This window comes from Capricornis sumatraensis, chromosome 18, assembly GCF_032405125.1.
Source record: "Capricornis sumatraensis isolate serow.1 chromosome 18, serow.2, whole genome shotgun sequence".
NCBI lineage: Eukaryota > Metazoa > Chordata > Mammalia > Artiodactyla > Bovidae > Capricornis > Capricornis sumatraensis.
Window position 1 is genome coordinate 25,388,009 of NC_091086.1, and position 144,179 is coordinate 25,532,187.

Below are 144,179 nucleotides of genomic sequence, written 5' to 3' on the forward strand. Positions count from 1 at the left end.
CTTAAAGTATCTTGTAGCAGAAAACAAAGACACCATTTCAAAACTAATGGGGACATATGGAAACCATACAACAGCTGGTTTCAAAAAGACAATGACAGTAATGGATCATAATTCATTAAATAAACAAAGAATCCATGAGTCCATAATTAAATCACTCTGTGGAGGTGGAACCCAGGCATCAGGAGTTTTTGAAGCTCCTCAGGTGATTCCAGTGTTCAGACAAGCTTGAGAACTGCTGCTGTAAGAAGTCTGTCCTTGGAGAAATATGATTAGGTAAGGAATAAGTGCTGGCGACGGAATGAAACACCAACACTGCAGAGTGGTTTGAATCTTTGTATTTTAACACTTGCTTCTTACAGCTGCTTTACTTTATATCTTTTGTACAACAATCTACAGGGCAAGTTGCCAAACACCATAATTCAGAGACTATACAGTGCGCAGGCGCAGGGCGAGATAACCTTTACCTTGACTTATTTACTGCAGCTAAGACTTTGTTTTGGGGAACTTCCTTATCAACTTAGAATCCATTTTGTCCCTGGGTCTGTTCCTTTTGAGGAATCAGAGAAACATCCTTGTGTGCAAGAAATGTTCTTTTCCCACGGGAACAAACAGAGGATTCTTAGCTGAACATCTCATTTGCAAGAATGTTCAGCCCTGGTTGAGAGTCTCGTTTGCAAGTACTTCTCAACCTTCCTTATATCTAGTTCCCTACACTGGGCAGAACATCTCGTTTGCAAGAATGTTCAGCCCTGGTTGAGAGTCTCATTTGCAAGCACTTCTCAACCTTCCTTATACCTTGCTCCCTACAAATAAGTATTCAGTGTCAACGTTAGTCAGGGAATGCCCCCCACATTGAAGGTCAGGAACAGTGGCGGTAAGGAGATACCCCTCGTCCAAGGTAAGGAACAGCAGCTGTGCTTTGCTGGAGTAGCCATGAAGAAATATCCCAGGCCAAGGTAAGAGAAACCCAAGTAAGATGGTAAGTGTTGCAAGAGGGCATCAGAGGGCAGACACACTGAAACCATACTCACAGAAAACTAGTCAATCTAATCACACTAGGACCATAGCCTTGTCTAACTCAATGAAACACAGCCATGCCTGCAGGGCAACCCAAGACGGGCAGGTCACGGTGGAGAGGTCTGACAGAATGCGGTCCACTGGAGAAGGGAATGGCAAGCTACTACAGTATTCTTGCCTTGAGAACCCCATGAACAATATGAAAAGGCAAAATGATAGGATACCAAAAGAGGAACTCCCCAGGTCATTAGGTGCCCAATATGCTACTGGAGATCAGTGGAGAAATAACTCCAGAAAGAATGCCGGGATGGAGCCAAAGCAAAAACAATACCCAGTTGTGGACGTGACTGGTGATAGAAGCAAGGTCCGATGCTGTAAAGAGCAATATTGCATAGGAACCTGGAATGTCAGGTCCATGAATCAAGGCAAATTGGAAGTGGTCAAACAAGAGATGGCAAGGGTGAACGTCGACATTCTAGGAATCAGCGAACTAAAATGGACTAGAATGGGTGAATTTAACTCAGATGACCATTACATCTACTACTGCAGGCAGGAACCCCTCAGAAGAAATGGAGTAGCCATCATGGTCAACAAAAGAGTCTGAAATGCAGTACTTAGATGCAATCCCAAAAAAGACAAAATGATCTCTGTTCATCTCCAAGGCAAACCATTCAATATCACAGTTATCCAAGTCTATGCCCCAACCAGTAACGCTGAAGAAACTGAAGTTGAACGGTTTTATGAAGACCTACAAGACCTTTTAGAACTAACACCCAAAAAAGATGTCCTTTTCATTATAGGGGACTGGAATGCAAAAGTAGGAAGTCAAGAAACACCTGGAGTAACAGGCAAATTTGGCCTTGGAATGCAGAATGAAGCAGGGCAAAGACTAATAGAGTTTTGCCAAGAAAATGCACTGGTCATAGCAAACACCCTCTTCCAACAACACAACAGAAGACTCTACACATGGACATCACCAGATGGTCAACACAGAAATCAGATTGATTATATTCTTTGCAGCCAAGATGGAGAAGCTCTATACAGTCAACAAAAACAAGACCGGGAGCTGACTGCAGCTCAGATCATGAACTCCTTATTGCCAAATTCAGACTGAAATTGAAGAAAGTAGGGAAAACTGCTAGACCATTCAGGTATGACCTAAATCAAATCCCTTATGACTATACAGTGGAAGTGAGAAATAGATTTAAGGGTCTAGATCTGATAGATAGAGTGCCTGGTGAATATGGAATGAGGTTCGTGGCATGGTACAGGAGACAGGGATCAAAACCATCCCCATGGAAAAGAAATGCAAAAAAGCAAAATGGCTGTCTGGGGAGGCCTTACAAATAGCTGTGAAAAGAAGAGAAGCAAAAAGCAAAGGAGAAAAGGAAAGATATAGGCATCTAAATGCAGAGTTCCAAAGAATAGCAAGAAGAGACAAGAAAGCCTTCTTCAGCAATCAATGCAAAGAAATAGAGGAAAACAAGAGAATGGGAAAGACTAGAGATCTCTTCAAGAAAATTAGAGATACCAAGGGAACATTTCATGCAAAGATGGGCTCAATAAAGGACAGAAATAGTATGGACCTAACAGAAGCAGAAGATATTAAGAAGAGGTGGCAAGAATACACAGAAGAACTGTACAAAAAAGATCTTCACGACCCAGATAATCATGATGATGTGATCACTAATCTAGAGCCAGACATCTTGGAATGTGAAGTCAAGTGGGCTTTAGAAAGCATCACTACGAACAAAGCTAGTGGAGGTGATGGAATTCCAGGAGAGCTGTTTCAAATCCTGAATGATGATGCTGTGAAAGTGCTGCACTCAATATGCCAGCACATTTGGAAAACTCAGCAGTGGCCACAGGACTGGAAAAGGTCAGTTTTCATTCCACTTCCAAAGAAAGGCAATTCTAAAGAATGCTCAAACTACCGCACAGTTGCACTCATCTCACATGCTAGTAAAGTAATGCTCAAAATTCTCCAAGCCAGACTTCAGCAATATGTGAACCCTGAACTTCCTGATGTTCAAGCTGGTTTTAGAAAAGGCAGAGGAACCAGAGGTCAAATTGCCAACATCCGCTGGATCATGGAAAAAGCAAGAGAGTTCCAGAAAAGCATCTATTTCTGCTTTATTGACTATGCCAAAGCCTTTGACTGTGTGGATCACAATAAACTGTGGAAAATTCTGAAAGAGATGGGAATACCAGACCACCTGCCTAGACCACCTGCCTCTTGAAAAACCTATATGCAGGTCAGGAAGCAACAGTTAGAACTGGACATGGAACAACAGACTGGTTCCAAATAGGAAAAGGAGTACATCAAGGCTGTATATTGTCACCCTGCTTATTTAACTTATATGCAGAGTACATCATGAGAAGCGGTGGACTGGAAGAAACACAAGCTGGAATCAAGATTGCCGGGAGAAATATCAATAACCTCAGATATGCAGATGACACCACCCTTATGGCAGAAAGTGAAGAGAAGCTAAAAAGCCTCTTGATGAAAGTGAAAGGGGAGAGTGAAAAAGTTGGCTTAAAGCTCCACATTCAGAAAACGAAGATCATGGCATCTGGTCCCATCACTTCATGGGAAATAGATGGGGAAACAGTGGAAACAGTGTCAGACTTTATTTTTCTGGGCTCCGAAAGCACTGCAGATGGTGACTGCAGCCATGAAATTAAAAGACGCTTACTCCTTGGAAGAAAAGTTATGAGCAACCTAGATAGTATATTCAAAAGCAGAAACATTACTTTGCTGACTAAGGTCAGTCTAGTCAAGGCTATGGTTTTTCCTGTGGTCATGTATGGCTGTGAGAGTTGGACTGTGAAGAAGGCTGAGAGACGAAGAATTGATGCGTTTGAACTGTGGTGCTGGAGAAGATTCTTGAGGGTCCCTTGGACTGCAAGGAGATCCAACCAGTCCATTCTGAAGGAGATCAACCCTGGGATTTCTTTGGAAGGAATGATGCTAAAGCTGAAACTCCAGTACTTTGGAGACCTCATGTGAAGAGTTGACTCATTGGAAAAGACTCTGATGCTGGGAGAGATTGGGGGCAGGAGGAGAAAGGGACGACCCAGGATGAGATGGGTGGATGGCATCACAGACTTGACGGACGTGAGTCTGAGTGAACTCCGGGAGATGGTGATGGACTGGGAGGCCTGGCATGCTGCGATTCATGGGTTCGCAAAGAGTCGGACACGACTGAGCGACTGAACTGAACTGAACTGAACTATCACCCCAAGGTTGTGATAGGATGCAAGCTCAGAAGGAGCAAAAGCTCCTGTTACTGCTGCTGCTAAGTCGCTTCAGTCGTGTCTGACTCTGTGCAACCCCATAGACAGCAGCCCGCCAGGCTCCCCCGTCCCTGGGATTCTCCAGGCAAGTACACTGGAGTGGGTTGCCATTTCCCTCTCCAATGCATGAAAGTGAAAAGTGAAAGTGAAGTTGCTCAGTCGTGTCCGACTCTTAGCAACCCCATGGACTGCAGTCCACCAGGTTCCTCCATCCATGGGATTCTCCAGGCAAGAGGGCTTCAGAAAATAAAGATCGAAAGCCCCTCCTCACAGCCATTCAGCTCCTGCCCAACTGTAGTGTCTGTCCTTGGCCACAGTATTCCAGAACTTTCTTATTAGTTCTAGTAGCTATTTTATGGCCCTCCTAGAATTTTCACCATAGGTTATCAAGTTGTCTGTAAGTAAAGATGGTTTTACTCTCTAAGTCATGGTCCCCAACCTCAATGAGTTCTCAATCTAAGGTGAAAAAACTTACATACATATAATAATTATAATACAATTAAGCAGAGCCATACAGATAACAGTGAAATTATTAAGAAGGAAATATCTGGAGTAAGTTGAAGTTATCAGAAAGGCAGCTAAAAAACTGAGAGAATTATTAAGAACAACAACAAAAAAGTGATGGACAAAGAAAGGACTGCTGAATTATCCAAAATGATTGCAGTGACTTGTTAGATGAAATGCTTCTTGGCATTTTACCTAGAAAGACCCAGCTACTGTTGGGGAAATGCTACTTAAGTCTCTTGTATTAAAGCTGACTTTGGAAATTAAACAACAAAGCCATACATCTTCTGTTCCATTGATTTGTATCTATCCATTCAACAGTGTCACAAGCTCTTGTTTCTATGTACATAATAAACCTCTTTCCACTTGTTAAAAAAAGAAAAAAGATGGTTTTATTTATTTTATTTTTCAGTTTGGATGCTTTTTCCTTTTCTTCCCTCATTGTGCTAGCTAGAACCTCCAGCACAGTGTTGGATAGAAATGGTGAGAGCAGATATCTTTGTCTTGTTCCTGATCTTAGAGAGCAAGTATTCAGTCTTTGATCAGGTATGACATTACCTGAGGATTTTCATAGATTGTTATTAAGTTCAGGAAGCTCCCTTGTATTCTCTAGTTCGTTGAGAGCTTTTTTTTAAAAAATTTTTATTTTTACTTTATTTTGCTTTACAATACTGTATTGGTTTTGCCATACATTGACATGAATCAGCCACGCGTGTACATGAGTTCCCAACCCTGAACACCCCTCCCACCTCCCACCCCATATCATCTCTCTGGATCATCCCTGTGCACCAGCCCCAAGAATTATGTATCCTGTATTGAACATAGACTGGCGATTCGTTTCTTACCTGATAGTATACGTTTCAATGCCATTCTCCCAAATCATCCCACCTTCTCCCTCTTCCACAGAATCTAAAAGTCCGTTCTATACATCTGTGTCTCTTTTGCTGTCTCGCATAGAGGGTTATCATTACCATCTTTCTAAATTCCATATATATGTGTTAGTATACTGTATTGGTGTTTTTCTTTCTGGCTTACTTCACTCTGTATAATAGACTTCAGTTTCATCCACCTCATTAGAACTGATTCAAATGTATTCTTTTTAATGGCTGAGTAAAACTCCATTGTGTATATGTACCACATAGCCAGGACATGGAAACAACCTAGATGTCCATCAGCAGATGAATGGATGAGAGCTTTTTTAAAAAAATCAGAAATGGATATTGTCAAACACTTTTTCAATTTTTTCTTTTCCTTTATCTTAAATAAACCCTTTTAAAAATAGAAATCACACACATAACAAGAGTAGAGAGAACAGGAATAAAGAACTCTCATGCACTCATTACCCAGCTTGTTAGAAATGGAAATTTTCAGGCCCCAGGAAAGTTCTACAGAATTAGGAGCTTTTGGGGGTTAGACACAGTAATCTGCATTTTCACAAGTCCTCCAGGTGATTCTGATCCATGCCTTTAAGGACTGAGTCTTTTAAAAGACAACTATCATACAATACAGTTTTAAACTCTAATTCTTGATTATCTTCAAATATCTGTTCAATATTCCATCTTCCAATTGTCCCACAATTGTATTTAAACATTTTTAGTTAAAAATAAATTTTTTAAGTAGGTTGAATTATGATCTAAATAACACCCACATGCTGTGATTAGTTTCATTTGTCTCAGATGTCTTATGGGTTCTCCCTCTACTCTCTACCTACCTCCTTCCTTATAATTGCAAATAGCTGGTCACTCACAGATTCTCCCATGTTCCAAATATTACCAGTTGCAACCCCACACCTCATTATTTTTCCATCCTCTGCATTTCCTGAAAATCAGTAACTGCATCGTAGAAAATGAGGTATGGTCAGGTTCAGTTTCAATTTGGGGGGCAAGAATCCTTAGCAGATGAAGCTGTGGTCCTTATCACTAAAACTTGGTTCTAACTATTTGCCCTGCAGCTCTGTAGCTATTCCAGGTTCTGCCTCAAACCTCCTGTCTCATTTTACCTCCTCTGTTCCCATCTCCTTGGGCTCTGTACTTTTCCAGGCTCAGTTGAGAAATCTGACTCTCCTTACGACCTTTGTCTAACATGCCTTTAGGATGCTATTTCTGATAACTTTATCATCATGCAAAGATGAACACGTAAGAAGCATTTTTTCCTAGAATGCTGCCCAGGTCCTCTGGCAGGGCCCAACTCCAGACCTCAGCTGGTCTGATGGAGAGAATCAGATAATAATGGCATACCTGTGTTGACTCCTCTGGTCTCCTATACCCCAAAGAAGCTACTTTCAGGAGAGGAGTTAGCCTGGCATCTGTGTTTTAAATGTCTCCAGGGTTCTGGTATGTAGATGAGCTAGAGGTCACTTCACAGGGAACCTGAGGGGCTTCTCTCCTTTCTCATTCCTCACTGGAGCTGAAATCAAAGCACTGCCCTGTCGTTAATTCCAGGAGCCACCCAATTAGAGAGTTTTCAGATACAGCTAAAGAAGGAAATGTAGTCGAGAGGGTTTGAGTGTCTAGAAGGCCTCTCTTTAATTTTAAATGAAAGGGGAAAACCCACAAAAATTCACAAATCGTATATCCGGTCAAGCTGTAAACTAAATGCTGTGTGCCTTTGTCCACTAAATAAAATCCTTTTGTCTCCTTCCCCTCCACTTTTTATAGTTGGCTTTTGAGTTACAGTGTAGGTGGACTAAATTCCTGGATATTTGTGAGTTAGCTCTTATTCCCCCTTTAGCTTTGGGGTAAAGTCCTTGTTTCTTTTTTTCTTACACAGTAGAAGATCTACACCAGTTATATTTAGGCAGGTAGAGGCTGGAGGTCGGCTTCGGTTCTAGTTATGTTTTGTTTCTTGATCAGAGTGCTGGTTACAAGGATGTGGTCAGTTAGTGAAAATTCCCCAAGCCCTATACAGGTTATGTCCATGTGTTATAACCCAGTAAAAACTTGAAAGAAAGAAAGGCAAAAGATCTGTGTTGGAAATCAACAAAAGAAAACCATAAAATATAAAGAAGTCATCAAAACAAAACGAAAGAGAAGTCATCAATAAGGATGAAATGCTTAAAATAACTCTTTTCTTTTTTATTCAAGCCAGTTTCAGTCACTTGGCTCTGAAAGAAAATAAGAGTGGCAGTGTTGTAGGCAAACACAATAACCACTGCTGCCTTTGTTACTCCTTCAAGACAGCCCAATACAGACAGACACCCTGCCCCAAGCGCAGCTCACAGACCTTCCTTGTTCCCCAACTGCTTCTGCCTCCCAACTCATTTTCATTCTGCTCTGGCTTGGTGCTGCCGACCACTGTCCCACTTCTGCCTCTCTGGGCTCTTGCGTTTGTTTGTAGTGCATGGGCCTTGGCTTCCAGGACCCTCTGCTGCCCAGAGGGTCTTACCTCTGCCCCAGGCACCTTACTAACTACAAGATGGGGGGCCTTGCAGCAGTGCTTTCTAAAAGTTCTGCACATGCTTGTCCTCCTCTACCTTTTTTTTTCCTTTTTGTAAATTGAATTCTTTAGGGCTATACTAAGTATCTTTGCTATTTCAGGGAACATTTGTGATGAACCTTTTAAAAGTGCAGATCATTTTATCCTACCTTTAGATTTTTCTTAAAACTGAGCTTAGGGGCTATAAACTCCAATACTTTGGCCACCTGATGTGAAAAACTGACTCATTTGAAAAGCCCCCGATGCTGGGAAAGATTGAAGGTGAGAGAAGGGGACAACAGAGAATGAGATGGTTGGATGGCATCACTGACTCGATGGACATGAGTTTGAGTAAGCTCCAGGAGTTGGTGATGAACAGGGAAGCCGGGTGTGCTGCAGTCCATGGGGTCACAAGGAGTCTAACACGATTGAGCGACTGAACTGAACTGAACTGAACTGGGGACTATGGGAGTCAGACAACTGATGTACCGTACCGATACTGGAATTTAACATTTCACTATTTGTTTGCTACCTGAAAGTTCAATCACAGGTAATGATTGTAATTCTGCTGAGGTGAAAACTTGAATCTTGAGCCTTTGACAGTGAAATAGAGGGGAAAATCTTGGATGGAAGCCCAGAGTTCAAGCTTCTAGGGAGGGAACCAAGAGATAGGTGAGTGAAAGTGAAGTCACTCAGTCATGTCTGACTCTTTGTGACCATGGATTTTCCAGGCAAGAGTGCTGGAGTGGATTGCCATTTCCTTCTCCAGGGGATCTTCCTGACCCAGGAATCAAACCTGGGTCTCCCGCATTGCAGGCAGATGCTTTACTGTCTGAGCCACCAGGGAAGCCCCTGTTAGGCAGGTAGAATAGAGAAAAGGAGTCCAAAATGGCGGTGGCTAAAAGACAAAGAAGGGAAAAGCCCGCGAAAATAGAACAAAAGAAGGTCCAAGGACCGGAGTGAGGACCTCAGGTAAAACAAACAACACTCCTGGCTGGCCCAATTTACATAGGACAGGCCCAGGGAGAGAGAAACATATAAAAAGAGGCGCCAAAGCCAGCTCTCTCTCTCCCGCGCGCTAGGCGCACTTCTCTTCACGTCTTTGGATCGACGTGCCCTCTCACCTCAGAGATGGATTTTCCTGCCATCTTCTAAATAAAATAGAGCTGTAACATGGTCCTTTCAAAACCTGAGAGCTATAACACGGTCTATCTAAGACCCAAGAGCTGTGACACGCCGAGGGGGCTTTAATGTCTGTCACTCCAAATCTTTGTTGTGACGAGACAAAGAACCAAGGAACATACACTTGGTGACAGGATAATTCCCTAATTGAGCTAGCATTGGCTCAGGGCAGGCTGAGGAATCTCAGAAGACGAAATGCCAGGAGTGGGCAGATAAGCCTTCACTCAGAGGTGAAGCAGCAGGTTTGTGGGTCAGAGAAACTACTCAGTCAGGGTAGTAAGCTAAAGGGCTGAGATGGGATAGTGAGGGCCTCTGTTCTCTCTATATTCTTCCTTCCTCAAAGTCCTCATTTATCTACAGGGCTTCAATTTCCCCAACTCTGCTCTCCCCTGTTGATCTAATATTTTCAACCATGGGTCATTTCTATTTGGAAGTTTCACTATACAGACTGCTGCTGCTGCTGCTGCTAAGTTGCTTCAGTTGTGTCTGACTCTGTGCGACCCCGTAGACCGCAGCCCACCAGGTTCCTCCGTCCCTGGGATTCTCCAGGCAAGAACATTGGAGTGGGTTGCCATTTCCTTCTCCAGTGCATGAAAGTGAAAGTGAAGTCGCTCAGTCGTGTCCGACCCTCAGCGACCCCATGGACTGCAGCCTTCCAGGCTCTTCCATCCATGGGATTTTCCAGGCAAGAGTACTGGAGTGGGATGCCACTGCCTTCTCCCTATACAGGCTACATACCCAAATTCCAGCTTTTGGCCTTTATGAAGAATAGGTCCACTGACTTGAGTAATTCTGAAATACAAGGATAGCATAATATTGTCCCCATAAGATACACAAACACAAACAGTAGAGAATATCAAGGTCATATTGAACAGAAACTCCTAGGGGTTGACTGGACTTATATTCAAGCTGGATGACATTCTCTTGCACACTAGCCTCTAAGGTGGGAGTTTTAAAGTTCTGCCTCATCAAAATTAGAAATATATACATGGATCTTTGCAGCTGCTGATAGAGTCAAAACCATCAAGCACCTATGCAATCTAGGTACCTAGGATTTTAAACAAGCTACCTTGGAGATTCTCACCTCCAGGATCTTCCTCCTTTAATTCATCCTATGTTCCTTGGACAAACCAATGTCTATTAAAAATTTTTTTTCCCATCAGTATACTTTCCTGGATTTAGAGAATTATACTTAGCTATAGCAAAAGACATTCCAGACATTCCATGCCTATGACATTCCAGAAACTGAACTTGTGTGCAATTGTAAGAATGCATTCAGCTAGATCCTTGCTAAAGATTTTCAGGTGCTAACTCCAGACTCTAATGGTGTGATTGTGAGGTGGCAGGAAATGTGTGTGCATGTGTGTGTGTGTTTATGCATGTGACTATAATACAAGGCATGGGGTATGGATTGTATCTTCCCAGATTCAAAAGGGAGAAACAAATATGGATAATCCTTTTACAGTAAGAACTAACAGAGTAGTAGTTTCAGAAGTAAGCTGTATAGGTTACATTGAAAATAGAAAAGTTAGCTATTGTATTGTAGAGTACATACATATAAGAAATACACTTGTAGATATAATGAACTGAATTGACCTTTAGGAGATAAATAACCGTTTGAAGGTTAGTTTCATTGCTCATTCATTTATTCATTCAACAAATATTTGTGGAATGTCATTATGTGACAAGCACTGTGCCAATCATATTTATTTACCTTTCCTACTAGTGTGTTGCTACAGTATCCCTAACTGCTTTTCCTGCTTCCACGCCACACCTGCACCTATTCCAGTGTGTTATCTACACAATGGCAGGGTGATGCTTTAAAAACCCTGTTTAAGATCTTGACACATTCAAAACTTTCTAATATATTTTCAAAAATTCAGAGTAAAATCCAAATCCTATAGCCCATAATGTAGCCTCAAAAGCCCCCTTTCCATTCTGTATCCAGCCGCATATCCTTCTCTTTCCCTTCACTCATTCCTCCTCAGTAGCACCAGTACCCTTCCCATATTCCCTGGACCTGGCAAGTATGTGTCCATCTCAGGCTTTCACGTGGGTGTTACTCCACCGTCTTGGGAGGTCTTTCTTTGGACAGCTACCCCTCTATATCTCTCAGATTTTCTAACCTGATGTCACTTCATCAGAGAGACGTTTCCTGATCACCTAAGCCAAAATAGCATCTACTCACTTTACCATCTTCTCTTTCTCCTTCTACTTTTCTTCCCAGAACTCAATTACTACCTGATACATTAAATACATTTCATGTATTATAGTGGGCTTTTCATCCCGTCCTCCACTAGGATGTCAGCTTTTGGAAACAAGAACTTTGTTTTACCTCCTGTAGCATTTCAGTGATTGAAACAGTGCCTGGCACATAGTTAGTATTTGGACATATTTGTTTAAATGAATAAACGAATGAATAAATATAAATCCTCTATTTCTCTGGGGCATTTATTTTCAAAATGCTGAAATAAAAATATTATTCAACGGTTTCAAAGAAATAGTGTGGTTTTATGTTTTCCATATATTTTTATCCTTTCTTTTTCACCATACCCAAAAGAACATGATGTTCCTGTAGGTGAATAAGGTTAACACAAGCTTTGGGGGAAGATTTCCTAATAGAACAGTGACAGTATAGGCCTATAAGCATGGAAATCAAGTCACTGATGTGACAATTTTAAGAACCTTGGTAAATAGCACTAATTGCCTAAATGGCAACAAATACAACTGAAGATAGCTACAGTACAATCCGAAAGGCTCAAGTTGAATGTAAGCACTGACCTGGGTTTCAACAGAGGAGTTCTTTCGAAATGACCCATCCAGCTGGCTGGGAGACCTTTCAGGCAGCAGCAGGCCTGCATGTAGCAGTCAGGAATTCCTGGGGCATTCTTCCAAACACAGCCTCCAAACCCACAAAACACCTGAGGCCTATGTTGCTTTTGCTCCACAGCTTGGAATTTCTTAATGTCAGTGACAAGTCAGGTGCGAAGTCAGCATATCAACTTAGACCTGAATGGTGAGGTGCAGCTGGTCTTACAAAGCGCTGGGGCAAGAAAATTCTCAGCAGGGGAATGGTGCAGAGACCATGAGGTTTGAATGGAAAGAGGACCATTGTGCCTGGAACATAGTCAGAAAAGTAGAAAGCAATTTAGGGCAGAGAGCAGGTGAGAAATCTCCCAGTTGATGACGCTGAAAGACTGGCAGATAATCAGTCTTTATGTAGTTTGAATTTAAACTACATTTACCAGGACCTTGGACTTATATATATTTACAAACACTGTGGCCTTTTATACATAGATCATTGGGAGATATATCTTTCCAGAAAAAGGAACTATCTTGTCTTTTGCTCATGATGGACTCTCAGGAAAATGCTCCAGAAGCAGGGCATGATGTTTTGTATCAGATCCCAAGTCCACTGCTGTGGCAACTGATGACAGTTTCCAGATAGACAAGGCCCTGAAATCCTTTTTTCCTTCTGTCTCTTGTGCCCCATTGGTGTCCCTTCTACGGAGGCTTCCTAAATGGACCTAATGGTTAATAATTCTCCTGCTAATGCAGGTAGTTGTAAGAAATGTGGGTTCAATTCTCGGGTTGGGAAGATCCCCTGGATGAGGGCATGGTAATCCACTCTAGTATTCTTGCCTGGAGAAACCCATGGGCAGAGGAGCCTGGTGGGCTACAGTCCTTAGGGTCACAGAGTGGGACACTACTGAAGCGACTTAGCGCGCTCTACGGAGTTTAGAAGTCCAAAAAACCCTACCAAATTCAGATAAGATTGGAAGTAAAAAAGTATCTTTATTGCTTTTTTTTTCTGATTACAAAAGTAATAAATATGTACTGTTTTAGGAATTTTGGGGGTTTTCTAAAATACAGCTAATACATATCTAATGCAGGAAATGGAAGAAAGGTATTAATAGAGCATGGGCGTCTGATCCCTGCCTTGTCTCTTTTTCATTGTATCTCATCCAGAATGATCGCTGAGGGGACCAGATTTGAACTTTGAACTCGAGTGGTAGGTAGAGAATGACCTCAATCGTCCCTTTGAACAGCTGAAAATCAGATCATCAAGTCCTAGGGGGAAAATCCTGATAAACAAAAAACACCTCACAGCCCTGCGGCACAGGACTGAAAATTTCAGTCAGATTCAAATAAACAAAGAACTCAAGTTCCAGGGAAAGAGTACGTCACCAAAAGAACAACACAGGAAGCTGAATGGGGCTCTTCTCCAGCTCTTTATTGTTCTTTCACGCTGTCGACACTCCCTGTGGGCAAGTGCTCTTATCTAGTTTTCACACGTCCCTCCACTTGAAGAGGCTGTCCACTCGCTCCCTTTCACTACCCACTTCTCCCAATCTTAGCCGCAAACGCTAGGTTCAACCGCGCACTTGAAAGGGTGTACAGGGATTTGTCTATCCAGCCTAGCCGGGTTTCGGTCTCTGAAATACACAAGTTCAGAGCGACCCCTCTGCGGAGACACCTTGCGTGCGCGCAGGCTGGGCAGGCGTGGGCACTGAGTCGTACAGCGTCGGCTTCAAGCTTGTGGTTCGCTCCGCCGCTGGAGGTTCGGGAGGAGCCGCCCACCGCCCCCTCCTTGAGGCTCCGACAGCCCCGCCCCGCAGTTCCCGTCACGTGCCGCCGCGCCGCCCAATCAGCGCCTGCAGCGCGTGGGCTCGGGATTCAAACTGCGGCGCCTGGGACTCTCCGGGATCGGCGCTGGTCGCCGCCGTGGCGTGCGGGCCCATGGAGCACCGCATCGTGGGGCCCGGGCCATACCGGGCCACCAAGCTGGTGAGTGTGCGTGCGGGGGTCTGGGCGAAGCGAGCCCCCGGCCTGCGGGCCGACCGCTGGCTCGTCAGTCCTCGCTTCTCCAGAGCTAGTCGGGCCGAGTTCTGGAGGCAGCGCTTGTTTCTGCTTGTGAGGCCAAATTTTAGATGATGCCTAAAGAAAGGCTAGCTCGGCCGCGGGCCCGGCCCGCCGAGGGTGGGCGCAGCTTGGATGCCGAGACGGTGGCTGGGTTCTCGCCAGTGAACTGCGACTCCGGGTTTAAAGCGCCCGGAAGAGCACGACGGCACCCTACTCCCCTTTCCTGGTCCTCCGGAACCCTACGTCCCCCGCCGGGAGAGGAAAGACGCAGTCAGTCCGTCACTTTCGGGCCACCCGCCGCCCGTTACGGGCAGGGCGTGTCATCCTGAGTGTCACTTGTGGTGACACTTGAGGCTCTTTGCAACGGTGCCCTAAACAGAGGTGGCTCTCTCTGGCCACGTTTCCGGCTCCTGATGTTTCTTTTTCTATCAGCACTCACCTAAATGAAGGGGAAAGGTGGGGTGGGACGGATGATTTGAAAGAGTCTTTACAGCTTCCCTGGTGGCTCAGACGGTAAAGCGTCTGCCTGCAATGCGGGAGGCCCGAGTTCGATCCCTGGGTTGGAAAGATCCCCTGGAGCAGGAAATGGCAACCCACTCCAGTACTCTTGCCTGGAAAATCCCATGGACGGAGGAGCCTGGTGGGCTCCAGCGGACACAACTGAGCGACTTAACTTTCTTTCAGACCCCAGTGGTCCAGGGTACTGCTTTTTTTTTTTTTCCTGGGAGAAGAGCGTTGATAATGAGTTCTGAGGCATACTTGATTTCTTTGTGACCTGAGGCAAGTGATCTTAGCGATTTCATAATGGAGTAAGTGGAGATAATTTGGTAATGTCCAGGGTAGGTTTGGAAGAAAAGTTATGACCAACCAAGATAGCATATTCAAAAGCAGATACATTACTTTGCCGACTAAGGTCTGTCTAGTCAAGGCTATGGGTGGTCATGTATGGATGTGAGAGTTGGACTGCGAAGAAGGCTGAGCGCCGAAGAATTGATGCGTTTGAACTGTGGTGTTGGAGAAGACTCTTGAGAGTCCCTTGGACTGTAAGGAGATCCAACCAATCCATTCTGAAGGAGATCAACCCTGGGATTTTTTTGGAAGGAATGATGCTAAAGCTGAAACTCCAATACTTTGGCCACCTCATGCGAACAGTTGACTCATTGGAAAAGACTCTGATGTTGGGAGGGGTTGGGGGCAGGAGGAGAAGGGGATGACAGAGGATGAGATGGCTGGATGGCATCACTGACTCGATGGACGTGAGTCTGAGTGAACTCCGGGAGTTGGTGATGGACAGGGAGGCCTGGCATGCTGCGATTCATGGGGTCTCAAAGAGTTGGACACGACTGAGTGACTGAACTGAGGGTCGGTTTTAGACGACTTTTTATGAAAGCTTAAAGGTGATTTGGGAGGAAGAGACTGCACTCCTTGGTCTGTTATCACTTCTGGCCACAGCTAACTTGAGATTTAGACTTATTGTTTCTGGTACCCCTAAGGGATATCCAGGAAAAGATAAGAGGATGGAAAAAGTTACTGCCCTCATTTTTGCCAATAATCCACTTCAGACTCCCATAAAAGGAAAGTGAAAGTGAAGTCCCCCCCCCCCCCCCGTCTGTCAGACTCTTTGCGACCCCATGGACTAGTAGCCTACCAGGCTCCTCCCTCCATCGTATTCTCCAGGCAAGAGTACTGGAGTGGGTTGCCATTTCCTTCTCCAGGGGATCTTCCCGACCCAGGGATCGAACCTGGGTCTCCCGCATTCCAGGCAGATACTTTAACCTCTGAGCACTCACTGGGGAAGCCCCATAATGATTTTTTAAAAATTTATTAAGTTTTTAATTGAAGGATGATTGCTTTACAGAATTTTATTGTTTTCTGTGAAACATTGACATGAATCAGCCATAGGTATACATATGACCCACAATGATTTATTCATTAAAAAAATTCATATAAATTTAGGTTTTCCTTTGGGCTCTGAGATCCAACTAGTCCATTCTAATGGAGATCAGCCCTGGGTGTTCTTTGGAAGGAATGATGCTAAAGCTGAAACTCCAGTACTTTGGCCACGTCATGCAAAGAGTTGACTCATTGGAAAAGACTCTGATGCCTGGAGGGATTGGGGGCAGGAGGAAAAGGGGACGACCGAGGATGAGATGGCTGGATGGCATCACAGACTCGATGGACGTGAGTCTGAGTGAACTCTGGGAGTTGGTGATGGACAGGGAGGCCTGGTGTGCTGCGATTCATGGGGTTGCAGAGTCGGACGCGACTGAACTGAACTGAGTCTCTAAGAGTTAATGGATGCTGGTAGGGGACAAGTAGAGTTTTTTTTAAATAGTGTTTTCTTATCAAGTTCCATTTCACAGTGCCTCTACAACTTGAAACCATCCGGGGTCAAGGCTATTGGTCGGTCTATTTTTAGGGATGAGATACAGATTGTGCTTTATCAGGGACATTCAAAAACTTGACTCTCTTTGGGACTGCCCTGGCTGTCCCGTGGTTAAGACGTTTCCTTCCAATGCAGGGGCTGTGGGTTTGATCCCTGGTCAGGGAGCTAAGAGCACACATGCCTTAGGTGCCCCCCAATCCCTCACCCCCCCTCAAAAAAAAAGGGAAAAAGAACAACACTCTACACTCTCCAAACAAAAAAACATAAAGCAGAATCAACATTGTGACAAATTCAATAAAGACTTTAAAAATGGCCCACATCAAAAAAAAATCTTAACAAAACAAAAAAGCTTACTCTCTTTTGTGGAGGGAAAGTAATATTCTCATACTTCAGAAAGAGAAGAGGACCACAGTGGATGAGATGGTTGACTGGCATCACAGATTGGATGGACATGAACTTGGGCAAACTCCCAGAGATGGTGAGGGACAGGGAAGCCTGGTGTGCTGCAGTCCATGTGACTTGGCGGCTGAACAACAGCTGCCAATTTATTCACTGCACAGGGGAAACAGAGATGCTGGATCTTGGGGTGACTTGTTCACATTCCTCTAGCTTTAGACTAAAAAATAAATTACATAATTGAAACTTTTAAAATCTCATATTCACAGAATTGTATGAAGTAACTCTATAGATGGAGCCTGCCTATGTGAAAGACATTCTTGATTCTGAGTCACATTAAAGTATTATCAAAAGAATTTATGAAGAAAAGTACTCTGTTCTTCAGAAGTTTTCAGTTCCCAAGAAGCGATTTTCAAGGCACATTTAGCCAAGACTGATCAAGTTAAACAGGAAACTAAATTATGTGAATAATTAAAGAAAACACCTCAGTTTCACCAGAATTTGCTAAGTATCAATCAGTTCTTGACTTTATTCTGTTTGAGAATCTTGAACTTAAACTCAGATTTTTGAAAATGCAGAAAATGATAGGCTTTTTTTGTTTTTAAGTGAGAATTCCTGATTTATTGGTGATCTCTGTAGTCATTATAGGTACTTCTGCCCCCCCCCCCCCATTGTAAAATCTCTAAGTGTTATCAGCTTTTATCAGTTAAATCAGTTAGCCCTCTTTCTCTGCCTCAGCTCTACTCACCTCCCTGGTTCCCAGTTTACCATTTCCGTCTTCTCCCACCATCACACTCAACCTAATCTTCAGAAAAGCTTGGGAAAAACCTAGTGGTATACAGTGAGCGGGCCTTTGCTTCCTCCTTTCATGGTTCACTATACTTTCTCAAACCATGTACAGCTCCATTTTCTAAGGTACCAAAGTCTTATCTGAAAATAACATTTTATGGACTAGGTAAATTTCTATGCCCAAAATCAAATGACAGACTCTGTAAGTCAATTAATGGTGAATATGGAAGCTAATTAGCAACTTACTCATCTTCACTGAAATAACTTTCATTTTTGTAATCCATGTATTAAGTAGTTCTATAAACATTAGTTAACAAGAAATGAGAAAGAAAATTGATTTTTCTGAAAACAGTATAAATCTACCAGTCCTTTCTTTGAGCTTAATTCTGAGTTGTCTGTATCTTTTGACATAACAGGTAAACTTTAAGACTTACAGGCGTCATTGAATCTGAGAGTTTGAATGGGGTCTAAAGATCCCAGTTCTCTCATTTTGTTGTTATTGTTTAGTCGCCAACCCCATAGACTGCAACATGCTGGGGTCCCTTGTCCTTCACTGTCTCCTGGAGTTTGATGCAATATTGTTCTTTACAGCATTGGACTTTACTTTCACCATCAGACACATCCACAACTGAGCATCGTTTCTGCTTTGGCCCAGCACTTTCATTCTTTCTTGAGCTATTAGTAATTGCCCCCTGCTCTTCCCCTGGGGGACACCTTCTGACCTGGGAGAGCTCCTCTTCTGGGTCATATCTTTTGTCTTTTTTTGTACTGTTCATGGGGTTTTTGCGGCAAGAATACTGGAGTGATTTGCCATCCCTTCCTCCAGGGGACCATGTTTTGTCAGAACTCTTCACTTTGACCTGTCTGTCTTGGATGGCCTTGCACAGCATGGCTCGTAGCTTCATTGAGTAAAGAAAGCCCCTTCGCCACAACAAGGCTGTGATCTGTGAAGGGGACTCTCATTTTATTTAGGCTTAAAGTGGTGAACTGACATGGTCAAGTTCACACTTCCAGTGTGTGGCAGGTACACCTATATCTAGCACTTGTTTGTCTCTGAAGTCCCTGGCCAGTGCTGTATTATAACTCCACTATCATAATATTTTTGATTCTAAGAAGTAAAGAAATGGAATAATGTTCAAGAGAAAAAAATAGGAAGCACATTTCAATACTCAGAAAACCAAGATCATGGCATGCGGTCCCATCACTTCATGGCAAATAGATGGGGAAACAATAAAAACAGTGAGAGACATTATTTTCTTGGGCTCCAAAATCACTGCAGATGGTGGCTGCAGCCATGAAATTAAAAGACGCTTACTCCTTGGAAGAAAAGCTGTGACCAACTTAGACAGCATATTAAAAAGCAGAGACATTACTTTGCCAACAAAGGTCTGTCTAGTGAAAGCTATGGTTTTTCCAGTAGTCATGTATGGATGTGAGAGTTGGACTGTAAAGAAAGCTGAGTGCTGAAGAATTGATGCTTTTGAATTGTGGTGTTGGAGAAGACTCTTGAGAGTCCCTTGGACTGCAAGGAGATCAAACCAGTCCATCCTAAAGAAAATCAGTCCTGAATATTCATTGGAAGGACTGATACTGAAACTCCAATACTTTGGCTACCTGATGCAAAGAACTGACTCATTGGAAAAGACCCTGTTGCTGGGAAGGATTGGAGAAGGCAATGGCACCCCCCTCCAGTACTCTTGCCTGGAGAATCCCATGGACGGAGAAACCTGGTAGGCTGCAGCCCATGGGGTTGCTAGGAGTCGGACACGACTGAGTGACTTCCCTTTCACTTTTCACTTTCATGCATTGGAGAAGGAAATGGCAACCCACTCCAGTGTTCTTGCCTGGAGAATCCCAGGGACGGGGGAGACTGGTGGGCTGCTGTCTATGGGGTCGCACAGAGTCGGACATTACTGAAGAGACTTAGCAGCAGCAGCAGCTGGGAAAGATTGAAGGTGGGAGGAGAAGGGGACAACAGAGGATGAGATGGTTGGACGGCATCACTGACTTGATGGACAGGAGTTTGAGTAAGCTCTGGGAGTTGGTGATGGAGAGGGAAGCCTGGTGTGCTGCAGTCCGTGGAGTCACAAAGAGTTGGACATGACTGAGTGACTGAACTGACTGACTTCAACACTCAGTGTTGTGTTTTGTAATTTGACTCATGTTGTGAAGTGAAAACAGTTATCAATGACATTTTATCTGTTATTCATCTATGTTACTGCCTGTAGCAGTAGTTTGTTTATTCTCATTACCTTACAGTATTCTGTTTGATGAATTTGTTTATTCTTATGTTGATGGACATTTGGGTTGTTTTTAATCTATTAAGTAAGAATAGTGCCATTTTGAACAGTGTGGCTTTTGGTTATCATACTTCTGCTGAATATGTATACACACTTAAGAATGGAATTTGTGGGTTATACAGTGTGCATATAGTTTCTGGTTGCTCCACGTTCTGATTGGCACCTGGTATTGCCCGTCTTTTTCCTTTTAGTCATTCTGTAGGCATGTATATTGTTGCATTGGGGATTTATTGCATTTCACTGCTAATTGATGAGATTGAACATCTCTGCATATACTATGGTAAATTTGGAGATTCTTTTATGTGAAGTGCCTGTTTAAGTGTTTTTTTCATTTTTCTATTGAATGCCCTTTCTTGAGTTGAATTTTTCATTTTGTCTTAGAAATTCTGGTTATATGTTATCTTACTCTACAGATTGCATTGTTTTTGTGTGTGGTTTTAAGAGTTTAAAAAAAAGTTTAAATCTGGACCAACTTAATTTGAAGCATGGCTTATCACAGTGTCAAATGAAGTAGAAAGATTGATATGCAGAGGGCATAAAGATGTTTGAATTTGGTCAGGAGGAAGACATGATTGAGAATCAGAGTAGAATTAAATTGCATGAAGTTAAGGTGGTTTAATAAAAATAGACAAAGGGAAAGCCCAGTTGGATGTTTGTGTGTTGAGTACCTGCTGTGTGTTTGCGGTGCCCTGCGCCGCACGTCCAGGGAGCATGCGTGAATAGACCCGACCTGGGCCCTTGACGCACCTGGTGCTGTGTACTCAGGAATGGTTACTGTGCTTGCGAGAGGCTATCTATCAAATGGAGAACAGAAATGGCCCACAGGTGCGGAGGTGATCGGCAGCGGAGAGTATAAAGAGAAACTCGGAAGAAGAGAAAAACAAGGTTACAGTGTTGGGCAAAATAAAAAGAATATGTTGGGGTTAGAACTATCGTTGAAAGAAAAAGGAAGAACTGATTTCAGTAGGAAGGTAGGTAAAAACTAAGGTTCAGAGTCTGTAAATTAATAGACTTGAAAGAGGAGCATGAAAGAAGAGAGAATGGTTGTAAGAGTAAGACTGAGTTTTTGGAGCTTGCAGGACTGGTGGGATGACAGGGGTCCTAAGGAAATAGAGTAATTATGTAGGAAGAACATCACATGTGAACATTTCATTTAATTTCGGGATGACTGATAATGGCGTGGATATCTAGATTAAAAAAAATTTTTTTTTCTTTTTTAAATTTGGCTGCATCATGTGGCATGTGAAATCTTAGTTCCCTGACCATGGATCAAACCCCTGGCCCCTGTATTGGAAGCTTGCTTGTATTGGAATAGGAAAGTATTGTGCAGAATTTTTAAACGTGCTTTGACCAGGCACTATATAAGGTTACCTTAGCATTTAAAGGTCGTAAATAGAAAAAAAAAACTTTGACTGCTTCTGTTATTAAGGCAGTCTTTTAAATGGAAAAACAGCATTCGTTGTCCTAAATATTTGGGATGCAGTAAGCTTTTAAAAAATTCACTAAATGCTTTCCTTTGTTTTTGCCCCAAGTGGAATGAAACAGTTGAACTTTTTCGCGCCAAGATGCCATTACGGAAACATCGCTGTCGTTTCAAAAGTTACGAGCATTGCTTCACAGCGACCGAAGCTGTGGATTGGCTACATGAGCTGCTGAGGTGCAGCCAAAACTTTGGCCCTGAAGTGACCCGCAAACAAACGGTCCAGCTGCTAAAAAAATTCCTGAAGAACCACGTTATTGAAGACATCAAGGGGAAATGGGGCCAGGAAGACTTCGAGGACAACCGTCACTTGTACAGGTAACGGCATGTCAGCCCTGATGGGGAGGAGCACGGGGAGCACGCATGGATCTGGTCAGTCTGATGAAATTCCTCCTGTGAGAGAACTTGCCTTGTCCCCAGGAGGGATGCTTGTACTTGCGATTTATTGGGTGGAGAACTGCATCTGTTGCTATGAGAAAACTGATTGTGCTTGTTCTTGGCTTCATAGAGCACCCGTAAGTAGTCTTTTGTTGCAGTGGCTTTCAGTAATGGAACCTTTTCGTGCCTTCCATAACCTGGAAGGATGGCTATCGTAGCAGAGTGCCTGTCCTGGGGAATCTGAAAGGGTGGAACAGTAGCTCTGGCTTGCACCTTTCTGAGCAACGGGAGGGTGTGTGTTTAGGGGGTTGGTGGCAGAGGCGTCTGATCTGCAAGTAGAGCTCAGGCTTATCATGAAGAATGGTGCTGGAATTCCCCCATGTCTCAGATTAACTCTGCAGTGCATGGCTGCTCCCCGCCACGTTTCAGTGCTCTTCTGTGATTGCTTACTTACTATGTGATAATCGGAGGGCAAGGATGTCCCTCTGTTGACACTGCCCTTCTTTCTCATTGCACACTAGGCTGGTTTATTCCTGGAGGTGGAAAGGGCCTGCCTGAGATTCAGGGAGTGGGGGAATACTTAAAGAAGAATGAAAAGAGGAATCGTTGAGTTATCTACATAGAGGGCTACCAGAACACCATGAACCTGTGAGGGATTAAAGGAAGAAATGAAGATGACGAGCCTTTAATATTTGCTGTTGTTTACTCCAACAGAAGAATAAGGAATGGTCTTATAGCACTTCAGCGAGGCATTTCGGGGCCACTGGGACACCTGGCTTTGAGCAGAGAAAACGTGACTGTTCCCTACCTGAGTCATGTCTTTGATTCCTTTGGGACTAGCTGCTGAGGAAGGCTGTGGAGTAAGTGGAGGGTGGTCAGCAGCACTCAGGCTAACACCAGACAGTGGTGTATGTTTAACATCTAACTTCCTCATGGAATTTCATCAGCAATCTCCTCTTCCAGGCATCAGGATTGTCAGCTGGGCAATTATTTGTCTCTCCATTTGGCAGTTATTTCTGGCTTGGCTGATCCAACTTTTAATTAGAATCTTGGGTGGTATCAGCCTGTTCTGAGACCATAGTGCTTATTAGTATCAGGCAGTGGAGACTCTAGCCCTGGTTCCACATGACACACTTCATTGGGAATGCTTAAGTGATTGTTTCTCTTGGGAAGCTATAATTGCTTGTACCCCATCAAGAGGTAGCTCACACTTCTAGAAGGTTGTCTGGAGGAGTAACTTAGAGTCTGCTTTATTGTGACCTTATATTGGGTACCGTCCAGTGAGTCCCCTGAGGCTTTCAGAGATGCCAGGTGAGTAAAATAGGAGCCTGTTCTAGGAGCCAGTCCCCCAGTAGTGACTGTCAGAGCATGTTTCACCTCAGTATGAAGACTTAATCATTTGTCCTTTAAAAAATAAAGTGCACAGATAGATTACATTCAACCATGAAATAATGATTTTTTTTTACCCAGTTTCTCTTATAAAATACTTGTGAGTTGTAAAGGGTGTAGTACCTCTTTCATTATTTACCACTTGAAGACGCATAGCTTTCCGTTTTTCTAGTGTTAAGTCCTGTACGTTAACAACTGGTGTTTGATGTTCTCAGATTAATCAGGGGTGAAGTCTATTTAGACATTCAACGGTTTGTTAAGGGACCCATGCCCTGAGTTGAGAGTCAGCTCACTCAGAAGTGCAGAGGTGCCTGTCGGCATGAGGCAGCTTCCAGGACTGAGCATACAGCTCGGGATGGCATGCTGGCTCGCCAGTGCCCTGGGGAGGACTGGGGACAGGCTGCCCTCCCTGCTCAGTGCCCACCTGCTCCTTGTGGTTGAATAGTACCACTGCCAAACCACAGTAAGAGCCCTTGAGGGACATCAGGAGCTTGAGGCATATTAGATTTGAAAAATAGGTGGAGACTCTATAAGGTAAATGCCTACAATGCTTTGTGGAGGAGGAGCCTCTGTAAATAGTGTCAAAGTTGGAATGGGCAGCTCAGAGTTCTTGCTGGAAAGAAAGGAACTAGCGTTGTGGAGTGCCTGTGATGGACCAGAGTCACTGCATAGTCATCATTTACCTCAGCACCTGCAGATGTCTCTTATCTAATCTTAAAAATAAGGAAATTATGAGACCAAAGGTACCAACTTGTCCACAGTCACTCAGGTGGCAGTAAAAGAGAATTTGAACTGAGGGCTCTGCGTCTGAGGCCTGTGTTCTTGCGGTGTGCCAGACTGCCTCGTTTCCACAGCATGAGGTTGACTAGCTTGTTAACTAATTTAAGGACTGAATGAGAAAACAGACAGAATAGGAAACAAAGAAATAGTTGGCGTAGTCAACATGTGTTCGTATATTCACAGAATTCCAGCAATGTGTTAAGTACTATGTAATACATACTGAATGATCAACTGTGTTCTCAAATAGAGGAGGTAAGGTAAACACAATCAGCTGAAATACTTATGTAAATATAGGGATGGGTGGTTGCCTGGGCCTGGGTTACAGAAAGGCATAGTTAGACAAAGCGACATGAAATATAAAGACTCTTAGAGTATTTTTTGAAGACAGAAATTACACACACACACAGGAGAATTTTATAACAGAAATGAAGAGTTATGTTTTTATTTTGTAGAGTATTAAATCTTATAACTAGTTTAAAATGTATTTGTGTGATTGCATTCACATGTGTTAACTATGATTTTATTTTTCAAGAATCTAAGAATTAAATATCAGTTCAGTTCAGTTCAGTTGCTCAGTCGTGTCCGACTCTTTGCGACCCCATGAATCGCAGTACACCAGGCCTCCCTGTCCATCACCAACTCCCGGAGTTCACTCAGACTCACGTCCATCGAGTCAGTGATGCCATCCAGCCATCTCATCCTCGGTCGTCCCCTTCTCCTCCTGCCCACATTCCCTCCCAGCATCAGTTTTTTCCAGTGAGTCAACTGTTCACATGAGGAGGCCAAAGTACTGGAGTTTCAGCTTTAGCATCATTCCTTCCAAAGAAATCCCAGGGCTGATCTCCTTCAGAATGGACTGGTTGGATCTCCTTGCAGTATAGGAAATAGGATATAGTGAATTTTTGTATGTTAAAAAGAAAAATAAGGTCCTAATATGAGAATGTCCCTAACAATCAGAGATGTTACAGAGAAAGGTCCAGAGCTATTTACTGAACCACTTCTTTGCTCTTGGTAACACGATGACTAGAAAGAGTGGCTAGATTTGCTACCAGTGAAGACAGTTACATCATAGTCATTGGGGTCATCATAGGGTCATCATCGTCCAGCCAGACGGATGCTATCATCTGTGTCTAACCAAGCTTTGTGGCCCTCGACTTCAGATTAAGAGAACCTGCACTACCTTGTATTTTTCTGAGAAATTTCAGTTTATGTAGCAGTTTCTCTTTTTGATCTCATTTGATCTTCATGACAACCCTGTGAAGTAGACAGAGTGGATATTTCATCCTCAGAGAACGAGACACTTGTCTCTCTGAAACATCTAAACAGAACACCAGGAAATTCCATGCTGATCCCTGAATCGCCCATTTATGTATGTGAACAGATATTTATGTGAGATTATTTGAACCTAATGCCAACAAAGGTCCATCTAGTCAAAGCTGTGGTTTTTCCAGCAGTCATGTATGGATGTGAGAGTTGGACCTTAAAGAAGGCTGAGCATCAAAGAACTGATGCTTTTGAACTGTGGTGTTGGAGAAGACTCTTGAGAGTCCCTTGGACTGCGGGGAGATCAAACCTGTAAATCCTAAAGGATATCAGTCTTGAATATTCATTGGAAGGACTGATACTGAAGCGCCAATACTTTGGCCACCTGATGCTAAAAACTGACTCCTTAGAAAAGACCCTGATGCTGGGAAAGATTGAAGGCAGGATGAGAAGGGGACGACAGAGAATGAGATGGTTGGATGACATCACCGACCTGATGGACATGGGTGTGGGTGTACTCCAGGAGTAGGTGATGGACGGGGAGGCCTGGCGTGCTGCAGTCCATGGGGTCGCAAAGAGTCAGACAAGACTGAGCGACTGAACTGAATGTAGTGGATTATATAAAAATAGAAGTGTATACTGTGATCATTGCTTGTTTGGACTATCTAATAAGGAGAGCGTTTGGTCTGTTTTAGATTTTTAGCAGGATAGGTCCTTGATCTGGAGGCTCCCCCTGGCCCTTGCCCTGCTCTCATTACCAGTGCCAGCTCTGGAATGCAGTTGTAACTGGATGCTCATGATTTACAGAAAGGAATTCACTAGTTCCAGTGCAGTGTGTGTGAGCTAATGTGTTGTTGTTTAGTTGTTAAGTCGTGTCTGACTCTGCGACCCCATGGTCTATAGCCCACCAGGCTTCTCTGTCAGTGGGATTTCCCAGGCAAAAATATGGGAGTGGGTTGCCATTTCCTTCAGGGGATCTGCCTGACTCAGGGATTGGATCCTCGTCTCCTGCATTGGCAGGCAGTTCTTTACCACAGAGCCACCGGGGAAGCTCTGATCTAATGTGTAGTGCCGGGGTCCAGCCCAGGTGGATCCAGGGAATTTGAAGCGGGGACGGAGTCGGCGAGGAGAGACTTATTTATTAAAGATATAAAGAGATTAGGAAAGAATAGTGTAGTAGGAAAATTAGTGGAGAAAAGAGGCTGAATAACTTGGTTTACGTGGAGAACCAATAAAACTCCAAGATAAGGAGTTTGCACCACCTACCCGTAGGCCACAGGTGTCTCTCCAGTCTCCCGAAGGAGTGGAGACACAAAGTGCCCCGCGCGCCCCCCGCCCGCCCCCTGTTCAGATCTTAGAAGCCCAGGCAAAATTAGTAGGCTTGGCGAGCCTCCGCGCTCCAGATGGGAATTCAGCCTGAAAACGGAGAAAAGAATGACATGGGGGAGCCAAGCATTGGTGCCAGACCCACAATTTTATTTTCAAAAGAAGCTTATATAGCCCAAGTTGTACATAAAGAAATGGAATATGCAGAGTTATGCAGGGGCAGCAGTGCTGACCCTTATTGAGACCAGGCTTTCTTTTTGCATACCTTCCCATATACAGAAGGTCTTAGGTGGTTTTACATCATCTTCTGGCCTGTTAACATTTTTATGGCTCTTTTCCTAGATAAATGTTTATCAACCAGAAAACCCATTTTCCCTTGAAGTGTTTTTTCTTAATCTGCATCACCCTCAAAGTACTAAGTAAAGTTACATTCCTGTAGAACAAATGTGCAGTGGGTTATAACAAAGAAAGTACTTAACTCAAAGATCTAATGTTGCTAATGCCAGGGCTACTACCTGTTTTTTCTATATACCAACTATATCTACAAATAAAAGATATGAAAACTTGGCAGCAAGTATTGGCTCAACAAATGAAACCCTTAATCAGTCCTATTCTAATGATTTTGACTCCTTGGAAGCCCCTACATTCCTAGGATGTTTTAAGCTTCCCGGTCAGGAGGCCGCAAACAATCACATGCGCAGCTTTAAGAGTCCAGACACACCTGTCAGGCAGGCTAGAAAGCCATCAGAGGGGTTTTTGGATTGAAACACTATTATTATGCCCAGGAGACTTATTATCTAAAAGCTCTAAATTAACTTTTTCTAGAAAAAGGTGGTGGGGGGACAGCCCCCCTGTTAATGTCAGAAGAGTAGGTGGAAAGCATAACACAGTAAAGCAGGCAGACTCTGGTTTTGGGGGTAGATGCTCGAGAAAATACAGGGGGGACCCCTGAGGCCTGATCCCACCTTTGCATTTTGTCAGGCCCCCTTCCTCATGACCTTTGCCACGGGCGGGATTCCCCATGCTGGCCCCCGGCAGTGTAGGGAACCATTTTCTTTTTATTCTACTTTCGTCCCTCTGTCTCTTTATGTGTATCATCTCATGTTCCCAATTCTTTCCCCTTTTCTTTTCTTCTACTTAGTTTCTCCTTTTCTTTCTGTCTTTTCCCCTTATATTTGCTTTTTTTTTTTTTCCTGGCGTATTTCCAACATGTTTATTTTAATTTGAACCTAAAATTTGTCATGTAGATTTTGTCAGCTTTCTTGAATATAAGTTTCACAGTTCTTAATTAAAAAAACAGGAATCATGCTACGTACTTTCAAAACTTACCCTATAAACCACAGTAATGAAGACTGGTATTGGTGAAGGGGTAGATGGATGCTTGGATCAGTGGAACAAAATCTAGTCCAGAAACACACTTAAGAATATGGCCAATTGACTTTTGATGAAGATGTAAAAGCTCCTTTAAAGGAAGAGATCAGTCTTTTTGTCAAATGATGGTGGAAGAATTGGAATGCAACTGTGCTCACCACTATACCACCGGCAGTCACAACATTGGAACAATTAAACATCTGTTTGTCTACGTGCAAAAAAATGAAGCTCCACCTAAATCTCATTTTTTTATACAAAAATTCATTCAAAGTGAATTATAGATTTCAGTGTAAAACTGAAAATTTTAGAAAAACAGGAGAAAATCTTTATATCCAAGGGTCAGACAAGGAGCTTTTAGACATGACATCAAACACATGATTTATAAAAGCAAAAACATGATAAATTGGATTTCATCAAAATTAAAGACTTTTGCTGTGTGAAAGGCGCTAGTGAGTCGATGAGAAGACTAGTGACTGTTGGGGAGAAAATATTTGTAAACCACGTGTAAGTGGACTAATATCAAGAATATATAAAAGATTTGCAAAACTCAACTGTGAAAAAACAACACAAAAAATAGATTTGGAAGGACACTTCATCATTAGAGCACTAGGGAAATGCAGATTAAAACCCTGGTGAGATACCTCTATATATCTAGTAGAATGGCTAAAATAAGAATGCTGATAATGCCAGAATCTAGTGAGGGTGCAGAGCAATTGGAAATCTCATTCACTGATGGTGGGAAGTCTAGGTTGGTAAACACTTTGAAAAACAAAGTCACTTTGGAAAACAATTTTTCAGTGTCTTTTCAAATTAGACATGTATTAGTTATGTATGACTCCATATTCTGCTCCAGAGCATTTACCCTAGAGAAATGAAAACTTATGTTCACACAAAAACTTGCATGTGAATGTTTATGGCTGCTCCATTAACTCAACTGTTCCTCCGTGGGTGAATGGATAAACACTGAACATCGGTCTGGAATGCTGCTGTGTACATTGGGTGCAGTGAGCGGTGTGACTAGACAGTCCGAGCAGGAGAGAGGTTCTTTGGTGAATGACGGAAATGTTTCCTAATTGGGATGGTGGTTACACAAGTGTCTGTTGATAGAGCAGTGTACACATAGACACACACAATGGAAAAACTGATCAATTTTGCTATATGCTAATAACATTTTTCTTAAATTTTGGAGATTTGAAAAGTTTTTATTTGTACCTCTAGTGAAAGAAATCCAAATGCTCCTGTGTTCCTGGAAAAAAGTCTTCATTGTTACCATATGGACAGAGGAGCCTGGCGGGCTACATTGCTTGGTGTCACTAAAGAGTCCGACATGACACGACTTAGTGACTTAAACAACAGCGTCTTTTGAAGGGGCAGATAAGAACTTCAAGTTAATGGACTGTTGGCTCCCTCTAGTGGACACCTTTTGTTCTTACAGTAAATTTCAAAATTGTGATTGTGATTTTGTTGTTCTTTTCTTTTTATTCATTTCCTCAAGTCTTGTGTTCTTACCCTGTGATGGCTAGATAAATTTTGTACCCTTCCTATGCATCAGTTTTTTTCATCTATAAAATGACAGGACTGGGACTAGTTCTTAAAACATGTATTTATTTTGGCTGTACTGGTCACTGTTGCTGTGCACAGGCTTTCTTTGGTTGCAGTGAGTGGAGGCTACTCCCGTTTCAGTGCGTGGGATTCTCATTGCTGTGGCTTCTCTTGTTGCGGAGTGTGGACTCTTGGGTACACAGGCTTCAGTAGTTGGCACACGGACTTGGCTGCCCCACAGCATGTGGGATCTTCCCAGTGTGTGTGCGTGTGTGCTCAGTGGTGTCCAGCTCTTTTGCAGCCTCATGGACTGTAGCATGCCAGGCTTCTCTGTCCATTGGATTTCCCGCAAGAATACTAGAGTGGGTAGCCATTTCTTAGTCCAGGGGATCTTCCTGGTTCAGGGATCGAACCCGCATCTCCTGCATTGGCAGGCAGATTCTTTATCAGCTGTGCAACCAGGGAAGGTGATCTTCCCGGGCCAGGGATCAAACCGATGTTCCTTGCATTGCAAGGCAGATTCTTAATCACTGGATCATCAGGGAAGCCCCTGAACTAGATCTTTAAGGTCTTTTCCCGTTCTAAACATTCATCATTCCAAATATTGAGTACTTATCACAGGGGTTTTCCAAGGCTTAGGTGATGAAGAAGGTAAGAAATAAATACGATACTCTTTTCCTCCTCAGTTTTGCAGTCTCTCTTAAGAGAAAGTATATATGTATGAAAAAGATCAGTGGCAGAACCAAGGCAGTATTGAGTTTGACCAAAATAAGAGGCACTGCATTGACAGTCCTTGGGTTAACATAGCTATTTTGTTTGACTAGCATTATGTTTTCAGTCATTGAAAAATTTTTTCTCATTTTTATTTTTCAATTTTGTGAAGGTAATGCATTCCTGTGTTTCAAAATTTACAAAGTACTGAAGAGTATATTCGAGGAGGGTGTGGTAACCCACTCCAGTATTCTTGCCTGGAGAATCCCATGGACAGAATCCCATGGACAGAGGAACCTGGTGGGCTAGTCCATGGGATCACAGAGAGTCGGACACAACTGAAGTGACTGAGCACAGCACAGAGTATATTCAGTGAAAATCTCCCTTCTACTTTGCTTCCCCAAGGTGGGGTTCAAGCCTTGAACTTGCATTGAATCTTTGTTATTTTTATTATTTATTCTACAGTTGTGTTGGTTTTTTTATACGCTAAATTACAGTTTGACCCGGATGTTCAGTTCAGTTCAGTTGCTCAGTTTTGTCCGACTCTTTGTGATCTCATGGACTGCAGTATGCCATGGACAGGCTTCCCTGTCCATCACCAGCTCCCAGAGCTTGCTCAGACTCATGTCCATCGAATCTGTGATGTTGTCTAACCATCTCATCCTCTGTCATTCCCTTCTCCTCCTGCCTTCAATCTTTCCCAGCATCAGGGTCTTTTCCAATGAGTCATTTCTTTTGCATCAGATGGCCAAAGTATTGGATCTTTAACATCAGTCCTTCCAGTGAATATTCAGGACTGATTTCCTTTAGGATTGACTGGTTTGATCTCATTGCAGTCCAAGGGACTCTCAAGAGTCTTCTTCAACACCACAATTCAAAAGCATCTGTTCTTCAGCGCTCAGCTTTCTATATAGTCCAACTCTGACATCTATATATGACTGCTGGAAAAACCATAGGTTTGATTAGATGGACCTTTGTTGGCAAAGTAATATGCTTTTTAATATGCTGTCTAGGTTGGTCATAGCTTTTCTTCCAAGGAGCAAGCTGCAGTCACCATCTGCAGTGATTTTGGAGCCCAAGAAAATAGAGTCTGTCACTGTTTCCATGGTTTCTCCATCTATTTGCCATGGAATGATGGGACTGGATGCCATGATTTTAATTTTTTGAATGTTGAGTTTTAAGCCAGCTTTTTAACTTTCCTCTTTCACTTTCATCTAGAGGCTCTTTATTTTCTCTTTACTTTCTGTCAAAAGCGTGGTTCATCTGTGTATCTGAGGTTACTGATATTTCTCCTGGCAATCTTGATTCCAGCTTGTGGTTCATCCAGTCCAGCATTTTGCATGATGCACTCTGCGTATAAGTTAAATAAGCAGGGTGACAATATACAGCCTTGACGTACTCCTTTCCCAATTTGGAACCAGTCCGTTGTTCCATGTCCAGTTCTAACTGTTGCTTCTTGACCTGCATACAGATTTCTCAGGAGGTAAGTCAGGTGTCTGGTATCCCTATCTCTTGAAGAATTTTCCACACTGTGTTGTGATCAACACAGTCAAAGTTTTCGGCATAATCAATAAAGCAGGAGTAGATGTTTTTCTGGAACTCTCTTGCTTTTTTGATGATGCAGCGGATGTTGGCAATTTGATCTCTGGTTCTCTGCCTTTTCTAAAACCACCTTGAACATCTGAAAGTTCACAGTTCATATACTGTTGCAGCCTGGCTTGGAGAATTTTGAGCATAACTTTGCTGGTGTGTGAGACAAGTATAATCATGTGGTAGTTTGAACATTCTTTGGCATTGCCTTTCTTTGGGATTAGAATGAAAACTGACCTTTGCCAGTCCTGTGGCCACTGCTGAGTTTTCCAGATTTGCTGGCATATTGAGTGCAGCACTTTCACAGCATCATCTTCAGGATTTGAAATAGCTCAACTGGAATCCTATCACCCCCACTAGCTTTGTTTGTAGTGATGCTTCCTAAAGCCCTCTTGACTTCCCATTCCAGGATGTCTGGCTCTAGGTGAGTGATCACACCATCATGGTTATCTGGGTCATGAAGATCCTTTTTGTATTTTTCTTTCTGTGTATTGTTGCCACCTTTTTAAAAATGTCTTCTGCTTCTGTTAGGTCCATACCATTTCTGTCCTTTATTGTGCCCATCTTTGCATGAAATGTTCCTTTGGTATCTCTAATTTTCTTGAAGAGATCTTTAGTCTTTCTCATTCTGTTGCTTTCCTCTATTTCTTTGCACTGATCATTGAGGAAGGCTTTCTTATCTTTCCTTGCTATTCTTTGCAACTCTGCATTCAAATGGGTATCATCTTTCCTTTTTTCCTTTGCCTTTACCTTCTCTTCTTTTCTCAGCTCTTTGTAAGCCTTCCTCAGACAACCATTTTGCCTTTTTGCATTTCTTTTTCTTGGGGATGGTCTTGATCCCTGCCTCCTGTACAGGGTCATAAACCTCCGTCCATAAAAGTTCTTCGGGCACTCTGTATATTAGATCTAATCTCTTGAATCTGTTTGTCACTTCCACTGTATAATAGTAAGGGATTTGATTTAGGTCATACCTGAATGGTCTAGTGGTTTTCTCTACTTTCTTCAAGTCTGAATTTGGCAATAAGGAGTTCATGATCTGAGCCACAGTCAGCTCCCAGTCTTGTTTTTGCTGACTGTATAGGTCTTCTCCATCTTTGGTTGCAAAGAATGTAATCAACCTGACCATCTGGTGATGTCCATGTGTAGAGTCTTCTCTTGTGTTGTTGAAAGAGGGTGTTTGCTATGCCCAGCATGTTCTCTTGGCAAAAAATCCTTTGCCCTGCTTCATTTTGTACTCCAAGGCCAAATTTGCCTGTTACTCCATGTATCTCTTGACTTCCTACTTTTGCATTCCAATCCCTTGTGATGAAAAGGACATCTTTTTTGGGTGTTAGTTCTAGAAGGTCTTGTTGGTCCTCTTAGAACCGTTCAGTTTCAGCTTCTTCAGCATTACTGGTTGGGGCATAGACTTGGATTACCGTGATATTGAATGGTTTGCCTTGGAAACAAACAGAGATCATTTTGTTGTTTTTGATATTGCACCCAAATACTGTATTTAGGACTCTTTTGTTGACTATGTTGGCTATTCCATTTCTTCCAAGGGATTCTTGCCCACAGTAGTAGATATAATGGTCATCTGAATTAAATTCACCCATTCCAGTCCAGTTTAGTTCACTGATTGCTGTTTGACTAGTTCTAATTTACCTTGTTTCATGGACTAACATTCCAGGCTCCTGTGCAGTATTACTCTTTGCATTGGACTTTATCTCCATCACCAGTCATGTCCACGACTGGGTGGTGTTTTTGCTTTGGCTCTGCCTCTTCATTCTTTCCGGAGTTATTTCTTCACTCTTCTCCAGTAGCGTATTGGGCACCTACCTATGATCTGTCAGTATCATGTCTTGCCTTTTCCTACTGTTCATGGGGTTCTCAAGGCAAGAATACTGAAGTGGTTTGCCATTCCCTTCTCCAGTGGACCACATTTTGTCAGAACTCGCCACTATGACCTGTCCATCTTGGGTGACCCTACATGGCATGGCTCATAGTTTCATTGAGTTAGACAAGGCATATTCAGTGAAAATCTTCCCTTCTGCTTTGCATCCCCAAGGTGGGGTTCAAGCCTTGAACTTGCATTGACTCTTTCTTATTTTTATTATTTATTCTGAAGTTGTGTTGGCTTTTTATACCCTAAATTCCAGTTTGACTTGGATGAGAAGAAGTTAAATAACTTTCAAATGCGCAATAGCAGTAGAGGGGGAAGAGCAGATTAGAAAATACTGTTTCTTTTTTCCATATAAAAACTTTAGCAAAAAAATACAGAGAAGTCATAATGTTAACCATAGCTATTTCTGGATAGAGGGTTTAAAGACAACACAAATTATTTTCTCTCTTCTTAATATTACTCATAGAATGTATATTGCTTTTATTTTCAGTTTTTTAAATCATAGCAATAAAACAGGGATAAATCCTATTGTGTGAAAGTTTACAATGACATTTGTTGAGTCGCTAAGTCATGCCTGAGTCTTTGCAACCCCATGGACCCCAGCATGCCAGGCTTCCCTGTCACTCATCTCCCAGATCTTGGTCAATCTCATGTCCATTGAGTTGATGATGTCATCCAGCGATCTCCTCCTCTATCATCACCTTCTCCTCCTGCCCTCAGTCTTTCCGAGCATCAAGGACAGAATGAATTCTTTTTGGCACCCCTGCTCCACACCGTTATCCCACTTGCTTCTGTGGACTAAGAAAGCCTCCTGCCATTGTCAGTAAACAGAGGATGTTGCAGCCATTGAGACTCAGGATGAGAAAGCAGAGGATGCTGGTCCCAGGTAGCTGAGGTGCATATCAGAGGAGTGAGTTCCATAAGCCCAGACTCTTGCATCTTCCCATATACATAAAAGTGCTAAGTTCATTAACTTGAGATATGTGATTCTCTTTAATTAACATGAATCTTTCATCATTTTCACTATCTGGACTTTGTCACAAAATTCCTATATCTTGGCTTTCCTCTAACCTCTTTGGAGCAGTCTCTCAGAATAGTCTCTGAGAGATATGGTTTTAGCTGACAAGAGTAAAAATTCATCCAGAAGAGAAAAGGCACGAAAGTAGCCAAAAAATCTTGGACAGGACTTTTTGCTTTATCAGAAACTAAAATGGCATGGGGCTGAACAGTGTGATAATAGACCTGGAATAAATAAATGTGGAACTGAATAGAGTAGAGAAAAAGACAGACTCTCCACCCAGTTGCCTTTGCCACAGGCACCTAATATTATTAGCTTCTTTCAGCACAGGAAGAGTTTGTGAGCCAATCAGTGTGGATGGAAGTTGTGCAGCCTCTTAGAATACTGAGTGGAGGACATCTGTCTGGATCCTGAGAATGGGGTAGGGTCTGGATGATCAGATGGGAAAGGGAGTGGGGCTGGGTATTACAGGAGACAGGGATGGTCGTCAGGTATGCCTAAGGCAGCTTTACTGGGAGAAGAGGGAAGAAGGAGTTTTATTAATAGGAAATCATAAGGCTAAATTTGGTGATGTTTCTTAAACACCTGTCTGTGGCGTTGGTGTTTATGTAAAAGGAAAAAGTAGCCAAGGCCCATGCTTTGAGTAGAAATGAAGTCTGTGTTCTAGAATAGAGTTAATTGAATAGGAGAAGGCAACAGCACCCCACTCCAGTACTCTTGCCTGGAAAATCCCATGGATGGAGAGCCTGGTAGGCTGCAGTCCATGGGGTCGCTGAGGGTCGGACACGACTGAGCGACTTCACTTTCCCTTTTCACTTTCATGCATTGGAGAAGGAAATGGCAACCCACTCCAGTGTTCTTGCCTGGAGAATCCCAGCGACGGGGGAGCTTGGTGGGCTGCCGTCTATGGGGTTGCAGAGTCGGACACGACTGAAGCGACTTAGCAGCAGCAGTAGCAGTAATAGAATAGTTAAGGCAGAGACACTGGTGAGGTTTTCAGGTAACTGTGGTGGGGGAGGGTGTTGCCCAGATGAGAATGTCAGCCATGGGGTTGAAAGGGAAGGAAGGACCCTTATTTTATAGCCAAATTCCAAGCGAGCCCCTAACTGCTCTGTAGACCTTCAGGCTTGCTGGAAGTCTGATACTTTTTAAACGTGTTATCCATTAGTCTAAAATCGTTTTTATTTAGAATCTTTGTGAATATTTAACATTTTCTTTTACTGATGACGGGAATGTAACAAAAGTCTTTTTCAAGGCAACCGTCAATCCATCATACCTTGTAGTTCTTCAAACACCTACAGTGTTCATTGGGGGGGGTCTGAGTCTTTGGAATGGCTTTGTTCCTGTTTCCGGTCTCAAGGGCTCTGGGGCCTCGGGTACTGGATGAGCATCTCAGGGTGTCTGTCCCTGTGCCTCCCACGTGGGTCAAGAATGAACGTCCAGGTTGTGGTGTCATAGTTGGGGAGCAATGATGGGAAAATATGCAGTAGGCATTTGACTTTCTTTTGCTGCCGCACATTCTAAACTCCTTTTTTATTTTGCGGGAGATCTTGTCTGTGGGAGCTTTGGTGGGAGACAGGCCCCCCCCTCCCCCCGCCCCTCCCCCCCCAACCCTAGTGGAAGCCTAGGTGGGTGAGATGCTCTCTCCCAGCCCCTGAGTGGTTGGCATGCAGGCATGCCACCTGCCCTTGGTAGTTGGTGTGTTTTTGCTAGGACTTTAGACAGCTTAGAATTTCTTGAGATGGCGGTGGTAGCTGCGGGAGCAAGGACAAGCCACCATGGTGCTAGTGGCGCCTTTCACACTCACCTGTCACTTGTGGTTCCTATTGTGTGTGCTGGGGGACTTTCTTTTCTCCCTTGTCCTAGCTTTTTAAATTTTTAAAATTTTCTGATCCCAGTTTTCCAGACTCAAACTGATACAAGCAGTGCCTATGGAAGTGACAAAACTGGGGCAGCTTTCTGGGCCTAGGAAATAGTGCCATACTTTCCGTGTGCCTCAGAGCCCAGCACTGGATCAGACTGACCCGAAGCCACCAGAGACTTGGGCACAGAGCTCAGGATCCCTGCGGCACAGTTGCAGAGCCTACTAAGAATGATGGTTACGCGTGGCCCGAGGGCTGAGAGTTCTGTATCAGTCTTGCTTAGTCTGAGGTTACATTATCACTGCCATCTTTGGATGTAAAAGATGCCAGCAGGGTGTGTGACACAGAAGGTTGAACTGGCTTGTTCTAACTCATAAAAGGCAACTCCTGGTAACTGATAAACTTTTGTTTTGTAATGTCCTTTTTTAGGCTTTTGGTGATTAACTCATGCAAATTTTAAATTTGTGATTTATTTTTCTATCTTGGGCCTTCATTTTTGGTCATAGCTACATGTTCCCTGTCAGGTTACTTTATATCCCTTCCCTTTATATTTGTTTGTTTTATCCACTTGGTCTTCATGGACTTGCTCTTGAAGTTTTTTCTTTTTAAATCCTTGCCCAGATTTCTTTTCTATGAATTTATGATGCCTCGTTATTATCATTAATAGGGAATGATGTGTCATTAGTAGGGAATGGAGCAGTGGAATCTAGAAAAATCAAAGGTGCTCAGCTCACTGAATGCTCCCATTTCAGATGGGGAGAAAGCTCTTTTCAGGCAGAGAAGGTAGATTGAATAGTAGTTCTCAATACAGTTGACCTTGAGACAAAATAGAGTTGACCCTTGAACAACATAGGGGTTAGGCGTGCAGACCTCCTGCACAGTCCAAAATCTGAGTCTAACTTTTGATTCCCCCTCTACCTGTCCCCCCCAAATTTAAGTACTGAGAACCTACTGTTGACTGGAAGCCTTATTGAACTGTCAGTTAACACATATGTTGTATGTTATGTATCATACTCTGTATTTTTACAATGAAATAAGTTAAAACAAAATGGTAAGAAAATCTTAAGGAAGAAAAAATGCATTTATAGTATGAAACTATATTTATAGGTTATATTCATTCTTTTTTTAAAAGATTCTACATGTACATGAAAACAAACATTATTTGTCTTTCTCTGTTAGACTTATTTTGCTAAGCATAATACCCTCCAGATCCAACCATGCTGTTGTAGATGGCAACATTTAATTTTTAATGACTGGATAATATTCCACTGTATGTGTGTATATATATGTGTGTATACACACACACACCACATCTTTTTTATCCATTCATCTGTTGATGGACGCTTAGGTTGCTTCCATGTTTTGTCTGTTATAAATGATGCTGCTATGAGATGGTTGGATGGCATCACTGACTCAATGGACATGAGTATGAGCAAACTCCTGGAAATGGTGAAGGACAGGGAAGCCTGGAGTGCTGCAGTTCATGAGATTGCAAAGAGTTGGACAGGACTGAGCAACACTGTGAACATTGGGGTACATGTATCTTCCTTTTTAAAACATTTATTTATCAGGCTGCCTTGGGTCTTAGTTGCTGCATGTGGGGTTTTTGTTGTGTCATGCAGCATCTTCTGTTTGTGGCACACAGGCTTTCTAATTGTGGTGCTCAGGCTTCATTGCTCCATGGCATGTGGGATCGTAGTTCTCTGCTGCTGCTGCTAAGTCACTTCAGTCGTGTCCGACTCTGTGTGACCCCATAGATGGCAGCCCACCAGGCTTCCCGGTCCCTGGGATTCTCCAGGAAAGAACGCTGGAGTGGGTTGCCATTTCCTTCTCCAGTGGATGAAAGTGAAAAGTGAAAGTGAAGTCGCTCAGTCGTGTCCGAGTCTTAGCGACCCCATGGACTGCAGCCCACCAGGCTCCTCCATCCATGGATTTTCCAGGCAAGAGTACTGCAGTGGGGTGCCATTGCCTTCTCCTTTAGTTCGCTGACCAGGGATCAAACCCATATCCCCTGCATTGCAAAGTGGATTCTTAACCACTAGACCACCGGGAAAGTCCCCATATGTCGTCTTGAATTGGTGTTTTTATTTTCTTCAGAGATATGCCCAGGAGTGGAATTACTCGGTCATTTGGTAGTTCTAGTTTGTTTTTTGAGGACCCTCCGTACTGTTTTCTGTAGTGGCTATACCAATTTACATTCCCACCAGTAGTGTGTAGGGTTCACTTTTCTCCACATCCTCAATAACATTTGTGTTTATATTTATAATTTTTATTATATTTATAGCATTTATATTTGTTGCCTTTTTGACAGTAGCCATTTTGACAGGTGTGAGATGATAATCTGACTGTGGTTTTGATTTGCATCACCCTGATGATTAGCAGAGTTGAACATCTTTTCATGTGCCTGTTGTTTATAAAACTCCTAGGAGAAGGCGATGGCACCCCACTCCAGTACTCTTGCCTGGAAAATCCACGGACGGAGGAGCCTGGTGGGCTGCAGTCCATGGTGTCGCTAAGAGTCGGACACGACTGAGCGACTTCACTTTCACTTTTTACTTTCATGCATTGGAGAAGGCAATGGCAACCCATTCCAGTGTTCTTGCCTGGAGAATCCCAGGGACGGGGAAGCCTGGTGGGCTGCCATCTCTGGGGTCGCACAGAGTTGGACACGACTGAAGCGACTTAGCAGCAGCTGCAGAAGAAACCATAGGCAGTATACTCTTTGACATGTCTTAGCAATAGTTTTTTTTGTTTTTTGGAATCTGTCTCCTGAGGCAAGGAAAACAGAATAAAAAATAAACAAATAAAATCTAATTAAACTTGAGAGCTTTTGTCCAGCAAAGGAAGCCATTGATAAAATGAAGACATCCAACTGAATGGGAGAAAATATTTGCAAATAATATGTATGACAAAGGGTTAATACTCCAACTATATAAACAACTCTTACAACTCAATATCAAAAAAAAAAACCTGTTTAAAAAATAGGCAGAAGACCTGAAAAGCCATTTTTCCGAAGAAGACATACTTATGGACTGTATTTATTGATACTGTTAGTTGATGCTGTCTGTCAGCACCTCAATCAATATTGTCTTATATGATACAAAACACTGTAGATGTTATATATATATATCACTAACAATAGATACTAAAAATGAAGAGATAATATGAAAAAGAAATTAAATTTTATTTAATTTTATTTACAGGTATAACAGTTCATACTGATTCTTTGTGACCTCATGGACCATAGCCTGCCAGGTTCCTCTGTCCATGGGATTTTCCAGGCAAGAATACTGGAGTGGGTTGCCATTCCCTTTTCCAGGGGATCTTCCCAGCCCAGGGAAGATCTGAGCTACAAGTGCTTCACTAAAAAATCCGCCTGCAATGTGGAGACCTGGGTTTGATCTCTGGGTTGGGAAGATCCCCTGGAGAAGGGAACGGCTACCCACTCTAGTATTCTTGCCTGGAGAATCCCATGGACAGAGGAGCCTGGCAGGCTACAGTCCATGAACACGACTGAGTGACTTTCACTTGTGATTCATGCATTGATATCAAAGAAGTAACAGTATGATTGCTCCACAGTAGCCTACACTATACACTAATGAATGAATTCTTACAAAATTTTTATGGTGTGCAGTATTAAAGTCATATCCATAATACAGTATTAGAAACACTGTTATATTTAAGGAAAAAAAGAGCTGGTTACCTGTGATGATACACTGATATTTTCTCCAAATACAAGAGAGATACCGCATACTGTACAATAATATAATTCTTTGAAAGCAAAAGTAATGAAATAGTTTATTGTTAGTTTTATATTAGTTATTTAATTATTTGCATTATTTACATTATTAGTTTTATATTGGGAGAAGGCAGTGGCACCCCACTCCAGTACTCTTGCCTGGAAAATCCCATGGATGGAGGAGCCTGGTGGGCTGTAGTCCATGGGGTCATTGGAAGTTGGACACAACTGAGCAACTTCACTTTCACTTTTCATTTTCATGCATTGGAGAAGGAAATGGCAACCCACTCCAGTGTTCTTGCCTGGAGAATCCCAGGGACAGGGGAACCTGGTCGGCTGCTGTCTATGGGGTTGCACAGAGTCGGACACGACTGAAGCAACTTAGCAGCAGCAGCAGCAGTTTTATATTAATAATATAAAATAATGTAAATATATATTTAGTATAAATATAAACAAACATAGTATATTATATAAATATATTATAGAATTATATGTTATATAATATAAATATAAACAACATAAAATATTATATTTAATAATATATAGTGATAATTATTCATTTACATTATTAGTTTTATATTAAATATCACTCATCTTATACCTGTCTAAGGATAGGCTATCCACTTCAATACAAGTCTTACACAAGATGTTCTACAGGTGAATGTTTAGGTGACGATGAGAATGATGTCTCACTAGATTTTCACATGGAGATAAGCTTATTAGCTGTAAGGTATAACGATCACTTACTATGCATTAAGTCGCAGTGGATCATCATAAAGGCCTTCATCCTTGTCTTCACAGTGAGTAGGCTGGAGAGGAGGAAGGCGGGAGGGGTTGGTCTTGCTGTCTCGGTGGCAGAGGCGGGAGAGGAGAGGAGGTGGTGGGAGGGGAGGCAGGAGAGGCAGGCACACCTGGTGAACTTGACAGAATGTGTCATAATTTCTGACTTCTTTTTTTGCCTTTTCATTTGTCTAAAAATGTCTCTGTATCATGTCAGTCGTTCTGGTTTAATGCTACAGGCTTTAGTTTCAGTGCCTGTATCATAGATGGGTCCATGTAGTGAAAGAAGTCAGAAGCAGTCTTGAGTAACTGAAATCCTTTGGCACTGCTGCTTCTGTATCTTCTTCCTTATCATCTGGCACAGGTTAGGGAGCATCTGTCTCCATCAAGTTGTCTTCTGTTAATTCTTCTAGTGTGACGTCTGTTAGCTCTTGAATTTCTCCAAGATCCATATCTTGAACCCCTCGCCCTCCGCCTTTTTTTCATATCCACAATATTTTTCATGATTTCCTTGATTGGCTCTGTTGTAAATTCCGTGAAGTCATGTACAACATCTCGACATACTTTTTCTTTAGCAGGAACTTACTGTTTCAGATTTGAGAGCTTTCAGAGCTTTTACCATAACAATAATGGTATCAGTGGTGTAATCTTTCCAGACTTTCATGACGTTCTGTCAGGGTTCTCTTCCATAGTGTGACAATCCTTTCTATAGAATATCTTGTGTAAATTAGCCTTAAAGGCCCTAATGACCCCCTGATATACAGGCTGAATTAGAGACGTATTTGAGGGTAAGTAGATCACTTTGACGGAGAAGGCAATGGCACCCCACTCCAGTACTCTTGCCTGGAAAATACCATGGACGGAGGAGCCTGGTGCTGCAGTCCCTGGGGTCACTGCAGTCCCTGGGGTCGCTGCGAGCTGGACACGACTGAGTGTCTTCGCTTTCACTTTTCACTTTCATCATTGGAGAGGGAAATGGCAACCCACTCCAGTGTTCTTGCCTGGAGAATCCCAGGGACGGGGGAGCCTGTTGGGCTGCTGTCTATGGGGTTGCACAGAGTCGGACACGACTGAAGTGACTTAGCAGTAGCACTTTGACGTCTTCAGTGTTGAACTCATGGGGTTCTGGGTGGCCAGGAGCCTTGTCCAGTATCAGAAGAACTTTAAAAGGCAGTCCCTTACTGGCAAAATATTTCCAGGGACAAAGCACCAATGGAACTGGTCCAGAAAAGGGGTTCTTGTTGACCAGGCCTTCTTGTAAAACCAGAAGACTGGCAACTGATGTTTAGTTTTCCCTTCAAGGCTCAGAGGTTAGCAGCTTTATAGACAAGGGCAGTCCCGATTGTAAGCTCTACCATGTTTCCACACAACAGTAGAGTTAACCTGACCCTCCCTGCCTTAATCCTGGTGCTCCCGTGTCTTCCTTATTAATAAATGCCCTTTGTAGCATTCCCCACCCCCTCAACCCCAAATAATATAGACACTGTCATCTGTATTAAAAACCTGTTAAGGCACATATCTGAGTTTCTCCTCAGTGATCTTCTTAATGGTGTTGGGGAATTCACCGGCTGCTTCTTGGCAGCAGAAGCTGCTTGTCCTGTTATCTCTGCATTGTTGTTAAGCCAAACTTTCTCTGAAATTACCAAACCATTCTTTGCTGGCCTTAAATTCTCTGATTTTAGATCCTTCACCTTTCTTTTGCTTTAAGTTGTCCAAACAATGATTTTGCTTTTTCTCAAATCATATTAGAATCTATACATCTTTCTTATAGCAATCCTGCACCTACATAAAAGCTACATTTTCAATATTAAAAAAAAAAGGTATTTCTCAAAAAGTGCAGTGTTTTTGCACCTGCTGGCTTATTAGTGTCAGCAGCAGCTTCACGAATTTCTTTTTTTCCCTTTTTTTTTTTTTCTTAAAGCAATGATCCTTACACTGGATTCATTTATCTTGAGCAACCACACCTTCAGACCTCAATCTCTATGGTACATAGCAAGCAGTTTAACTGTTTCTTGTCATATCATGACTTTTCTCTGCTTTTTAGGCAGCACTTCCAGGATCACTGGCAGCATTTTGTATGGGTCCCATGGTGTTACACAAGGTTTATGGCACCAGACATGATAAAAAAAATACATGAGAACTGTGAGAGATCACTTTTTACTTTGAAACACAATTTGTTGGAGATACGAGCTGCTCACGTGGAGATGGTCAGTCACAGAGCATTGTAAGCAGATACTGGGAGCATGAGCTCACTGTAATGGCAACAGGATGTGACTACAAATTGCTACGGTAGTACAGTGTGTACACGGTTTTGTATAGTTTTAATATTGCATTTTTATGTTGGTTAGCTTTTTCTCAACTGCAAATAGTACCATGTACAGTCTCTGAGTTTGTGTGTAAATTTTGATTAATTTTAACTTTTTATAGTAGATTCGTGTTTATTTTACAGTGGTAAATGATAAAATAGACTAGTCTCTACATATGGTTTATGCATTCAGGACACTCCCTAACTTTTTCCTCTTAATTTTTTTGATAGTTCTAGGCTACATGGTTCATCTGTGAGTTTTTTTCAAATTGTTGCAAATCTCCAAAAAATTTCCACTATGTTTATTGAAAACAATCTGCTTGCAAGTGGACCCACACACTTGAAACCTGTGTTGTTCAAGTGATATCGATCATGTGGGCATCAATCAGTTCTTCTCAGTTAATCCTAAAACTAACTTTCTGAGAAGAGTGTGAATTTGCCTCGACACACAGGTCGTTCATTGCGCCTGCGTACTCAGTAGTGTCTGCCTCTTTGCCCCCGCCATGCGATGCCTCCAGGCTTCTTTTTCCATGAGATTTTTCAAGCAAGAATATTGGAGTGGGTTGCCATTTCCTCCTCCAGGGGATTTTCAGACCCAGGGACCAAACCCGAGTCTTCTGTGTCTCCTGCCTTGGCAGGTAGATTCTTTACCACTGAGCCACCTGGGAAGCCTGTAGGTTATAAGACTAGGTTTACAGACGTCATGGAAACATGCCTGATACACAGCATGCACTTAGATTGTTTGAATTGATTTGGAGGTATCACACAGAAAGGAGTGCACATTAATAGGAGATTCTGTTAGTTCAGGTCCTCCAAGAAGAGAAGGATTCACCAGGAAGGCAGTGGATATGCAGACATCATAATGCCAGGGTTGAGGGGAAGCACCTGGGAAAGATAAAAGAAAGGAAAGAGTAGATAAGGAACAAGGGCCAAGCCCACAGGGTACATTTCTGAAAAGGTCTTGGTCTTGGCCCGGCTGAGAGGAAGCCCTTGGGCAAGTGTTACCTGCTGGGGGAGTCTTGTGTCTTCCGGTGGGAGACTGACCTGGCTCCAGTGTCCGCACTGTGCTCACTGACATACTAGAAGCATCCTGGGGGAAGCCTGAGAGGTGCGACAGCTAGAGGCCGGAGGCTGTCCTGGAGGCTGCTGCTCTCGGAGGGGTGTGAGCTGTGCTTCTCCGTGTCCGGGCACCATCCTTTCTTGTGCCGCACAGATTGGCTCTTGAGCGCCTTTTTCTTTCTGAGGCAAAATCTAGGAGATGGAAATTACATTCTGCTGGAAGAGTACATTCTGCTGCTGTAGCTCATGGTCTCAGGGCTGAGACTGGTGCAGATTCTCTCCCTTCTCCACTCTCTGTGGTCGATTCCCCCACCCTCAGCTGTCACATTGGCAGACTTGGGTGGCTTACCTAGAAGTGTGACCTGGAAGTTCATTCTGAGAATCTAGACCCTTGGTAACCATTCGCTTCTCAGGCGTGATGTTTGTGTACGTTCCTGTTCACAGTGCAGGGGAGGAGGGGAGCACGAGGTGCCCGGGGGTATTCATTCGTTCCTGCCCCCAGGGTAAGAGCAGCCATGCTTCCTTCTGCTGGTCAGGATCAATTACTCCTGCTACGATAAGGGGTTCCTCTTTTCTGCTGCTCCCTGCCAGATCCTGGCAGGAGAACTTCTCTTTGGAGGATGGGGCTTCTAACTGCAGAGCTCAGGGTCCTAGGGATGAGAAACACAAAGTCCCCCAGTGGGTCATGGGAAAGATGGTAAGCAGGGCTGTTCCTGCTTCCACCGCTTGGTCCCGGGCAGGTATTCATGTGTGTATTGGGCCCAGCACTGTATAGAGCCCTCTGATGTAACTTGCACATATTCCATCGTTCTGTATGTCCACCTTGTCTCCAGTACCATGCTGTCTCCATTAGAGTAGGTTTCTAATGAATCTTGAATTCAGATGGTGTCCTCTGACTTTTCTTTTTTTTGAGTTGTTTTGGCTGTTCTAATTCTTCTGCCTTTTCATATACATTTTAGAATCAAATTGTTTATTTCTGGAAAAATTTCTTTTGAGATTTTGGAATGAAATTGTGTGGAATCTGTAGGTCACTTTGGGGGTTTTTGAGAACAAAATTGAGTCTTCCAAATCACCATGGTATATCTCTCAGTTTATTTAGGTTTTAAATCTCTCAGCAGTGTTTATAGCTTTAAATATACAGACTGCACAAATTTTGTTAGATTTAGATCTAAGTAGTTCATTTTTTTGTGCTGTTATAAATAGTGGTAGTTTCCCCTGTAGAAAACTTGTGCATTTATTTTTTTACCATCAATATTTAATATATTTTATTCTGTTGTAAATAGAATTTATTTTCTAAATAGTTATTGCTAATCTAAATCAAGAATTTCTTTCAGATCAGATCATGTCTCTCCCCTCCTTAAGAATACTTACTTGATCGTTTACTTATGGTGGAATCTTTATTTCTACAGAATACGGAATAATCTCTGAGCTTATAGTTCAGAGTTCCTTCGTGTATCAAGTAACTTTTTCCAGCTTCATCTCTCCTGGAATTCTCTAGGCCAGAATAGTAGAGTGGGTAACCTTTCCCTTTTCCAGCGGATCTTCCCAACCCAGGGATTGAATCTAGGTCTCCCACATTGCAGGCGGATTCTTTACCAACTGAGCTATCAGGGAAGTCCGTCTCTCTCCTTCTCCTTCCTTCAAATACTTTTAGTTCCTGCTACACATTTAAGCAGAATTGTGGGAGGTAATCATTGGCAGTTTTTCAGCCTTTAAGTGATACAGGACTATATGCTGTTATTGGGCTCAAAAAATATGTTGAATGGGTTTATAGAGCGTAGCGAAACCCAGCAAAATACTGTAAACTTGCCTAACCTACGGGTTTCTGGGACTCAGCAGTCTCAGAGCGATCAGCTCTGTAATAATCACTCCTGGGCTGGCTTCTTTATACAAAGGCTTCAGGCTACTAAGGCAGAGAGTAAAAGCTGGGGATGCTGCAGATTTCTGCAGATGCTAAAGGAAAATTTTTAGCATGTATTGTGGAAAGGACTTTAAGTTATTCCATCCCGTCATTTATGAATCAGATTTATAAAGATTTATAAATTGTTTTCCTTAGTGTTCAGATGCCCTGGAATGTTGATTGATTGATTAGGTAATAAATTCTATTTTATTTAGAGTATGTTTGTCAAAGGATAGTAATTTGGGTATGGATTATTATTCAGTTGCTTTTTTCCAACTAGTATTTGGCGACTGAGGCAGCAGTAGGAGACCCGGGTTGCTTAGTTGGATGAATAGCTGTGGTTAGCTCCTTTTCTTGCCTCAGAGTTTCCAGTGTACAGATGTGGAGTTTGTGCTAGATCATTTCTAGGGGGACTTTATAATTTTGGAATCCATGCTTATCTTGGGATTAAATTTGTAGTTTGTATTTTATTGTTTATTTTTTGACCCTGCTGTACAGGGATCCCAGCTCCGCAACCAGGGATCAAGCCCAGGCTGTTGGCAGCGAAATCGAGGAATCCCAACCACTTGACTGCCAGGGAATTCCTTATAGTTTTTAAAATAAAGGCAAATGTTGCCCATTAGAAAGTGAAGGTGTTAGTTGCTCACTTGTGTCCAACTCTTTGTGACCCCATGGAGTGTAGCCTCCTGGGCTGTTATCTCCATGGAATTCTCCAGGCAAGAATTATAGAGTGGGTAACCATGCCCTTCTCCAGGGGATCTTTCCAGGGCATGTAACCCAAGTCTCCTGAATTGTGTGCAGATTCTTTACTGTCTGAGCCACAATGGGAGCCCCCCTACTAGGGAGAGGTCTGCTCTATTTGAATGTCCTCAATTTTGAGAAATACATTTTTCATGCAAGAGTGTATAAACTATATTTTAACAATTTATATAGGAATAATAAAGCAAACACCTATTACCCACAGTTTCTTCTCTGGAGAGGTCCTCAATATCCCGACGTCTGCATTAATCACTTGCTTGCTTATTCTTTTAACACTTAGGTTTGTCTCCTTAAATACTATTTTTGTTACCGAAACACTTTTCTTTGTTTTGGACTTTATATTAAAGATAACAAAGAGTGTGTGTTCTCTGACTTGTTCTTTTGTTTTTCATGGTTTTTGAGATTCCTCCATATTGGTATACTTAATTACAGTTCTTGGAATTTCCTCAGCTGTATTATATGTTCTCTTATATCAGTATACTCTCTATAATCTGTCTTTTTCTCCTGTCAGTGGAGGTTTGGGTCACTTTGAGTTTTTGCTTTTATAAACAGTGCTGCCGTGAACATCCGTGGATATGCATCCTTGTGTATGTGTGAGTGTACCTTTAGGGTACTCGGAGCTACTGAGCAGTGGGATGGATTAGTGTACAGGATATGTCTGTGTTCATGTGTGCCAGTTCAGCTTTACTAGGCCATGCTAATTGTTTTCCATAGTGAATGTGCTAATCTTTATTTCAGTGAAAGTGAAAGTCGCTCAGTCATGTCCGACTTCTTGTGACCCCATGATACAGTCCATGAAATTCTCTAGGCCAGAATATTGGAGTGGGTAGCCTTTCCCTTTTCCAGGGGATCTTCCCAACCCAGGGATCAAACCCCAGTCTCCTTCGTTGCAGGTGGATACTTTACCAGCTGAGCCACAAGGGAAGCCCAAGAATACTGGAGTGGGTAGCCTATCCACTTCTCCAGCAGATCTTCCTGACCCAGGAATTGAACTGGCGTCTCCTGCATTGCAGGCGGATTCTTTACCAACTGAGCTGTCAGGGAAGCCCTTTATTTCAGTAGCAGGAAATAATTTGTTATTGACTGAGTTTAGCTTTTGCAGATCTGTTAAGAGTGAAATGATACTTTATTGTGATGTTATTTTGAATTTCCTTAATTACTAATGAGATTGTGCTTGTGCTTGCACTCAGTCTGTTCAGTCGTGTCTAACTCTTTCTGACCCTATGGACCATAGCCCGCCAGGCTCCTGTGTCCGTGGGATTCTCAGTGTCATTTTTTTTATTGAATTATAGTTGATTTATGATCTTGTATTAGTATCAGATGTACAACAACAAAGTGATTTGGTTTCATATATATAAATATATATTCGGAGAAGGCAATGGCACCCCACTCCAGTACTCCTACATGGACGGAGGAGCCTGGTAGACTGCAGTCCATGGGGTTGCGAAGAGTCGGACAATGACTGAGTGACTTCACTTTCACTTTTTACTTTTATGCATTGGAGAAGGAAATGGCAACCCATCCAGTGTTCTTGCCTGGAGAATCCCAGGGACGGGGAAGCCTGGTGGGCTGCCATCTATGGGGTCACACAGAGTCGGACACGACTGAAGCGACTTAGCAGCAGCATATATATATATATATATATATATATATATATATGTTAATTCTTTTCCGTTATTATTTCAAGATATTGAACGTAGTTCCTTGTGGTATATAGTAAATCTTGTTATCTATTTTATATATGGTAGTATGTATTTGTTACCCCCACACTTCTAATTTATCCCCCACTCCATGTTTATTTATTGTTCCTGATTCTATACCTGGAAATGCCTGCTTCATGTCTTTTGTCTTCCCAATAGGATTTTGTTTTTTTCTCATAAATCCTTAGCAGTTTAAAATAATGTATTCTGGATATGAATCCTTTGTCAGTTATATAGATTACAAAATCTACCCCTTTTTATTTTTTCACCTTATGGTGTCTTGATGAACAGAAAAATTTTTAATTGTGATGTGAATGAATGCATCAGGCTTTTTCTTTGTACCCTGTGGTTTTTATATCTTGCTTAAAAAGAATTCCTTTATTGCCCAAGGTCCGAGAGATGTTGCCTTATATTGTGTGCTAAAGTTTTCTCTTTTGGCTGTGCTAGGTCTTTGCTGTGGCCTGCGGGCTTCTCCAGTTGTGATGTGAGGGCTTCAGAGTGTGCAGGTTCAGTAGTCTTAGTTCCCCAACTAGGGATCGAACCCACATCCCCTGCACTGGAAGGTAAATTCTTAACCACTGGACTACCAGGGAAGCCCCAGTGCCCTGAATTTTATGGTTTTGCCCATGATTCTTATTCATAGTGTAAATTTGGGGTTATTCTGGTTTTCCATTGTTGAAAAACAGTTTATCCCAAACTTTAGTGGCTGCAAGCAACCATTTTATTTAGCTCATGATTTTTGTGTCAAGAATTTAGAAAGAGCTCAGCTGGCGGTATGCCCCTTATCCGCAAGGCATTAGTTGGGCTAGAAAATTCACTTCCAAGATGGGTCCTTTCTCTGCTCACAAATGTGGTGCCTTCATGCATCTTGGCTCCTTTCTCTTTCTACATGAGCTTTTATCCTCTGGGGCATCTCCGTATGGGTTATGCTTCTTGCAGCATGATGGGCTTTGGGTAGTTGCTATTCTTTTGTGATTGTTGACTTCTAAGAGGTGTATTCCAAGAATGAGCATCCCAAGAGCTAGTCTTTAAAATAGGCAAGAAGAGGAAACTGCCATGCAGCTAAGATTTATGCCTGGAGTTCGTGGCGTCACTTCTGTCTGTTCTGTTTGTTAAAAGAATCATGGGGCTCACTCACATTCAAAGGCGTAGAGAAAAATAACCTCCTCCTGTTGATGGAGAGTGTCAAAGCCACACTGTGGAAGAAGCATAAAGAATGGGAGATATTATTGTGGTCATTTTTGAAAAATACAGTCTGACCACAACAACATTTATTTTGAAACTACATTCACCCCCTTCGTTAAAACTCACAATTTATTTTTTTATGGCATCACATTTAGCAATTAGTAACCCGTAAGTCAACAAAGGTCCGTCTAGTCAAGGCTATGGTTTTTCCATTAGTCATGTATGGATGTGAGAGTTGTACTATAAAGAAAGCCGAGCGCCGAAGAATTGATGCTTTTGAACTGTGGTGTTGGAGAACACTCTTCAGAGTCCCTTGGACTGCAAGAAGATCCAGTCAGTCCATCCTAAAGGAGATCAGTCCTGGATGTTCATTGGAAGGACTGATGCTGAAACTGAAACTCCAATACTTTGGCCACCTGATGTGAAGAGTTGACTCATTAGAAAAGACCCTGATGCTTGGAAAGATTGAAGGCAGGAGAAGGGGATGACAGAGGATGAGATGGTTGGATGGACATGAGTTTGAGTAAGCTCCGGGAGTTGGTGATGGACAGGGAAGCCTGGCGTGCTGCAGTCCATGGGATCTCAAAGAGTTGGACATGACTGAGCGACTGAACGGAACTGAACCCATAGGTAGCACTTATGTACTTGAAACTTGTCTGCTATTCCTTGATTAGGTCACAGTTTTGCCTCCTCGATTCTGTGTGGTTCCTGGCTTACCCTTGTACTCTTAGCTCTAAATTCTGAGTCATTTTGGTCCATGATTGCAGTGGAATAGCTTTCTAAGTTGCTTCCTGCTTGTAAAAGCTTGAGATTCTTAGTTGTTTTTTTTTTTAATTGTTTAGTCCAAATGAATGTGCTGCTGGTGAATTTAAAGTTCTTTCTTTGTCTCAAAAGAATTTGGAGATAAAACAGGGAGGTTAAGCAAGTAAAGTGAGTTTATTTACGCAAGGACCTGCTCTCAGAGGGAGAGCAAGCAGACAGGCACGGAGCTGCTGCCCTAGGTTTCTTTGGCAAGTTGTTTATGAGGGGCATACAAATGAAGGGGTGGAATATTTACTGGGGAAGGAGGGATTTGGGGGTTGTATTCCTTGATTTTCATCCCAGCTCCATCTTCCCAAGGGGAGGAGTGCTTTTGTCCTTATTTAGTTTACCTGGTGGCTTAGAAGTGTAGAATCTGCCTGCATTGCAGGAGACCTAGGGTTGATCCCTGGGTTGGGAAGATCCCCTAGAGAAGGAAATGGCAACCCACTCCAGTGTTCTTGCTTGGAGAAGTCCATGGGCAGAAGAGCCTGGTGGCCTGTAGTCCAGAGTCGCAAAGAGTCGGACACAGCTGAGCGACTAACACTGACTTTTCACTTCAGCTTAGATCGGGGGTGTCATCGCATTGCTGCACAATGGGAACTTCTTATCTGTGAGTCTGCTTTTATTGTGACGGGAACATAATGAGCAACAGGCTATGTTTGGACTCAGGAGATTCCCATCTTTCCACACATTTCTTTGTCTGCTTCCAGGACACTTAATGACCCAAAATATGTGGTTTCCTGTCAGTTTGAAGGTTCCTGCTTTTCTCTGGCTGCCCATGGGCACCTGCTGTTTCTAAGGTGTATGATTTCCTGCCAGCTGTCCTCTGTCCCCGTTTCTCTGCTCATACCTAGCTACCTGCCTATTGAAACCGATGGTGATTCTGTTAGTACTATTTCTGTGAATCTTATTGTGCTTCAATCCATTAGACAGAAGTCACATTCATAAATCTCTTTGAGATAGGCTCTATTCTGTTATTAAGTCTGCTGGGGTGCAACGCTCTTAAGATTCCTAAAGTGCTGCTTTATAAGGCACTGCCCTAAATCTTTCTGAGGTTATAGCAAAAGTTTTATAGCCACACACTTGTGATTGCTCCAAGACAATTATTTATACTAGAAACAGCTTGAATTTGATATTTGTTGTAAGGCCATTTTTACTTTGAGAACCTTTTGCTGGGAGCGATTAGGGGTGGAAATACCTTTACTTTTGAATCATCAAGTCATGACTCCTTTATAGTTCCTGTAAATTCTGCTTAAAAGCTAAAAAGTTCCTTCTCTAGTTTATCTTTCTCTGTCTAAATCTTGTTATCAAGGCTAAAAGAAATAAGTTGGCACTTTCACTATTCATCCTGGAAGACTCCTTAGCCAGGCCTACCTTTTGTATTTACTTTGTTACTGAAAGTGCCAGTTGTAACTGAACTTTATGTAACTGTGTAACACAGGCCTTTCTCCATCTTCCAGTAACAACCTTGTTGTTGTTTTTTCCGTCGTCGTTTTTCCAGCCTTCACTAACATGTGTCTCTGAGACCCTTTAGGCCTCCACTCACTCCCTGGCCCTGATGCCACAATTTCTGTTGGCTATCTGTTGTTGTTTAATAAAGCTATGCCCAAACTTAGTGCTTAAAACAATCATTGTAATTTTTATGTAATTTTGTGGGTTTTAGGAAGGGGTTAGCTGGACATCAGCTGGTACTGCTGAGGCCCATCCACAAGCTTGGAACTTCTGTGCTCCTTGACCTCACTTTCTTTTCGTGCAAACTCTCACCTTCTCAGGCCGCTTCCCTGTCGCTTAGGCATCTCACAGGGTAATGGGCTGGGCTCAGGGTGGTTGCATTTCTTACATGATGAATGGTTTCCAAGAGAGTTTTGCAAGAGTGAGTGATAAGCACGAGTTCCAAGGGGCAGGAAGAAAAGTTTCAGGCCGCTGAAAGGCTAGTGCCTAGAACTGCGGCTATCACTTCTGCCGTCTTCTTTTTTATCAAAGTAATTAGAGACGGCTCACCCTAACTCAAATCGACTCTCCTTCTTGTTAGGGAAGTGGCAGGATCACACTGCAGAAGCGCATGTAGGTGGGAGGTAATGATGCGAAACATCTTTGGAGCTTATGTTGGCCACAGGGGTGCAGCCTCACTGTTCCCAAATGGATACCAATTGGATCAGAGTTCTTTTATTGAACAGTTGGTTCTCTTTCATTGATATGTAATGTCTGTTCTGTGACAAATAAACACATGTGTATTTGTTTTAGATTGCCTTTTGGCACTCTTGATTTTCACCTGGGGGTTATTTTGCAGGGGATAATACTGTCATACTTGGGAGAAGGTGCTACTAGCATCTAGTGAATAGAAGCCAGGCTTACTGCTGAGCATCATACAATGTACAGAACTGCCTCCCGCAGCAAAGAATCATCCAGCCCCAAATGTCAATAATGCTGAAGTTGAGAAATCATGGTCCATACCACCAGTATTGTCCTACCATATTATCTTAATTAGCTTAAAGTTGGTAGAGTAAGTCACCTCACTTTGCTTTTCATCTTTAAGAATGAATGTCTTAGTTATGTTTGGCCATTTGTGTATCCATATAAATTTTAGAATCAGTTTATCCTATGTCATGAAAAACCTTATATTTTGGTTGGAATTTCATTATAACTATGTATCTTCATAAGGAGCTGGGATTTTATGATATTGAATCCTCTTATTCACTAATATGATATTTCTGTCAATTTAATTCTTTGATACCTTTTAATAAAATATAATTTTCTTATTAAAACATTTGCAAATCTTTTGTGCAAGGTTTACTCTCTTGGCCAGTTAGCTGCGAGGCTTATAATAAGTTGTGTTCCTCTTTTGGGCCTTAATTTCCCTAAGTGAAAAATGTGACATTTGATTAGATCATCTCTAACAGGTTTTCAAGCCCCAGATGACAAGATTAAAATGTTAGAAATTAAAAACTTTGAATACACAAAATACACGTAGTCCACTAGAGGGAGCTCTTCTGCACTTTGTCTCTTGCCAGATTGCCAGTCAGGTATGAAGGTAACTGCATCAGCTACTGATGTTAATAGCGGCAGATGTTGTAACCCAGACCTCATCTTGTCAGGGCAGGGGGAAGAAGGTGGCTCCCTGGTATCTCTTTGGTCACAGTTCTCCACATAAGAAAGGTTGCCTTGGTCCAGGGAAGATATCATTTTTTTTTCTGAGTGTGGAAAGACAAGCAACATATTTTGAACCTAGGAGGAAATGTATGGATAATCCAATTTAATTCCTTTATTTAAAAGTGAAAAAGCTATGATTTAGAGATACTCACTTTCAAAAGGACAAACAGACAATTTGTGAGAGAGCCAAGGCTGGAACTCAAATTCATACTTCTCACACTATAGTGAGGGAATGGAGAAAAGAAGTAAGCAGTGGATTTGAGTGATGGAATGGGAGTAAGGATTATGTTTAATTTTTAAAGGACTGAGAGGTGGGTGGTCTGTAAATTCCCTTGAATTATTATATGTATGTCAGGGCTTCCCAGGTGGCACCAGTGGTCAAGAACCCTCCTGCCAATGCAGGAGATGTAAGAGATAGGGTTTTGATCCCTAGGTTGAAAAGATCCCCTTGAGGAGGGCATGGCAATGCACTCCAGTATTCTTGCCTGGAGAATCCCATGGACAGAGGAGCCTGGCAGGCTACAGCCCATTGGGTTGCAAAGAGTTGGGGCACTACTGAAGCGACTTAGCATGCATGCACGCATATGTATATGAATGTGAGAGTTTGTGTGTGTTTGTCTGCACGTGTGTGCACACACTTGCTATATTTTGGATGTGATTGTTGGCTTCTGAGAAATAGGATTGGACTGTGGTAAGCTAGCCTTTACTTACAAAGCAGAATAACTTTCAACAGTTTTAGAGATTCATTTAATTTATAATTTGTAATCATTTGGAAATACCTGCCTTGGTAACTTGATTACCAAAATTTAAGCTTTCAGTTTATTTATCTTTAGTTTGATTTAATGATTTCCAGATCTCATTTTTTTCCTTACTCAAAACTGACTTTTCAAATAAAATGCGGTTTTTGGATGTTCTTTTCAGAAGATGGAACTCAACTGCTCTCTGTTAGTCATCCTTTTTGAAGTCTATTGTGACTGTTTTTGAAATGTTTCTCCATAGTACTCTTATTATTTATAATTCTTCTGGTTTACCTTGATAGAGACTTTCCTTGCAAACTGTAGACATTTAAAATTTCCTTATTTCTACGGTTGCCTTATGAATAGTATCTTTATGTTTTATTTGGATTGCTTGTTTATGGATATCATGGACAAGATTTTAAGCCTTTAGTTTGGCTTACATAAATAAAAAATAAAAATAGAAGTCTTTACCTATTGATTTCTATGTCAGCTTTTAAGAACTAGAGTTCTTATGTTAATTTTTCAGTGCAGTACAATATATCCTTCTCTAGCAAGCTAACAGAAAAAGATGCTCCGAGAACAATATGTATTTAATTGCCTCTGTTGTTTATCAGGTATGCCCTAGACCAGTTTAAAGAGAGTCAGATTGTATTTAGACTTCTATGTATTTGTCCATGGAGTGATGATACCTAGGGTGGATAAAAGCAGAGAAGGGGTATAAATGGCAGAATAAGGATACTGGGACCTGGAGGAGGGCAAGGCAACCCACTCCAATATTCTTGACTGGAGAATCCCCAAGGACAGAGGAGCCTGGCAGGCTGCAGTCTGAGGGGTCTCAGAAGGTTGGACTGAGAGACTAAGGACAGCACAAGGATACTGGGAAGCTTTCTGTCTCCTCCAAGATGAAATTTGAGACTGTAGCTTCAATCTCAGTGTGAGGTGTTAGATATTCAAGGAAAGGAGGGTTAATCTTTATTAGAAGTAGTTATGAAAATAAATGTTAGGCCAAGTGGTTTTTGTTCTAGTGTTCATCTCCTCAGCAGGTGTTGCTTAAGTTTTATCTGTCAGTAATTTCAACCTGCATGTGTGCTTAGTCGTCCACTCATGTCCATCTCGTTGCGACCTCGTGGACTGTAGCTTGTAGGCTCCTCTGTTCATGGGGATTCTCCAGGCAAGAATACTGGAGTGGGTTGCCATGCCCTCCTCTCGGGGATCTTCCCAACCCAGGGACTGAGCCCATGTCTCCCACACTGCAGGCAGATTCTTTACCACCTGAGCTACCAGGGAAACTTACTTGCATACTTACCAGCTAAAAATTTCAGCTGGAGTAAGATGGCAGTAAGGGTTTTGAGCTGGGTGAAAGAAATGACTTTCTTTCTAGGGTTAGGGTTCCATTAAAAACATCCTTAATCATGAAAATCAAGTGACCGACCAAGGTTTATTTATTTAAAAATGCGTCACATGTTTGACACATCTCCTGTTTTTTCTTCATAAAGGTGATTTGATGGACATAATGGATGAACGTTTTTAAAAAATCATATATTTTGGGTACAGTTAGATGTGTGTAATGATTTAAGCATGAATGATTATCCAAAGTTTGGAATTATATAAATTCTCAAGGGTACAAGAAGTGGGGATTACTGTTAAAATATCTGTGTTTCCCACTGACTGCAGTAATAGAAATTTTCTTCTTGGTTTTTAGATTTCCTCCTTCTTCTCCTCTGAAGCCTTATCCAAAGAGGCCCCCATATCAAAAGGATGTTATTAAATTTCCAAAATGGGATGATCCCCCACCAGGCACTTCACAAGAGAACATCCCGGTGAGGCCACTTGTGATGGTAAGTGCCATTATGTGGACCAGCAGCGGGAGAGCTAGAAAAAGTCTGTGAACCATTAGGCTTAGTCCAGTTTCTTTTGTTGGTCCCTTGGAAGTAGTGGTGTGAAAGCACTTTAAAACAAGATCTTAGCTGTCAGTAGCTGAGAGACGAGTAGCACAAGAAGATTGGCTTTTGCAGTTTTTCACTCTTGCCCATTGACACTTTGACCGAATAGGTGGTAGCCGTTTTCATACATTTAGACTGAGCAGGTTTCTCATAAAACTCCCTTATAATTTCCTTTTCTTTTCTATTCTGTAATTTCCTCAATTCCTTTTTTGTCTCCTTTTCCTGAACTTTGTTAGAATTATTACCAGTTGAAAGTGTGAAGGTTGGGACATGGAGAATTGTGGAGCGAGCTCTGATAATATGAACAAAGAAACCTAAGCACACTGTAGAAGAAACTGTGTTTTTGGGGGAGTACTTTTCTCTTGAAATATCCCCAATAGAAAACTACTAAGATTGAGATAATGCTAAAAAATAAAATGTAGACAAAAACTTCTATAGGCAATTTTTTTTAAGAATTATACTAACAACCATGTTTTAAGTTAATTTAGTCTTATAGGACTAGATGTCCAGTTCCTACATGTGCAGAGGTGTGTTGTAAACATTTTTAGGCAATGAGATTGAATGTGATTATATTGTATCTCAGTTTGGACAGAATAATTAAGCAGCTTAGCCTTTATCAGAAATAATTCAGGAGTGAGACCAGTGTCAGAAATGGGGACTCCCTATGGACGTACAGATTTGTCAGGGACAGTGATGAATGTAGTTTTAATTATGCTGGATGATAAAGGTAGGTGATATTATATGGAAATGTCTAATAGGCAGATGGAGGTAATGGGCCTGGAAGTTGGATGAGAGGTCATATTTGAAAGTCATTAATTCATTCATTCAACGAACACTTATTGAGTGTTTGCTGTGTGCCATGCACTGTGCCAGGTTCTACAGATGCAGTTAAATGTGATACAGTTTTTCCTCTAGAAGAGCTCATACAGTGGTAGGTGATTAGGAAACAGTGGGACTGCTCTGAAAGAGTGAGCACAAAGGGTATTTGAGGATCATTTAATTCATTACTAATGAGGAGAAGTTAATTAAGCTCTAGCTGATAGTTTCTGTGCTTGAGAAAATTAAAATATAAGCTCCATGAAATAGGTTAATTTTTTTAAAAAACATTTGTATTTAAACACCTAACATGACCCCAGTCGGTAGAGTGGTTACTCAGCAGATGTTTTTTCATTTTAAGATCATCTAGTGGTGTTTGTACAAAACAGGTAGAACCCCATATTAAACTAATGTGTATATATATCATCAATATGATAACTTTGCTTTTCTGTTCTTTCTGGTTCTGTGAACCTCTAGGAAGACCAGCTGCTCATTAGTCACTTTCATGCACCAACGAAGAAGACAGTGTCTTCTCTCTTCTCTCATCTGTTTTCAGTTTCTCATTTTCAGCAATCCTGAAGTCATCTGCCAGTGACTCTGATCCATCCCCTATCCCCCCCATAGCTTGTCATGTCCCTGATTATCTGTGTATTTCTGATAACCTTGCTCTTGTCTTTTCTTGCCTTAACCTTAAATTAAGTGGTGGAGGTTTGAGCTCCTCACTTGTTCCAGCTCCTCTAATGCTTGGGCTCTGCTTCTTGTGAAATGGCAGAGTAGGGTCTGTTTCCTCAGTTGGGCCTCAATGCAGTCGTTAGACTGATGATGTTAGTAGTCAACAGAGAAACAGTCCATCTTTCTTAAAGGACTTGGGTTCGTCTTCCTTTTTTTTATCTTACTTTCCCTCTTTCTATCCCTGCCTCCACTTTCCTTGTTGTTTTGTGTTTGTTCTGTCCTGTCCTCTCTTGCCCAGCCATTATATAAAATAAGATGAAGTGCAGCAAATAAAACAGTTTCTTGTGTTTACTGACAGGCAGCAGGTAGAGAGTGAGCTCTGGAGACAGACTGCTGGGTTTGAATCTTGGTTTTTCGTTTATTAGCTATGCAAGCTTGTTTCTCTGTTTCATTTGCTGTGTCTGTGTCTAAGTTTTCTTTTTGGTGAGAGTGGGATGATAACACCCCCCTGGGGTAAGATGGTTATAAGACTCAAGTGACGTCATATCTATAGTGTGTTTACAAGGATGCCTGACACACAGGCTTTGGAAAACTGTTAATTGCTATTGCTGTTATTAATAGAGTTGTTCATAGAGACAAAAGAAAAAAATTACTCATAATATCATCCAGAGAGAATTAATATTAACTCTTTTATTTTTTTCCTATGCATTTTTTAAAATGTTGTCATATTTGCAATATGGCCCCAGGTCCAGCCCCTCACGGGGCCTGCTAGAAGGGAAGGTTGGCCATGCCACCCGGTGCTGGGATGTGGCCCATCTGGTTGTCCAAAGACACACTGCGCTGCCGCAGGTGGTGGAAAATCATGAGGTTCTGCTGGGGCAGGAGGCCCAGGAGGGAGCCCTGTGGGGAGCGCATGGCGGGGGGCTGGCTGTAGACCTTACCCCCCATGGCCTGCTGCTTCATCAGCATGAAATTCTCTTGGTTATGAGGCTTTGTGGGGGTAGGGGGGACATGACCCCCTAGTACAGGCTTTGGGATACCATGCCCTGCTGTGGGGGCACACCTGTCCTGCCCAGCAAGGATATCTATCTGTCTGAGGTGGCACGTAGACATGTTGAGCTCCCACTGCTATGCATGTCTTTAGCACTGTAATGAGACCATGCTGTGCTGTTTTGGTTGCCTATATTCTTCACTTAGAACAGTGTATGTGTCCATTTTTTTTATGTTATTAAACATTCAGTATCATTTTTAATATCTGCCTCTTGTCTGTAAAGTACTATAGTTTATCCAGTCCTTAACGGTTAGATATGTGTTATACCATGTTTTCAACTTTTTCGTTCTATGTGTAAACAATTTAATTAGCAGTATCTGTACAGATAAATAATTGAATGTTTGTTTAAGATAACTTTTGGAAGTGAATTTGCTAGGCAAATGCAACAACTGACACTCCTACCTTCAAAAGAGAACACCTAATTTAGATAGTTTAAAAAAAGTACAAATCTGCATGATCTTCAAGTTTCTTTTGCAATTCAGTAGTTCTCAAAAGCAAACCCCAAGCCATATCAAAGAACAGCTCTCCAATCTTTTATAAAAAAGCACTTTTAGATGACTTCTTACATGTTTTGCCTTTAAAAGTTCAAATGTTCCTCTCTGTGATTACCAAAAGGGAGTTTTAAGACTTCTGTCTAGTAGCCTAAATGTGAGAAGGGAGATGCTAAGAATATTGAAGTGTTAAAGCAGTGTGAGTTTGAGGGGTTAAATTACTTAACCTCTTTGGCCTTTAGTTTTTCTTCCTGGTCATATCCAGATGTCCTTATAGAGCTCTTGTTTTTCCTGCCTTCTTCAGATGTTTAAGATCTCAGGACTGCTATCTAACATTGTATTTACTTGATCTTTTCTTTCTTTTTTTTTTCTAAAGAGTTCTTGAAAGTAATAGACTTTAATGTTATTGTAAGCAGGCACTTAATTTGAATAGTGTGTGAATTTGGATTGATATTCCTCAAGTTAATTTTGAATTAATGAAATTTCATCACTGCTACTTCACTGGTTAGTTGGCACTCCCACAGGAGAAAATAGCTAATGTCATGCTTATTGCTGTAGTTCTTTGGCAATTCTTTACTATTCATTTATGATATGATCTGATCTTTACAAGTTATGCTTTATTACTCTGTAGTCCATGCAAAGAAAGTTAGTTTATATTTAAAATGATTATTTAAATCAAGTTACGTTTTTATAAAATCATACCACTGTCTACTGAAATGTTTGTTCTCTCTTTCTGTCTTTCCCCGCTACCCTCACCCCCAATTAGAATCCTGAGATGTGGTATAAGCGTCACAGTATTGCTATTGGAGAGGTGCCGGCTTGCCGTCTTGTCCACCGCAGACAGCTGACAGAGGCCAATGTAGAAGAGATCTGGAAGTCGATGACATTATCATAGTACGTGCATGTGCTATTAATGAGAACTTTAATATTGTTTTTTTTTTTTTCTGTTTTGCTTCTCTGCTACTCTCTGCATACTTAATTTTCTGAAACTGTATAAAAATCTCAACTTTTGAGTGCGTTATTTGTACCTATCCTGCCTAGCAAGCAGACCTTAACTGAATTCAGGAAATTTTCTATTATTATTTATATACTAATTAAAAATAGAGCTTTAAAAGTTCTTTTCTTTTTTTCTTTTGCCCACATGACCAAAAATATCTATTGGCTAAATATTTTTATTTTTAAAAATTTAACTGTAGTTGATTTAAAATATTGTGTTAGTTTCAGGTGTACAACTTCAGATTCTTTTCCATTATCACTTCAGTTCAGTTCAGTTGCTCAGTCGTGTCTGACTCTTTGCGACCCCATGAACCGCAGCACGCCAGGCCTCCCTGTCCATCACCAACTGCCAGAGTCTGCCCAAACCCATGTCCATTGAGTCGGTGAAGCCAACCAACCATCTCATCCTGTGTTGTCCACTTCTCCTCCTGCCCTCAATCTTTCCCAGCATCGGGGTCTTTTCCAATGAGTCAGCTCTTCACATCAGGTGGCCAAAGTATTGCAGTTTCAGCTTCAACATCAGTCCTTCCAATGAACACCCAGTTTTAGCTTCAGCATCAGTCCTTCCAATGAACACTCCTTTAGGATGGACTGGTTGGATCTCCTTGTAGTCCAAGGGACTCTCAAGAGTCTTCTCCGACACCACAGGTCAAAAGCATCAGTTCTTCGGTGCTCAGCTTTCTTTATAGTCCAACTTTCAGGTCCGTATATGACTACTGGAAAAACCATAGCCTTGACTAGATGGACCTTTGTTGACAAAGTGATGTCTCTACTTTTGAATATGTTGTCTAGGTTGGTCATAACTTTCCTTTCAAGGACTAATCGTCTTTTAATTTCATGGCTGCAGTCACCATCTGCAGTGATTTTGGAGCCCCCAAAAATAAAGTCAGCCACTGTTTCCTTTGTTTCCCCATCTATTTGCCATGAAGTGATGGGACTAGATGCCATGATCTTCGTTTTCTGAATGTTGAGCTTTAAGCCAACTTTTTCACTCTCCTCTTTCACTTTCATCAAGAGGCTCTTTAGTTCTTCTTCACTTTCTGCCATAAGGATGGTGTTATCTGCATATCTGAGGTTATTGATATTTCTCCCGGCAATCTTGATTCCAGCTTGTGCTTCCTCCAGCCCAGCATTTCTCATGATGTACTCTGCATAGAACTTAAATAAGCAGTCTGACAATATACTGCCTTGACATACTCCTATTTGGAACCAGTCTGTTGTTCCATGTCCAGTTCGAACTGTTGCTTCCTGACCTGCATATAGGTTTCTCAAGAGGCAGGTCAGGTGGTCTGGTATTCCCATCTCTTTCAGAATTTTCCACAGTATATTGTGATCCACACAGTCAAAGGCTTTGGCATAGTCAATAAAGCAGAAATAGATGTTTTTCTGGAACTCTCTTGCTTTTTCGATGAGTCAGCGGATGTTGGCAATTTGATCTCTGGTTCCTCTGCCTTTCCTAAAACCAGCTTGAACATCTGGGAGTTCATGGTTCACATATTGCTGAAGCCTGGCTTGGAGAATTTTGAGCATTACTTTACTTGCGTGTGAAAGTGAAAGTGAAGTCGCTCAGTTGTGTCCGACTCTTTGTGACCCAGTGGACTGTAGCCCACCAGGCTCCTCCATCCATGGGATTCTCCGAGCAAGAATACTGGAGTGGGTTGCCATTTCTTCCCAACCTAGGAATCGAACCCAGGTCTCCCGCATTATGGGCAGATGCTTTAACCTCTGAACCACCAGAGATTTGCGCAGTTGTGCAGTAGTTTGAGCATTCTTTGGCATTGCCTTTCTTTGGGATTGAAATGAAAACTGACCTTTTCCAGTCCTGTGCCCAGGACTGGAGTTTTCCAAATTGACTGCTGAGTTTTCCAAATTGGCTGACATATTGAATGCAGCACTTTCACAGCATCATCTTTTACTATCTGAAATAGCTCCACTGGAATTCCATCACCTCCACTAGCTTTGTTTGTAGTGATGCTTCCTAAGGCCCACTTGACTTCACATTCCAGGATGTCTGGCTCTAGATGAGTGTGAGTGATCACGCCATCGTGATTGTCTCAGTTGTGATGATATTTTTTGTACCGTTCTGTGTGTTCTTGCCACCTCTTCTTAATATCTTCTGCTTCTGTTAGGTGCATGCCACTTCTGTGTTTTACTGAGCCCATCTTTGCATGAAATGTTCCCTTGGTATCTCTAACTTTCTGGAAGTTACCTTTATACTTTGGTAACCATAAGTTTGTTTCTGTGTCTGTGAGTCTATTTCTGTTTTGCAAATAAGTTGATTTGTATTTTTTAGATTCCACATGTAAGTGATATCATATAATTATTTTTCTCTGTCTCACTTCTCTTAGTGTAATGGTGTATAGGTCTGTCCATGTTGCTGCAAATGTCTGTATTTTATTCTTCCTTATGGCTGAGTAAATTTCCCTTGAGTATATGTACCACGTCCTTATCCATTCATGTGTCGATGGACACTTAGGTTACTTCCATGTCTTGGCTATTGTAAATATTGCTGCAGTGAACCTTGGGGTGTGTATATCTTTTTGAACTCGAGTTTTCATCTATTCTGGATATAAGCCCAGGAGTGGGATTGCTGGATCATATGGTAACTATTTTCAGTTTTTTAAGGAACTTACACCCTGTTTTCCATAGTGACTGCACCAATTTACATTCCCATTTACAGTAGAGGAAAGTTCCCTTTTCTCCGCACCCTCCATAGCATTTATTATTTGTAGACTTTGTGATGATGGTCATTCTGACTAGTGTGAGGTGGTGACTTGTTATGATTTGCATTTCTCTAATAATTAGTTTTGTAAAGTTTTTAAACTTTTTAGTTACACTGAAATCTTAAGCTTAATGAAATATATAATGGAAAATTTGGTCTTCTAGATATATGGTATATACTAGGTAACTAAATGATTATACAGTAAAAGTGAGAAATAGATTTAAGGGACTAGATCTGATAGATAGAGTGCCTGATGAACTATGGACAGAGGTTTGTGACATTGTACAGGAGACAGGGATCAAGACCATCCCCGTGGAAAAGAAATGCAAAAAAGCAAAATGACGGTCTGGGGAGGCCTTACAAATAGCTGTGAAAAGAAGAGAGGTGAAAAACAAAGGAGAAAAGGAGAGATATAAGCATCTGAATGCAGAGTTCCAAAGAATAGCAAGAAGAGATAAGAAAGCCTTCTTCAGCAATCAATGCAAAGAAATAGAGGAAAACAAGAGAATGGGAAAGACTACAGATCTCTTCAAGAAAATTAGAGATACCAGGGGAACATTTCGTGCAAAGATGGGCTTGGTAAAGGACAGAAATGGTATGGGCCTAACAGAAGCAGAAGATATTAAGAAGAGGTGGCAAGAATACACAGAAGAACTATACAAAAAAGATCTTCACGACCCAGATAATCATGATGGTGTGATCACTCATCTACAGCCAGACATCCTGGGATGTGAAGTCAAGTGGGCCTTAGGAAGCATCACTATGAACAAAGCTAGTGGAGGTGATGGAATTCAAGTGGAGTTATTTCAGATCCTGAAAGATGATGCTGTGAAAGTGCTGCACTCAATATGCCAGCAAGTTTGGAAAACTCAGCAGTGGCCACAGGACTGGAAAAGGTCCGTTTTCATTCTAATCCCAAAGAAAGGCAATGCCAAAGAATGCTCAATCTACTGCACAGTTGCACTCATCTCACATGCTAGTAAAGTAATGCTCAAAATTCTCCAAGCCAGGCTTCAGCAATATGTGAACCCTGAACTTCCTGAAGTTCAAGCTGGTTTTAGAAAAGGCAGAGGAACCAGAGATCAAATTGCCAACTTCTGCTGGATCATTGAAAAAGCAAGAGAGTTCCAGAAAAACATCTATTTCTCCTTTATTGACTATGCCAAAGCCTTAGACTGTGTGGATCACAATATACTGTGGAAAATTCTGAAAGAGATGGGAATACCAGACCCCTGACCTGCCTCTTGAAAAACCTATATGCAGGTTAGGAAGCAACAGTTCGAACTGGACATGGAACAACAGACTGGTTCCAAATAGGAGTATGTCAAGGCTGTATATTGTCACCCTGCTTATTTAAGTTCTATGCAGAGTACATCATGAGAAACGCTGGGCTGGAATAAGCACAAGCTGGAATCAAGATTGCTGGGAGAAATATCAATAACCTCAGATATGTAGATAACACCATCCTTATGGCAGAAAGTGAAGAAGAACTAAAAAGCCTCTTGATGAAAATGAAGGAGGGGAGTGAAAAAGTTGGCTTAAAGCTCCACATGCAGAAAATGAAGATCATGGCATCTGGTCCCATCACTTCATGGCAAATAGATGGGGAAACAGTGGAAACAGTGTCATACTCTATTTTTCTGGGCTCCAAAAGCACTGCAGATGGTGACTGCAGCCATGAAATTAAAAGATGCTTACTCCTTGGAAGGAAAGTTATGACCAACCTAGATAGCATATTCAGAAGCAGAGACATTACTTTGCCAACAAAGGTCCATCTAGTCAAGGCTATGGTTTTTCCAGTGGTCATGTATGGATGTGAGAGTTGGACTATAAAGAAGGCTGAGCTCCGCAGAATTGATGCTTTTGAACTGTTTTGGTTGGAGAAGACTCTTAAGATCCCTTTGACTGCAAGGAGATCTAACCAGTCTATTCTGAAGGAGATCAGTCTTGGGAGTTCTTTGGAAGGAATGATGCTAAAGCTGAAACTCCAGTACTTTGGCCACCTTGTGCGAAGAGTTGACTTGTTGGAAAAGACTCTGATGCTGGGAGGGATTGAGGGCAGGAGGAGAAGGGGATGACAAAGGATGAGATGGCTGGATGGCATCACCGACTCAATGGATGTGAGTTTGAGTGAACTCCAGGAGTTGGTGATGAACAGGGAGGCCTGGTGTGCTGCAGTTCATGGGGTCACAAAGAATCGGACACGATTGAGAGACTGAACTGAAATGAGGTAACTAAAGTTAACAATGTCATAGCAGGTTTTTTAAAAGAAATTTTATAAAGATATACTCGTAGCAGTTTCCTATCAATGGTTAAGCTAGTTTTTGTTATTACAATATTTATGTTAAAAAATAATTTTCTTGACATTCAGTGTGTTATGCTTTTAAATTAGTGAAGTACTACATTAATGACAAAAGGGTCTCTCTTAAGTTTGTTTTATATACTCAATGTCTGGCCTTTTTGCCCCATAAAAATCAGGTGAAATACATGAAAACAGCACATTTTAAAGATCTTCCATTGTGCTGGGCCTTGGGCAGATGATTTTTTAAAAGTAGTTAATATAATCATTGTTTATGTTTTTAGTTTACAGAAAATCCTTGGCCTGGATTCCTTAGAAGAGGTTTTAGACATTAAACTTGTCAACTCCAAGTTCATCATCCATAATGTATACAGTGTGAGCAAGCAAGGAGTTGTTATCCTTGATGACAAGTCAAGTAAGTGCATAAAAGCCATTTTGTTCTCAGTTGACCTAGTACAGTGGCTGTACAGGTCCATCTGCTTCTGTTTGACCTTTCCGTAAACCCTACATATAAGTTTACCCTCTCATTATGTATAGCTTCAGTTTACTTCCAAAGACCTTTATACAAACTGTTTGTATTCAGGAAATGCCATAGGAAGATGAATACCCAGGATTGAAGATCTAAGCCATATCCATCTAGAAGCTAGTTCAGTGGTAGCCACATTGTAGTATAAAGTGGTTCTTTATTATCCCCAGAAAATCCCTGAGAAGTGGGTAAGTTTAATGCCTAACAGATTTTTTGAGTCAACTTTTAGGTGGTCCTGGGGCCTGACTAATTATCAGAGCTCTCATTGACCTTTTCATTATGGTGTCTTTGTGTCAGATTTTCTGAGATAGTCTTGGTTTATATCATCCCCCCCCCCCTTTTTTTTTAACAAAGGTAGCTTTTTAGATGTTGAAGGTGCTTTAATGTTTTTTATACCTTTTTACTCCAAGCCAGTTTACAAATTGGGAAAAATAAACATGTAGCAACTCCCTGTCCTGGTCTTTGATTAAGAAAAACAAAGTGCTTCTAACTGTAGTGAGCCAGAGTCCCCAAACTGATTTAAAAATTCCTTCCCCTGAATAAGAGATGGATCCACATTGGATGCTGTGAAAGTGCTGCACTCAATATGCCAGCAAATTTGGGAAACTCAGCAGTGGCCACAGGACTAGAAAAGGTCCGTTTTCATTCCAATCCCAAAGAAAGGCAATGCCAGAGAATGCTCAAGTGAAGTCATTCAGTCGTGTCCGACTCTTTGTGACCCCATGGACTGTAGCCTATCAGGCTCCTCCATCCATGGGATTCTCCAGGCAGGAATACTGGAGTGGGTTGCCATTTCCTTCTCCAGGAGATCTTCCCAATCCAGGGATTGAACCCGGGTCTCCCAAACAATGCTCAAACTACTGCACAATTGCACTTATCTCACATGCTAGTAAAGTAATGCTCAAAATTGTCCAAGCCAGGCTTCAGCAATACATGAACCATGAACTTCCTGATGTTCAAGCTGGGTTTAGAAAAGGCAGAGGAACCAGAGATCAAATTGCCAACATCCGCTGGATCATCGAAAAAGCAAGAGAGTTCCAGAAAAACATCTATTTCTGCTTTATTGACTATGCCAAAGCCTTAGACTGTGTGGATCACAATATACTGTGGAAAATTCTGAAAGAGATGGGAATACCAGACCCCCTGACCTGCCTCTTGAGAAACCTATATGCAGGTCAGGAAGCAACAGTTCGAACTGGACATGGAACAACAGACTGGTTCCAAATAGGAAAAGGAGTATGTCAAGGCTGTATGTTGTCACCCTGCTTATTTAAGTTCTATGCAGAGTACATCATGAGAAACGCTGGGCTGGAGGAAGCATAAGCTGGAATCAAGATTGCTGGGAGAAATATCAATAACCTCAGATATGCAGATGACACCACCCTTATTGCCGAAAGTGAAGAGGAACTAAAGAGCCTCTTGATGAAAGTGAAAGAGGAGAGTGAAAAAGTTGGCTTAAAGCTCAACATTCAGAAAACGAAGATCATGGCATCTAGTCCCATCACTTCATGGCAAATAGATGGGGAAACAGTGGAAACAGTGTCAGACTTTATTTTTCTGGGCTCCAAAATCACTGCAGATGGTGACTGCAGCCATGAAATTAAAAGACGCTTACTCCTTGAAAGGAAAGTTATGACCAACCTAGACAGCATATTAAAAAGTACAGACATCACTTTGTCAACAAAGGTCCGTCTAGTCAAGGCTATGGTTTTTCCAGTGGTCATGTATGGATGTGAGAGTTGGACTGTGAAGAAGGCTGAGCACCAAGGAAGTGATGCTTTTGACCTGTGGTGTTGGAGAAGACTCTTGAGAGTCCCTTGGACTACAAGGAGATCCAACCAGTCCATCCTAAAGGAGATCAGTCCTGGGTGTTCATTGGAAGGACTGATGTTGAAGCTGAAACTGCAATACTTTGGCCACCTGATATGAAGAGCTGACTCATTGGAAAAGACCCTGGTGCTGGGAAAGATTGAAGGCGAGAGGAGAAGTGGACGACAGAAGTTGAGATGGTTGGATGGCATCACCGACTCAATGGACATGGTTTGGGTGGACTCCGGGAGTTGGTGATGGACAGGGAGGCCTAGTGTGCTGCGGTTCATGGGGTTGCAAAGAGTCGAACACGACTGAGCAACTGAACTGAACTTACTTCAAACTCTTGATCCTAGGAATTAGCTGGAGCTAGAATGACCTATGGTTGTGGGAAGATGGTATAATACTTTCGGGATTTTATAAGTTAATGTTAAATGAAGCGCTGGAGGCTCCTGGGCAGCAAGCAGAGTGGCCTAGAAGGAGTATGAGCAGTGAGAAGGGAAGAGATTTTTCTAGGTCATGTTTCTTGACAGGAGCACAATGTGTCTTTGAAACCTGAAACAGTTTTCCTTTAAAGTCCATGTATCAGGAATGGAGAATGTTGGGAAACAGAAATAAACAACTTTGCGACTTCTTGAATTGTCAGGTTAATATCAATGTATAAAATTAAGTTATGTAGAATGAGAGGGCTATTGCCTTTGAAATACATCTAAAATACTTCTACATTCTCCTGAGTACAGCAGACATTAATACTTCCAGCTATAGCTGGATGATCAGTTTTATTTTAGTAAGTACATACTTGAGAAAGAAGAGAGGACTTCATAAACTTCAGGTTCATTAGCTCTAACACAAGTCAACCAGTGTCTTTGCAGTTTCACAGACAGTGGAGAAGGTGTCAAGTAGAAGCATGAGTGCTGGTCCATCAGATGTCTGTGGCAGGGCCAGAGGAAGAGACCCTGTACCAAAAAGTTCAGCTGGGGTTTTTGTATCAATGCTAACCATTATTATTTTGAGTGAGTGAGCGAAGTTGCTCAGTCGTGTCCGACTCTTCGCGACCCCATAGGCTGTAGGAGCCTACCATGCTCCTCTGTCCATGGGATTTTCCAGGCAAGAGTACTGGAGTGGGTTGCGATTGCCTTCTCCAGAAGATCTTCCCAACTCAGGGATCGAACCCGGGTCTTCCACATTGTAGGCAGATGCTCCACTGTCTGAGCCACCAGGGAAGTCATTATTATTTTAAGGCTGTCCTGATACTGATAGCCTGTACTGATATGTCAGTGGCACTTCATTGTGTTAAGATATTTTGAAAATTGAAACTTGTAAAGTGATTGAACATTGGACATAACAGAATTCACCTTTTTGTTTTTTTAAAGATATTTGGTGAACTGGTTTCATAAATGCATCTGATGACTCATGCTTTTGCTTTTTCTGTGTTTTTCTTTTTTCTGTATAATTCTTAGGATAATTGATTTGTTTCTTTGGAACAAACTATCAAATTTCTTCTTTTCCCTAAAGCTTTACAAGTACATCTTGTCTTTAGAGAAATTTACAGGTATGGTTTATGTAAGAATGAGTCGTAACATTGCTGCTAAGGAAAAATTTTTATCTTTTCAGTGTTCTGATTCATAAGTAAGTGATTTGTGATTAGCCAATAAGTTTCATATTACTTGAGACAAGTGTCATTCTTATGATACCAGGTGTGTATATAATACTTTGAGTTACATATAATTGAATAAAACATCTTTTTATTTTCCTTTTTCTGCAGAAGAACTTCCTCATTGGGTACTGTCAGCTATGAAGTGTTTGGCAAATTGTGAGTACTAATTATCTGCCATTTTTATGAAATTGACAGAAATTAGTGCCCTGAATTACAAAATATTTTTGCTCAATGGCATGAACATTGATTTGACACCTGTGAGACTGGCAGTTAGCTGGGGATTCATGTGCTTTCAGTGATAAATTTGTGACTTAGTGGAAGGGCTGAGTTATGGAGCCTTTTAAAAGGGATTTTTGTACTTCTGTTTTCTTGTGGGTAAAATCACACTGCAAATAGCATCCACACTGCTTCTTTTGAATGCTTCATCACAGAAAAGAATAATTAGTAATATTGAAAACAATATTGTAATAGATAAATGCCTGTCAGTAGTTTATTCCTAAAGCATGTATTCCTAAGTATGCCTTATAGTTACATCATTAGTTTACTCAGCAGATTCTGTTTCCCACTTGCTTTTTATAGGGCAATGGTTTAATTTGGAGAAAAATGTTTTAGAAGACAAATCTAATTAGTGTGCAGCAGAGTTTGGAAGGAGAAGAACCTATATAAAAAGAAACAAGAAAGACTGTTTAAGTAATTTGGCTATCAGATGAAGGGCCTGGACAAGACGATCCCTCTGAAGTTTTTCGTAGGCATTTGAAGTCTTCTTCCTAGGATATCATGGGCACTGTGAAGAAATGAGTTATTAGAGTATTTCACTAACACTACTGTTTCTTTGGAATTTTTAGAAGTCTTAACTCAAAGAAGGGATTCTAATGGTTAATGGCTTAAACCAAACAAGTGATTGTAATAATTCTAGTTATCTTAGTTGACTGGTAATGGTGGTATTTGGTCTATAGAGTCTTTAGAGTCTTAAAGATCACCTCAGAGAGGTAGTTTCTTTCCTCCCTTTCGAGTAAGAAGACTAGCATGTTTAGAGATTGTTGTATAAATTATTAAATTAGTAGGCTCTGAATTATTAATTTCACTAATTAGTTTTATTTGATTATAGAATGAAACTAAAATAACAACTCACTGTGGGTGATCTTAGTGATGATATAAAAATGATGATATACTATCATCCTGAAAATGAATAGCAATGTTAGTTTGTGTGAAGACCAAAGTTCTCGGAGTTTATTAAGATTTTCATTGGGTTTTGGTTCATGTTTTAGAACAGCTAAGATGTAGAGTCCTGTGGTTTTAGTTTGGAGGAATGCTTTTCATTCTTGCTTAATCATTTTAAACAAATTAGTCTAAATTATATGTTTGGCCAGAGTTGGCAAAGACAAAATAGAAGCTATGAATGGGTTAAATAACCCGTGTATGACTTTTTGGAAAACCAAGGATCTTGAAAGTTGGTCAACTGGGAGTGAACAGAGGAAGCTAGTATAACGAATCTAAGCTATAATATGTTGTAAAGTATATATTAAGGTGTAGTTATGATGTTGAATTCTCATTGGTGATCAAAATGTAGTGAAGAGTGTAATTTCCGCTCAAGAGAGATGTATATATAATCCGTGAAACTTCTGCAGAAAGGTCAGGCTAACTGAGATTACCAGCGGAGAGAAAAGATATGAGGATTGACTTGTGTTCTCCACGTGTGTGAGGTAGTGTTAGGTTAGGTGGAAATTCTTGGGAATGGGGACCTGTCTTACATGTATCAAGTGTAGTACTTTAGAAATGGTTGGCACATCCATAAAGATGCTTGCTTGTGTGTCAGAGAAAAAAAGTTGGCCAAAGAGTGAGGTCAGCCTTTTGAATAATTTTATAAAATTATTGATTTTTCCAAATTCTCATTCCCCATCTCCTGAATTTACTAGGAGTCTGTCAGAGTCATAGTCTCTTGCTTATCCTTATCCTTACTGAATCTGGGTTTCCATTATTGTTGGCAATAGGGAACAGAAAAGATATGAGGCTTTTGGAGGCCTCGTGCCTCTTACTCTGGAGGTTTACTGCTTATCTCTTCCTTGGGGGTGATCTGTTGCAGACCTAGGTGCTTTCATGGTTGGCCATAGGTGAGGGACTGATGATAAATAAATAATACAAAACCAGGTTGGCTGTTTTTCTTCCTTGTGCACGTAGATTTCAAGAATTCAATAAAAGATGTAAACAGTTCTTTTCCAAAGTCTTTCAGGAATAACATTTATAAAAACTGGATTTAAAAATATATTCTGAAATTCAACATGATAGAAAAACAAAAGATCTTTGAACTTAGCCTTCTCTCATGGGCTTGCCATGCACTGGCATTTGAAAGAAAACTTTTTCTTGGCTTATTTTTGCGTATTTTTTTCAAGAATGATAAAGTGTTCTGTAAGAGATACAACTGCTTAGAATGAACTGCATACTTATCCTTAGAGGGAATAAATAGTTCAAGGTAACATGTATTACTTGCTAAGACATGTCACGCAATTTTGACTGACTAAGCTTGGGATATTTCAGAAGAGGAAGCAAGTAAAAATGGCTATGTTTGCCACTAGGTTAATGAGGTACCACACATTTAATAATTTTCATTATTTTAATCCAGGTTATTTATAAGCAGCATATAGAACATTAAAAGGTAAGAGACTTTTTAAGGAGACTGACAAAAAGCGGTTTTCACAATGTTTCAATGACTTGGAGATGTGAAGGCCCAGAATCCTTAACTGTCCTTTTTTGTTTGACCCTTCCTCATTAGTTACAGTGATTCTGTAGGAAGAATTTCCTTTCAGTTTTTACTGGCTGCTTCTGCTGTCCTGAGGGTAGAAATCTGTTCGGGTACAGTTGTTTGGTCTTGTGTTCTGCTGGCCCAGAACTGACCAGTGCAGTCAACATCACTTTCTTCCATGCTGTGGTGGAAATAGACAATGTTGGCCAACCACAATGGCAGTGGACCACTTGCCGTTTCCCTCAGGCATGGGCAGATCCAGTTAGTTGCTCTCTCTGCTTGGAGATGTAAATCCTTCCATCTGTATATGGATTGCTGTGGGTCTTTGCTACCAGCCCGGTAGAGAGCTTGGGGCTTCTCTGATGGCTCAGATGGTAAAGATCCGCCTGCAGTGCAGGAGACTTGGGTTCGATCCCTGGGTAAAGAAGATTCCCCTGGAGAAAGCAATGGCAACCCATTCCAGTATTCTTTCCTGGAGAATTCCATGGACAGAGGAGCCTGGCAGACTATGGTCCATGGGGTCACGAAGAGTCAGACATGACTGAGTGACTAACACTTTCACTTTCACCATAGAGAGCTAAGCATTTCTTGTTCCTCTTTGGTCCCTGGTACAAGGGAATCTTTGCTTCACTTATCCCAAGCTTCTTGGTTTCTTGGTTGTTCCAAGTTTCTTAGAACTTATTTCTTAGAAATGTATTTCTTTGCAATACGGTTCTGCTTGATAAATTATCTTTTATTTTTAAACTTCTTTTTAACAGAAAACATCAGTTTGATTCTGCTTTGGTATTATTTTCTATTATAATTTTGTTTAATAAAAATTCATTAAATGCCACTATTCACTCAAAAGCATTGGGTAAATAAAACCTAGACTCTTAGATCAAAAAATTGAATAGGAACTTAGAGGCCACTTTATCTAGTCTTTCATGGTCTCTGTTTGAGCAGCTTTAACATTAAAAAAATTTTTTTTTAATACACATTATCTTTTGATGGTGATCAAATGGAGAATTTTATAATCAGAATGAATTTAAGACACAATGTAAAATCTCCTTTTCAGAATATCTTCAGGAAAAAGAGTATACATTCTTATGAGTCAAATTGTTTAGAGGCAGAATTATTTATTTCACTCAACTCTGATTCTAGAACTGTATAATATAGCAGTGCTAAAATAATTATAAGCTCTAAAAATTGCTTTATAGATTATGTTACATATGTGAGGTAGTTACTGTATTAGACTAGGCAAATATTATATATTTCAAAGAAAAATATCACTGTCTGCATTTAATAAAAATATCTTTCAGAAGGTCACAAAAGAGTTGGTTTTTTTTTTGAAAATGGAAGTGAGCCAGTGTTTTCCTCATTGTTTTATAATAGATTTTAATTTAGACATAAAGCATATTTATATAAGTAAAATGTATAATATCAATTTTACCCTTGAAAACTTTTCTGATTTTGCATATCTGTATGTACCACATATATGCACAGAGACTAATATCAATACTTACAGGTGATTGCCTTACTAATGTTTTTCTTTCTCTTTTTTAACAGGGCCTAATTGTTCAGATTTACAGCAGCCTATGTATTTAGGATTTGAAAAAGATGTCTTTAAAACTATAGCTGATTACTATGGTCGCTTGAAAGAGCCTCTACTTACGTTTCACCTTTTTGATGCCTTTGTCAGTGTATTAGGTAAGTTGGAATATAGTGAACGTATATCTTCATTATTGATATGCAAACATTTCATTTTTCTTTATCTTGAGACTTCCGATAGCCCAATTTCCATAGTGTTTTTGAAATAAAAACAAATGGGGTGCTTGCCTAGTTGGAGTCTTGCTCTATGCAGGAAGGACAGGGAGGCCTGGCGTGCTGCAATTCATGGGGTCGCAAAGAGTCAGACACTACTGAGCGACTGAACTGAACTGAACTGATTAATAAACCTAAACATGGACCAGTAGTTTTTATTTCTTAGGAAAGAGTAATATGTTCATATCATTTTTATACGAAAAAAAATGTATACTGATAGAGAATAATGTAAATTTGACATTTACTGTTCATGACTACTCTGGATATGACTTCATGAATAGTCAACTGTGAGAGATAATCATTTAGAAATCATCTTTTTATAGAAGTAACAGTTTTGTAGGATTATTTGTTATTTGTGACATGTGAAATAAATATAGTAACTATTATTCTCTAAAACTTATTGCGATTTCTTACATATATTTATATTTCAAGATGTTGTACACTGTCAAAGAAGCATGGTAAAAGAGGGAAAAATCAATATTATTGGTGTAGATCTTTCTGATATTGTTCCTTTCTCCTTGGAAATCAGTTTTTTCTGTTCCTATTGTTATTGTTGAATAAGTATTATTGTTTTCTTGTAAACAAATGTTTGCTTTAATGACCAAATCACTGTGTGGGTAAATTTTTATGTAAATTTGTTGAAATTAATGTCCTTTCGGTTTTGACCGTCGTGGAGTTTAGCAATCTTCACCTTCCCATTCTTCCTTCTCTTTCTCATTCTTGCTTCCCCTTCTCTTCCCTTTCTCCTGCCCTGTTTTCTTCTTAGAAAGTATGTATGCTGCCATAGTATCCTAACAAAGTATCAGCAATATGTGAATAATATACCTAGTCTCTTAGCACAATGCTTTAAATTTTAAGATTTCATAATAGCATTTCTGATAATAAACAACATGGAACAATTTAAAATCATGTATCTAAGAGGGAGTTTGTTTCAGAGAGATCAATAGTAAGAACTGGAAGTCCCAATATTAAGAACAGATGAAGGGTTTAGGCCTGTTATTGTGTTTTGAGACCACTGGGTCTTCTTGATATTTTGTTTTCCGCCAAGGAATATTGGAGGCTTGTGTACTTGAGAATATCATGCCTAATTGTGAGTACTGCTGCTGCTGCTGCTAAGTCGCTTCAGTTGTGTCCGACTCTGTGCAACCCCATAGACTGCAGTCCACCAGCCTTCGCCGTCCCTGGGATTTTCCAGGCAAGAACACTGGAGTGGGTTGCCATTTCCTTCTCCAATGCATGAAAGTGAAAAGTGAAAGTGAAGTTGCTCAGTGGTGTCCGACTCTTAGCGACCCCATGGACTGCAGCCTACCAGGCTCCTCGGTCCATGGGATTCTCCAGGCAAGAGTACTGGAGTGGGGTGCCATCGCCTTCTCTGAATGATGAGTACTAGCTGTTGTTAGTGCCTTTATGCCACTGGTAAAATAATTCCAAAGACAAGATTAAAAACCAATTCTTAGATTTTTCTTGTCATTTTCCATTTTCATAATGTTTTATGGTAAAGTGATCTGATTTTGAAACAAAAGAACTTGGAATTAAAAAAAAATTGTATTTAAAAAATTTACTTTATGTTGGAGTATATTTGATTAACAATGTTGTTAGTTTCAGATGTACAGCAAAGTAGTTCAGTTATGCATAAACATAACTGTATCCATTGTTTTTTTACCCATTTAGGCAATTCCAGAGTATTGAGCAGAGTTGCCTGTGCTGTACAGTAGGTCCCTGTTGGTTATCTATTTAAATGCAGGAGTATGTACATGGTAGTTCCAGATTCACAGTCTACCCCTGCCTCCTGCCCATCCTCTGGTAACCATAAGTTTGTTCTCTAAGTCTGTGAGTCTGTTTCTGTTTTGTAAATAAGTTCATTTGTATCATTTTTTTAAGATTTCAAATATAAGCGATAGCATGTTATCTCCCTTTCTCTGTCTTACTTCACTCACTATGATAATCTCTAGGTCCATCCAGGTTGCTGCAAATGACATTTCATTCCTTTTAATGACTGAGTAGGTCCATTTATATATGTACCACACTTCTTTTCCCATTCATCTATCGATGGACATTTAGGTTGCTTTCATGTCTTGGCTCTTGTAAATAGTGCCACAGTGAACACTGGGGTGCATGTATCCTTTCAAACCATGTTTTTCTCTGGATATATGGCCAGATAGCTGGATCCCACTCTAGCTCTGTTTTCAAGGTAGTTCTATTTTTGCTTCTTAAGGAACCTCCATACTTGTCTCCATAGTGGCTGTATCAATTTACATTCCCACCAATACTGTAGGAGGGTTCTGTTTTCTCCAGGCCCTCTCCAATATTTATTGTTTGTAGATTTTTTTTGATAATGGCCATTCCGACTGGTGTGAGGTGATATCTCATTGTAGTTTTGATTTGCATTTCTTTAATAATTATTGATGTTGATTATCTTTTCATATGCCTCTTGGCCATCTGTATTCTTGGAGAAATGTGGAGACTTCTGCCCATTTTTTGATTGGATTGTTTTTTTGATATTTAGCCACATGAACTGTTTGTAAATTTTGGAGATTAATCCCTTTGGTCACATTATTTGCAAATATTTTCTCCTATCTGTGGGTTGTCTTTTTGTTTTCTTTATGGTTTCTTTCGCTGTGCTTGTGTGCTAAGTTGCAACTCTTTGCGACCCTGTGGACCATAGCCTGCCAGGCTCCTCTGTCCATGAGGTTCTCCAGGCAAGAATACCGGAGTGGGTTGCCATGCCCTCCTCCAGGGGATCTTCCCAACCCAGGAATTGAACCTGCATCTCTTACGTCTCCTGCATTGGGAGGTGACTTCTTTACCACTAGTGCCACCTGGGAAGCCCCCATTCTTTTTTTTAATTTTTAATTGAAGAATAATTGCTTTACAGAATTTTGTTTTCTATCAAACGTCAACATGAATCAGCCATAGGTGTACATATGTCCCCTCCCTCGCCACCGTTTGTTTGGTTTACAAAAGCTTTTGAGTTTAATCAGGTCCCATTTGTTTGTTTTTATTGCCGTTACTCTAGGAGATGGCTTGAAAAAGATATTGTTGCAATTTATGTCACAGTGTTCTGCCTATATTTTTCTCTAAGAGTTTTATAGTGTCCTTACTTATATTTAGGTCTTTAATTCATTTTGAGTTTATTTTTGTGCATGGTGTCAAACAATGTTCTAATTTTGTTTTTTTATATGTGGCTGTCCAGTTTTCTCAGCACCATTTATTGAAGGGATTGTCATTTCCCCACTGCATGGCTTTTCCTTTTTTGTTATAGATCAATTGACCATAGATGTGTAGTTTATTTCTGGGCTTTCTTTCCTGTTTTATTGATTTATTTTCTGTTTTTGTGCCAGTTCTGTACTGTTTTGATGATAGCAGCTTTGTAGTATAAGCAGAATTTAGGGAACCTGATTCCTGCAGCTCCATTCTTTTTTCTCAAAATTGCTTTGGCTATTTGTGCTTCCATACAGATTTAAAGTTTTTTGTTCTAGTTTTGTGAAAAATACCATTTTATAGAAATTGCACTGAATCTGTATATTGCCTTGGATAGTATAGTCATTTTGACAGTATTGATTCTTCTAATCCATGAACAAGGTATATCTTTCTATTTTTTGTTATCTCTAATTTCTTTATGAGCACCTTACCATTTTTAGAGTACAGGTCTTTTGCCTCCTTAGATAGGTTTATTCCTAGGTATTTTCTTCTTTTTGTTGCAGTAGTAACTGGGATTGTCTCTCTTTTTGATCTTTCATTGTTAGCATATGGAAATGCAACAGATTTCTGTGTATTAATTTTGTATCCTGCAACTTTACTGAGTTCATTGATGAGCACTAGTAGTTTTCTAGTAGCATCTTTAGGATTTTCTATGTATAGTATCATGTCATCTGCAAACACTGACAGCTTTATTTCTTTCCTATTTTGGATTTCTTTTATTTCTTCTCTGATTGCTGTTGCTAGGACTTCTAAAACTGTGTTGAAAAAAGTGGCAAGAGTGGACATCCTTGTCTTATACCTGATCTTAGCAGAAATGCTTTCAGCTTTTCACTGTTGAGTATGGTGTTTGCTATAGGTTTGTCATATATGGCTTTTATTATGTTGAGGTATGTTCCCTGTATGGGAACAGTCCATAGGGGTCACAAAAAATCTGACTCGACTGGGTGACTGAACAACAACAATGTTCCTTCTGTGCCTACTTTCTGGAGAGTTTGTTTTTTTTTTTATCATAAATGGATGTTGAATTTTGTCCAAAGCTTTTTCTACATCTACTGAGATGATATGGTTTTTATTCTTCAGTTTGTTGATATGGTATACAACACTGATTTGCGAATATGGAAAAATCCTTGCATCACTGGGATAAATCCTCTTTTTTGATTATGGTATTTGATCCTTTTCGTGCATTGCTCCTTTCAGTCTGCTAGGATGTTGTTGAGGATTTTTGCATCTGTATTCAGCAGTGATATTGGCCTGTAGTTTTCTTTTTTGTGACATCTTTGTCTAGTTTTGGTATCAGGGTGCTGGTGGCCTCATAGAATGATTTTGGGGGTGTTCCTTCCTCAGCACTGTTTTGGAATAGTTTCAGAAGGATAGATCTTAACTCTTCTTTAAATGTCCGATAGAATTGTTTGTTGGGAGTTTTCAAATCAGTTTCAGTACTTGTGATTGGTCAGTTCATATTTTCTAACTGGTTCGATCTTCGGAAATTGTATCTTTCTAAAAATTTGTCCATTTCTCTAGATTTTCCGTTTTATTGGCATATAGTTGCTTGTAGTAGTCTCTTATGATCCTTTGTATTTCTGTGGTGTTCATTGTAACTTCTTCTTTTTCATTTCTAGTTTTATTGATTTGAGCCTTTTCTTTTTCTTGGTAAATCTGGCTAAAGGCTTTTTTTTTTGTTTGTTTGTTTATCTTTTCAAAGAACCAGCTTTTAGTTTCATTGATCTTTTCTGTTGTCTGTACTTCTCTTATTTTTGTTCTAATATTTATGATTTCTCTCCTTCTACTAACTTTGAGTGTTTGGTCGTCTTTCTCTGCTTGCTTGTGGTTTAAGGTTAGATTGTTTAGTTGAGATTTTTCTTGTTTCCTGAGGTAAGATTGTATTGCTATACGCTTAGATCTTAGAGGGGCTTCCCTGGTGGTGCTAGTGGTAAAGAACCTGCCTGCCAGTGCAGGAGATGTGAGAGATGTGGGTTTGATCCCTGGATTGAAAAGATTCCCTAATGGAAGAAAAGGCAACAAACTGTAGTAGTCTTGCCTGGAAAATCCTATGGACAGAGGATTGGCAGGCTGCAGTCCATAGGGTTGCACAGATTAGAACTGCTTTTGCCGGGTTCCATGGATTTTGGATTGTTGTGTTTTGTTTTCATTTGTCTGTAGGTAATTTTTCAATTTCGTCTTTGATTTCTTCAGTGACTCATTGGTTTTTTAGTAGTGTATTATTTAGCCTCCATTTGTTTGTTTGTGTGTGTGGTTTTTTTTTTACAGTTTTAAAATTTGTAGTGGATCTCTGATTTCATAGCATTGTGGTCAGAAAAGATACTTGACATAATTTCACTTTTCTCAAATTTACTGAGGCTTGCTTTGTGGCCAACATGTGGTCAACCCTGGAGAATGTTCTGTGTGCACATGAGAAGAATGCGTGTTCTGTTGCTCTTGAATGGAATGCTCTATAAATAGCAATTAAATCATCTTGTCTAATGTGTCACTCAAGGCCTGTATTTCCTTATTGATTTTCTGTCTGGATTATCTGTCCATTGATCCAAGAATGGTGTTAAAGTCCTCCACTACTAGTGTGTTACTGTCATTTCTCCTTTTGTGGCTGTTATATTTGCTTCATATATTGAGACGCTCCTGTTGGAGCTGGGTACATATATATATTTACAATTGTTATATCATCTCCTTGGATTGATCCCTTGATCATTATGTAGTGTCTCTATTAATTGATTTTGTCTGGTATGAGTATTGCTACTCCAACTTGCTTTTGATTTTCATTTTTCATAGAAAACCTTTTTCCATACACTCATTTTCAGTCTGTGTATGCTCCTACATCTGAAGTGGGTCTCTTATAAACATCTTATATACATGTCTTGTTTTTATATCCATTCAGCCAATCTGTGTCTTTTAGTTGGCACATTTAATCCATTTATGCTTAAGGTAACTATGGGTATGTATGGTCTTATTGCCATTTTGTTCATTGTTTTGGCTTTTTTTTTTTTATAATTGGATTTGTTTTTCTAGGTGTTTTTTCTTCTCTTCCTCTTTTGTCCTCTTGTGATTTGTTGACTAACTTTAGTGTTGTGTTCTGGTCGTGTGTCTATTGTAAATTTTCAGTTTGCAGTTACTAGTAGGTTTTGATATAGCAATCTGTATATAAACAAGATTGTTTTAAGTTTCTGGTCTTTTAATTCCAAATGTGTTTCCAATACTCTGCATTAGTTTCTCTGCACGGTTGCTGATTTTGATATCATATTTGTGTGTAGATGATTTCCAACCTTTACTCTATGTTTTCCTTTACTGGTGAGCTTTTTCATTGGTAATTTTCTTGTTTCTCATTGTGGTCTTTTCTGCTTAGGGAAGTTCCTATAGCAAATATCGCAAAGCTGGTTTGGTGGTGCTGAATTCTCTCAGCTTTTGCTTATCTGTAAAGCGTTTGATTCCTCCATGGAGTCTGAATGAGCGCCTTGCTGGGTAGAGCTTTCTTGGTTGTGGGATCTTCCCTTTGATCACTTTACATATATTGTTCCAGTTCTTTCTGGCCTGCAGAGTTTCTCCTGAGATATCAGCTGGTAACCTTGGGAATTCCCTTGTATATTATTTGTTGTTTTTCCATTTTTGTTTTTAATATTTTTTATTTGTATTTAGTTTTGTCAATTTGACAACCATATGTCTCAGTGTGATCCTTCTTGGGTTTATCTTGCCTGGTACTCTGTGTGTTTTGTGGACTTGGGTGACTGTTTCCTTTCCCATGTTGGGACATTTTCAGCTATTATCTCTTCAAATATTTTCTCAGGTCCTTTCTCTCTCTCTTCTGCTTCTGGGACCCCTATAATATGAATGTTGGTACATTTAATTGCTGTCCCAGAGGTCTCTTAGACTGCCCTCATTTTCTTCAGCCTTTTTTTTCTCTTTTATTCTAGTCCATGGCAGTGATTTCTACCATTCTGTCTTTCAGTTCGCTTATTCGTTCCTTTCCCTCAGTTATTCTGCTATCGATTCCTTCTTGTGTGTTTTCATTTCAGTTATTGTAATGTTCATCTTTGTTTATTCTCTGTCTCTTCATTAAACAGCTCTTGTATCTTTTCAATCAGTGCATACAGTCTTTTTCTGAGCTCTTCGATCATCTTTACTGTCAGTACCCTGAGTTCTTTTTTAAGGTAGATTGCCTAGCTCCATTCATTTAGTTGTTCTTGTGGGTTTTTATCTTGTTCCTTCATCTAGGACATATTTTCTGCTGTCTTATTTTGTCTGACTTTCTGTGGTTATGGTTTCTGTTCCACAAGCTGCAGAGTTGTCGTTCTTCTTGCCTCTGCTATCTGTTGCCTAGTGGATGAGGCTGTCTGAGATGCTTGTTCAGGCTTCCTGGTGGGAGGCGGTGGTTTTGCCTACTGGTGGGTGAGTCTTGTCCCTCTTGGGGGCAGAGCCATGTCAGAGGGTGTGTTTATCTGGAAGTTGTGTGTTCAGGAATACTAAATAGCCCACCTGCTGATGAGTGTGGCTGAATTTCCACCTTGGTGGTCTGGCCTGAGGTGTGCCAGCATTGGAGCCTGGGTGCAGTTGAGTGGGATGAAGTCTTGGTGAGAAAATGGTGGCGTCCAAGAGGGCTTAGACCAATGGGTACTCCCTAGGACTGCTGCCACCACTGTCCTTGCCCGTACAGTGAGCTGCAGCCGCCCCCTGCCTCCACAGGAGACCTTCAGTTCTCACAGGTAAGTCTGGCCCAGGCTCTTATGATAGGTAGATTCCCCCTGGGTCCTGATGAGCATGAGACCCTGTGTGCACCCTCAAAGAGTAGAGTTTCTGTCTCCCCAGTCCTGTGAATTCTGATGATCAAACCCCACTGGCCTTCAAAGCTAGATTCTTAGAAATTCTTCTGTTGCCAGATCCCCAGACTGGGAAGCTTTACATGGACCTCACAGTTTTCACTCCTGTGGGGGAGCTTCTGTGGTGTAGTATTTTTCAGTTTGTGGGTCGCTTACCCAGGATGTATCGGATTTGATTTTATCGTGTCCCTGCTACCATCTTGTTGTGGCTTCTTCTTTGTCTTTCGATGTAGGGTATCTTTTGGGGTAGGTTCCAGCATTTATTGTTGATGTTTGTTCAGCAGTTAGTTGTGATTTTGGTGTTTCCATAAGAAGAGATGAGCTCATGTCCTTCCACTCCGCCATTTTGTCTCCTCTCCCCATATGGAAAATTTGAACTTGTTGTAAGTGATATTGAACCATTATTCTCTGTAACCTAATAACACAGCTAACATCCTTTCAAATTTATTTTTATTTTGAGTTCTGTCTCTTCTGAAGATGACTGTGATGGTTGAGGACATCAAATCTGGTTGAGCAGAGACACGTGGGTCACCACTGGATATGCTCTGTGTATAGTCTAAACGACAGGAGGCTTGCACTGCAGCCTGAACTTGTGATATAACTTCTTTGGTTCTTGACACCCCTGAAATTGGCAGGGTCAGTTGGAAGCTTGGTGGAAGCTGACTGAAAAAATTCTCATTTGAGCAACTGGCTTCTAGAAAATCAAATGGAAGATGTTTTAAAATGTATGAAATCCAATTTGAATCAGTTATATTTGTGATGTCACTTGTCTATCCCTAACCCCAGTTGCTCATTTTGATCTCATCTAGGATTTGAAGCTGGTTCTTTCTAAATTGATGGCAGAATCAGCCACCATCTAAAATATTACCTATAGAGAGTTTGAGGTGGAGAAGGATGGTTAGAATGGAGAATTTATTATACTTAGGTGTCAGCAATAATAGACTAATGTGTATAAATGGTAATATATTAACTGTCCCTGATTAGTCATTCTCAAGTGAATATGTTTCAGACACCCTGCACTGAAAACTGTATTTTTTTAGATCTTTATATAGTGAAAATGTACAATGTAGTTATGGAAGACCATAATTTGTTTATATGGATAACAGGTTATCTAATATAGCAATCCTGTTAGAATCTGGGAAAGCCTGTCATATCTAAGTACATGCAAACTAGTTGTGTAGGTTGAATCCCAGAAGGACTGACTCATTCCTTAAACTTTTTTCTTACTTTGATTGAAATAGAATACCCTTAGACAAAATACTTTAAAGTAGGTAATCAGTCTGCTTTGTGTAGAAGCTAATTCTATAGCAGTTTCAATGGAAATGGATTTCTTTTGAGGGTCATTCCTTTGCTTCTTGCATGAAATAATACTAGCTTGTTGCCAGAAATGTGACCCTGAGAACAGTCATTGATAGGTGGAATAGGATATTGAAGAGCTCTTAAAGAAAAAAAATGAAAAAAAGGAAAAAAAAACCATTTTTTGAGGTTTAAGGCTTCCTGTTATAATTAAGAAAATGATTTACTTTGGCTCAGCAGTCTGACCTAACAACATAACTGAATACTAATCTTCTTTTCCAAAATGGCAGTTTCTTGTATCAACATCAGAATTTGGATGATTCTTGAATAAGGGTGAATGAGACAGCATAGCAGCCTTTACTTACACTTCACATGCTCTCACTCTTCACATGCTCCCTGGAATCCATTGAGTTGTGTAGCTTGCGATAAGTTGGCATACTGAGGAAGAAACAAGACATAAAGGAAGCACAGAAGATCATGGGAGCAAGAGAGCGTGTTTTGGAAAATTGACTGGCTTGTTGTGTATGTATTAAAAGCTGAGATCTTAGACTATGGGCCAAATGTGTCTCATAAATACATCTGGTTTAACCTGTGTGTTTTAAAAAGAAAATTTAATATAATTAATTGTAGAATGTTAAGAAATGGGAAATTTACGTAAGGATTTATGATTTGGTTTCATTAAAAAATTGGAAAATCTGGCAGTTTTGGATCTTGAATTTTCAGTAGTATAAGCTGCTTATAGCTGTGTAATGAGTTGCCTCCACTAGAGGGAGCCAGTGTTTTAGGGACATGAATTCCAATTTACCAAGACTTCAGGGCTCCCTGTTGTTCTCAGATGGTGAAGTCAAGTTCACTTGACCCCTTTTGCTGCTCATTTATTCCGTTGGTCTGCTCCTATAGGCAGGTGGGCTTGTGCCTCCCAATTTATGTGCTAATAGTCCAGAAGGCTGCACAGCCCTTTGCTGTTCCTTTTCTAGGACAGGTGAAATTTAGAAAGTGCCATTGGAATTCACTAGACTGGTTATCTCGGAGGAGGCAATGGCAACCCATTCCAGTACTCTTGCCTGGAAAATCCCATGGATGGAGGAGCCTGGTAGGCTGCAGTCCATGGGATCGCTAGGAGTTGAACACGACTGAGCGACTTCACTTTCACTTTTCACTTTAATGCATTGGAGAAGGAAATGGCAACCCACTCCAGTGTTCTTGCCTGGAGAATCCCAGGAACAGGGAAGCCTGGTGGGCTGCCGTCTATGGGATCGCACAGAGTCGGACATGACTGAAGCAACTTAGCAGCAGACTGGTTATCTAACTCCTGGTGGCTCAGTTGGTAAAGTCTACCTGCAGTGCGGGAGACCCAGGTTTGATCTCTGGTTCGAGAAGATCCCTTGGAGAAAGAAATGGCAACCTGCTTCCATATTCTTGCCTGGAGAATTCCGTGGACGGAGGAGCCTGGTGGGCTACAGTCCATGGGGTCACAAAGAGTCTGATGCTACAGAGTAACTAACTTTCACTTTCAGACTGCATGTGATCATCTAGCTCAAAGGCTGAGATCTCCGCCTGTGTTGTTTAATCTAGAAATATCCATGAAGATAGGTTTTCTGCTTTTTGATTCTTGTGTATAGTGACTTGCAGAGATCCTCTGGAGCTGTGTGCCATCTCTCTTTGTCCCCATGCTTCAGATGGTCTCAGGGTCCTTATCCCATGGTAATCCTTAGGGAAAAACAGTTCTTTTTTTCAGAGAGTGCCTATTGGGTGCTCTTGCCCAGAGAGAGGGGCTCTTGCCCACGCCAGTCTGAAGTTCTTGCCGGTGTTCTCTGCTGTCAGGTCCCAGGGCTTATGGCCCAAGCTTTTGAAATTGCCAGTGGGCCAAGTAAGCATACTGAATCACCTCCAAATGTAATGACTACTGTTATGTCAGGACTCTTGGAATAAAGTGAGTTAGGTAGTTCTTAAAGATAGAAATTTAGGCAATGCCTAGACATTCGCTAGCTATAACTAAACACATGCATTATTTATAAGTATACTAGTAATCATCAGAATAATTGACAAAACCTGGGGAACAATTAAGACTTTTTTTAGACTATTCAGCAGGATTAATTCCAGCTGGATTAGAGAATTAAATTTTTAAAATGCAAATCTAAAATAGTTGATATTTATCTGATGTTGGGTTGGGTGAAAGACTTTCTAATCATAAAAGCTAAAGAACTCGTAAAAGTGTTATAGCAGTTTGGGACACTTTTGTCAGAAAGGGGGCGTCATCTTGTTTGTGCATGACTCTGTATCTGCCTTTAAGCCAGTTCACAAAGGCAACTTGCTTGCTTTTCCTTAAAAGTCTCCGGAGGATTAGTCTCACTCACTGTGTCTCTTTTTAGGCAAAGAGTTCTTTTCTTTTTTTAAAAAAATTTTTATTTTATATTGCAGCATAACTGATTAACAATGTTGTGATAGTTTCAGGCTGACAGCCAAGGGACTCAGTCATACATATACATGTATCCACTCTCCCCAAACTCCCCTTCCCATCTCCACTGCCACATAACATTTGTAGGCAGGGAGTTCTTACCAATTGGTGTATAGATTGAATTATTACAGCTTAGAATAAACCATTTCCTTTTTATACCTCTTCTCAGTGGAAATGAAACTGTGACTTAACTTTATATTCTTTTGGTTGTTCGAAAACTATAGTGAACCCTTCTCAAGTCTCTTGTATTCTCTGGCTGAACAGATATGGTCCACTGACTTTTTAGAAACTCCAGCCCTTCTCAAAAGTATATAAATTTCACTTTCATTTTGACGCTCCCATAAGGAATAGCTTACCGTATATGTTAATGGAATGATCAGGTCTACTTTGCAAAAATGAAAATTTGTGTTCCTAATGATTTGAAAATAGAAGTCTAATATCATCTTTGGAGAGTGGGAAGGAGGGTGACAAAGATAGGTGTCACATAAAGCACTGGAGAATTCTGAACCTGTCACTTGGTCATTATGGCCCAAAGCATCACCTAACTTCTAAAACATAGAACATTACAAATTCCCATTGACTTTTATTTTATTACTTTCGTAAGGAGCAGTTGGGTTTCTTTTATTCACTTAGCCTTCCTTAGTTTAGCTAAATAACAGAATGTTTCTCTGATTGAAAAAAGTCTCAGATGAATTGCTTAAGTAATTTGGCAACTAGTTTATTTTTTCATTATTTTATTCTTATTTCACCAATGGAAACATAAAGCTCAGGTAACTTATTGGTTTGTTGACCTAGTTGTACCCACTCTGGTAAATTGTTCTTCTTTTCTGGGCCTGTTTTCTCATTGTGATAAATAGCAATAATGCCTATCATATTTATGGGTAGGAAAATATGGAACTTAAAGTGATGGGTAACACATTTTCTATTAGGTATTTTTTGTTTGTTTCATTTTGAAAACTACAAAGTGTTGGAACAATGCATAAGTTGAGATAGGATAATCATATGTTGCTATCTAGCCATGTCTTCTCTCAAATGATAGGAAGTTTTTTTATGTAAAGCTATTTGTGATAGAGCTTTATAGTCTATAATTAGGATAAGCACTTATCATTCTGAAGTGGCACTAACAAGTTACCTCTGAGGCTATAGAAGGTCCTTGTTATTTTCTCAAGAGAAGGAGGATTCAGTCATTTTGTGATGATGAGATTTTAGAAATAATGAAAGATGAAAAAAATTACTCTTTTAGTTTTTATTTAGTAAAATGAGATGAGTCCAAAGAATAAAATAGCTAAAGCATTGAAACTCTTTTGAACCTTAAACAAAAATCAAGAAGCTCTTTGAAATCAGTGAGTACTTCAAGTACTTGTTGAAGATGTCTCAAGTTCAACTGTAGACTGTCATGGATATTTGAAAGCTAAATTCTCTTGCAAAAAGACTAGGTAATGGTTAGCAATGAGAAAGAAGTTAGGAAATAGAAACAGACAGCTCAAATGAAAGAGTTTTTGGAAATTTGAGTATTCCTACATGTATTTGAACTAAGAAAAGCAGTACAGAGCACTCCAAGATTCAAAGGCAGAACTGAAAATGTTGACATTTGAACAGATTGAAAAATAATGTCCTTGGGACAGGATGCCCAGAAGGACTTAAATATTACAGAGATATCAGATCTTCTCTTTGATCACATCTATAGCACTTCATGGATCCCCTACCCATGAGGATTTTCAGTTCTCATCTTCAACCCAGATCTACCTCCTAAATTCAAGACTAGAATATCTATTTGACTTCTGACTGTGTATTCCTGGATATTTGTTATATGAAGACCTCAGTTCAGATTTAGTAGTTCATAGGCCATTGTTTGGAGAAGGCAATGGCACCCCACTGCAGTACTCTTGCCTGGAAAATCCCATGGACGGAGGAGCCTGGTAGGCTGTAGTCCATGGGGTCATGAAGAGTCGGACATGACTGAGCGACTTCACTTTCACTTTTCACTTTCATGCACTGGAGAAGGAAATGGCAAGCCACTCCAGTGTTCTTGCCTGGGGAATCCCAGGGACGGGAGAGCCTGGTGGGCTGCTGTCTATGGGGTCGCACAGAGTCAGAGACGACTGAAGCAACTTAGCAGCAGCAGCAGCAGGCCATTGTTTCAGAAACTATCATTTTGGATATGAATTCTATATAGTAGAACAGCATTAAAAAAAAACCAAACAGATAAACCCATAGAATAGTGTATAAAATGTCAGAGTGCACTGTATAAAATAAGAATGGGCATGTTTATAAACTTTTTTGTTTTAAATACCTATGTATTTGTATATATATTATTGTGATATAAGATGTATTTCTTAATTTTAGTTGTAGTAAAACATTTTTGGAAAAAACTACTCTAAATTTCATCTCTACCTACCTACATAGTAAGATGATTGTGGGGACTTATGTGAGGTTCCCACAATCTTATGTGATTGTCCCCACAGTGTGAAGACTTCTGAGAAAATATTGTTCAGATATTATTGGTATTAATAGATAGCTGTGAAAAATGCTTGCCTTTTACATATGGTCTATCCTTTACACATGATTTAAAAAATCACATGATTTGTCCTTTACATTTAGATAAAAATACCTTTTACCTATGGCTCATATTTCATAGGGTTATATTCAGATTTTCATCCCTAATCTTTGTGGGAGGGGAACTGGCAGTCGTTTTTATTTTGAAACCAGCTTTCATTTTGAATTCTCAAGAAAATGGTTTTCTGGACCCTCTTGTAAAAGAGCTAGTTTCAAATATAGCTTCATTGAGAAATTCTCCATTCTTTTCATTCTGTAATCCTTGCCTCAAGTTGAAGAATGCCATTTTATTTGTCTGTTTATTGAATATTTGTGCATATTCTTTGAACCAACATTTCTGTTTCTATGAATTTATCCTTAGGAAGTAATTGGCTGATAGACTCAAATTCTTCTCTATCATTGACTAGCTATGTGATTTGGGCAAATAATATAATCTTTTAAGCCTCATTTTCCTTTATATGTAAATAAAAATTATAATAGTATCTACCTCATAGAGATTATTATAAAATTAAATGGGCTACGATTAGAGTTTAGAACACTATTAGATTCATAATAAAATGCTTAATAAATGTTAGCTATTTTCATCATCTTTATAAATTAGGTTTATCATTATGAATGTTGGTTGTTCTTAGTTTTAATTTCAATTAAAATTTTTTTTAAATTCGAATATAATTACAATGTTGTGTTAGTTTCTGCTGTACAACAACGTGACTCAGTTGTATGTGTACATATATCCCCTCCCTCTTGAACGTCCCTCCCACCCCTCTAGGTCATTATGGAGCACCTCGCTGGGCTCCCTTTGCTTGTTTAGCAGCTCCCCACTAGCTGCCCTGTGCACAGCAGTGTACGCATGGCAGTGCTCCTCTCCTAATTCGTTCTGCCTGCTCCTTCCCCACTGTGTTCACAGGCCCATTCTCCATTCCGTTTGCATCTCTATTCCTGCCCTATGTTAATATGTATGTAGAGTATGGTATTAAGTAGAGAGTGAAGTCTTTTAATTGATAATTAATAATTGCTGACCATTCACTTTTAATACCAAATTAAAACCAAGTTGGACTTATTGAGAGGAAGTTGTTAATTACATATTTAAGGGATTCACAGGTTTGAATCTTAGCTATGAAAGAGGCTAAAGGTCTTAACTACTTTGGGCTTTGGTTTTGTTTGCAAAATGGGGCAATATTTCCTATGTTACAGGATAGTCAAAATGATTAAATGTGAACAGATAAAATTGCTAAATATATAGTAACTGGGGCCTAGAAGGCATTCAGTAATGTTCAGTCTTCCAAGATAGGGGAGCAGAATTTTCAAAATCTCATTTGATTGTTAAACAGACAAAATAGCGGTATAACTGATCTCCCAAGTATTTTTAGTCACATAATATACTAAATTTAGCACATATAGTGTTCTTGACATCAGAGCAGAAAATAAAAATTATATACTTGCCATACAAACTGTGAAAAATTCTTCAAGAGATGGGAATACCAGACCACCTTACCTGCCTTCTGAGAAACCTGTATGAAGGTCAGGAAGCAACAGTTAGAACTGGACATGGAACAACAGACTGGTTCAAAATTAGGAAAGGAGTACGTCAAGGCTGTATATTGTTGCTGTGCTTATTTAACTTCTATGCAGAGTACATCATGTGAAATGCCGGGCTGGATGAAGCACAAGCCAGAATCAAGATTGCCGGGAGAAATATCAATAACCTCAGATATGCAGATGACACCACCCTTAAGGCAGAAAGTGAAGAGGAACTAAAGAGCCTCTTGATGAAAGTGAAAGAGAACACATAGATGGGGAAACAGTGGCTGACTTTATTTTCTTGGGCTCCAAAATCACTGCAGATGGTGACTGCAGCCATGAAATTAAAAGACACTTGCTCCTTAGAAGGAAAGCTATGGCCAACCTAGACAACATATTAAAAAGCAGAGACATTACTTTGCTCAGAAAGGTCCGTCTAGTCAAAGCTATGGTTTTTCCAGTAGTCATGTATGGATGTGAGAGTTGGATCATAAAGAAAGCTGAGTGCTGAAGAATTGATGCTTTTGAACTGTGGTGTTGGAGAAGACTCTTGAGAGTCCTTTGGACTGCAAGGAGATAAAACAAGTTAATCTTCGAGGAAATCAACGTGAATATTCATTGGAAGGACTGATGCTGAAGCTGAAACTGCATTTCTTTCACTACCTGATGCGAAGAACTGACTCATTTGAAAAGACCCTGATGCTGGGAAAGATTAAAGGCAGTGAGAAGGGAACGACAGAGGACACAATGGTTGGATGGCATCACTGACTCAATGGACATGAATTTGAACAAGCTGTAGAAGTTGGTGAAGGACAGGGAAGCCTGGCATGCTGCAGTCCATGGGGTTGTGAAGAGTTCGACACGACTGAGCAACTGAACTGAACTGATACTTGACAGAATCAAGCCTTGAAGTGTATAAAGTCTTCCTGAATTATGTATTTAATTTTAATAAACATACAGGTATTCTTGTACATTGTGAATAAAAGAATATTGTTCAAAATTTTGGACACACTTTTATAGTATTGTTTTTGTAACCTTCACAATACCCCTGTGAGGTTGGTATTAGTATTATTGCCATTTCCAGATGAGGAAAATCTCAGTGGACCATAAAAGTTGAGTAGTTTTTCCAAAGTCGTTTGGTTCTATATCATTTACCATTCTCCTTACATCTCCACTTTCCTAATGTTGAGTATATAAGTGACAGGGCTTTTGGCCACCTGATGCAAAGAGCTGACTGATTTGAAAAGACCCTGAATTTGGGAAAGATTGAGGGCAGGAGGAGATGGGGACGACAGAGGATGAGATGGTTGGATGGCATCACTGACTCAATGGACATGGGTTTGGGTGGACTCCAGGAGTTGGTGATGACAGGGAGGCCTGGTGTGCTGCGGTTTCTTGGGGTTGCAAAGAGTCGACATGACTGAGTGACTGAACTGAACTGAATGTTTTGAATAATTTCTGCAACTTGTTCAAGCTCCAGCTTCTCCAGTTAAAAGCTGTGTGACTTGGCCTTAGTCCAATATGACTGGTGCCCTAATAAAAAGAGGAGATTAATTTTGGACACAGACTGAGGGATGACATGGAGGTCAGAACAAGAAATCAGCCATCTGTAAGCCACAGAGAGAGCCCTCAGGAGAAACCATACCTACTGAAACCTTGATCATAGTTTCTAGCCTCCAAAACTGAGAGAAAAAAATCTGTTGTTTAAGCCACCCAGTCTGTGATATATTGTTATGGCAGCACTAGCAAACTAATAAAAAGCAATTATATAGAGAAAAAGCTCCATGACTTTGCATGGGAATCTCCTTGAATCTGTTGCTGAATACACACTAAGCTGTGCATCTCTAGGGTGACAGTCCTCAAAATAGGGCAAATCATAACCACAATGAGATACCACTTAACACCCACTAGGATGGCTATATAAAAAAGATGGTTAACAAGTATTAATGAGAATGTAGAGAAATTGGAACCATCATATATTACAGGTGGGAATATAAAATGGCAGAGCCATTTTGTAAAACAGTTCTGTAGCTCCTTAAAAAGGTAATCATAGAGTTACCATGTGATTCAACAGTTTCACCCTTAGGCACATACCCAAGGCAATTGAAAGTATATGTCACTACAACTTGTACATGAATGTTCATAGCAGCATTACTCAGAATAGTAAAAAAAAAAAAAAAGTCCATCAAATGATAAATGCAAAAAAAAGCAGTATATTTATACAATGGTCTATTGTTGAGCCATCAAAAGGAATGAAGTACTGTTAACATGCTACAATGTGGGTGAATCTTGAAAACATTCTCAGTGAAAAAAAGCCAGACCCCAAAAAATCACATATTGTATGATTCCATTTATATGAAATATTCAGAACAGGCAAATCTATAGAGACAGAGATTAGTGACTTCCAGGGACTGAGGGGAGGAGAAAATGAGGAGTGACTGCTAATAGGTATGAGATTTCTTTTTGCAGTGACAAAAACGTTCTAGAATTAAGATGGTGGTAATGGGCATAATTTAGTGGGTATACCAAAACCCGTTGAATTGTATATGTGTTCGTTTTTTTTTTTTTAAAGATAATTTCGTAAAAAAAGAACAAAGAAGAAAGAACCAAATTGGACTTTAGGAGTTAAAAAGACTAGCGGTAGAGGGAATTAAACTGAATATAGCCCCATGACATGTAGGATAATATCAAGTAGTCTAATTACAGGACTTCCCTGGTGTCTTAGATAGTAAAGAATCTGCCTGCAACCCATGAGACCCAGCAGACTTGGGTTCGATCCTTGGGTTGGGAAGATCCCCTGGAGGAGGGCATAGCAATCCACTCCAGTATTCTTGCCTGGAGAATCCCATGGACGGAGGAGCCTGGCGAGCTACAGTTATAGGGTTGCACAGAGTTGGACGTGACTGAAGCGACTTGGCACAGCACAGTCTAATACACATGTATTTGGAATCCTGGGGGAGGGGTTCCTTCAGAATGGCTCATGTAGCCTTTTGCCATGTCCTGAGCATTCTTGAAGCACTTTATTTTTACCACTACAGGCTCAACTTTTACTTTCTGTCACCAACCCTGGAGTCAGCCATTTCTTTAAGAATTCTTGGTTTCTTTTTGTAGGGAATGATACTTATAAGCCAAGATCTAGTGCCAAATGTAGGAAATGGCAACCCACTCCAGTGTTCTTGCCTGGAGAATCCCAGGGACGGGGGAGCCTGGTGGGCTGGCGTCTCTGGGGTCGCACAGAGTCGGACACGGCTGAAGCGACTTAGCAGGAGCAGCAGCAGCAGTGCCAAATGTACTCATTGTTTTTGGTGGTATTGTTCATAGAAAGGAAACATTCTCAAATAGCACTTTAGAAAGTAACCCCGCAGGACTTCCATGGTCCCCAGTGAAGTCCAGTGAAGAATCTGCCTGCCTATACAGAGGACTCGGGTTCAGTCACTGCTCTGGGAGGAGTCCACGTGCTGCGGGGCAACAAAGCCCATAAGCTGCAGCTACTGAAGTGTGCCGTGGACCCCGAGCTCTGCTGCAGGAGAAGTGACTGCAGTGAGAAACCCGTGCACCACAACAAAGACCCAGCACAGCAGAAAGAGAGTAACCCTGCAATTTAATTTCTAAATTTTCACCAAAAGTACTGTTTGGAAGGAGGGTGGTATAATAGACATCCATGTGCCACCCTGACCCGGTACATTTTGCAAGGTTGCAAAGATATCCATGTATTTCTGTGTATCTTGAAGCAGAATTACTAAGTTTGATATTCATGTCTTTACTGGTTCTAGCAAATTTCTTTCCAGAGTTGTTCTGGCAATTTACACATCCATTCGTGATATATTCCTATTTGATTGTTTCCTTACCAATCCTTTAATTTTATTAATCTGATGGGTATGAAAAGGAATCTTCTTACTGTTTATTGGTCATGTGGGTTTCTTCTTGAGTAAAATTTTTTTTTTTCTATCCTTTACTCAATTTTTTTCTTTTGGTTGTTCTTTTTTGTCATTCTAAAAATACATTCTAGGTACTGATCCTTAAGTCTGGTGAATATAATTTCATAGTCTGTGACTTGTCTTTTGATTGTAATCACAAGGTAAAAAGCTTTTATGCTTTACTTTGGTCAGATTAATTTGTATCAAGAAATCTTATAATCATATAATAAGGAATAGATGAGATCATGGGGTGAATGAAATGAACCACCACCTACCACACCAGGGGCCTTCTTGCCTTCTGAAGATCATGTTGTGTATATGGTGGGCTTGGAAGGGAATCCTTTATTATGAGCTTCTTCCAGAAAACCAATCAATTAATTCCAACAAGTACAGCTCTGAATTAGACTGACTGAAAGCAGCACTTGACAAAAAGTGTCCAGAATTAGTCAAAAGAAAATGCATAATCTTCCATCAGGAAGACTTCCTGTTTCTCTGATGACCAGGCAAAAACTGTTACAGTTGGCTGGGAAGTTCTGACTTAGACATCATATTCACCAGACATTGCATCTTTGGATTTCCATTTGTTTTGGTCTTTACAAAATTCTCTTAATGGCAAAAATTTCTATTCCCTGGTAGACTGTAAAAGGCATCTGGAACAGTTTTTTGGTCAAAAAGATAAAAAGTTTTGGGAAAATGGGATTATGATGTTGCCTGAAAAAATGGCAGAAGGTAGCAGAACAAAATGGCAAATACGTTGTTCAGTAAAGTTCTTGGTGAAAATGAGAAGTGTGTCTTTTATTTTTACTTAGAAACCAAAGGAACATTTTGGCTAACCCAGTATCTATATCTGTATCTACATACACACATACCTTCTTTATCTATTCATCCATTGATGGGCACTTCGATTGACGTTGGGATGGAACAGGGGAGCATGCATCCTTTATAAATTAGTGTTTTTGTTTTATTCAGATAAATACCTTAGAGTGGAATTGTAAGATCATATGATAGTTCTGTTTTTTAATCTTTGAGAGTATCTTCTCCCATGCAGTAATTGGTGTTTTCATTTTGTTGATAGTTTTCTTCACTGTACAAAGGCCTTTTAATTTGATGTAGTCCCATTTGTCTAATTTGCTTTTGTTTTTTGGAGATATACCCCTTCAAATATAATAAAGACTAATGTCAAAGAGCATACTGCTTATTTTCTTCTAGAATTTTATGGCTTCAGGTCTCACATTTTAGTCTTTAGTTGATTTTGAATTTATTTTTATGCATAGTATGAGAGAGTACTCCAGTTTGATTCTTTTGCATTAAGTTGTCCAATTTCCCCAGAAACAATTTTTGAAGTGGCTGTCTTTTCCCCATTGTGTGTCATGCCTCCTTTATTGTAGATTAATTGCCCATGTAAGTGTGGTTCATTTCTAGGCTCTCTGTTCTGTTCCATTGATCTGTGTGTCTGTTTTTGTTTTAGTACCATACTGGTTTGATGACTGAAGCTTTGTAGTATTGTTTGAAATCATGGTATACGATACCTCCAGCTTTGTTCTTCCGTCTCAAGATTGATTGAGGCATTCAGAGTCTTATGTGTTTCCATAAAAATTTCCTCTCTAACCTTGTTTCTGACTTGAATATTCTTTGCACTCTGCTCTGTCTTCACACTACTCTCATTGCTGTTCCTCAAACACTCCAAACATATTCCCTTGTCATAATCTTTGTAATTGCTATTTCCTTCACCTTGAAAATTTGTCTCTGTGATATTTACCAGGCTTGCTCTCATTTTCTTTGGATCTCTGCTCAGATGTCCTTAGAGAGTAACCACCAAAACTCTTGGAGTACTTTCCCATCATTCCACAGCTCCTTTTGCTTTTTAACTTTTCTTCATACCCAAAGTCCTTAGTCTAGCATTCAAGACCTTCCAAGGTCTCATCTCTGCCGACCTTTTTAGCTTATTTTCTACTGGGCTCTCACAGCCTATGCTACTGTCCTGTTGAGTGACTTATAGTTTCCCTGATATGCCCCTTGCAGATGTTTCTTGCAGCGCCCCTCACGTTTTGCTACTTCGTGGGCCTCTACTTCTCATGGTGCACAAGCTCTTCAAAGAGAGCTAGCATTGTTCCTGGCATGTTATGTGTGGCCAGTAAATATCTGCTGAATGTAAAAGGTGACTTGGTCTCTTAAGTCAGAGACTAGTTGGAACTTGAAAGGGTTGGATATGGACCAATACATTGGTGAAAGCAATTTCATCTCTTTAGAAGGCTTGAAGATGGACAAATACGATGGAAGAGAACATAGTATTAGAATACCCTAATTTTTAGCCAAATCATACTGGCTGAGGAGGGTTGACATGTAACACAATTGAATCAGCACACTTAGCTAGAAAAAATAGCTTAATTAGGAGGAAGGATTATTTGACAGGTGTTATTTAGAAGTAGAGTCTGTGGCAGTGGAATGACCCCAAGAGCATTAGTCCTGTTATTTAGTCCATGAGAGTCAGGAAATATGGTGACTGCTCATCATAAGGAAATAGTACAAAAGGGGAGACTTCAGGACAGGGGTGGCACATGCATGTTCTTGCCCATGTTGTCTTGGGTCTCTTACACTATCTGAGTGTTGAGTGTTACATTAGGCTTAACCTGACTGCTCTTGATTCAATGGGAAAGAACTCTATGAAAATTTAGTTTTAACTGTCAAGTTGTGGGAGGGAAAAATGGCTGTGTTTGTTTTATATATTTGCCATGCCTAGTTCATGGTTTGTATTTTCTATGCTCATTTGTGAGCAATTAGCAATCTGTAGCAATTAGCTCAGTATAATTGAACGTGTGAATGTGCTTTATATAATTTTAGCAATACATATTTTATAAAAATGTGAACATAATAGAGTCAGGTAGGCTATAGATTTTTAAAGGAGTAAAACCTTTTATTTTTCCTCCCCTAAATCAGGTTTGTTACAGAAAGAGAAAATGGCCATTGAAGCCTTCCAAATTTGCTGCCTCCTCCTGCCCCCTGAAAATAGGAGAAAGTTGCAGCTGTTGATGAGGATGATGGCAAGGATCTGCTTGAATAAGGAGATGCCACCACTGTGTGATGGCTATGGCACCCGAACACTGGTAGGTTGATATCTGACATCTAAGAGGATTGGGGTTTGGGGGATAAAATTAACTCGAGTCAAGTGTACTAGTTTGGCAACCAGAGGAAAGTAAAAGGCAGGGTGCCTTAAAGAGCCATGGCTTGAAATCTGCTCAGGTTGGTATTATTCTTTTGGTCTTAGTGACTTAAAGAACATTTGTTGTTGTTCAGTCCCTTCGTCATGTCCGACTCTTTGTGACCCCGTGGACTGCAGCATGCCAGGCTTCCCCTGTCCTTCACTATCTCCTGGAGTTTGCTCAAATTCATGTCCGTTGAGTTGGCAATGCTATCTAACCATCTTATCTTCTGACATCCACTTCTGTTTTGCCTTCAATCTTTTCCAGCATCAGGGTCTTTTTTCCAGTGAGTCAGCTCTTCACATCAGGTGGCCGAAGTGTTAAAGAACGTGATGAGAAGTAAAGAATGAGTAGGGCTAGACTCTGAGAGTAGAGATAGCTGCATCCATCCTGCCGTCAACACAAAGAGAAGAACGTGTGGCCAGGAAAGGTCACTGGCCTCTCAAGAAACCACATTCTCTCCTTCAGGACAAAAAGGGTTGCAAAGCCCTTATTACTATAACTAGTAGAATAGATGCACCATACATCATAGATTAAAAAAGGAAGAAATGAAATAGAGTTGGACCAGACAACTTGGAAAGAGAGAGAATATGTGTATCTTTCAGGCTATGATCCAAGGGTCCATGAGTGAGGATATTTCTTAATATATTCTCAGTTTTGCTTAAAAATGTAGGCTGATTTTGATTTCTCCTTTATTATGTCAGCGTGTGTTTTAAAATAGGGTTTAGGTTTAGAGTTATTTACCAGTAAGTTTTTAAATTTTCCTCAGAAAATACAAAGCAAAATTGATGTCTCATTGGTATACACATCCTTCCCATATGCTGTTGGACCACTGTATATGTCTGAGGGTTTACTGGCCCACTTTTAGATGGCACAAGATCAGAGGACCAGTCAGTGCCCAGAGAGTGATTCTTAACTCTTTCTGGGTAGGTGGATGTGTAGGTGGGCTAATGGACCTTTCTGAAATGCTAAAGAAGTCTTTGCACCTATTTCCCAGAAGAATGTATATGTAAAATTTGCATACAATTTCAAGGCATTCCCAAATCCCTGGGGTCTATAGTCCCCAGACAAAGAGTGTCTGTGTGTATTTCTTCCTCTGTGCATGTATGTGAGTGAAGATAAAATATCCCCTATAGTAGGTGGATGAAATGAAGTCTGATTAAACAGAATTACCTTATGTCATGTGTATTGGTGTTTTTAAAATTGATGTATAGTTGATGTACAGTTTAAGTTGCAGGTGTACAATATAGTGATTTATAATTTTTAAAGGTTATAGTCCTTTTAACAAAATATTGGTGATATTTCTTGTGCTTTGCAATATATACTTGTAGCTTATTTTATACATAATAGTTTGTAGTTCTTAATCCCATTGTCCTTCTCTCCTTCCCTCTCGACACTGGTAGCCCATGCACTTTTTCCTCTGTGTCTGTGAATCTGTTTCTTTTTTGTTGTATTTGTTAGTTGTATGTTTTGGATTCCACATATAAGTAATATCATACAGTATTTGTCTTTCTCTGCCTGACTTATTTACATGCTTATTGGTTTTGAGATGAGATCGTCAGCAATAAAATTTTTAGGAAAAGGGGAAAAAAATCCATCATCCTAAAGGAGATCAGTTTTGGGTGTTCATTGAAGGGACTGATTTTGAAGCTGAAACTCCAATACTTTGGCCGCCTGATGTGAAGAGCTGACTCATTTGAAAAGACCCTGATGCTGGGAAGGATTAAGGGCAGGAGGAGAAGGGGACAACAGAGGATGAGATGATTGGATGGCATCACCGACTCAATAGACATGGGTTTGCGTAAACTCCGGGAGTTGGTGATGGACAGGGAGGCCAGGCATGCTGCGGTTCATGGGTTCACAAAGAGTTGGACATGACTGAGCGACTGAACTGAACTGAAAGGATTGTATTAAGAATGGAGTAGTTAAAATGAGTTCTGTGGAAGCAACTGCTATATTTTTTATATTTCATTACTTAATGCACTTCTGATGGTTTTGTTCAAAGATGATTGTCAGTGCACTTACAAAATCCTGGAGAAAATAACAGTTAACTAGGAAAAACTATGATGTTTGAAGCACACAGATTGTGCTAGCAGATTTTTAAGTAAAATAATAATGAAATTAGGATATTATTAGGCTAAATGGTTATAAAGTACTTTGAACTTAAGAGTGCAACATGGATTCAAGTCACGATGGTGATAATAATTTTCAGAACTTGTTTAATACATATTTAAAACATGTGTAAAAAGAGATGTCTTTAAAAACTGCTCAGACAAGCATCTCTGCTAAGTCCCTGTGAGATGTGAGGCACATTCTGTTCATGATGGTTGATGAGAAGATTACCCCATCTGAGATGACCAGGTGTGTCCATGTGACAGGTAAGATGGGCACTCTGTGCTGTGGGTCATTTCTCACTGACTAGTCAGTTACTTTTTTGCAAGATAGTTCAGAGCAGGTAAAAAAACAAACCAAAACAAAATCCTCATCTTGTGTTTATTTAAAAATGTACTCCCTTAACCTGTTTTTTTTTTTTTTTTTTTTTTAAAGATGGTTCAGACATTTTCCCATTGCATCTTGTGTTCCAAAGATGAAGTGGACTTGGATGACTTACTAGCTGCTAGGTTGGTGACATTTCTGATGGACAATTACCAAGAGATTCTGAAAGTCCCTTTGGCCTTGCAGACCTCCATAGAGGAGCGTGTGGCCCATCTACGAAGAGTCCAGGTAAAGGAAGGGGTGTTACCAGTCCTATAAAATTGCCTGCAAAAAGTCATGTACATTTGCTAGGCTTCTTGGCATTTTTTGTTAATGAAGATTCAGTTAATTTGTACAAAGTGCTTACAACTGGACTTGGTACATCGTAGGCACTGCATGTGTTTGTTCTTGTCTTTGAGAAATGTATGGAATACCCACGAGGTTTTGTGGTGTCAGTCAATGCTGCATACTTTTGTTTGCAAATTCCTTCAATGGGTTTGTTCAGACTCTGCATATACTTCCTGATGGAAGTGATTTATGTGGAATAATGCCTTGATTCCGAGTAGCCTTGCCACCTAGACACTATTTTTTGAATGAGAAAGCTGAGGCACAGAGAACGTAGGTTATTTGTCCAAGGTTACAGAGCTAAGATTCACACTGATGAACTCATTCTGCAGAATCAGTGCTCTGAACTACCCTGCCATACTGCCTCGCCGTAAGCCATAGAGTGGTAGAAGAACTCACCTGGCTTCAGAGCCATAGGACCTGGGCCAGACCCCTGGCTCCCCACTTGCCTGATTGTTTGGTTCTGAGCAAGTTTCTTAACCTCTCTGGATTTCAGTTTCTGCAAGTGTTGAAATAGTCCATACCTACTCTATGAAGTTGTTGTAAAGAGTAGATGCTGCATTATAAAACCCTTGGCACAGATGTCTGTCATATGGCAAATACTTTTTCAAAGGTAGCTATTTTTATTGTTTTTATTGTCATTGTGGTTACTATATTAAAATGATGCAAAAGAACTACAGTGTGTTACTATCATGTGGGCCCCACAGTAGAGTTTGTATGTCAGCCTGTGGGAGCAGGAACTCTGGGTAAAGGCAGGCAGAAGGTCTGCTTGGCTCCTTCTGAATGACTGGATCTCTTTTTCATTAAGCATTTTTTGAGGCTCCACAAATAAAGACCAGTGAACTGCTATCCCCCAAAGTATCATTAAATAATTATCTGTTTTTTAATGTGCAATTTAAGAATTAAAATCAAAGGTTTTTTTTTTCTATTTTTTGGTAATTACCAACCTAATACATTGAAAGAATTTGGAAAATATAGAAAATACACCCAAAATATCAGAGTAACTCTAAATGTTGAGTCCGTGTTAGAGTCTTTTTAGATGTTTTTCTATTTCCCCCTCTCCCTCCTTTCCTTCCATCTCTCCTTCTTTTATTCCTCTTTTATAACTTACGTTATAAGAAAGTTACCTACTTTCTCTTAACAATACAGCAAGAAAAGTTTCCACATCATTAAATCCCAAAATGGCCAGGAGCACAGACTCAAGCTAAACAGTATTTGAATTTCTGATGTGCCCTTTATTAGCTGTGTGACTATGGCATGTTTTCTAATGTCTCTTGGGGCTTCCCTGGTAGCTTAGCTGGTAAAGAACCCGTCTGCAATGCACGAGACCCCAGTTTGATTCCTGGGTCGGAAAGATGCCCTTGAGGAGGGATAGGCTGCCCACTCCCATTCTTGGGCTTCCCTGGTGGCTCAGATGGTAAAGAATCCACCTGCAATGTGGGAGACCTAGGTTTGATCCCTGGGTTGGGAAGATACCCTGGAGGAGGACATGGCAACCCATTCCAGTATTCTTGCCTGGAGAATCCCCATGGACAGAGGAGCCTGGCGGGCTGCACTCCATAGGGTCATAGTCAGACATGACTGAGCAACTAAGGACACACACACACACATAACGTCTCTCAGCTTTAGCATCTGACTCAACATTTCTCATCCGTAAAATGGGATAACAATAGTTAATACCTACCTCTAGGGCTATTTTGAGGATTGAATGGTTTAACACATATGAAGTGCTTAGAATAATGTTTATCACATAGTTAGCCCTCATTTAGTACTGCTGTTGTTATTATCAACATTATTGTTAGATTATTCCATAATATCATTATAATTAGTAATCTATAATATTATAATTAGTAATATTCTGTAATAGAGATATGCCATATTTTATTTAAGTGGTTTTCTTTGCTTTAGTATTTAGATGGTTTTCATTTGTTTTCTATTTTGCAAGCATTATAACAATAACTTTTTATAGCTAAGTTTTTTTCTTGTTTAGCTCCTCTGATTATTTTCTAGGAATAAATTCCTAGGCATGGCATTGGGTGGTCAAAGATCATGAATGTGTGTTAAGCATTGATTGCATACTGTCAAATTTCTGTTTTGAGTGATTGTTCCAGTTTGCATTCCCATTGTTGGTAAGAAAATATTCATTTCTTTACACCCCTGCCTACTGTGGGTATTAATAAATAATACATAATAACATACATACCTTTGTCATTTGAATGAGTGGAAGTGTAATCTTACTGTTGTTTTAGTTTAATCTCCCACCTCCCCTTGATATTTTATGAGCCAAACTTAAAAAAAAAAAAAAAGGAAAACGTAATAACTTTCACTGCATTTCTGCAAGCAACACTGCAGGCAGTGACTCTGTTGCCCTGTGTCTTGGACTTGTGTGTTCACACCGCACAGGTGGGTGTTGCAGGAACTTAGCCCTATGAGCCCTTCTCTGTCAGCTGAAGAGCAGAAGGCTGAGAAGTGATGAACTTAACTGCAGAGCAGTGTGATCCTGTGAAGGGGCACAATAACAATCTGATTGTCCAGTTACATTTTCTCTCTTAGAAGCACACACTCAAATGGCCCAACAGTTGTTTTTGCCCTCAGAATCTATAGATCGCTGTTCTCTCACACAGGCCTCTCTGTCATATAACATTTGGGGTCGTGCCTTTCTGAAAATGAAGTGTTACCTGGACTGTTCTGGTGAATTGTTTGGGGCAGTTTCATGGTTGACCCTGGGATAGATAAGCAGTGAGATCTGCATTGTTTTTGACACCTGCCTTCTGTTGGCCTCGTCTGTAACCCTCTTCCTCTTGCATAGGTATCTGTTGTTTTTCTCATTTCCTAGGCTTCAGCCTGGCACATTATACTTGGGCCTCACCGTTTATTCTGGCTCTTCTGGTGCTTTTTCTGGGCTTCCTGGTTCAAATAAAAATTAAGTGTTGTGTCTGTGTCCCTTTTCCTTATGGGTCTGTTCTCTCTCTCTCTCTCTCTCCTTGTCTAAATGACCCAGTAAACTGGTGCCAAGGCATGGAAGATACTTGATGAAATAACCCTTCTTGGCAACACATTTATTTTTAACTGTGGCTTCTGGAAAAAAAATCTTAAACCAAAGATGTGAATGTAATGGTAGGAATCTTATCCACCAGAGAAGAACAATAGGTGAGATATATATATATATATATATATGTATATTGGTGCTATGTTTTTGAGAAGATCAACTTCTTGGACTCTGAAGTTAAGTGTTTTTAATGCATGTTTTTATCTTCCTATTTTATAGATCTTGGTGCCTTCTCCCGCCATGTCTCCCTTCTCCCTTTTGCCCTGTGCAGTGTCTGCACATTTGTTTTCACTTGTTTCCTACTGTGAACGTGTTTGGAGATGGAGTGGGTGCAGTACTCTCCTGTCCACAACGTCTGGGCTAGAACTTGTGCCTCTGCCTGTCCCCAAGGGATGGGGGAGCAGACTCTGCAGATGTGAGAAGAACTTGCATAGTTCATCTTGTGTGTTTGGAATCATTTTAGTCAACGTGTTTATTACTTTATGTGTAAATTTCAGATCTTATTAGTAGAGGGCACAAGGTTTATTTGCTTATGAAAATGGCTTTTAGGTTTAAAGAGGCAAAAACTCTTGTTTAAAACTGTGGCTTATATGAATTTTTTTGACATTATGGAAGGACTTTTCTTTTTTATAAATTCATTTTATTTATTTTTTAATTTTTAAAATTTATTTATTTTTAATTGAAAGATAATTGCTTTACAGCGTTGCATTCAGTTCAGTTCAGTTCAGTCACTCAGTCGTGTCTGACTCTTTGCAACCCCATGAATTGCAGCACGCCAGGCCTCCCTGTCCATCACCAACTCCCAGAGTTCACTCAGACTCAAGTTGATTGAGTCAGTGATGCCATCCAGCCATCTCATCCTCTGTCGTCCCCTTCTCCGCCTGCCCCCAATCCCTCCCAGCATCAGAGTCTTTTCCAATGAGTCAACTCTTCGCATGAGGTGGCCAAAGTATTGGAGTTTCAGCTTAAAGCCAACTTTTTTTCACTCTCCTCTTTCACTTTCATCAAGAGGCTTTTAGTTCCTCTTCACTTTCTGCCATAAGGGTGGTGTCATCTGCATATCTGAGGTTATTGATATTTCTTCCGGCAATCTTGATTCCAGCTTGTGTTTCTTCCAGTCCAGCGTTTCTCATGATGTACTCTGCATAGAACTTAAATAAACAGGGTGACAATATACAGCCTTGACGTACTCCTTTTCCTATTTGGAACCAGTCTGTTGTTCCATGTCCAGTTCTAACTGTTGCTTCCTGACCTGCATACAGATTTCTCAAGAGGCAGGTCAGGGGGTCTGGTATGCCCATCTCTCTCAGAATTTTATGCAGTTTATTGTGATCCACACAGTCAAAGGATTTGGCATAGTCAATAAAGCAGAAATAGATGTTTTTCTGGAACTCTCTTGCTTTTTCCATAATGCAGCGGATGTTGGCAATTTGATCTCTGGTTCCTCTGCCTTTTCTAAAACCAGCTTGAACATCAGGAAGTTCATGGTTCACGTATTGCTGAAGCCTGGCTTGGAGAATTTTGAGCATTACTTTACTAGCATGTGAGATGAGTGCAACTGTGCAGTAGTTTGAGCATTCTTTGGCATTGCCTTTCTTTGGGATTGGAATTAAAACGGACCTTTTCCAGTCCTGTGGCCACTGCTGAGTTTTCCAAATGTGCTGGCATATTGAGTTCAGCACTTTCACAGCATCATCTTTCAGGATTTGAAATAGCTCAACTGGAATTCCATCACCTTCACTAGCTTTGTTCATAGTGATGCTTTCTAAGTCCCACTTGACTTCACATTCCAGGATGTCTGGCTCTAGGTGAGTGATCACACCTAGATTATTTGGGTTGTGAAGCTCTATAATTTTCTTGAAGAGATCTCTAGTCTTTCCCATTCTGTTCTTTTCCTCTATTTCTTTGCATTGATCGCTGAAGAAGGCTTTCTTATCTCTTCTTGCTATTCTTTGGAACTCTGCATTCAGATGCTTATATCTTTCCTTTTCTCCTTTGCTTTTCACTTCTTGTCTTTTCACAGCTATTTGTAAGGTCTCCCCAGACAGCCATTTTGCTTTTTTGCATTTCTCTTCCACGGGGATGGTCTTGATCCCTGTCTCCTGTACAATGTCACGAACCTCATTCCATAGTTCATCAGGCACTCTTTTCTATCAGATCTAGGCCCTTAAATCTATTTCTCACTTCCACTGTATAATCATAAGGGATTTGATTTAGGTCATACCTGAATGGTCTAGCAGTTTTCCCTACTTTTGTTATTTGGCAATAAGGAGTTCATGATCTGAGCCACAGTCAGCTCCTGGTCTTGTTTTTGTTGACTGTATAGAGCTTCTCCATCTTTGGCTGCAAAGAATATAATCAGTCTGATTTCGGTGTTGACCATCTAGTGATGTCCATGTGTAGAGTCTTCTCTTGTGTTGTTGGAAGAGGGTGTTTGCTATGACCAGTGCATTTTCTTGGCAAAACTCTATTAGTCTTTGCCTTGCTTCATTGAGTATTCCAAGGCCAAATTTGCCTGTCACTCCAGGTGTTTCTTGACTTCCTACTTTTGCATTCCAGTCCCCTATAATGAAAAGGACATCTTTTTTGGGTATTAGTTCTAAAAGGTCTTGTAGGTCTTCATAGGACCGTTCAGCTTCTTCAGCGTCACTGGTTGAGGCATAGACTTGGATAACTGTGATATTGAATGGTTGGCCTTGGAGATGAACCGAGATCATTCTGTCGTTTTTGAGATTGCATCCAAGTACTGCATTTCGGACTCTTTTGTTGACCATGATGGCTACTCCATTTCTTCTGAGGGATTCCTGCCTGCAGTAGTAGATATAATGGTCATCTGAGTTAAATTCACCCATTCCAGTCCATTTTAGTTCGCTGATTCCTAGAATGTCGACGTTCACCCTTGCCATCTCTTGTTTGACCACTTCCAATTTGCCTTGATTCCTGGACCTGACATTCCAGGTTCCTATGCAATATTGCTCTTTACAGCATCGGACCTTGCTTCTCTCACCAGTCACATCCACAGCTGGGTATTGTTTTTGCTTTGGCTCCATCCCTTCATTCTTTCTGGAGTTATTTCTCCACTGATCTCCAGTAGCATATTGGGCACCTACTGACCTGGGGAGTTCCTCTTTCAGTATCCTATCATTTTGCCTTTTCATACTGTTCATGGGGTTCTCAAGGCAAGAATACTGAAGTGGCTTGCCATTCCCTTCTCCAGTGGACCACATTCTGTCAGACCTCTCCACCATGACTCATCCGTCTTGGGTTGCCCCGCGGGCATGGATTAGTTTCATTGAGTTAGACAAGACTGTAATCCTAGTGTGATTAGATTGACTAGTTTTCTGTGAGTGTGGTTTCAGTGTGTCTGCCCTCTGATGCCCTCTTGGAACACCTACCATCTTACTTGGGTGTCTCTTACCTTGGGCGTGGGGTATCTCTTCTCAGCTGCTCCAGCATAGTGCAGCTGCTGCTCCTTACCTTGGATGAGGGGTATCTCCTCACCACCGCCCTTCCTGACCTTCAACGTGGATAGCTCCATCAAACATCAACATGAATCAGCCATTGGTTTACTTATGGCCCCTCCTACTTGAACGTCCCTCCCACCTCCCTCCCCATCCCACCCCTCTAGGTTGTTACTGAGCCTATTTGAGTTTCCCACATCATACAGCAAATTCCCGGTGGCTATCTATTTTACGTGTTACTCTCTACATACCTCCCACCGTCTCCTTCTCCTCCCCGTGACAAGCTATGACCATAAGTCTGTTCTCAATGTCTGTGTTTCCATTGCTGCTCTGCAAATAGATTGATCAGTACCATCTTTCTAGGTTCCATATATATGTGTTAGTATATGATAATTGTTTTTCTCTTTCTGACTTACATCACTCTGTATAATAGGCTCTGGGTTCATCCACCTCATCAGGACTGATTCAAATGCATTCCTTTTAATGGCTGAGTAATATTCCATCACATATATATTACAGCCTTTTTATTCATTCAGCTGTTGATGAACATCTAGGTTGCTTCTATGTCCCAGCTATTGTAAATAGAGCTGCAATGAACACTGGGTTACATGTGTCTTTTTGAACTTTGGTTTCCTCAGCGTATATACCTAATAGTGAGATTGCTGGGTCGTATGGTGGTTTTATTCCTAGTTTTTTAAGGAAACTCCATACTGTTCTCCATAGTGGCTGTATCAATTTGCATTCCCACCAACTGTGCAAGAGAGTTCCATTTTCTTCACACCCACTCCAGCATTTATTGTTTGTAGATTTTTTGATGATGGTCATTCTGACTGGTGTGAGGTGATATCTCACTGTAGTTTTGATTTGCATTTCTCTAATAACGAGCAATGTTGAGCATCTTTTCATATGTTTACTAGCCATCTGTATGTCTTCTTTGGAGAAATGTCTGTTTTGGTCTTTTGCCCATTTTTTGTTTGCATTGCTTGTTTTTCTGGTATTGACTTGTATGAGTTGCCTGTATACTTTTGAAATTAATTCTTTGTTAGTAGTTTCATTTGCTATTATTTTTTCTCATTCTGAGGGTCATCTTTTCACCTTGTTTATAGTTTGCTGTGAAAGCTTTTAAGTTTAATTAGGCCCACTTATTTATTTTTTGTTTTATTTTCATTACTTTTGGAGGTGGGTCATAGAGTATCTTGCTGTGATTTATGTCATAGAGTATTCTGCCTATGTTTTCCTCTAGGAATTCTACAGTTTCTGGTCTTACATTTAGGCCTTTAATCCATTTTGAGTTTATCTTTATGTATGATGTTAGGAAGTGTTCTAATTTCATTTTTTTACATGTAGCTGTCCAGTTTTGCCAGCACCACTTACTGAAGAGACTAACTTTGCCCCATTGTATGTTTTTGCCTCCTTTGTCAAAAATAAGGTAACCATAGGTGCATGGGTTTATCTCTGAGCTTTCTATCTCGTACCACTGGTCTATATTTGGTTTTGTGCCAGTAACACACTGTTTTGATGACTATAGCTTTGTAGTGTAGCCTGAAGTCAGGAAGGTTGATTTCTCCAGCTCCATTCTTCTTTCTCAAGATTGCTTTGGCTATTAGGGGTCTTCTGTGTTTCCATATGAACTGTGAGATTTTTTTCTTCCGGTTTTCTGAAAACTGCCATTGGTAATTTGATAGGGATTGCATTGAATCTGTAGATTACATTTGGTAGTACAGTTATTTTCACAACACTTACTTTTCATTATAGAGTTTTTCCCAGTCAAGTTGAATGTCATAGCATTCCTTCTAGGAGATATGCTGTACTATCTGAACTAATTTTTGTAATTTATTTGAAAATGTACTTTCACTAATAATCCATTTGCCTCAGATAAAATACCCAGGAGCTGACATGGATATTACTTTATCTGCTCCATCATTTTGCCGTCAAATCAGCCCAGAGGAGTTTGAATACCAAAGAGCATATGGCTCCCAGGAACCTCTGGCAGCCTTGTTGGAGGAAGTCATCACAGATGCCAAACTCTCCAGCAAAGAAAAGAAGAAAAAATTGAAGCAGGTAAAAGGGGTATTCTTCCTAAGTCGTTTCTTCTCCCTACCGTTCTTATGTTGTTTTTTCCTTTTTATTCTCTAAGAGATTTCATATGAATCTTATCTTCTGAGACAGAGCAGTTTTGAAAGTATTATTATTCATTTCATGTATTAATTTACACAACTGTGGTCAGTTTTCCAGATCTTTATTCTCCACTGTAGATCTTTTACCATTATTGAGATCCTCGTTTATGAGGCTATTCTCTAATATTTGACCTTGGTTTTGATATGTGGTTTGATGTGAATTTATTGTAAGCCCTCTTGGAGGAGGTCACCATTAACCCCACCATAGAGCTGCCAGAACTTACACAGGACTGGGAAGTAGACTCTTGGAGGGCACAAACAGACCATTGTGCACCAGGACCCAGGAGAAAACCAGCAGTGAGCCCACAAGAAACCCACCCAGACTTGCCTGTGAGTGTCTAGGAGTCTCCAGCGGAGGCGTGGGTTAGTGGTGGCCTGCTGCAGGGGTGGGGGCACTGAGTGTAGCAGTGCATGCATAGGATCTTTTGAAGGAGGTCACCATTATCTTCATTACTCCACCATAGTTTGGCCCCAGGTAGATAGCAGGGAGGGAACACAGTTCCATCTATCAACAGAAAATTGGATTAAAGATTTACTGAGCATGGCCCCTCAGAACAAGACCCAGTATCCCCCTCAGTCAGTCTCTCCCATCAGGAAGCTTCCATACACCTCTTATCCTTCTCCATCAGAGGGCAGACAGTGAAAACCACAATCACAGAAAACTAGCCAGTCTAAACACATGGACCACAGCCTTGTCTAACTCAGTGAGCCATGCTGTGCAGGGCCACCCAAGACGGACGGGTCATGGTGGAGAGTTCTGACAAAATGTGGTCCACTGGAGAAGGGAATAGCAAATCACTTCTGTATTCTTGCCTTGAAAACCCCATGAACAGTATGAAAAGGCGAAAAGATGGGATGCTGAAAGATGAACTCTGCAGGTCGGTAGGTGCCCAATATGCTACTGGAGATCAGAGGAGAAATAACTCCAGAAAGAATGAAGGGATGGAGCCAAAGCAAGAACAATACCCAGCTGTGGATGTGACTGGTGATGGAAGCAAGGTCCGATGCTATAAAGAACAATATTGCATAGGAACCTGGGATGTTAGGTCCATGAATCAAGGCAAATTGGAAGTGGCCAAACAGGAGATGGCAAGAGTGAACATCGACATTTTAGGAATCAGCGAACTAAAATGGACTAGAATGGGTGAATTTAACTCAGATGACCATTATATCTACTTCTGTGGACAAGAGTCCCACATAGTCAACATAGTCATCATAGTGAACAAAAGAGTCTGAAATGCAGTACTTGGATGCAATCTCAAAAATGACGGAATGCTCTCTGATCATTTCCAAGACAAACCATTCAATATCATGGTAATCTAAGTCTATGCCCCAAACAGTAATGCTGAAGAAGCTGAAATTGAATGGTTCTGTGAAGACTTACAAGACCTTCTAGAACTAACATCCAAAAAAGATGTCCTTTTCATTATAGGAGCCTGGAATGCAAAAGTAGGAAATCAAGAAACACCTGGAGTAGTAGGCAGATTTGCCCTTGGAATGCGGAATGAAGCAGGGCAAAGGCTAATGTTGAGTTTTACCAAGAGAACACACCACTCATAGGAAATGCCCTCTTCCAACAATACAAGAGAAGAATCTACACATGGACATCACCAGATGGTCAACACTGAAATCAGATTGATTATATTCTTTTTAGCCAAAGATGGAGAAGCTCTATACAGTCAGCAAAAATAAGACCAAGAGCTGACTGTGGCTCAGATTATGAATTCCTTATTACCAAATTCAGACTAAAATTGAAGAAAGTAGGGAAAATCACCAGACCATTCAGGTATGAGCTAAATCAAATTCATTACGATTCTACAGTGGAAGTGAGAAATAGATTTAAGGGACTAGATCTGATAGAGTGTTTGATGAACTATGGGGGGAGGTTTGTGACATTGTACAGGAGATAGGGCTTAAGACTATCTCCAAGAAAAAGAAATGCAAAAAAGCAAAATGGCTGTCTGAGGAGGCCTTACAAATAGCTATGAAAAGAAGAGAAGCGAAGAGCAAAGGAGAAAAGGAAAGATATACCCATTTGAATGCAGAGTTCCAAAGAATAGCAAGGAGAGATAAAAAAGCCTTCCTCAGTGATTAGTGCAAAGAAATAGAGGAAAACAATAGAATGGGAAAGACTAGAGATCTCTTTAAGAAAATTAGAGATACCAAGGGAATATTTCGTGCAAAGATGGGCTCAATAAAGGACAGAAGTGGTATGGAACTAACAGAAGCAGAAGATATTAAGAAGAGGTGGCAAGAGTACACAGAAGAACTATACAAAAAATGTCTTCATGACCGAGATAATCATGATGGTGTTATCACTCACCTAGAGCCAGACATCCTGAATGTGAAGTCAAGTGGGCCTTAGGAAGTATCACTACGAACAAAGCTATTGGAGGTGACAGAATTCCAGTTGAGCTATTTCAAATCCTAAAAGATGATGCTGTGAAAGTGCTGCACTCAATATGCCAGCAAATCTGGAAAACTCAGCAGTGGCCACAGGACTGGAAAAGGTCAGTTTTCATTCCAATCCCAAAGAAAGTCAATGCCAAAGAATGCTCAAACTATCCCACAGTATTGCACTCATCTCACATGCTAGTAAAGTAATGCTCAAAATTTTCCAAGCCAAGCCTTAACAATACATGAACCATGAACTTCCAGATATTCAAGTGGTTTTAGAAAAGGCAGAGGAACCAGAGATCAAATTGCCAACATCTGCTGGATCATTGAAAATGCAAGAGAGTTCCAGAGAAACATCTGTTTCTGCTTTATTGATTATGCCAAAGCCTTTGACTGTGTGGATCACAACAAATTGTGGAAAATTCTGAAAGAGATGGGAATACCAGACCACCTGACCTGCCTCTTGAGAAACCTGTATGCAGGTCAGGAAGCAACAGTTCAAACTGGACATGGAACAATAGACTGGTTCCAAATAGGAAAAGGAGTACATCAAGGCTGTATATTGTCACCCTGCTTATTTAACTTGTATGCAGAGTACATTATGAGAAACACTGGGCTGGAAGAAGCATAAGCTGGAATCAAGATTGCTGGGAGAAATATCAATAACCTCAGATATGCAGATGACACCACCCTTATGGCAGAAAGTGAAGAGGAACTAAAAAGCCTCTTGATGAAAGTGAAAGTGGAAAGTGAAAAAGTTGGCTTAAAGCTCAACATTCAGAAAACTAAGATCATGGCATCTGGTCCCATCACTTCATGGGAAATAGATGGGGAAACAGTGGAAACAGTGTCAGACTTTATTTTTTTGGGGCTCCAAAATCAGTGCAGATGGTGACTGCAGCCATGAAATTAAAAGATGCTTACTCCTTGGAAGAAAAGTTATGACCAACCTTGATAGCATATTCAAAAGCAGAGACATTACTTTTCCGACTAAGATCTGTCTAGTCAAGGCTATGGTTTTTCCAGTAGTCATAAATGGATGTGAGAGTTGGACTATGAAGAAGGCTGAGTGCCAAAGAATTGATGCTTTTGAAGTGTGGTGTTGGAGAAGACTCTTGAGAGTCCCTTGGACTGCAAGGAGATCCAACCAGTCCATCCTAAAGAAATCAATCCTGAATATCATTGGAAGGACTAATGTTGAAGCTGAAACTGCAGTACTTGGCCACCTTATGCAAAGAGCTGACTCATTTGAAAAGACCCTGATGCTGGGAAAGATTAAAGGTAGGTGGAGAAGGGGATGACAGAGGATGAGAAGGTTGGATGGCATCAGTGACTCAATGGACATGAATTTGAGTAAACTCTGGGGGTTGTCATGGACAGGGTAGCCTGGCTTGCTGTGGTCCATGGGGTCACAAAGCATTCGACACGACTGAGCGACTGAACTGAACTGAACTGAACTGATGATGTGAATTAGTGGAGCAGTTGCTTTAAATTCAGAGAAGCTATAAATGGGGACAGTTTCTTTCTTTTTATTTTTTTAAAAGGCAAATCAGACTGAGTTCACAAGTGTAAAATGTCCAGAATTTTGAAAGTCTTCTGTCTTAGATAGCCAGTATAAAATTGGTTTCTTGTCTCAGGCATCACTAAAAGTTTTAGTTCCTATTAAAGAACAAGGCTTTCAACAGTTTGATTATTTTTCAACTGAGAATACCTCTAACTTGATCTTTTTTTAAAAATTGAAGTGTAGCTGATTTACAGTGTTGTGTTAGTTCAGAATCTATCTTCATCATTTTTAAAGTATTGATTCAGGAGCATGTCAGTGGTATTTATTTTTAGAGAGTGAATCCTGCATAGCTTCATCTCCCATCACACCATATACATACACATATGTATACTTAGGGCATGAGAGTTACATAGGGAATGTATGTATACATAGGACATATATGTGTACACACATAGGGCATGAGGTTTCTAGACTCCTATTGTATTTTTCTCAGAGTAATTTTGGAGAAGAGTTCAGTGGTGAGGATCAAAGGAAATACATCCTCCTTATTCATAAACTTTTTGTAAAATAGTATATACCAGCATGCTTTTTCTTCCATTTGGGCAGAAGCAGGTGGGGCTGAGTTTGAGAAGCAGGGAGATAGGGAAATTTTTTTTTAACATTTTCTTTAAAGATTTTCTTTAACCATGTAGAGCATTAGTCAGAGTTACTTGTGTCTGTTTTAGAAGGGAGGTCTATTTATAGTTAGTAGGGGAGAAATTTTGAGAGGTATGACTAAGTGAGACATTTATTTGACTATTAGATCAAATTAAAGATGAATCAGATCTATAGAAAGTAGAATTCAGTGATTTATTTAACAAAATGAGATAGATTTGTATTGATGAGAACTTGTGATCTGTTTTCTTCTTATTCTCTCTTCTGATGGAAAGCAGTAAATATTAAAACCAAACAAAAATAGGAAAGTATTAGATCAGAAACTTATTTTAAAATTATTAAACTTATTTTAAAATTACAGTGCCCAATTTTATTGATTTTTATCTTTTTTTTTTTGACTCTTCTTGGATCTTTTTTGTTTTTTAGTTTCAAAAATCATATCCTGAAGTCTATCAAGAACGATTTCCTACACCAGAAAGTGAAGCACTTCTGTTTCCTGAAAAACCTAAAGCAAAACCACAACTGCTGATGTGGGTGCTAAAAAATCCCTTCCAACCATTTCAAAGAACTAGAAGTTTTCGGATGTAATACTTGGATAGAGACCTCTGTTGTTGCTGTTGTTTTGAGTAAATGATTGGCTATAGGATTCTGGTGGTGGAAGAACAAGGCACATAAACCACAGACTACTGAAGTATAAATATAAAGATTTCCTGACTCCAAGAAACATTGAGCCATTATCAGTATTTTTATAAAACTCAGTGCTATTTTTAAAGGGTACAAATCTATTAAAAATAATGAGACAACTATATATAGTGGTAATGTTAACATGTTTGTAATTGTTAAAAATGTAAGGTATATTCATTTTTTAATTTGTTTTCTGTTGTGTTTGTAAAATATTTGTGTGTACATCCTAGTTACTGATGTCTGATGATCGTGACTGAAAATTATTGTATATACTTGAATAAGAAAGACACTGGGTACTGTTACTGTGATGCTATTGACCTAATAGCTAGTTGTGGTTTCTGGTATATAAATTGTTTTTCACTGTTGCACCAAGATTCTTCATGTTCTTTATTACAGTAGCTGTCTTTTATTGCAGATTTGTTGGATGTTGTGACAGATTTTATGAAAGCTGGTTCTTCTATGATGTATGTATTAGTTGGTGTTTATTTGTATGTGAAGTAGATTTTCCTGTGCCTACAGTGGTATAATTTCAGTCTTGGCTAAAGATGGAAAATTGAACTGGATAAATTCTTTCAGTCTCATTAGCCCTGTGATTCTAAGTCAGATCTTTGTTGTTTCATGAAAAACAAATGGGTTAAGTAAAATGAGACTACTTCCTTTATAAGTATATTTCCCCCAACGTCGTTAACCTTTTAAAGTAAATGGAAGGTAAATAAAAGCCATTCTTTTTAATACTGTACTTGGCGTTTCTTTTTTGGCATTTATTTAGGTCAGTCAGAGAGCATCTTCAAATGCTAAGCACCATTGCCTTTAGCCAGTGTTTTCATATCAATCATTTATTTCTATCATAAAGTAAGAAGTGAGTTTGGGCTTTTGTACTAGACTTATAATAGGAGATGATTTGTCTATTTCTTTTGCTTTGCTTTGCCCTCTTGCAAATAGTGGTACACTTAAATTATAGAGCATCTGAAAGCTTTTTCTAAAGAGTGATTACCCAAAAAGCTAAAAGAGCAACACTCAAGTAATTGGCTTGCTCTGCTATTTGGACTAATTTTTCCTTGCACTTGAGATCTGCCCCTGTTCTTTTGTAGCAGAATGCCTCTTGCAGTTGACTCTGATATTGCCCCCTCAGAGATGAAAAGAAGTCTTCCTTTTGGTTTGAGTACCCCTTATTTTGCCAATAAGGAAAGTACTGGGAAATTGTTAGTGTTTCAGCATTTATTCTTCGACCTTGGAATTGTGTTTAGAGTGAAGAGTAAGGACTTTTTGCTTTATTTTTTATTTATTCCCCAAGGTAGAATTGACTTCAAAGTCTCCTCTTCTATTGCTTATCTTTGGAAATATATGTTACTGTTTTCTGTTTTCTTTATTTTTTTCCCCTTAAAATTACTGTTTTTGTTGTTATGTATAACATACTTATGGAGAGATCATAAAACATAACCACACCTACATGTGAAATTGAGGAGTGGATAAAACCAGTTTTGCAAAGTTGTTGTGCCCCAGTTAATCATCAGCAGTGTACCATCCTCACCAAAACTTGCTATCGTCAGAGCGTGAATTGTCAGTGTGGTAGATGTGTAATGGTATCTCATGATGGTTTTACATTGCATTATTAATACGGCTTTGTCATCAGTTCGTGGTTTTTGGACTTCTTTCACCTTTGTTCAGATCTTAATAGCTTATCAAGCTACACACACATGCACACACAGAGTTGAGATTTTGATTGTATTGAACGTATAAATCTACTTGGAGAGAATTGCTATCTTTGCAATATTAAGTTTTCTAGTCCATGAACTTGGTTTATCCCTCCATTTTAGAATAAGTGAGAAATTTAACTTTCTCTGTAAAGGTTTGCAATTTTTAAATTAGATTTCTTGGCAGATATTAATTCCCTAGCATCAGCGGTTATTATTTACCTTCAAAATACCTTAATGCTTGATCCTATTGTAAATGGAATTATTTTAAAATTTCCATTTTCTTTTTGTTGCTTATATATTGTAAATATAAACTAATCTTTGTGTACAGATTTTTGTAGTCAACAACCTTACTACACTTTCCTATTAGCTCTAAATAACTAGTGTGAGTCTTCTGGATTTTCTGCATTTACCACATAATAAGCAATAGTGCGGCTTCTTGTTTTTCATTTTTGTAGTTGATAGCATCTGAAGTGTCCCCAATGATCCCTGTGTCTTAGTGTTTATGCTCTTGTATAATCTCTCCTTGATTGTGGTTTGGATCTCATGACGCTTTTAACAAATAGAATATGGCAAAAGGGATTAGGCTATCATCTTTGAGATTAGATTACAAAGAGCCTGGCTTCCATCTTGCTTGCCCTCTCTTTTATTCTCTCCCTGGCTTGCTCTGAGGGAAGCCAACTGTTCTCTCTTGAACTGTCCTATGGAGAGGCCCCTCAGGCAAGGAACTGACGTCTCTACGGAATAGCTGTGAGGATGGGAGGCCCGCCAACAGCTGTGTGAGTGATCTTGGAAGTGGATCTTCTGACGCCTGCCAGCAGCCATGTGGGTGTTAGAAGTGAATTCTCTGTTGGTTGAGCCTTGTGATGAAGACAGCCTTCACTGACACCTTGATTGTAGCCTGTGAGAGACGGCTAAACTGTGCTTGGATCTGGAACCACAGAAAATATGAGATAATGTTTGTTATAAGCCATTTAATCCTAGGGTGATTTGTTATGAAGCAACAGATACAATACACTTTGTACTTCTTCCTTTCCTACCTCCCTGCATCCTTCCCTCTTTCACTTTTTTAAAGAAAACCATTGTGAAATGTCACTGTCTCTAGTGATGCATTTGTTTGCCGTGTTTCTGCATTCTTACAGTTTAGTTATTTTCCTTATAAACAACATATAATTGGAATATTTTTAAAAATAAGCCGACTTGATAGTCTTTATTTTTAATTGTAAGATTTAGACAAATTATATTTAATTACTTTATGTTTTGGTATAAAACTTTATTGATATTTTGTCTAACACTTTGTCCCTACTGTCTTGCCTTTGTTTGAAGTTAAAAATAATTTCATGTTTTCTTCTATTAACTAGAAACGTAAGCATCTCACTTCTAATCTTATTGGATCTCCTAGAAACTACATCTTGCATGTTAATTTATCAAAGTTTAAAGTTAGTCATTACCTTTTAACCCGCCTCAGACTTCAGAAACTTGAAAGCACTAAGAACACTCTCCCAAATTAGATATTATTGTTATGATATATTTTAACTTTATTGTGTTTAAACATCATAATACGTTAGGCTTACTTGCATATTTTACCACTTTTTTTCTTCTGAAAGTACATTCTTTAGAATATATGTTTAGTAAGTTGTTGGTTTTGTTTCTCTGAAAATGTTTTACTCTGCTATTCTTTTATAAAACAGCTTTGTTGTGATACAATTCACATGCGATACAATGAACCCCTTTAAAGTGTGGTTAGCACCATAATTAAATGGTTTCTGGTATGTGACATTTAACATTTTTTAAAGTTGTGGTAAAATCTAGGTAAGATAAAATTGGCCATTTTAACCATTTTTAAGTGTATACTTGCTATAAGGAATGCCCTCATTTTTTATTTCTGCTGCATGTAGAATTCCAGATTGATAGTTATTTTATTTCAGTTTATTCAGTTCAGTTCAGTTCAGTTTAGTTCAGTTGCTCAGTCGTGTCTGATATTTGTGACCCCGTGAATCGCAGCACGCCAGGCCTCCCTGTCCATCACCAACTCCCGGAATTGACTCAAACTCATGTCCATCGAGTCGGTGATGCCATCCAGCCATCTCATCCTCTGTCGTCCCCTTCTCCTCCTGCCCCCAATCCCTCCCAGCATCAAAGTCTTTTCCAACGAGTCAACTCTTCGCATGAGGTAGCCAAAGTATTGGAGTTTCAGCTTTAGCATCAGTCTTTCCAATGAACACCCAGGTCTGATCTCCTTTAGAATGGACTGGTTGGATCTCCTTGCAGTCCAAGGGACTCTCAAGAGTCTTCTCCAACACCACAGTTCAAAAGCATCAATTTTTCGGCACTCAGCTTTCTTCACAGTCCAACTCTCACATCCATACATGACCACTGGAAAAACCATAGCCTTGACTAGATGGACCTGTGTTGGCAAAGTAATGTCTCTGCTTTTGAATATGCTATCTAGGTTGGTCATAACTTTCCTTCCAAGGAGTAAGTGTCTTTTAATTTCATGGCTGCAATTACCATCTGCAGTGATTTTGGAGCCCAAAAAAATAGTCTGACACTGTTTCCACTGTTTCCCCATCTATTACCCATGAAGTGATGGGACCAGATGCCATGATCTTAGTTTTCTGAATGTTGAGCTTTAAGCCAACTTTTTCACTTTCCTCTTTTCACTTTGATCAAGAGGCTTTTGAGTTCCTCTTCACTTTCTGCCATAAGGGTGATATCTGCATATCTGAGGTTATTGATACTTCTCCTGGCAATCTTGATTCCAGCTTGTGCTTCTTCCAGCCCAGCGTTTCTCATGATGTACTCTGCATATAAGTTAAATAAGCAGGGTGACAATATATTACAGTTATCATTTCTTTGTTAGCTGGCTTGTGTTATGGTGAGAAGTAAACTGCCACTCTGTCATTCCTCTGTAGATAATGTATCTTTTCTGTGCAAACTGCTTTTTTTCATATTTTCTCATTGTCTTTGGTGATCTGCAGGTTTTGATGCTATATCTAACTTACATGATGTGTTTTTTAAGTAACTATTCTACTTGAGATTTATAGGACCTTTTAAGAGGATTGAAATCTTCTGTCACTTTAAATACTGCCTTTGTCACAATCTCAACTCTGCTTTTGAATTTCTTTTAAATATGTTTTAGATCTTTTCTATGCTCTGTCTTTCTCCAGCTTCCATAATTTTGTCTTTCTGTGCTGCATTCTGGATAATTTCTTCAGTCTTTCTTCCATTTCAACACTTTTCCCTTTTGGTGTATCTAGTTTCCTATTAAATACCTGTATGAAATTTACATCCATTTTACAGCTCAGGAAACAGACTGAGTAAGACTCGGTATCCCCAAGACTACCCATCTTGTAAGTTACATAATAAGCAGTCACAACCAACTCTGTCTGACTGCACAGTCCAGGCTCCTTACTAAGATGTCTTATCTCCCAGGGAGACAATGTGCTTTATATTTTTATGAGTATTTTTAAGATGTTATGTATAAGCTCACATGTTATTTTTCAGCCTGTCTAAAATTTAATATCTCAAATTTCCTTTTGATTTGCAGTGTTTTCACTGTCTTAACCTAGCATTTTGCCAAATTTCACTTCTGGTTTCTTCCGGTCACTTCCTACAGATAACTGCTGAAGGTTTTCCATTGTCTTTTCCACAAATTCCCACAAAAAAATACATCAACAATGATGAAAACAAGCTGTTTCTTTCAAGCTGTATGGATGCAATCATGTATTTACTTATAGGTATGATTTTTAAGGTATTTTTAATATTTCTGTATAATTGCTTTTATCTTTAGGTATAATCAGTAGAAAATATTCAAGAGATTATCATTGCTCTGAGAGACTTGGTAAGGAATTTATCAAATGAGTGTTCTGTATAGAAAATCTGAGATTACCACAGCAATTTTTTCAGGTTGAATATACCACATGTATGAGCTTGGTCATGAATTCAGTCATTCATCATTCTAATTTCTCTCACCACTTCGTGTTCCTGCGTCTTCCTTCAAGGAAGTCACATCTGGAGTCTAGCAAATGTAACAGACATAAGGGTCACGGCTTAGCATTTGTGTTGTCCAGGAGCTTGATTCTGCTTCCCACCTCTAGAAGAGAGTTTCTGTACTTTCTTATAGAAAATGTAACTTAAAAAGAGCTGGTATTTGTGAACTGTTAATGTACAAGAAGAGGAAACTAAATATTCCTATCTTGAAGTGTCACAAAAATCTTTCATCATGATTAAAAGAGGAATCAGTTAAAGAGACATTTTCCTATATAGGCTTAGCTGTATCATGTTATATCTTTATTTTTACACTCAAGAATAAAAGTCTACAAACATTAAAGTCTTGGAGTAAAGTAAGAGTGTTATTACCTACTAAAGTCAGAGACAATTTAGCTGTGTGTCTATCCATCATCATAGTATTTGCCTGTTTGAAGTATTCACTTCACAATGACACGTTGTTGTTCAGTTGTTAAGTCATATCTGACTCTTTGACTTCATGGACTGCAGCACACCAGGCTCCTCTGTCCTTCATTATGTCCTGGAGTTTGCTCCGATTCATGTCCGCTGAGTAGCTGATGCTATCTAACCACCTCATCCTCTACTGTCCCCTTCTTTTGCCTTCAGTCTTTCCCATGGTCTTTTCTATTGAGTTGGCTCTTTGCATCAGGCTGCCAAAGTATTGAAGCTTCAGCATCAGTCCTTCCAATGAATATTCAGGGTTGATTTCTTTGGATTTTCTAATTTTATGGCATTTGGAATCATTCTTGCATTTCCTTGTTTAAAGCCATATAACCTGCAAAAAAGTATAATACCTTGATATCATTGCAGGAAATCCCTAGGCTCAGTGGTAAAGAATGCCTGCCAATTCAGGAGTTGCAAGAAACTCCGGTTTGATTCCTGGGCTGGGAAGATCCCCTGGAGGAGGAAATGGCAGCCCACTCTAGTATTTTACCAGGGAAATCCCATGGACAGAAGAGCCTGTCCATGTCCATGGGGTCATAAAGAGTCAGACATGACTTAGTGACGAAACAACAACATAAACTGATGATCAAGCCTTAGAGAAATTATTTGCTCCTGGGTATTCAATGATTTGAAATTTGGGACCACATTCATTAACGGAGAATTTGCTTATTTGTATCAACTGAAAATGGATTTATTATTGAATCTTATATAAAAAATACACCACCTGGAATAAGTGGAGGATATATTCAGTAATTTAATAGGATAATGAGTAACTTCTGATGGACTTTTTGTGTTTCAGTTTCTATTTAAGATTAATGTTCAAACTTTTTTAATTTTAAGAAATAAAATGGGAAGAATAATGGGATTAAAGGGTACTAGCCCAATAAAAAATGTCACTTTCAGTTGTTTAGGGCATATTTGTGTTGCTACATAAGTATCATCATTTCTAGTGCATGTAAGATTTAGTTAAAAACCTGTTTACAGCTTTGGTCAATTCTATCCTGGAGAATTATTATGTGAATTGTTTGCTTCAAGAATCTAGAATGTATTTTTTATAAACTGTGCTTATTTCAAAATAGAAAAGAATATATGTATTTGTCTACGTCCTGTCAGTTTATCATACCTCTTTCGGGGCTCCTCGCCAAGACTGAGGACACTTACAGTACTCAGAGCCTTTTGTAGCGAATGTAACAAGTTGTTCTCTTCTCTTCCATCCCCCACAGATTTTGCACATTGCTGCCAGCATCTCTGTGATAGTAATAACATGGTAGTCTTCTTAAGTAGTCTAGTAAAACAAAGTCTTCTTTTTTTTAAAGGACTAAAGATTAGTTCTATAGGTAGAGTATGTTCGATTTTTTGAATTGGAGTACTTTTTATTTTGATCAGTTAGTAAGGCTAATCCAACATGGGAATAAAGAAGCCTTTTGCTCACTGTTTCCGCTAAGAACTTGTGACCTTTTGAAGGATCTTAGCAACGGTGATAACTTAACCATGATAGCAGAAGTGTGCTGCTAAAAATAGTTTTACTGGGATAAAATGCAATCTCTGACTTTCTGAGAGCCTATGAGTTCTGACTTTCTGAGAGCCCATGAGTCCAGTTTATCTCTAATTACTGATACCTTTATTTATGTACCTAAGTTTTAAAATCAGGTGTGTTTTAGAATCATTATTAAAAAAAAAACAAAAAAAACTAAGCCAAACCATGGAAAACTCTTTTGAAGATTAGAGTCATGTGGTGGAAAAACTACTTCACGTAAGATCTGAACACAGAAAACAAAAAAATGATATCAGCCTTCTTGCTTACTGATTCTGCATAATTTATTCAATGTGGATTTTGTCCATATGCAAATTTGGCCTAAAAGACTCCAATCCTTTAAAAGCTTTTTGATACTAGAAAGGATTTTAAGACTTTTCTAAATAGAATGTATAGGGTGTTCAAATCTGATTGGGTAATATTGCTTCAGTGTTTGATCTGAAGCAATAATGAACATTTACTGACAAATTAACATTTAATTAACATTTAATAAATGTTTAAAACAGATACTAATAAAAAACATACTAATAAAAAACATATACTGATATTGGGGTTGCAAAGAGTCGGACACGACTGAGCGACTGAACTGAACTGATATTTGTAAATTTCTTAAAACTTCCTACTTATTGGAGAAGGAAATGGCAACCCACTCTGTTACTCTTACCTGGAAAATCCCATGGATGGGTCGTAAAGAGTCGGACACAACTGAGCAACTTCACTTTCACTTTCCTACTTATTAAACTACTAAGTATAATTAGGTACAATTTAAGATGATAGTTTTGATTTCAAAAGTTTCTTTTGCCTTTTCACAGAGAATTGAATTAAGTCGTCTCTTCAGGCGGTGTCTCTTAAGGAGGTGTCTGGTTTAGGCTATTTCACTTTTCCCAAGTCATGATCCATATAACAAGAAAAAATATTCCCAGTAGGGGTCAGTCTTGTGTTGGTAATTACTGTACCAAAAGAAAAACCAAGGATTTTACTTAAAAGGGAAGTATATTTGAGTAGTTACTAAGCCATTAATTGTGGAAAGAAGAAACTTAAAAATAATCATCTCTATTGCAACTAAAGTAACTGTGGGTAATATTTTGGCTCCTCTATTATCATATTTCCCCCCAAAGCTTCAGAAGGCTTGCTAATTACTATCCCAAAGTGAGCTATAAATGGTAAAAAGGAGCAGTTATCTAGATGCAGCAGCAGATAATTTGAGATAAATATCAGATTATTAGACTTTAAAGTTGAAACATTTGCCTGCAGGATTGAGGTTAGGGAGAAATCCCACAGCGATGGGATAATTTTGTGCACGTCAGTTGCTTGCCTTAGCTGCTTTCTACAGTGTGGGAATAACTGCCTGTCCTCTTTCCTTAACATAAATCTTGTTTTACTCTCATCCCTGAGACTAAGTTAATCTTTTGATCTCTAAACCAAGCACTTTATAATAGATGCAGAGATGGAAATCTGGGATAGAACGTGTGTTTTCAGATAATGCCTTTGGTGGTGCTGATGTCAACATACTATAAGCAGCCAGACAAGCATTGCCCAGAAACCATCTTAGAGGTTCCTGAGATAATCAGTGTGTTGGCAACGGCAGTGATAGCACAGGATAGCTCGGGGAGGCTTTCATCTGCCACACCTGAAACAAACATGATAAAGCAAATACAACCTCAAGGCAAGATGCTTAGTCCTTTCTTTCTATTAAATTATTACCCCAGGGTCCTTCCCACTTTAGAATTTGTAGTGCCAGTATTGTTAGAAATGAGAGCATTTGGATATTAATTTCTGGCATTACTAGTAAACAGTTGGGCAAGTGGACCTGAGCAAGTCACAAGCTCAATAACAGCAGAAAAGTGTTGAATGCCTCCTGTTGGTCAAACTAATCCTAAGTGTAGACGTGAAGATCTTTGGCTTAGGTGATTTTGTAATAGGGAAGAACCGTTGTTTTCTATCACAAGTTAATCACTAGAGGGGCGTTGTCTATAAGGTTAAATTAAATATACTGGCCCATCTCTGGAAACCCTGCCTCCCAAGTAATAAAGCATTAACCTAAAGTACCTTTGTTTAGTTCACAGAGAACACCAGGTCCAGCTGTTAACAACTGAAGGGAGAAAGAAATTAACACATCTCCTTCAGAGGCTGGCCTGAACCGGAAATGTTTCACTTGATCCCTTCCTCTTTCGGTATAAAAGAAGCCTGAATTCTAACTCAGGCAAGCTGGTTCCCTGGGGCACAAATTCACTATCTTCTCTGTCTGCTGGCTTTCCAAATAAAGTTGCTGTTCCTTGTCCCAACAACTCGTCCTTTGGTTTGTTGGTCTGTAATGTGGCAAGCCATATGAGCTTGGACTCAGTAACAATTTGTAAGGTTGCTTCCAGTTCTAGTGTTTTGTGATTTTTTTTTTTTAAACCATTTCGCACACTTGGCTCTTCATTGCCTTGTGCTTATTTTTCTATCTACATCCTTTTTTCTTCTGAGTGGAGCAGCTTCTCATGTCAGCAAGCTCAGTTCTGCATCAAATAGAATAAAAGCTGATCAGGGTGGTTTTAAAGTCAATGCTAATGCTTCATGAAATGCTTTTTCTGAGAAGTGTTATCCTCATCCTTAGCTTGTATATATACCTAACTTCTCTGCCCCTGTTTATGTTATTGTGCCATTTGGTTTAATCCACAATAGGTAATGAGTGCTTTCCGTCATTAGGGTCAATATTTGTGTGTTATGTATCTGTACCTGTTTCATCAAAGTTGTTGATAAAATACTCAGGAAATTTTGGTAGGCTTTGTGCCAATTAGATTGGTGGAGCTAACCTTCAGTCTCCTTACATATGTTCTGTTTTCACTAGCAGGTTGCTTTTCACCTACATTGTCTCCAACAAGACCAAAACAAATATACTTTTCATTCCATGAGCACTTTTTACAGTGATTTCACTTGTATTTTCTGGCTTAATCCTTGTGAATCCCAGACAGATGCAGATGAGGAAACTGGGTTCAGAGTGGTATCCAACTACAAATGCAAAACTCTGGTTTTCTCTTTAATGATCTGGTACTTTTCCACTTCACCACACTATTCCGGTGGAATCCTGTCACTGTCAGGCAAGGTATGTAGCCTTGATCCAAACAAATCTATGAAAGTGGCCTGGGGAGGGGGCGGTGGTGGCGCTTATTTTTGGTTCCCCATATCCTCCACCTGTGCCTCTTCTTTCTTATTGGAGTCCTTTTCTCTTCATCCCCCCACCTCCATGGCTGTGCTCATATGCATATTGAACATTGGTTTTGTATGAAATACCTTTTAGAAGCTGGTGAAACAGCTTACTGCCCACATGGTACTGCCCTCTCACTTCAGGGTACTGATGCTGACCTTTGCCCTCAGTATAACTTATCTGGGCTGCACTACATTTCTTTACAAATATTGGCTAGCTAGCCAAGTAGTTAGAGATCTTTGACTCAGTCATGTTGTTTTGTCGTTGTTGTTTGGTTTTTTAAAGAGTATTAATATGCCACATCGGAAGAAGATGGCTCTAACTCTCAAGGAACCTTACCCCACTTAGGAAGATGAACTTGTCTACATGTAACTCTAGATGATGACCTCAGTGCCACAGAGCCTGGTAGAGTGCAAGAGTCACAGAGGAGAGAAAGGCAGTTTTTCCACGGCAGTTGGAGAAATATGGAAAATGTCACTCAGCAGCTGATACTTAAGCTGAGTCCTGAAGAATGTGTCCACCAGTGAGGAAGGCAAGGCAGAAGGTGTTTCTTCAGTGGGACCAGCATGAAATAAGGCCCTAGTGGCAGCTAGAAATAATTCCACATTGTCCCTATAATATTAATATTTTAATAGAGCATCTTAAATGACTTTATCTAAAGGCACGAGTAATGAGATTTCATGAATGTGACAGAGTGAGCAGGGGAATTACTGTAAGTGAGGAGTTTCGTGGCATCTCTCCAGTACCTTTTCCAAGGTGACTTCCTCTTCTTATTCCAGATTCCAGTGCTCCTTGGAGTTAACTTTTGGATCCTTTTTATGTTGCTACTACACCATGGTTTCTCTTTCTCAGTTTTCACAGGGCATGCCAGTGTTCATTTGTACCAATGCTTTTCCAAAAGTTGCAAAAAATTGTTGCTTTTGATGAATCTTCTTGTGCTTTACTTATAAGAGTGATCCTTTTTATTTGCCCATTTCTATTTTTCCATCAACAGCCTGATATTCCATGCCTCTGGGTCTGTACTGTTCCATTTCATAATTGTTTAATGAATGTTAGAACTGGCTCTGCAAATGCATTGCCTTAATCTTGTTGCCTGCAGTGAGACGCTTTTAATATTTTCTCCACATGTGAACTCAGTGTTTTCCTTTAGCTTTTCTTTAATTTCCATGTAGTTAATCCCCTTCTACTGCAGGGAGCCTGGATATTTATAGATTTCTCCCTTTCACTCTATCTTCAATAATTTGCTTTTTGCATTCAGTGAACACATCCATCACAATAAATCCTCCTTTCCCTGTTTGTATTGACTGGAACTTATATAAACCCGCTTCATTTTCACATCAGTATTAATATTCATGGTAATCCTGAGTAGTTTGGGAAGGTGGGATTAGAGCTGCCACAGGGCTTCAAGTTGTCCTGTTAGATCCAGTGACTCGTGCCATGACTCCTGGTTTCAGATTTTATCATTAAGTCAAAACCAAGGTTATTTGGTTTTTTTCCTTAATAGACAATATAAAATGAGATTATTAAATAAGCATCTCTAAATTATTCCTCATTTCATTAAAATGTTTTTGATTAGCCTTGTATGAACCAGAAGATGCAGAATATTCCCGTTATCAATGTGAAATATTTTCACAATCAAAAGCCCAGTTGTATAAACTTTTGTTAAATGCTTAGTAGATAGAAATAGGGGATTATAAGCAGCTAACATTTTTCATACTTAGATGCTATGGCTTTCTGATTGTTCAGTTTGTTTTGACAGAGTGTAGAATGATGAAGTCGTAAAAATTTTTATATTCTTTTTATGTTTTATTTGTATTATTTTAATGAAAGGTGATTTTTTCTATCATTTACTCATGTCATGGGTATGCAGATGGTAAGAAAGGATAATTGGCAGGGATTAGATTGCTATTCTTTAAGCAGAACCAAACTGGGTATAGTGATCATCAGACTTTCTATAGCTTGGGCACATTTCCCAGAAAATACCTTCAAAGTAGCTCTGTGTTTCTGAGAATTTCTTGGGCCAGTCATTCTGCTGAAAGACAGGCCTATATTTTCCTATTAACTAGGCACTTTGATTGTTCAGCACCCTCTTCAGGTATCAGCAGAATTTCCATGATTCAGTTTCTCTGAAACTAGGATACATTTTTCAATTGATTCTGTGTCACAGTTTAATTGGTAGCATTAAACATTTTTTTTTAACTGCACAAAAATGAAAGGTATCCTCAATTTTATAAAATGTGGCATTTTATTTTTCTCTTTCCTTTAAACTACTTTGTTGAGTTATGATTGACATAAAAAAGCTATACAATTTCAATGTATACAACTTTATGGTTTAGGAGATAAATGTACATTCACGGACTAGCACCATATCTGTGCCATAAACTTCTATCACCTCCAAAAGTTTCCTCCTGCCCTCTTTACTTAATATTATTTTTTTGTGTGTGATAAGAACACTTAACATAAGATCTACCCTCTTAGCAAATATTTAAGTACAGAATATGGCATTGTTACCTACTGGCACTACGTTACATAGTAGCTCTCTAGGATTTGCCCATCTTGCATGACTGAAACTTTGTGCCCTTTGACTAATACCTCTCTGTTTTTGCCTCCCCTAATCCCCTGGTAATCACCTACGCCCTCCGCCTTTGTTTGTTGTGGATTTCTCATATAAGTGGTATCATGTAGTAAATGATTATTCTTCTGTGTCTGGCTTATTTTGTATCATGTCCTCCAGGTTTATCCATGTCACAAATGGCAAGATTTTCTTTTTAAGACTAAATAGTATTCCACTGTATGCATATACCACAGTTTCTTCATCCACTTGTCCATCAATGGGTACTTGGGTGGCTCCCATATCTTGGACTGTGACTGATGTTCCAGTGAACACTGGAGTGCAAATATCTCTTCAAGATCCTGATGTCAAATTCCTTTGGATATATTTTTATTTTCTAGGGACAGATATTCATGGTCTCAGTGACTTTGTGTATTGAGTAAACATTCTTGAATGTTCTCTGAGCTTCTTTTCTGTTTCAGTCTTTCTTCACAAGATAAACTTCCAACTTGTTCATTTAATTCTCTTCAGTTAATGAAAGTTAACAGGAGGTAAAGTTTTTGAAATATACTTTGTATTCTCCTCTCTTGAATGTCTGTGACCTTATTCCTAGCCGGGTGGAGACATCTTTCTGTAGCTGTGGGTGGGAAAATGGGAAATTCTAGAACTAAGAGTGAGTTAGGATTTTTTAATAAGAATGCAAAGAAAAAAGTCAATGATCAGCCTTTAGTTATAATAGGATGTTTTTCAATAGCACTGGCAGCATGGAAGTGTTGATTTTGTCAAGAAAAAAAGAATTTCCCAAATTTCTTTACAGCCCTGGAACATATGAAAAGAAAAATTTGGTAGGGCTAGATCATAGACTTCCCAGGGGGCACTAGTGGTAAAGAACCCACTTGCCAATGCAGGAGATGTAAGTGACTTGGGTTTGATCCCTGGGTGGGGAAGATCTCCTGGAGGAGGGCATGGCAACCCACTCCAGTATTCTTGCCTGGAGAATCCCATGGACAAAGGCTCATGGGGTTCATGGGGTCACAAAGAGTTGGACATGACTGAAGCGACTTAGATCAGAGCATAGACTATCCTTTCTGAGTCCAGAGGGTTTGATTTCTCTAGGAAGAAGGATTTGGATTAGAGCAAGCAGAGGCTTTACTCTTTTGGTTTTATAAGATAATGGTTCCTGGTTTTTCTTTAAGGTCTTTGATTTCTCCATCTTAGAACTGTGAGTCAAATGGAGAGAGTATAGAAACGTCAGGAAAGGCACAGTTAGGGGTCTGAGACTGTTTAATCTAGTGCTCTGCTCCCTGTCAAAGCATGAGGGAGGGCAAGGACTCTGGGTCTTAGTCAATGCAAACCTGTCACTCTGGGCAATGACCAGTGCAGTGTGAGAGCACCATCATGGAGTTACCTTGGAGGAACCTGGAGGAAGAAGACTGAGGCTGTGTGCCTGGCTCCCCAGGGCCTGTGCTTGGTGTACAGGGATCATGTCTAAAGTTTTCCACAGCCTCAGAGGTGCTGTAAGGGCCTGAGGACCTCAGTGGGCTAGCTCAGAGTGAAGAGACTGTAGTGTGAGGACCCTGTAAGAGCAGAGACCCACTACCACATAGAATCCTGGCACAGAAGCTGCCTGCTTACAGGCAGAAGTGAGGAATTGCAGCAGTGATCAAATGGCCCACAAGGCCAAAAATATTTCCAGTCTGTTCTTTTCCAGAAAAATTTTGCCAGTTCCTGCTGTAGGAAATTTTGAATTTTAAGACTATAATCATAAATATAGTAATTGATCTGAGACAATTGAAGGTACTAATGACTTCATAGGAAGGCATAAAAGAATGGATTATTTAATTTGCTTGGCTTCTGTAACAAATTACCATAGACTCAGGTGGCTTAAATAGCAAACATTTATTTCTCATAGTTCTGGAGGCTGGGAAGTCCAAGATCAAAGTGCTGGCAGCTCTGCTGTCTGGTGAGATCCCACTTTCAGGCTTGCAGACTGCCAGCTTCTTGTTGTGTCCTTACATGGCAAAAAGAAAGCTAGCTTGTTGCCTCTTCTTATAAGGGCACTAATGCCATTCATGAGAGTGGAGACTTCCCAAGTTAATTTCTTTCCACAGGCCCATCTCCTAATACAATTACATTGAAATTAGAGTTTCAACATATAGATTTTGTTGAGGGATACAAACATTCAGATCATAGTGACATGAATAATGAAGAAATCATATATTCTCTGAATTAAGCTAATTGATCTGTTTGGAAAAAAAGAAGCAAAGAGAATCAAATTCAGAACTAACAGTAGCCAGTGATGCCCTACATTTCACCATTAATATTAAGTTTCAGACAGAATCAATATTATAATGAAAAAGTGGAAGGACTATGTGATGAAAAAGCATATATCATCTTGACAGGCTGAAAGGACTCATTTTATTAAATATATATGGTTTAAATGGAAATAATTATGATAGCTATTTGTTAAATATTTCATGATTCCTCACTTGACTTTTAAATCAAATATCAGTCTTGATTATGTCAGATAAGAAGGCATCTGATATATTTAAATTTTATATTTGTCCAGCATTACTGGGCAAATCCTGACTTTCCTAGTGCCCATAGGGTAGAGCATTATAGTCAGATTGGACCAGCTACCATAAATAAATTACTTTGCTTTCCTTTCCCTCTCACCTCGTGCCATTTCTGTGGAGGGTGGATGAATTTGCTACCCCAAAGCTACATGCTTTGGGTGTATCAGGCAAAATAATCACAATATAGATTTGTACATAATTTGAGAGGGAGTTCCTCTTCTGTCCCTCTTCCTTTGGCTGATGCCTCTCAAGTCACAGCTGTGTTGGGTGAACAACTGCAAATATATTAAAAACCATTGAATTTTACCCTTCAATGGGTGAACTGTATGGTATGTGAAACATATCTCAATAAAATTAGAAAACTCACAGGAGAAAATAAAAAACTTAGTGTCCACTTCATGGCATAGAACTAAAACGAAAAATACGGCTCAGCACCTCCTACTAGAAACAGATAAGAGTATCAAAAGTGCACGGTAATTTAAAACAAGATAATTCAAACATTTGCGTCTATTGAAGATCATAAAAATGCTATTCTAAATAGTGTATTTAGGTAGGTAAACAAACCATCAGGACAAAGATAATTTGCTTTATTACAGTGTAAGGAGTATAATACTAGGCAGAATAGAGCAGAGTCGTTATTTTCTAGGTTTAGTAATTAAATTATGTATCTGGAAGCCTAGCTTTGTCATATCAATTATGTAGTATTTCTAGGGTCTCTGTGAGGTCCTGTTGTGTCTGGGCTGAGATGAGTAGCACACTAAGTAGGCAGTAATGAGATGATTTTAATTTACAAATACAAGAATAAACATTCAAATTAGTTCCATCCTTTTAAAGAGTGATATTAAGAAGTGTTAAAATGCACTCATTTTAACAATGTTTCCGTTGCTCAGAACATTTTTGGCATCATTTTCTTTGTCTTTTTCAGGCAGGAAAATGTCAAAACTTTATAATCATATCTCATTTGTCTGTATGAATGTGTTTGTCCATATATAGTATGAATTAGTATCATTGCTTGTTTCCAAATGTTTTTTGGCTGTTTCAAAAGTCAGATCTACCCTTAAAGGGAAAATGTTTTACCACTATTGAGAATATTCCAAAGTATGGGCTGAAAGGGGCTCACAAAACTGTTTGGAAGATTAAGACTGAAGCACAAGGCTTGGGAATTTGGCAGGGCCTTGGTACAGGAGGTCACAGGAGAGGTCACACCACTAAGTAACGTGGCTTTGCATGTTCCTACTAGCAAGTTCGCTGTTGAGACTTTCACCTCCACGGCTGCCAACTGGCCATGGAGTCTTGTATCACTTCCTTTGGATGTAATAGTCCCAGTAGGAGTGTTGGTGCAGCCTGAGCATGGGAGGGTGGGAGGGTGGGGAGATGGGGAGATGGGATGTGTGAATCCTTTGTCTTGCTCTTTGAATCTGATCCCACCTAAATTCATACAACAAAAGATTTCCCCACAAATGTTCATTACAGATTTATTTAAACATTACTGATATTATAGATGCATCTTTGGATTCTTTTGTTAAAATGAGCATTTATCAAATGCTTATAGTTTAAATAAGTAGAAAAAACAATTGTAAAAAGATGTTTTTCAAAAAAAGGCAGAGTTCGCACCTGTGCCTTGATATTGGGGAGACAGGAGAGAAGGCTACTATACCCCCAGCCCAATGCTCTTCTGTCCCCCAAAGGGTGGGCAGAGCCCTGACCTATAGAAAATTCTACTTGGTGGTGCTATCACCTGAACACAGTGTGAGAAATCAGGTAAAAAGGAGAGAGAAGTGTAAAGTGTGCTCACGTTCCTTTATCCTCTCCCTTACCAATTATCATTGCAGTGTCACGCAGAACTTCAGTTTAATCTCTTGTCTGATTTGGAAGGGAGAAAGTACATTAAAAAAAATAAAAAGGAACAACAAGAAAACATAGCTGGAAAGGCAAGGGTTCTGTTCTTTGTTAAGAGATTAATGTTCCTAAACTCCCAGGAGACTCTCCTGGCTATTGTGACCACTTTTTTTTTTTTTTTTAAGTTGAAAAATTGTGATCTTGGGGAAACTCAGGGGAAACATTTTTCTTCATTTTATTCTCAAAATAGAGGCAGGAATAAGGCAGAGGAAAGTGTAGATGAGTAAATATAGCCACTGTTACCTTAGCATAATTGGTGATAAAGTGCTGGTGCATCTTATTTTTATTCTATTGAGTCATTTTTTAATTGGCTGTCCTTGAAATAGTGGTTGTTTGTTTTTTTTTTTCAGCTGACTTCTTCACTTCTGTTTTTCTGCTAATGACCTTTTATCAGGGGTGGGACAACTATACTCTGGTGAATGATCAAATATTCAGGCAAGTATTTCTTGGTGTTATAAGCTCATTATATCTGACATTTCTTGCAGTATGCTGGGAAGTGCTGTTTACAGCCCCTTTTCTCAGTGTAGAACCTGTCTTCTGTTGAGAGCTACGGAAACTCCTCCTCTGATAACCCATCTCCTGCTTTATCAGAGCCAAACTCTGCAAAAACTTCCAGCACCTGTGGATGTGCTGAACCCTATGAGTTGCCTAAAGCTAGTACTGCAGGTGACATTTTGAGGTGCTTCTGGAAGACTTTCTCAACTCAGAGCAGTGGTTCTCAAATACCAGCATGCATTAGAATCACCTGGAGGGCTTGTTAAGCCCCATTGCAGGGCTCCATCTGGAGAGACTGACTCAGTAGGTGTGGGAGGCAGCCTGAGAATTTTTGTATTTAACAAATCCAGGTGCTGCTGCCGCTGCTGCTGATCTTAATACCATACTCCAAGATCCACGGAGATTTATGGCTCAAATGGGTGTGTAAACACCCTAGGTAAAGTGGAGAAACCAGGGCAGTAAATCTTTGAATTAACATTTGTGAAATATCACAGAGTGCAGAGTATTAACATGAGGAGTTTGGGGAGTGTTTCAGGTAAGTGTATACAATTCCTGCCACCTAGGATCTTCATGGTAACTTTAAGACTTTTCCAAGTAACTTTATTAATCTCATGGAGAATGTTATTTAACAACATTCTTCTACTTTTAGTATAAAATAGTAATCGAATTGTTTCTTGTTCAGTGTAAAATGAAATATTATTTCACTTAAGCAGCAATTTACTATTTTTTCAGTATTTTCCCTATAAAATAATAACTTGAGAGTTACTCTCACATAGAAAAGATGTGAACTTCAAAAACTTAGCCAATATGTTGCAACAAGAATGATTTCACTGTTGAGTGCATTTATAAAAGCCGATTTCACTTAAATTTCTGGCTCCATCTTCTATAAACAGTCAAAGTTGCTTTTATTAAGATCATGTGCTTCAAGGGCCGCAGGACTAGATGGTGGCTATGGGTTGTTCTTTAGACTACAGCCTGAGAGCTTTGCTTAGGAAGCCAAGGAGCTTTGGGCTGGCATCTCCCTCTGTTATTTAGGCAAATTGTGTATCCCCTTGTGAAGAAACAGTCCTAGGCTTTGCTGACTTCTCTATTGTGTGTTTGTTTCTTTACCTTGTGTTCGTGTTTTTATTTCTTTTATTCTGTTTCTTTGACTTTACTGTTATTTCAACTTTGTGAAATTAATGCTTTAGATTATTGATTATCAGATTTTTGTATTTTCTTCTGTGTGCATAAAAAGCTGTAAATTATCCTTTAAGCACACCTTTAGTAACTCCCATGAATTTCGATGTTTATTGTTTTTATTATGTCAGTTTAAGATGTATTCTAATTTCTATCATTTCTTGGGTCTATGATTATATAGAAGTTTATTTTTAAACATGGGGGTTATTTAATGTCTTTGAGCATAAAAGTTCTTTATCTTTAAAACACAATAGTTGTTAGGAGGAATAAATGAGCTAATATAATCAAAATGCTTGGAACAGTGTCTGCCAAAGAGAATTTTCAACAAAGAGTTCAGTTCAGTTGCTCAGTTGTATCCGACTCTTTGTGACCCCATGGACTGCAGCATGCCAGGCCTCTCTGTCCATCACCAGCTCCCGGAATTTACTCAGACTCATGTCCATTGAGTTGGTGATACTATCCAACCATCTCATCCTCTGTCATCCCCTTCTCCCACCTTCAATCTTTCTCAGCATCAGGGTCTTTTCAGATGAGTCAGTTCTTCACCTCAGGTGGCCAGAGTGTTGCAGTTTCAGCTTCAGCATCAGACCTTCCAATGAATATTCAGGACTGATTTCCTTTAGGATGGACTGATTTGATCTCCCTGCAGTCTGAGGGACTCTCAAGAGTCTTCTCCAACACCACAGTTGAAAAGCATCAATTATTCAGTGCTCAGCTTTCTTTATAGTCCAACTCTCACATCCATACATGACCACTGGAAAAACTATAGCTTTGACTTGACGGACCTTTGTTGGCAAAGTAATGTCTCTGCTTTTTAATAAAGATTAGTTATTGCTATTATTATTGTTTGAAATATGCTCCAAGGGTTCAAGATAGAAAACATAGATAGCTTACTTTCCTATAAATAGTTTGGGTTGGGGCAAAAAATTTCCACAATATATATGAAACACAATATTTGTTGTACTCTACAGATTTACTCTATGGACATTTACTGATTAATGGATTTAGCCATTCTTTTCAAGGGTTCACTTTTCTGTTGACTTTATTATATAGTAAAAGCCCTGAGGAAGTGTGATTCTTGTCTTTAAGTGACTTTATATCCTAAAGTCTAAAATACATGATTTTATTTTTTAAAAAGTAAGATGCATCTAAATTCTTGAGTATATTTAATGTATTATTAGTTTAACTCACAAAACTTTAAGTTAACATTGTAACATTTGTTGATGTCTTTTATGGAAAAAAATACAATTTGTTGTTGCTGGTTTTGACTCACAAAATTGACTTTATGACTCACAAGTGTATCATATTCCATAGCTTAGAAAGTGCTGACTTACATATATCATAATTTGTTTCCTGGGGCTGGCAGATTGCTATACAGGGTTACTGAGCCAGGAAGGTGGACAAGTGGTTATTAGGCATATATTCAACAATATCCTACTACAAGAGTCCCAGTGTGGTAACATGGCTTTGACCTCTCTGTTTTCCTTTTGGTAAGTGCCTCCTACCACCTGTTTCCATCTCATGGCCCCTGCTATTGTAAGATCTCCAACAGGGATGTTTTAATTCAGCAGCTGTCATTTTAATTCAAATGGCTTGCTGACAAGTATGAGCAATTCAAATGATTCTGAGTCATTTCACTTTTCTTCAGGACTGTCTCATGTCTCATCTTCCCAGAGCTGGAGAAGATATTACATATGGGTTAGGGCAGGACTCTATCTCAGTACTACCAGCTATCACGGCTTTGGCTGGCTGGTGCAACTCCACTCAAATACTCTGGGGGAGATGTTTGGTGGAGTCACCTTTTTTTTTTTTCCCAGGTTTTTTTTTGTTTGTTTTTTAATCTCTTTCAGTCAAGTTTTCCCATGACATTTAATTGCCAGTGAAAAAAATTTACCCAGGTGATTCCAGTGTGCAGCCAGGATCAAAAGCCACTGAGAAGCTGATCTAGGATGTTTCATTTTCCCTTCTTTGACTTTCTTAGCCAGTCTCCCCTCAAAATAACTCTACATGACCATGTAAAGAAAGTTGCTTTTTATTCTTCACTTAGTGACAAAGTTCAAATTGCAAAAACCCCTGGGAGTTCCTCAAAATTAAACATAAAATTATCATTGAACCAGCAATTCTACCAAATGAACACAGGCATTCAAACAAAAACTTATACATGAGTGTGATATTGTGATTTATAATAAGAAATATATATTTGGTTTTCACCCCATTTGTGGATCACAGCTCCTAAAACCTTTGGAATTTCTTATATGAGGAGTCTTAAAGTGACTTCTGGAAATCTCCTGATGACCAGGGCTTGTTGGGAGGAAAACAGATAATGGAACCTTCAGGCCCATCCCCCTGACGACCTGGTGGAGGAGAGGGGCTGGAAGTTGAGTCAGTAAATGGCCAGTGACAATCATGTCTATGTAATGTGTGTGTGCTAGTTGTGTCTGACTCTTTGTGACCTCGTGAACTGTAACCCACCAGGTCCTCTGTCCATGGGATTTTCCAGGCAATACAGGGGTGGGTTGGTATTTCCTACTTCAGGGGATCTTCTCAACCCAGGGATTGAACAGGAGTTTCCTACATTGGCTGGCAGATTCTTTATCAACTGCACCACCTGTGAAGGCACCTATGTAATGAAAGTGAAAGTGAAGTCACTCAGTTGTGTCCGACTCTTTGTGACCCCATGGACTGTAGCCCACCAGGCTCCTCCGTCCATGGGATTCTCCAGGCAAGAATACTGGAGTGGGTTGACAGTTCCTTCTCTAGGGGATCTTCCCGACCCAGGGATTGAACCCAGGTCTCCCGCATTGCAGGCAGACGCTTTAACCTCTGAGCCACCAGGAGTCACCATAAAAACCCCAAATGAGGCATTTTGGAGAACTTCCAGGTTGGTGAGCACATGGAGATTTGGGGAGCCTCTGCCCCTTCCCAACGCTTTGTCCTTCATGTCTCTTCCATCCTGCTGTTCCTGATCTATGTATTTTTAAAACTTTATTTATTTAATTAGCTGCACTGGGTCTTAGTTGAGGCATGCAGAATCTTTAGCTGTAATATGTGAACTCTTCATTGTGACATGTGAGATCTAGTTCCATGACCAGGAATCAAACTTGGCCCTCCTACTTTGGGAGCACAGAGTCTTAGCCATTGGACCACCAGGGAAGTCCCATGAGCTATATTCTTTTGTAATAAGCTGGTCAAGGTAAATAAACTGGTTCTTTGAGTTCTGTGAGCCACTCTAGCAAATTAACTGAACTAAGGAGAGGTTGTTGGAAGCTTTAATCTGTAGTCAGAAGCACAGGTTGCAACCTGGGCTTGAAACTGGCATCTAGAGTTGTGGGGCAGTCTTGTAGGACTGAACCCTTAAGTTGTGGAATCTAATGATATCTCTGGGTAGAGAGGGTCAGAATTCAATTATAAGATAAGTCAATCAGTCCAACTAGTGTAGAATTATCCAATGGTATAGGGAAAACATACAGGATGGTATTGGGTGGAGAATGCTTACAAATGTTTGTAATGGCATTATTCATAGTAGCTAAAAGGTGGAAATGATTCAAGTGTCTGATGAATGGATAAACACATGTATTCTATTCATGCAATGGAAAGTTATTCAGCCATAAAAAAGAATGAAGTGATACATGATCAACAGTCAGTCTCTCCCATCAGGAAGCTTCAAGAAGCTTATTACCCTTATCCATCAGAGGGCAGAAAGAATGAAAACCACAATCACAGAAAACTAACCAAACTGATCACAGCCTTGTCTAACTCAATGAAACTATGAGCCATGCCGTGTAGGGCCAGCCAAGATGGATGAGTCATAGTGGAGAGTTCTGACAAAACATGGTCCACTGGAGAAGAGAATGGCAAACCATTTCAGTATTCTCGCCTTGAGAGCCCCATGAACAGTATGAAAAGGCAAAAGATATGACACTGAAAGATGAACTCCCTAGGTCAGTAGGTGCCCAATACGCCACTGGAGAAGAGTGGAGAAATAGCTCCAGAAAGAATGAAGAGATGGAGCCAAGGTGAAAACAACGCCGAGCTGTGGATGTGACTGGTGATGGAAGGAAAGTCCAATGCTGTGAAGAACAATATTGCATAGCAACCTGGAATGTTAGGTCCATGAATTAAGGTAAATTGGAAGTGGTCAAACAGGAGATGGTGAGAGTGAACATCGATATTTTAGGAATCAGTGAACTAAAATGGACCAGAATGGGTGAATTTAATTCAAATGACCATTATATCTACTACTGTGGGCAAGAATCCCTTAGAAGAAATGGAGTAGCCAACATAGTCAATAAAAGAGTCTGAAATGCAGTACTTGGAAGCAGTTCCAAAAATGACAGAATGATCTCTGTTCATCTCCAAGGCAAACCATTCAGTATCACAGTTATCCAAGTCTATGCCCCAACCTCTAATGCTGAAGAAGCTGAAGTTGAATGGTTCTATGAAGACCTACAGACCTTCTAGAACTAACACCAAAAAGATGTCCTTTTCATCATAGGAGACTGGAATGCCAAAGTAGGAAGTTAAGAGATACCTGGAGTAACAGGCAAGTTTGACCTTGGAGTACAAAATGAAGCAGGGCAAAGGCTAACAGAGTTTTATCAAGAGAACATGCTGGTCATAGCAAACACCCTCTTCCAACAATATAAGAGAAGACTACACATGGACATCATCAGATGGTCAGTACTCAAATCAGATTGATTATATTCTTTGCAACCAAAGATGGAGAAGCTCTATACAGTCAGCAAAAATAAGACTGGGAGCTGACTGTGGTTCAGATTATCAACTCCTTATTGCCAAATTCAGACTTAAATTGAAGAAAGTAGGGAAAACCACTAGACCATTCAGGTATGATCTAAATCAAATCCCTTACAATTGTACAAATGACAAATAGATTCCAGGGATTATATCTGACAGAGTGCCTGAAAAACTGTGGACAGAGATTCATGACACTGTACAGGAGGCAGAGATCAAGACCATCCCCAAGAAAAAGAAATGCAAAAAGGCAAAATGGTTGTCTGAGGAGGCCTTACAAATGGCTGAGAAAAGAAGAGAAGTAAAAGGCAAAGGAGAAAAGGAAATATCTATCCATCTGAATGCAGAGTTCCAAAGAATAACGAGGAGAGGTAAGAAAGCCTTTCTCAGTGATCATTGCAAAGAAATAGAGGAAAACATTAGAATGGAAAAGACTAGAGCTCTCTTCAAGAAAATTAGAGATACCAAGGGAACATATCATGCAAAGATGGGCACAATAAAGGACAGAAATGGTATGGACCTAATAGAAGCAGAAGACATTAAGAAGAGGTGGCAAGAATGCACCTCTTAATGACCCAGATAACCATGATGGTGTGATCACTCACTTAGAGCCAGACATCCTGGAGTGTGAAGTCAATTGGGTCTTAGGAAGAATCACTACAAACAAAGCTAGTGGAGGTGATGGAATTCCAGTTGAGCTATTTCAAATCCTAAAGGATGATGCTGTGAAAGTGTTGCACTCAATATGCCAACAAGTTTGGAAAACTCAGCAGTGGCCACAGGACTGGAAAAGGTCAGTTTTCATTCCAATCCCAAAGAAAGGCTATGCCAAATAATGTTCAAACTCCCACACAAATGCACTCATCTCACGTGCTAGAAAAGTAATGCTCAAAATTCTCCAAGCCAGGCTTCAACAGTATGTGAACTGAGAACTTCCAGATGTTCAAGCTGGATTTGGAAAAGGCAGAGGAACCAGAGGTCAAATTGCCAACATCCACTGGATCACTGGAAAAGCAAGAGAGTTCCAGAAAAACATCTATTTCTGCTTTATTGACTATGCCAAATCCTTTGACTGTGTGGATCAGAAAAAACTGGAAAATTCTTAAAGAGATGGGAATACCAGGCCACCTTACCTGTCTCCTGAGATGTCTGTATGCAGGTCAAGAGGCAACAGGTAGAACCAGAAATGGAACAACAGACTGGTTCCAAATTGGGAAAGGAGTACATCAAGGCTGTATATTGTCACCCTACTTACTTAACTTCTATGCAGAGTATATCATGCAAAATGCCAGGCTGGATGAAACACAAGCTGGAATCAAGATTGCTGAGAGAAATATCCATAACCTCAGATATGCAGATGATACCACCCTTATGGAAGAAAGTGAAGAGAAAATAAACCTCGTGATGGCAGGTGAAAGAGGAGAATGAAAAAGCTGGCTTAAAACCCAACATTCAAAAACTTAGATCAGGGAATATGGTTCCACCATTCATGGCAAATAGAAGGGAAAAAAATGGAAACAGTGACAGACTTTATTTGCTTGGGCTCCAACATCACTGCATATCGTGACTGCAGCCATGAAATTAAAAGATGCTTGTTCCTTGGAAGAAAAGCTATGACTAACATAGATAGCATATTAAAAAAGCAGGGACATTACTTTGCCAACAGAAGTCCATCTAGTCAAAGCTATGGTTTTTCCAGTAGTCGTGTGAATGTGAGAGCTGGACAATAAAGCTGAGTGTCGAAGAATTGATGCTTTTGAACTATTGAGTTGGTGAAGACTCTTGAGAGTTCCTTGGACTGCAAGGAGATCAAACCAGTCTATCCTAAAGGAAATCAATATTCATTGGAAGGTCTGATGCTGAAGCTGAGGCTCCAGTACTTTGGCCACCTGATGCAAAGAACTGACTCATTGGAAAAGACCCTGATGCTAGGTAAGATTGAAGGCAGGAGGAAAAGGGGACGACAGAGGATGAGATGGTTGGATGACATTACTAACTTGATGGACATGAGTTTGAGCAAGCTCTGGGAGTTGGTGATGCACAGGGAAGAAGCCTGTCGTGCTGCAGTCCATGGGGTTGCAAAGAGTCAGACATGACTGAGCAACTGAACTGAACTGATACCTGATACAATATGATGAACCTTGAAAACTGCTAAGTGAAAGAAGTCAAACACAAAATGTCACACAGTGTATGATTCCATTTATATAGAATATCTGGAATGGGTAAATCCACAGAGGTGGAAAACAGGTTAGTGGTTACCAGTGGAAAATGGAAACTGACTTCTTAATGAAGTCATTTTCTTTTGAGGTGATGAAAATATTTTGGAACTAGAGAGGTGATGTTTGGGCTTCCCAGGTAGAGCTAGTGGTAATGAATTAGCCTGCCAATGCAGGAGACATAAGAGATGTGGGTTTGATTCCTGGGTCAGGAAGATCCCCTGGAGGGCATGACAACCTACTCCAGTATTCTTGCCTGGAGAATCTCATGGACAGAGGAGCCTGGCAGGCTACAGTCCACAGGGTCACAAAGAGTCAGACATGACTGAAGCAACTAAACATGCATGCAGAAGTGATGTTCACATAGCACTGTGGATAGAGTGAAATGTACTGAACTGTAGGTTATGTGAATTTTACCTCAATTAAAAAAAATGAACAAAAGAAGATAGTACTAGAAAATCTGCACAGAGATACCTTTGACTACAAATATAGTCTCTCTTATTTACTACCAAGAACACAAAAACACAACGCTGGGAGAGGTAAATAGTACGTTAGAGAAGGATTTCCCTGCAGCTGCTGCAGCTTTAGTCAGAGGGTCCCTCATGCGCATGCTCCTATTTTAAGTTCCTGTTTGGGGCACTTGTACTGTCTTTGAAACTAAAGTACTTCATCTATAAAACCTAAGTTGTGATGATTGAGTTGATATAATAAAGTCCTAGATTTTATAAAAATTACGAAAATAATATATTCTAACTTCAATTAGTTGAGACTGCTCTTTCTGCTCTAACTTTTGGGTCATGTTTCCCTTCGGATTATGATGGTTAAGTGGCCATGGACACTTTTGGAATTAAGCTGATGGGAGTTTGAATTGGATATTTACCTAGTTTGGGTTATGTGTGATTCATACATGTTACATTATAAAACTTAGATAGTGTGGCAGGCTGTACAGTGGCCCCCAGAGATGTCTAGGTCCTATCTCCTGGAACCTGTGAATGTTACCTTATATGACAAAGGAGACTGCAGATATGATTAAGAATTTTGAGGCAGGGAGACTGTATGAGAAGGCCCTAAAAGCAATCACAAGTGAACCTATAAAAAGGAGGCAGAGGAAGATTTGACACAAAAAGAAGGCAAAATGGCCACTGAAGCAAGATGCTACACTGCTGGTTTTGAAGATGGAGGAAAGGTTTCACAAGCCAAGGGATGCTGGAAAAGGCAAGGTGCCGGGGTCCAGCCCCGGTGGATCCAGGGAATTCGAAGGGTGGATGGCGTTGGCGTGGAAAGACTCGTTTATTTATTAAGAAACTATAGTGCAGTAAGAAGATTAAGCGGAGGAAGAGGGCTGAATAGCTTGGTTTACGCGGAAGACCAATAAAATTCCAGACAAGGAATTTGCACCATCTACGTTGGGCCACCGGCGCCCGCTTGAATATCTAAGGGTGCCTCTCCTTAAGCTCCCTTTCGCGCGGGTCTTTACAGCCAGAACAAATAAGTAGACCTGGCGAGCCTCCGCGCCCCAGATGGAAATTCAGCCTGAAATTAAAGTAAAGAGCGGAGAGAGGGAAAGGGAGAGAAAATGAGAGAGAGAGAGAGACACGGGGGGAGCCAGATTCCCCAGAAACCAGGCCGAGAAACCAGTTCGAGAAACTGGTCCGAGAAGCTGGTCCCCTCCTTTATTGTTCAGAAGGCCTTTTATACTTTTGATAAAATATGGAGATCAATGGGTAACACAAAATTATGTAGCGTTCGCAGCCTAGACTCTGTATATCATTTTGTATACAAAAGGTCTCAGGTGACTTACATTATCTTCTGGCCAAGAGGCTTGTTAACACTTTTTGGCTCTCTTCCTTAATGAATGTTAATTTTGTTTCCCCTAAAGTGTTTTTCTTTAATCTACATCTCCTTAAAGCGCTAAAGTTACATCTCTATAGAACAAAGGCGCAGTGGGTTATAACAAAGAAGGTACTTAACTCAAAGATCTAATGCTGCTAATACAAGGTCTACTACTTGTTTTTCTATATACCAACTATATCTAAAAATAAAGGATATGAAAATTTGCAGCAAGCATTGACTCAACAAATGAAACTTTTAATCAGTCCTATTCTAAAGATTTTGACTCTTCGGAAGCCCCTACATTCCTAGGATGTTTTAAGCTTCCTGTGCCTCCTGTGGTCAGGAGGCCTCAAACAATCACATGCGCAGCTGTACGAGTCCTGCAGGCAGGCTAGAAAGCCATCAGAGGGGTTTTTTGGATTGAAACACTCTTTCAAATGTAGAAGACTAAAGCCCTGAATTGACTTTTTCCAGAAAATGTCAGAAGAGTGGAAAAGCAGAGCACAAAAGCCGGCAGATTTTTGTTGGGGTACATGCTTAGGAATTTCCAGAGGGGCCCCTGAAGTCTGAGCACGCCTTGCGTATGTCAGCTTCCTTCCTCATGACCTTGTCACGGGCGGGATTCCTCACACTGGCTCCCGGCAGCAAGGAAATGAATTCTCCCCTACAGCCTCTTGAGGGAGGGTGGCCTGCTTGATCTTGACCCGGTGAAACTGATTTCACATTTCTGACCTCTGGAACCATAAGGGAATGTGTTTGTGTTCTCAGCTACCACATGTGTGGTAACTTGTTAGAGCAGTCATAGGAAATTAATATACAGGGAAAGCTAAGTTGCTGCTAGCTACACTGGTGTTGGAATGGCTTCTATAAACTGTGTGGCATGTTTCTTCTTGCCAGGTTATTGGATTATTTTAGCATTTCAGATGCATATTGTCCTGCTAAAATCCTGTGGTTCCAGATGACATGGCACGCCCCAAATGGCAGGTGTGATTAAAAAAACCTGAAGAGGGAAGTATTCAAGTGGCCAAACCCCTGACATTCAGTAATAAGTCAGTGTGTACAGTATTAACTATAAGAGTAAGTATACCAGCTTCCCTGGTGGTTTAGATGGTAAAGAATCCTCCTGCAATGTGAGAGACCTGGGTTTGATCCCTGGCTTGGGAAGATCCCCTAGAGGAGGGTTTGACAACCCACTCCAGTATTCTTGCCTGGAGAATTCCCATGGACAGAGGGGCCTGGCAGGCTACATGGGGTCACAAAGAGTCAGATATGACTGAGCAACTAAGCACAACCAAGAATTATAGTTAATAAAAGTGGAGGCAGAAGACATAAAGATGTTGATAAGGACTAGGACCTTCTCAAGCGAGAAGTGAAAAAGCGGCAGGAAGATGAAAAGGACAGAAAAGAAAATGTCAGTTTGTACAGTCACAGAAGGACATGAAGATCAGCCATAACTGGTCATTGATTTTGATACATACTCTTGGTTTCCCTGGTGGCTCAGACAGAAGAGGATCCGTCTGCAATGCAAGAGACCTGGGTTTGATCCCTGGGTTGAGAAGATGCCCGGGAGAAGGGAGTGCAACCCACTCCAGTATTCTCGCCTGGAGAATACTATGAACAGAGGAGCCTACAGTCTATGGGGTCGCAAAGAATGGGAAACAACAGCAACTAACACTGTCAGTCAACTTCCATTATGAGTTATGATAAGCA

At 40.2% G+C, this 144,179-nt stretch overlaps 1 protein-coding gene across 2 annotated transcripts; it reads left to right on the top strand.

Moving 5' to 3' along the window:
• The first annotated feature begins 14,154 nt into the window (after window positions 1–14,154).
• Window positions 14,155–114,061, top strand: DEPDC1B (DEP domain containing 1B). Of its 2 annotated transcripts, XM_068990666.1 has the most exons (11): window positions 14,155–14,202; window positions 21,681–21,946; window positions 56,558–56,693; window positions 60,595–60,722; window positions 66,130–66,260; window positions 69,946–69,993; window positions 74,123–74,263; window positions 97,087–97,253; window positions 99,897–100,073; window positions 108,555–108,740; window positions 113,838–114,061. In XM_068990666.1, exons 1-11 carry the CDS (start codon window positions 14,155–14,157, stop codon window positions 113,997–113,999), a joined length of 1,590 nt encoding a protein of 529 aa, XP_068846767.1. In that variant the 3' UTR covers window positions 114,000–114,061. The 2 variants fall into 2 exon arrangements, with proteins under 2 accessions (XP_068846767.1, XP_068846768.1); XM_068990667.1 differs by lacking the exon at window positions 108,555–108,740.
• Window positions 114,062–144,179: the final 30,118 nt, after the last annotated feature.

Coding starts and splice junctions, on each gene's coding strand:
- DEPDC1B (XM_068990666.1), top strand. CDS start 14,155: ATGGAGCACCGCATCGTGGGGCCCGGGCCATACCGGGCCACCAAGCTG. Junction 14,203..21,680: donor CATACCGGGCCACCAAGCTG/GTGAGTGTGCGT, acceptor TTTTGCCCCAAG/TGGAATGAAACAGTTGAACT. Junction 74,264..97,086: donor TGCCTTTGTCAGTGTATTAG/GTAAGTTGGAAT, acceptor CCCCTAAATCAG/GTTTGTTACAGAAAGAGAAA.